Genomic DNA, 120,615 nt, shown 5'->3' with positions numbered 1-120,615 from the left:
ATCTATTGTGCAATTCAAAGGCTGTGCAACAAGGGTATAGTTGAACACTCGTTTATTATATTGCACATATAAGACCTTACACCAGAAAAAACTAAACTGTACCTACAGATACGCCCTACCTGCCTGCGGGGGTTGGCACCCTAATATCCTGCGCATATGGCGCCCCTGCTCCCGTCGACTGTCCCTATTAAACCCTAAAATAGAAAAAATAAAAAGGGGGGGGGGAACAGACCAAAAATTAGTCTATAATGAAAAAATTGCCAAGGCAGGTGAGCCCATAAGGCAGAGACAAAAGTGCAAAAATAGTGCAGAAAAAAGTGCAAAAAACTTCCCTAGCCTCAATGACCAAATGTATTATCTTACAGCATTAGGTATGCTTTTCTCATATAAGCTTATCTATAGCATACAGTATGCTTTACTCAACGCGTTTCCCCTATGTAGGTTCATCAGGGGTCACATGTGGGGGAGCTCCAATGTTTAGGCACACAGAGCCTCTCCAAACGCAACATGGTGTCCGCTAACGATTGGAGCTAAATTTTCATTCAAAAAGTCAAATGGCATTCCTTCCCTTCTGAGCCCTGCCGCGTGCCCAAACAGTGGTTTACCCCCACATGTGAGGTATCATTGTACTCAGGAGAAATTGCCCAATAAATTTTAGGATCCATTTTATCCTGTTGCCCATGTGGAAATGAACAAATTGAGGCTAAAAGAAATTTTTTGTGAAAAAAAAGTACTTTTTCATTTTTTCAGATCAATTTAGAAGCACCTGGGGGTTCAAAGTGTTCACTATGCATCTAGATAAGTTCCTTGGGGGGGTCTAGTTTCGAAAATGGGGTCAGATGTGGGGGAGCTCCAATGTTTAGGCACACAGGGGCTCTCCAAACGCGACATGGTGTCCGCTAACGATTGGAGCTAATTTTTCATTCAAAAGTCAAATGGCGCTCCTTCCCTTCCGAGTCTTGCCGTGTGCACAAACAGTGGTTTGTGACCACATATGAGGTATCGGTGTACTCAGGAGCAATTGTCCAACACATTTTAGGATCCATTTTATCCTGTTGCCCATGTGAAAAAGAAAAAATTAATGCTAAAATAAATTTTTTGTGAAAAAAAAGTACTTTTTTATTTTTACGGATCAATTTTTGAAGCACCTGGGGGTTCAAAGTACTCACTATGCATCTAGATAAGCTCCTTGGGGGTCTAGTTTCCAAAATGGGGTCACTTGTGGGGAAGATCCAATGTTTAGGCACACAGGGGCTCTCCAAACGCGACATGGTGTCCGCTAAAGATTGGAGCCAATTTTTTATTGAAAAAGTCAAATGGCGCTCCTTCCCTTCAGAGCCCTGTCGTGCGCCCAGACAGTGGTTCCCCCCCACATATGAGGTATCGGCGTACTCAGGACAAATTGGACAATAACTTTTGGGGTCCAGTTTCTCCTTTTACCCTTAGGAAAATAAAAAAATAGTTGCTAAAACATCATTTTTGTGACTAAAAAGTTAAATGTTTATTTTTTACTTCCATATTGCTTCTGCTGCTGTGAAGTACGTGAATAATAATAATAAACTTCTTGAATGTGGTTTTGAGTACCTTGAGGGGTGCAGTTTTTAGAATGGTGTCACTTTTGGGTATTTTCATCCATACAGACCCCTCAAACTGACTTCAAATGTGAGGTGGTCCCTAAAAAAATGGTTTTGTAAATTTCGTTGTAAAAATGAGAAATCGCTGGTCAAATTTTAACCCTTATAACTTCCTAGCAAAAAAAAATGTTTTCAAAATTGTGCCGATGTAAAGTAGACATGTGGGAAATGTTATTTATTAACTATTTTGTGACACATAACTCTCTGGTTTAACAGAATAAAAATTCAAAATTTGAAAATTGCAAAATTTTCAAAATTTTAGCCAAATTTCCATTTTTTTCACAAATAAACGCAAAAATTATTTACCTAAATTTACCACTAACATGAAGCCCAATATGTCACAAAAAAACAATCTCAGAACCGCTAGGATTCGTTGAAGCGTTCCCGAGTTATTACCTCATAAAGGGACACTGGTCAGAATTGCAAAAAACGGCCACGTCATTAAGGTCAAAATAGGCTGGGTCATGAAGGGGTTAATATATAGAACTATAGAAAAGCAGACTGAAGAGACGAAGGAGCCAATCTAACGTCACCTACCATAGCACTGACCTCACAGAGAAGAGGTGTAGTGTAAAGCATGGGTTACATGACCCCATTTGGTTATAATCCAATCCCGGTCTCATGCAATCTGCATGATACAGCGAGTGGATTTTATAAAAACTGTAGTTATCAACGAGTGATCACCTTATTAAAGTTAAAAAAAAATTATTCTAATATGGAGGGCACTTGGAACAGGTGTTTAGATAGAGGTGTTTTATTTTCAGCAAACATTAAAGGTACATTTTAATAAAAGGTACATAACATTACATTACAAGAACACTAAACCATTTCATCTTGCCCGGAGAGATGTTCACTCTCAGAAACAAAGTAGGACGCAAATGTATGCCCCATTTGGGCAACTTCAACTGTTGTCCTGAGAGGGTGATGATGGCAATCTCGCAATGGGTTAGAAACAGGTTCATCAAGTTCAGTGTGGGGTCGTTCTTTAGCCATTATGTAGTTGTGCAGAACCACACACACCTTGACAACTTCATCGACTGTCTGAATTTTGAGATTAATGGCTGTCCCTAAAATGCGCCATTTTGAGACAAGCATATCAAAGGCACACAACTCTTTTTCGAGCCCTAGTCAGTCTGTAATTAAAAATCCTTTTTGTGTGTGTCAAGTCCTGACTGGAGTATGGTTTCAGGAGGTTCCACACATCTGAAAGGCCCCAACCACAACAAATGGCATTGACGGGCCTTGAGTGTTGGGAAGAGGTTGTGTCAGGGGGAAATTGAAATGATTTCCATGCAACCGTTGGCCCATGTCCGAGTTTTTAATTGTCTGTGAGTCATTACCACGGCCAAAAGATCCAATGTCCACCGCGACAAACCTACAGTCCGCAGTTGCACTCGCCATGAGCACTATGGAAAAATATTTTTTAAAATTAAAGTACTCTGATCCAGTTCCAGCTTGTTTGGTAATTCTAATATGTTTTCCATCCACTGCTCCCAAACAGTTGGGGAAATTACAAATTTGCCAATATATATCGCCATTTTCCTGCCAGATTTCCGTGGTGGGTAGGGGGATAAATTCCTCACGGAAAACATTCCAAAAAGCCCGGCAGGTGTCTGAAACAATCCCAGTGTGCAAATTCCTATCTGGAACTGGAAATGGAGCAATGATAGGCTCTCTCCGGTAGCCAGGAATCTTCCGAACAGAGAAAGAAAAAAAAAAAAAAAATCAGAACAATAATATTTATTACTGGGGTTTAGTAAAACAGAGAAAAAAAAACAAAAAAAGGACATGGCTTTTATAACAATAACTAGCTGAAGAGCCCGGCGTTGCCTGGGCATAGTAAATATCTGTGGTTAGTTATAGCACCTCACGTCTCTTATTTTCCCATCATGCCTTTCATTTTCCCAATCACATCTTTCATTTTCCCCCTCACATCTCTCATTTTCTCCCTCACTCCTCTCATTCCCCCCTAACACTTGTCATTTCGACCTCACATCTGTCATTTTCTGATCACTCCACTATTTTCCCTCACTCCTCTCATTTTGTACTCACACCTTTTCATTTTCACCTCACACCTCTCATTTTCACCTCAGTATATACATGTTTGTCATCTCCCTTATATATATTATACACCTGTATGTCATCTCCTGTATATAGTATATACCTGCTGTGTGTCATCTCCCCTATATATAGTATATACCTGTGTGTCATCTCTCCTGTATATAGTATATATCTGTGTGTCATCTCCTCCTGTATTAGACCTTGTTCACACGTTATTTGCTCAGTATTTTTACCTCAGTATTTGTAAGCTAAATTGTCAGCCTGATAAATCCCCAGCCAACAGGAAGCCCTCCCCCTGGCAGTATATATTAGCTCACACATACACATAATAGACAGGTCATGTGACTGACAGCTGCCGTATTTCCTATATGGTACATTTGTTGTAGTTTGTCTGCTTATTAATCAGACTTTTATTTTCGAAGGATAATACCAGACTTGGGTGTGTTTTAGGGCGAGTTTCGTTTGTCAAGTTGTGTGTGTTGAGTTGCGTGTGGCGACATGCATGTAGCGACTTTTGTGAGATGAGTTTTGTGTGGCAACATGCGTGTAGCAACTTTTTGTGTGTCGAGTTGCATGTGAGAGGTTAGTGTAGCAAGTTGTGTGCAGCAAGTTGTGCGCATGGCGAGTTTTGCGCGTGGCGAGTTTTATGTGTGGTGCCTTTTGAGTATGTGAAAGTTTTGTGTGAGGCAACTTTTGCATGTGTTGCAACTTTTGTGCATGTGGCAATTTTTCCGCGTGTGCAAGTTTTGCGTGTGGCGAGTTTTCCATGAGGTGAGTTTTGCACTTGTGGTGAGTTTTGCAAGAGCCTAGTTTTTGCATGTGGCGAGTTCTGTGCGTGGCGAGTGTTGAGTGGCGACTTTTGTGTTTCGACTTTTATGTGGCGAGGTTGGTGTATTTGTGGTGAAATGTGTGCTGAGGGTAATATGTGTTCAAGCATGTGGTAGTGTGTGGCGCATTTTGTGTGTGTTTATATCCCCGTGTGTGGTGAGTATCCCATGTCAGGGCCCCACCTTAGCAACTGTACGGTATATACTCTTTGGCGCCATCGCTCTCATTCTTTAAGTTCCCCTTGTTCACATCTGGCAGCTGTCAATTTGCCTCCTACACTTTTCCTTTCATTTTTTCGCATTATGTAGATAGGAGCAAAATTGTTTGGTGAATTGGAAAGCGCGGGGTTAAAATTTCACCTCACAACATGGCCTATGATGCTCTCGGGGTCCAGACGTGTGACTGTGCAAAATTTTGTGGCTGTAGCTGCGACGCCTCCAACACTTTTCCTTTCACTTTTTCCCCATTATGTAGATAGGGGCAAAATTGTTTGGTGAATTGGAACGCGCGGGGTTAAAATTTCGCCTCACAACATAGCCTATGACGCTCTCGGGGTCCAGACGTGTGACTGTGCAAAATTTTGTGGCTGTAGCTGCGACGGTGCAGATGCCAATCCCGGACATACACACATACACACATTCAGCTTTACACATTCAGCTTTATATATTAGATATTAGGACAGTTTTTTGCAAAACATAAAAAGGGAAAAATATTAAGTACATTGCAGAATAAGAATTATGACAGGTGTTAATATTTAAATATTATATACTTAAAGGTACTTTCACACTCAGCGACGCTGCAGCGATACCGACAACGATGTCGATCGCTGCAGCGTCGCTGGAGAGCTGTCACACCGACAGCTCTCCAGCGACCAACGATGCCGGTAACCAGGGTAAACATCGGGTTACTAAGCGCAGGGCCGCGCTTAGTAACCCGATGTTTACCCTGGTTACCATCGTAAAAGTAAAAAAAACAAACACTACATACTTACCTTCCGCTGTCTGTCCCCGGCACTGTGGTTTCCTGCACTGACTGTGAGCACAGTGGCCGGAAAGCAGAGCGGTGACGTCACCGCTGTGCTTTCCGGCTGGCCGACGCTCACAGCCAGTGCAGGAAAGCACAGCGCCGGGGACAGACAGCGGAAGGTAAGTATGTAGTTTTTGTTTTTTTTACTTTTACGATGGTAACCAGGGTAAACATCGGGTTACTAAGCGCGGCTCTGCGCTTAGTAACCCGATGTTTACCCTGGTTACCAGTTTAGACATTGCTGAATCGGCGTCACACACGCCGATTCAGCGATGTCTACAGGAAGTCCAGCGACGAAACAAAGTTCTGGACTTTCTGCAGCGACCAACGATGGCACAGCAGGATCCTGATCGCTGCTGCGTGTCTAACTGAACGATATCGTTAGCCAGGACGCTGCAACGTCACGGATCGCTAGTGATATCGTTCAGTGTGAAGGTACCTTTAGTGTCACCAGCAGACGTTCCGCAGCAGGAATCGCTCTACGGAGTTGGGTGTCCTGCCTGCTTGTACACGGACCAGCAATTTCATGACGCTGTCTTGAGACATCCTCGTGTACTCGAAATATTTCTCTGGGTTTTCACAGAGCTCACTGAATAAGGAGTGGTAGGCTCCACGGCTCTGTCGGAGTTCAAGAATCAGGTGCTGCCAAAAGCTCCGACGCAGTCTTCTCTATTTTTCTCTTTTCCGTTCTTGCTCACAAGCAAATGAAAAGAAACAAGTTGGCATCCAAATCCAGATTCCGATAGAAACTCTCCATGTGAAGATCCATCTTGATGCAGGATACAGGAGCAAAATCTGAGGATTTCATCTGTACAAGGGTTTATATACAGAAATCCCATGAGCCACGCCCATTTGGGATTCTCCTTGAAAATTTATTTCCTATCAAACGAATGCGCATAAAAACCAAGAACGCATGCAAAAACACGTGCAAACGTTGCGTTTTTTCCCCCGTTATGAGTAAGCTGACATGGATAAAAAATGCTGCGTTCTCAGTTTGCGGACGATACGCTGCGGACTCAACCGCAAATGTGAGCCTAGCCTAACAGTTTGTGCAGACACATGCACATTTGTGGCCTGCTGGAGGTCATTTTGCAGTGCTCCTCCTGTTTCTCCTTGCACAAAGGCTGAGTTAGCGCTCCTGCTGCTGGGTTGTTGCCCTTCTAGTCTCCTGGTGTACTGGCCTGTCTCGTGGTAGCGCCTCTAGCCTCTGCACACTACGCTGATAGACACTGCAAACCTGGAATGCTGTAGATAAGCCCCCGATGTATCCTGAAAGATGAGAAAAAGAGGTTCGATTATACTCACCCAGGGGCGGTCCCGATAAGATGGGCGTCACGGTCCGGGGCCTTCCATCTTCTTATGATGACGTCCCCTTCTTGCATTCACGATGCGGCTCCGGCGCAGGCGTACTTTGTCTGCCCTGTTGAAGGCAGAGCAAAGTACTGCAGTGCGCAGGCATCGGGCCTCTCTGACCTTTCCCGGCGCCTGCGCACTGCAGTACTTTGCTCTGCCCTACTTTGCTCTGCCCTCAACAGGGCAGACAAAGTACGCCTGCGCCGTAGCTGCAGCGTGACTAGAAGAAGAGGATGTTATCGTAAGAAGATGGAAGGCCCCGGAACGGACCACGACGCCTATCAGACCGGACCCCAGCAGGACCGCCCCTGGGTGAGTATAATCTAACCTCTTTTTCTAATCTTTCAGGACACATCGGGGGCCTATCTACAGCATTACGGAATGTAGATTTGGGGGGGGGGGGGGGGGGATGGTGACAGGTTCCCTTTAATATCGAGGCGCACTTGAAGGCGGCCACTAGTTTATGCACCACTTGATTCATTAAGAGGTGTGCGTCACTTAATAAATCAGGGGCCTTGCACTCCACTTCTCATCAAGATCAGTGTATGACGCACTGGTATTGAATCTGGGCCAAATAGGAAAAAAATACTATAGCCACCAAAAGTAGAGCAAATTACTCCAGAAAACTGGAGAAATAGCAATGATAAATCTGAGCTGTGATTTCTGAACGCCTCAAAAATCTCTGAACCCTTTTTATCATTTAATTTGCGCCATTTTTTTTAAAGTGAAGACCTCTAAACGAGTGACATGATTTGCAACAAATTCATAAAACGATTTGAGCTTTTTTCAAGTTGTCTTGTGGTTTAGTTTTATGATTCTTATGTTAATGTGGCTTTTTAGATGTTTTAGACCGATTCCTGAAATGCAACTTTTTTAACCCCTTAATCCCATTGGACGTACTATCCCATCGAGGTGACCTGGGACTTAATTCCAAGTGATAGTACTCCAGCGCGATCAGCCACGCTGATGGGGGGGGGGAGCGTGGCCGATCGCCGCCGGGTGTCAGCTGATTGCAGCATTGCGGTGGCACAGGGAAGCATCGTGCAGGGTGGGGGCTACCTGTGTGCTTCCCTGAGACCCTCGGAGCAACGCAATGTGATCGCATTGCTTCGAGGGTCTCCTACCTCCTCCTCCCTGCAGGCCCGGATCCAAAATGGCCGCGAGGGGCCTTCCGGGGCCAGCAGGGAGGTGGCTTTCAAGCGCCTGCTCAGAGAAGGTGTCGGGAAGCCTCCCTGCAGTGCCTGTGTGATCGCTGATCTGACACAGTGCACTGCAAAGTGTCAGATCAGCGATCTTTCACTATAATGTGATGTCCCCCCTGGGGCAATGTAAAAAAATATATATATTTACATGTGTAAAAAAATATTTCTAAATAAAGAAAAAATTGTTCCAATAAATACATTTCTTTATCCAAATAAAAAAAACAAAAACAATAAAAGTACACATATTTACTGCCCCACTAGTTAACCCCTTCAGTGAACACTATTCTGTCACGCGTCCCTCACGTATGGACTGTCCTATGCTCAGCCTCATGAGAACGTTGCCATGTGTGGGAAACTGCATGCAGATATTACTCGAGTCGTACCTGAATTCTTCTAGTACATCCGTATCCACAAGACAAAGAGTCAGAGAGTAGATTACTTGGCAGTTTATTTTGCCTTGAAGCAAATCACGGTCCACTAGGTAAAAAGACAATTCCTTTGCCAGGTCAGAAAGTATGTCTTCCCACGATGTTCCAATAACAGAAAAAACACAGACAGGAAGAGGCACTGGAACTAACCGGAAAGGCAAAGTCTCCACCCAGGTAATTAACATATACACATATACATGCTGAACACCAAGATGACCACTGGGTGGCAACAAATCATAACAAATAAGAATACAATACAAACCGAATGCATTTACAGAACAACTAGGAAAAACCAGACAAAATAATAATGTAAATACATTCGAATCTGCCACTGCGTGGCAGCACACTCCTCGCCTAAAATCCAAGGGATTTTACTCCTTTATTAACTGCATTGGAAAATGCCCAAAGTCCATGGAATAGCTGCAAAGGAAAAGCATGAATAGATGCACTTTTAATAGACACAATATGCAAAAAGAACAGTTGTAGTCTTTGTTCATAAAAAGGGCAAAAAGGCAAAACAGGAACAAGTTGTAATGAAGGTGTGAGGCTGCCTCCTGGCGAAAGCCTCATGGAAAAAGAACAACAAACTGTAATCCAAAGTGTAACTGTAATCCACAGGGTTGCAAATCCAAGAATTCACAGCGACACAGGATAACTCCCGCCGTGAACTGATGAAGTTAACAAAGAACTATTCCTCAGTAGGCAAAAGCAAAATCACTTGGTGGATGGGCCTCAAAAATGATTTTGGTTCACCATCTTTAATGAGTATAACCTTTACTTTTCTAACACTGCCGTCATCACTGGGAATGAGCTTATCAATCCGTCCCATAGGCCAGTAAGGACGAGTAAGGTCCTGGTCTTTTACTAAGACAATGTCCCCTTCCTGCAAATTTGGACTTTTATTTTGCCACTTTCTTCGTTCCTGTAGCAGAACAAGATACTCCCTTTTCCATCTGTTCCAGAAATAGTTAGCTAAATGTTGCACACGCTTCCATTGGCTCTTATATATATTGTCAGATGGGCCAACAGGAGGGCTGGGTATGCCTCCTAACTTTTGTGTTAACAGGATGGCTGGGGTTAATATAGTTGGAGATTCTGGGTCTGTAGAAACTGGTACAAGAGGTCTGGAATTAATGATGGCAGCTACTTCTGTTAAGAGGGTGGTCAGCACCTCGTGAGTCAGCCTCACAGCATTTGAATCCATAAGCATAGAGTCCAAGATCCTGCGGGTTATGCCAATCATCCTTTCCCAAGACCCACCCATATGTGAGGAATGAGGAGGGTTGAAGACCCAGCTGCAGTTGTTTTCCGTCAACCAGTTTCGCACTAATGCAGGATCTAATTGTAACTCCCTGCATGCCCCAACAAAGTTTGTACCACGGTCAGACCTCAATTGTTTCACTGGTCCTCTTATTGCTAGAAACCGTCTTAACGCATTAATGAAGCTGGAAGCGTCCATTGATTCAATTACCTCTATATGTACAGCACGCACACTCATGCAGGTAAACATCACTGCCCATCGCTTGCTGTTTGCTAGGCCTCCTCTAGTTTTACGCGCTGTGACTGACCATGGCCCGAAAACATCCAGACCTACGTAGGTAAATGGCGGCTCTGTACTGCACCTTTCTGCTGGCAGGTCTGCCATTTGTTGTTGCTCCAACTTCCCTCTCGTTTTAAGACACTGAACACACTTGCGAAGTAGGGAAGAAATGAGTCTCTTAGCTCCCACTATCCAGTAACCCGCGGATCTTATTGCTCCTTCAGTGAAATGTCTGCCTTGATGCATAATCATTTTATGGTGGTGCCGGATTAACAGGGTAGTAACATGGTGATTTTTAGGAATAATGAGAGGGTTTCTCTCCGACTCTGTAAGGGTGGACTTGTTCAAGCGCCCGCCAACTCTTAACGTACCCAGACTGTCAATAACAGGGTTTAGCTTGGCAATAGGGCTGGTCTGGGGCACACTCTGACCTTTTAGCAAACATTCCAGTTCTACTTTAAAAGCGTCCCCTTGCACGATGCGTATAACTATTTGTTCACTTCTGGCAATGTCCTGCGCATCTAGTGACTCCTGACACACATGCCACCCCTGACAGACAGTATCAGCATTTTTCTCACAAAAACATTTTGCAATATGGACTAACCTTGCAATAGCTCGTACAAGCCTCGTCCAGCTCGAGAAATATTCAAAGTGCTGGCGGTCCTGTCCCGCTCTGGTTTTATAAGTCTTGACTTCCTGATGGATCTCAGGATCGCTGTTGGGATTCTGGAGACTGAAGAAGTTGTCCTGAGTTGACTCCTCCTCCTTGTCCAGCAAGAATGATGGGCCTGTCAACCAGGCAGATTTCACTAGGGCACTGGCAGATATTGCCCTGGTAGGGAGATCAGCAGGATTTAATTCAGACGAAACATAGTTCCACTGTTCAGGCTTAGAAGATTTCCTGATTCTTGTCACACGGTTATGTACATACACATAGACACGCTTGGTTTGATTGTGAATGTAACCAAGGACGACCTTGCTGTCTGTATAAAACTTAACATTGTTCACATTGACATCTAGCTCCTGCTGCACAAAGTCTGCCATCTCCACGGCCAGCACTGCCCCACAAAGTTCAAGTCTAGGAATTGTATGATCAGGTTTGGGGGCTAGCTTAGCCTTGCCGAACAGGAACCCAACATGGTTTCTGTCTGAAGAATCTGTGATCCTTAGATAAGCAACAGCTGCTATGGCCTCAGTGGATGCGTCAGAAAACACATGTATCTCAGATCTTTTACTTGAGGCAAGAGGTATTGGTACATAGCGTCTTAACACATTAACCCCTTCTAAGGCTTGAAGGGATTGCTTCCAGGTTTCCCATTTTTTAAGCTTATTGTCAGGCAGCGGTTCATCCCAATCTTTCACAGTCTCTGAAAGCTGCCTTAATAGGAATTTACCCCGAATGGTGATGGGGGCAACAAATCCCATAGGATCATAGAGACTATTGACTACTGAAAGGACACCTCTTTTTGTAAACGACTTGTTGGCACAGCTGACCTGAAACCCAAAGGAGTCGGTTGACAAGTCCCATTTCAGGCCTAGGCTCATCTGCACAGGTGGCAAGTCTGACCCTAGGTTTAAGTCTTTAAAACCTGGAGCATGGTCATTAGGTTGAAAAGCCTTCATGACCTCTGCGCTATTGGAGGCAATTTTGTGCAGTCTTAAACAAGCTTTGGACAGCATACTCTGGGTTCTTTTTAACAGATCAATGGCTTCCCCTTCAGTGGGCAGGGACTTCAGTGCATCATCAACATAAAAGTCTCTCTCCACAAAGCGCTGAGCATCTGCCCCTCCTTCAGATGCAGTCCTGCGCAACCCATAGGTAGCTACGGCAGGTGAAGGGCTGTTACCAAACACATGTACTCTCATACGGTACTCGATTACCTCCTTACTGGTGTCATTGTCACGATGCCACAGAAACCTGAGGAAGTTTCTATGGTCCTCTTGCACAATAAAACAATGAAACATTTGTTCAATATCAGCAGTGATGGCTACACGCTCTTTTCTGAACCTCAATAGCACCCCCACTAGGTTATTGGTGAGGTTGGGACCTGTAAGGAGCACGTCATTAAGGGATGTACCGAGGTGCTTTGCGCTGGAGTCAAACACTACTCTTATTTGGTTTGGCTTACGTGGGTGGTATACCCCAAAGAAAGGCAAGTACCAGCACTCCTCGTAGGCTTGTAGTGGAGGGGCTGATTCGGCATGGTTGTTGCCGAATATCCTACCCATAAAGGTGACAAAGTGTTCCTTCATCTGAGGTTTGTTGCTTAAAGTGCGCTGTAAGGAGTTGAGCCTAGATAAGGCTTGTTCCCGGTTGCTTGGGAGTTTGGCCCTGGTGAGTTTAAAGGGTAAGGGTGCGACCCAATGACTGGTCTTGTCCTTGACAAACCCACTGTCCATAATATTGACAAACTCCTCGTCTTCTACTGATGGGGCTATCTTGTTGTCATCGTGAGTTGTGCGGAAGACCTGTCCCCCCAAACTGTCATCATAAGGGGTGGGAATGACATCGGGTATCCGCACTATGTCAGAAGGCCCCTCTTTCACTTGGTAATGACAGGGACAGGGTCTGAAGCAGGTAGGACGGCCATTACTCAGAACATAAGTCTTAAAGGAACTCACACAGTCCGCGTGATGCATCCTATCCAGGCACACGTCTCCTACGATTACCCAGCCTAAATCAAGTCTTTGCGCATATGGGGCATTATCGGGACCATTGCACTGCTGGCGCACCTTGTGCATCCTAAGGACGTCTCTCCCAAGAAGGATTAGTATTTCTGCATTCATGTCCATGGGAGGAATCTCACTGGCCAGGTGCCTTAAGTGGGGATGATGACAAGCGGCCTCAGGCGTGGGTATTTCGTCTCTTTCATCTGGCATATCATTGCACTCAATCAATGCGGGTAAGGGAAAGCTCTTTGTGCCCTTAATTGGAGAGATCATGTACCCGCTGGCCCTTCTGCCCGTGGTGTCTACCAGCCCGGAACAGGTCCTGAGAGTGTAGGGAGTGGCCGGTGTCTTTATACCAAAGATGTCAAAGAACTTGGGTTTTGCTAGAGACCTGTTGCTCTGCTCATCTAACATAACGTACATGCGGACAGCTCCCTCTGGCTTCCCCTCTGGGTAAACACTGGCTAAGCATATTTTGGCACAGCATTTGGGACCGGATCCCTCCCCACAGACTTCAGTGCAAGAAGATGAGACTGTTGCTTTAGCAGCTACTGGCCCCTCACCCTCCCCGCCTTGGACTGGTACAGGACTGGGGGCAGGGGTATGCTGGGCAATTCCAGGAGCTAAGGCAAGGTGCATGGCTGTTACATGTCTATTGCTACTGCACTCAGCACATTTGACTTCTCCCGTACAGTCTTTGGCAATATGGTTGGTAGATGCACAGCACCTGTAACATATTCTATGTTTCTTTAACAACTCTCTGCGCTCCCTTAGAGCCATTGCCTTAAACCCCCTACAGTGATGAAGAGAGTGAGACTTGCCATGGAGTGGGCACTCTCTATTGGGATCCTTTTCCCTCGGGGCAGGGAGAACTGATGTAGCAGGAGGGGGCGTAGCAGAAGGGATGTCAGTTTTCTTGACAGATACAGTCCTTCTAATTTCTCTGTGTTTTGGTGTGGTGTTGTCATACCTCTTAGCGGCAGATGGTGGCATTGACACGTCAGGATCGGTGTAGACGAAACTGGGGTCATTTCTCACCCGCGCTTGGTTCTGGACAAACCTACAAAGGTAAGAGAAGGGGGGAAAGGACACACCATAATCTTCCTTGTACTTGGAGCCTTGTATTGTCCATCTCTCCTGTATGCCATGTGGTAGTTTCGCTACTATGGGGTTCACACCAAGAGCACTGTCGAGATATCTCAGTCCAGTTAGGCGTGGGTCCGCCTTAGCAAACTCGAGTTCTGTCAGTAAATCACTGAGATCCTGAAGCTTGCGAGTTTCCCTCATCTGGATCCTAGGAAAGTTTTTAAGTCTGTCGAGCAAGGCACGCTCAATGACCTCCGAGCTGCCATACGACTCCTCGAGCCTTTTCCAGGCGGCAGCGAGACCCGGAGCTGGGTTTTCCATGTGCACTGACCTTAGCGGTTTGATGCGATTGGTAGACTCTGGACCGAGCCAGCTGATAAGTAGATCAAGTTCTTCCTTAGCGGTGAGGCTTAGATCTGCGATTGCAGCCTTGAAGGTTGATCTCCAGGCCCTGAAGTTCTCTGGACAGTCATCAAACTTGGAGAGGCTAACTTTGATCAGTTCCCTGCGTATCATGTACCTGGCAAAGTCAGACAGATCTGACCTCTCGTTCCTTGTTGCCGCTGAAACTTGTAGTCCCTCTCGGACGGGTAAGTCGTTTGGCGTGTAAGGCTGAGCTGTACCAGGGTGGAACGACGTAGCATAAGGGTTGAGCTGCGGTTTAACCTCTGTGGTAACTGGTGGCTGTAGCTTGAACTGTGGCGGTGCGCTGGTGTTTACCTTGTGGTCTGCTGCAGGTGAGATCTGCTGATGTGTAGGCACATTTAAGGATTGGATTTGAGGTGGAGCCAGTGTCTGTGGTACTGTGACATCTGGTTTAGGCGGTTGCATGAGATCGCTGTTAGGAGGCATGAAGGCTGATTGGTTCAGCACGTACTCAGCAGTGCGATCAGTCGGGCTAACCTCCTCTGTGGGGAGAAAACAGTCTGTATTAGTGCACTGGCCCAACGCTTGTTCCAGGACCTTCACTTTAGCGAAGGCAGCGGCCCTCTCCTTTTCTGTATGGAGGATTTTCAATAGGGCATCTGCTTTTGCCTGTTTGGCTTGGGCCTCTGCTTGTGCTTGTTTGGCTTCAGCTTCTGCTTCGGCTTCTTTCTTTGAGAAGGCACTCCTCACCTCTAAGTCTGCAGCGGCTATTTGCGCTTGGATGAGTTGGTCACTTAAGACTGACCTCCTGGAACTAGTAGTTCTGCATGACCGTAATGATCTGGCTGACCTGGTGGTATGCCTGGATGCAGCAGATCGGTGTGATCTGGTCTCCTGTAAATGGACGATGCGGAGGTCTGCTTTAACCTTGGTGTTTTCAACTGACCCCTGCCTCTGCTGGCTCAGTTCTTCTATTTGGGCAAGGGTTAGTGAGGCATCTGGAACATTACTACTTTTCAGAAAGGTGATATACTTGGTAAGAAGCCTCTCATAGGATTCCTGCTTGGCAGATAAACGGTTAATGAACGCTGTTAATTCTGCTGTATCATCACCGTGAGGGAAAGCTGAGATGCATTGGGAGACTCTTTCCCATAGTTCACATAAGTTGCTTTCATATTCACCTTTTGTGTATATGTAACTTTCCACTGCCTTTGTGGATGGGTGGAGTGCCCTTTTTGGTTTTGTGGCTGCATCTGCACTCTCTGTGACTTCTGTGCACACAGGAATGTCCATCACTGTCACTGCATCAGCAGGCGAGCTTATATCAGACATTTTACTTCACTTTGCAATAAAGATGTCCTGTCACTTTAAATCTTTTTTTGAGGCAGAAAGCAGGCTTTAGATGATGCAAGAAAGGAATACAGTCTATGATTAATCAAGATCTCTTTGAGCGCGTGGCGGATGGCGCGGACTGTAAATGGCAGCAAGCTGGGATTTCAACACGTGCTCTCACAAATGGAGGATGATGAGTCACAGTCACTCATAGATAAGCAGATTGTATGACAAATCGGATAGGATTATCACTTAATAGAGGGCAGATGGGTTCGGATTGTATCTTGAACAGTTGTGAGCACCATGCGGCTGCTAGGTGAGGCACACACACAGGCAGGTGTCACATTACACATTACAGTCTCTGATTTGCGCTGGGCTGCTGAGGCTTCAGGCAGCTTATGGGACACACACAATGCAGTGCTGAGAAATCTTCACACAAAGCTTTCTTCCTGAATATACTGTATTGTCTTTTTACTATTCTGTCACGCGTCCCTCACGTATGGACTGTCCTATGCTCAGCCTCATGAGAACGTTGCCATGTGTGGGAAACTGCATGCAGATATTACTCGAGTCGTACCTGAATTCTTCTAGTACATCCGTATCCACAAGACAAAGAGTCAGAGAGTAGATTACTTGGCAGTTTATTTTGCCTTGAAGCAAATCACGGTCCACTAGGTAAAAAGACAATTCCTTTGCCAGGTCAGAAAGTATGTCTTCCCACGATGTTCCAATAACAGAAAAAACACAGACAGGAAGAGGCACTGGAACTAACCGGAAAGGCAAAGTCTCCACCCAGGTAATTAACATATACACATATACATGCTGAACACCAAGATGACCACTGGGTGGCAACAAATCATAACAAATAAGAATACAATACAAACCGAATGCATTTACAGAACAACTAGGAAAAACCAGACAAAATAATAATGTAAATACATTCGAATCTGCCACTGCGTGGCAGCACAAACACCGTAAAAAAAAAAGAGGCAAAAAACGACCCTTTATCATACCGCCATACAAAGAGTGGAATCACACGCGATCAAAAAGACAGATATAAATAACCATGGTACCGCTGAAAACGTCATCTTGTCCCGCAAAAAACGAGCCACCATACAGCGTCAACGAAAAAATAAAAAAGTTAGTCCTCAGGATAAAGCGATGCAAAATAATTATTTTTTATATAAAATAGTTTTTATCGTATAAAAGCGCCAAAACATAAAAAAATTATATAAATGAGGGATCGCTGTAATCGTTCTGACCCGAAGAATAAAACTGCTTTATCAATTTTACCAAACATGGAATGGTATAAGCGTCCCCCCCCCCCCAAAAGAAATTCATGAACAGCTGGTTTTTGTTCATTCCACCTCACAAAAAAATCGAAATAAAAAGCGATCAAAACATGTCACGTGCCCAAAAATGGTACCAATAAAAAGTCAACTCGTCCCACAAAAAACAAGACCTCACATGACTCTGTGGACCAAAATATGGAAAAATTATAGCTCTCAAAATGTGGAGACGCAAAAACTATTTTTTGCAATAAAAAGCGTCTTTTAGTGTGCGACGGCTGTAAAATCATAAAAATCTGCTAAAAAACCCACTATAAAAATAAATCAAACCCTACCTTCATCACCCCCTTAGTTAGGGAAAAATAATAAAACTTTAAAATTGTATTTATTTCCATTTTCCCATTAGGGTTGGGGCTACAGTTAGGGTTAGGGTTGGGGCTAAAGTTAGGGTTTGGATTACATTAACGGTTGAGATTAGGGGTATGGTTCGGGTTATGGTTGGGATTAGGGGTGTGTTTGGGTTAGGGTTCGTTAGAATTGGGAGGTTTCCAACTGTTTAGGCACATCAGGGGCTCTCCAAACGCGACATGGCATCCGATCTCAATTCCAGCCAATTCTGCGTTGAAAAAGTAAAACAGTGCTCCTTCCCTTCCGAACTCTCCCGTGCGCCCAAACAGGGGTTTACCCCAACATATGGGGTATCAGCGTACTCAGGACAAATTGGACATCTTTTGGGGTCCAGTTTCTTCTGTTACCCTTGGGGAAAAAAAAAATTGGGGCAAAAGATCATTTTTGTGAAAAAATATGATTTTTAAATTTTTATGGCTCTATATTATAAACTTCTGTGAAGCACTTGGTGGGTCAAAGTGCTCACCACACATCTAGATAAGATCCTTAGGGGGTCTACTTCAAAATGGTGTCACTTGTGGGGGTTTCAATGTTTAGGCATTTCAGGGGCTCTCCAAACGCGACATGGCATCCGATCTCAATTCCAGTCAATTTTGCATTGAAAAGTCAAACGGCGCTCCTTCCCTTCCAAGCTCTGCCATGCGCCCAAACAGTGGTTTACCCCCACATATGGGGTATCGGTGTACTCAGGACAAATTGTACAACTTCAGGGGTCCAATTTCTCCTGTTACCCTTGGTAAAATAAAACAAATTGAAGCTGAAATAATTTGTGTGAAAAAAAAAAGTTAAATGTTCATTTTTTTTTTTTTAAACATTCCAAAAATTCCTGTGAAACACCTGAAGGGTTAATAAACATCTTGAATGTGGTTTTGAGCACCTTGAGGGGTGCAGTTTTTAGAATGGTGTCACACTTGGTTATTTTCTATTATATAGACCCATCAAAGTGACTTCAAATGTAATGTGGTCCCTAAAAAAAAATGGTGTTGTAAAAATGAGAAATTGCTGGTCAACTTGTAACACTTATAATTCCCTAACAAAAAAAATTTTGGTTCCAAAATTGTGCTGATGTAAAGTAGACATGTGGGAAATGTTACTTATTAAGTATTTTGTGTGACATATCTCTTATTTCCGTTTTTTTCACAAATAAACGCAAGTAATATCAAATAAATTTTATCACTATTATGAAGTACAATATGTCACGAGAAAACAATGTCAGAATCATCAGGATCCATTGAAGCGTTCCAGAGTTATAACCTCATAAAGCGACAGTGGTCAGAATTGTAAAAATTGGCCCGTCATTAACGTGCAAACCACCCTTGGGGGTTAAGGGGTTAAAAAAAAGTCACAACATTTTGTGCACCTTTATTCCGGGTCCCCCTATAGTGAATTTATATACGCCATGTATGTAGGCGCCTTTTACACTACAAAGTCATAAAATTAATTAAGTCCAGAAATAAAAGTACATTTCCAACTTTTCACAAAATTCATTAATTACATGTACTTGGTGCAAAAAACAAAAACCGGAAGTGAAAACTAGTCAAAAAAATAAAAATAAAATTGACTTAAAGGGAACCTGTCACCCCGTTTTTTCAATGTTAGGTAAAAATAGCGTTAAATAGGGCCTGAGCTGTGCTTTACAATAGTGCTTTCATTGGCCCGTTTCCCCACCTTTGCTGCCAAAATACCATAGTAAAGTCGCCGTTTTCGCCTGTCAATCACGCTGGTCTGGTTAAATGGGCGTGGTTAAATGTTTCTCCCTCCGCTCCTCGGCGTGTCTTGACGTAAACTCGATCTGTGAATCGCACAAATCGCGCTTTTTTTTGCAGTTTCGCAGTGCATTCGGCGCTTCCGCCTGCGCATTATGCTTTGCCCAACTGTGGGCATATAGCACATCACCGCGCAACTGCAAAAAAAAGCGCGATCTGTGCGATTCACAGATCGAGTTTACGTCAGACACACCAAGGAGCGGGGGGAGAAACAGTGATTCAACCACGCCCATTTGACCAGACCAGCGTGATTGACAGGTGAAAACGGCGACTTTACTAAGGTATTTTGGCAGCAAAGGTGGGGAAACGGGCCAATAAAAGCACTATTGTAAAGCACAGCTCAGGCCCTATTTAACGCTATTTTTACCTAACATTGAAAAAACGGGGTGACAGGTTCCCTTTAAAAATCTCCACATACGACGGGACTCTCAGGATGCATCTTACCGAATACTATATAGGGTCTCCCATCCTATCACTTTCCTTTCGCATGAATTAATTTTACATGAAGGTTGAAGAAAAGACACAACCGGTGCCATGTGTGGGGTCTTATAACCACCCTGAGCGCCCCTCCCGCACTATGCCGCTCTCTGTCATCTGAGGTAACGAACACTACAGCTCGTGACCAGCAGCGGTTACCGCCAAAACCTTCTGCTTTTCTCCTAGAAGACAATCACAGGGCGGTGTGTATATCTGCAATGTGATTGGCTGGAATACCAGCTACAGTCACGTGAACAGCTGAGCCTGCTCGCTCCAAATTCTGTGTGAAGCGCAGGGTCTACTCGGTCAGAGTTCAGTGAGCGGCTCAGGTGACGGACTACTGGGAAGATGATGATTCTCGGCTACTGGGACATACGCGGGGTGAGAGGCCACTACAAGCAATGGCTGCTGCCCTGTGCTAGGACGCCGCTCACACTACTGACTTTTATCCACTTTTTCTTGTAGCTCTGCCATGCGATCCGCCTGCTGCTGGAATACACGGAGGCGCCTTATGAGGAGAAGGTCTATGTGACCGGGGATGGTGAGTTGGCTCAGCCGGGGAGGCAGCCTGTCCATTGTCAGCACTGTTCACACAGGATTACTTGTGGCGCACGCGGATTTCCGCCGCAGATCTGTACACGGATTATCTTCATTGTTATCTGAGGCGCAGCGTGGGATACAGACCATGCTGCTTTCTCTGCTATGTATGTGCACACGTTGCGGATTTACTGCAGATCCGCAGTGTTTTTTTCCGTGCAGAAACGCTGCGGATCCGCAAGTGATTTACAGTACAATGTAAATCAATGGGAAAAAAAAATGCTGTGCTAATGGTGCGGAAAATTTCGCACCGAAAAAGCTGTGATTTATTTGTGCGGATCTGCAGCGTTTTTGTACCCATTCCATTATAGAAATCCGCACGGGTAAAAACACATTAAATCTGCATAAAAAAACGCATAAAATCCGCACCTACGTTTTCTGCCAAGAGATGCAGAATCCGCACAAAAAATTCCAGAGGCAAATCCGCAACATGTGCACATAGCCTTAGTGCATAGAGCCTGGATTCATGTGCACAAATGTACTTATAGAAAATGGTACAGGTGGCCTCAGATAACTGATGGTGTAGAAAACACTCAGGCTGTGCAGGTTTCATCCTTTTTGCTTTGTTCTATCGCCAATATAAATGATCGTTCTGCCGAAATCTCAGAACGGCAGAGGATTATCCACACCATTCACTGGGTAATTGTCCAGCGGGAATTCACCTGGTTACAAGACCAGATGCAGTTCTGATGTGGCCAGATATTGCATGAAGTTGAACATATCATATTTTGAGATTTTTTTTTTTCTATAATTATCAATTATGTGCCACAATGCAGTGTTTAAAAAGTGAAACATACCTAATATGTCCCTTGTTAAAGGGGTTGTCCAGTCAAACCTGGTAAGTCTGTAATCACTCTGTGTGACTGCAGACTTATGAATTCCTCAGCGCACGCACTGCAGACTGCATGGATTTGCCGGTTTCAGACCCGGGACTGGAGGACCCCTTTAAGCTTCTACAACCAAGATGTTAAACTGTCAGGCTAAGTGCACACGCTGCGGATTCCATTGCGGAATTTTCCACAGCGGATTTACAAAATCCGCAGTGAAAAACCGCTGCGGATTTACCACGGTTTCCTCTGCGGGTTTTCCCCTGCATATTTCTATTGGAGCAGGGGCAAACCCGCAGCGGATTCTGCAAAAAGAATTGACATGCTGCGGAAAATAAACCGCTGCGTTTCCGCGCATTTTTTTTCCGCAGCATGTGCACTGCGGATTTCATTTTCCATTGCTTTACAAGGTACTGTTAATGCATGGGAAACTGCTGCGGATCCGCAGGAAATTCTGCAGCGTGTGCACATACCCTCAGTGTATTTGAGTTAGCTTATGTTCTGAGCCTGATCCACACAATACTTCCAACTCTTGCTGAGTGTACACAGTAAATATCTGTATTTGTGATTTTCGTTTACTGAGATTCTGCTGTTCCGGGGCGGCCTGTGGAGGGGGTCTTCATGTGGCGCTCTGCTTACATATTCATCTGTATGGGATTATGACAAGTCACTGATCCTTCACTGAACTGCCTCCTATTTTATATACTGCATATACTATTGTAGGGTTACAAAAAAAATCAACTTTGACGCCAGTGGCACATAATAATAATAATCTTTATTTATATAGCGCCAACATATTCCGCAGCGCTTTACAGTTTAACAGTTTCTACACAGATCCTACAGATTCCCCAGATCCCACAGATTCTACAGTTCCTACACAGTAGGATCTATCATGTTCCGATAGATGCTAATGCGCAGGTGCTGGAGAAAAATAAAATTTGCACCTGCGTAGTAGCATCTATCAGCGATGGATGCTACTGTGCAGGTGGCGACATTTTGATGAAGCCAAATTTTTTAATATAATATTTAAAGTTGTCACGGTCGGGTGATGCACTGCCAGTCTGTGCATTGAGATCGTACTGATGATGATGGACTGAAGAAGCCCTAAAGGTACCTTCACACATAACGATATCGTTAACGATATCGTTGCTTTTTGTGACGTAGCAACGATATCGTTAAGGAAATCGTTGTGTGACAGCGACCAACGATCAGGCCCCTGCTGGGAGATCGTTGGTCGCTGAACAAAGTCCAGAACTTTATTTCGTCGCTGGATCTCCCGTGAACATCGCTGGATCGGCGTGTGTGACACCGATCCAGCGATGTCTTCACTGGTAACCAGGGTAAACATCGGGTAACTAAGCGCAGGGCCGCGCTTAGTAACCCGATGTTTACCCTGGTTACCAGCGTAAAAGTAAAAAAAAAAAAAACACTACATACTTACCTACCGCTGTCTGTCCCCGGCACTGTGCTCTGCACTCCTCCTGCACTGGCTGTGAGCGTCGGTCAGCCGGAAAGCAGAGCGGTGACGTCACCGCTCTGCTTTCCGGCCGCTGTGCTCACAGCCAGTACAGGAGGAGTGCAGAGAAGCAGAGCGCCGGGGACAGACAGCGGTAGGTAAGTATGTAGTGTTTGTTTGTTTTTTACTTTTACGCTGGTAACCAGGGTAAACATCGGGTTACTAAGCGCGGCCCTGCGCTTAGTAACCCGATGTTTACCCTGGTTACCCGGGGACTTCGGGATCTCCAGCGACCAAACAGCGACGCTGCAGCGATCCGGATAGTTGTCTGTATCGCTGCAGCGTCACTTAATGTGAAGGGGCCTTAACCCCTTCCCGACCTTTGACGCATACGCTGCGTCATGAAAGTCGGTGCCATTCCGACCCATGACGCAGCATATGCGTCATGGAAAGATCGCGTCCCTGCAGGCCGGGTGAAAGGGTTAACTCCCATTTCACCCGATCTGCAGGGACAGGGGGAGTGGTAGTTTAGCCCAGGGGGGGTGGCTTCACCCCCTCGTGGCTACGATCGCTCTGATTGGCTGTTGAAAGTGAAACTGCCAATCAGAGCGATTTGTAATATTTCACCTAAAAAACTGGTGAAATATTACAATCCAGCCATGGCCGATGCTGCAATATCATCGGCCATGGCTGGAAATACTAATGTGCCCCCACCCCACTCCTCCGATCGCCCCCCCAGCCCCCCGATCTGTGGTCCGCTCCCCTCCGTCCTGTGCTCCGCTCCCCCGTCCTCCTGTCCGCTTCCCCGTGCACCAATCACACCCCCCGCGCTCCAATCAAACCCCCCCGCACAGCGATCCCCCCCCCCCGCACACAGCGACCCCCCCCCCCCCGTGCTCCGATCCACCCCCCCCCCGCACAGCGATCCCTCACCCCGTGCTCCAATCCTCCCTCCCGTGTTCCGATCCACCCCCCCCATGATCCGATCCACCCCCCCGTGCTCCGACGCCCCCCCCCCGTGCCCTGATCTCCCCCCCCTTATACTTACCTGGCCGCCCGAGGTCCGTCCGTCTTCTTTCCTGGGCGCCGCCATCTTCCAAAATGGCGGGCGCATGTGCAGTGCGCCCGCCGAATCTGCCGGCCGGCAGATTCGTTCCAGAGTGAATTTTGATCACTGAGATAGGTTATATCTCAGTGATCAAAATAAAAAAAATAGTAAATGACCCCCCCCCCCTTTGTCACCCCCATAGATAGGGACAATAAAAAAAATAAAGAATTTTTTTTTTTTCACTAAGGTTGGGGTAAGAACTAGGGTTAGGGGTAAGGTTAGGGCTAGGGTTAGGGCTAGGGTTAGGGTTTCGGTATGTGCACACGTATTCTGGTCCTATGCGGATTTTTCCGCAGCGGATTTGAAAAATCCACAGTGCTAAACCGCTGCCGATTTATCGTGGATTTACCGCGGTTTTTCTGCGCATTTCACTGCGGTTTTACAACTGCGATTTTCTATTGGAGCAGTTGTAAAACCGCTGCGGAATCCGCAGAAAGAAGTGACATGCTGCGGAATGTAAACCGCTGCGTTTCCGTGCAGTTTTTCCGCAGCATGTGTACAGCGATTTTTGGTTCCCATAGGTTCACATTGAACTGTAAACTCATGGGAAACTGCTGCGGATCCGCAGCGTTTTCCGCATTTGTGCACATACCTTTAGAATTAGGCTATGTGCACACGGTGCGGATTGGCCGCTGCGGATCCGCAGCAGTGTTTCATCAGGTTTACAGTACCAAGTAAACCTATGGAAAACCAAATCCGCTGTGCCCATGGTGCAGAAAATACCGCGCGGGAACGCTGCGTTGTATTTTCCGCAGCATGCCAATTCTTTGTGCGGATTCCGCAGCGTTTTACACCTGTTCCTCAATAGGAATCCACAGGTGAAATCCGCACAAAAAACACTGGAAATCCACGGTAAATCCACAGGTAAAACGCAGTGCCTTTTACCCGCGGATTTTTCAAAAATGATGCTGAAAAATCTCATACGAATCCGCAATGTTGGCACATAGCCTTAGAGTTGGGTTGGAATTAGGGTTGTGGTTAGGGTTAGGGGTGTGTTGGGGTTAGGGGTGTGTTGGGATTAGGGTTGTGATTAGGGTTACGGCTACAGTTGGGATAAGGGTTAGGGGTGTGTTGGAGGTAGAATTGAGGGGTTTCCACTGTTTAGGCACTTCAGGGGGTCTCCAAACGCAACATGGCGCCACCATTGATTCCAGCCAATCTTGTATTCAAAAATTCAAATGGTGCTCCCTCACTTCCGAGCCCTGACGTGTGCCCAAACAGTGGTTTACCCCCACATATGGGGTACCAGCATACTCAGGACAAACTGCGCAACAATTACTGGGGTCCAATTTCTCCTGTTACCCTTGAGAAAATAAAAAATTGCTTGCTAAAACATCATTTTTGAGGAAAGAAAACGTATTTATTATTTTCACGGCTCTGCGTTATAAACTTCTGTAAAGCACTTGGGGGTTGAAAGTGCTCACCTCACATCTAGATAAGTTCCTTTCGGGGTCTAGTTTCCAAAATGGGGTCACTTGTGGGGGGTTTCTACTGTTTAGCCACATCAGGGGCTCTGCAACCGCAACGTGACGCCCACAGAGCATTCCATCAAAGTCTGCATTTCAAAACGTCACTACTTCACTTCCGAGCCCCAGCATGTGCCTAAACAGTGGTTTACCCCCACATATGGGGTATCAGCGTACTCAGGAGAAACTGGACAACAACTTTTGGGGTCAAATTTCTCCTGTTACCCTTGGGAAAATAAAAAATTGCGGGCTAAAATTCATTTTTGAGAAAATAATTTTTTTTTTTTTATTTTCATGGCTCTGCGTTATAAACTTCTGTGAAGCACTTGAGGGTTCAAAGTGCTCACTACACATCTAGATTAGTTCCTTTGGGGGTCTAGTTTCCAAAATGGGGTAATTTGTGGGGGATCTCCAATGTTTAGGCACACAGGGGCTCTCCAAACGCGACATGGTGTCCGCTAATGATTGGAGATAATTTTCCATTTAAAAAGCCAAATGGCGTGCCTTCCCTTCTGAGCCCTGCCGTGCGCCCAAACAGTGGTTTACCCCCACATATGGGGTATCTGCATACTCAGGACAAACTGGACAACAACATTTGTGGTCCAATTTCTCCTATTACCATTGGCAAAATAGGAAATTCCAGGCTAAAAAATCATTTTTGAGAAAAGAAAAATTATTTTTTATTTTCATGGCTCTGCATTATAAACTTCTGTGAAGCACCTGGGGGTTTAAAGTGCTCAGTATGCATCTAGATAAGTTCCTTGGGGGGTCTAGTTTCCAAAATGGGGTCACTTGTGGGGGAGCTCCATTGCATAGGCACACAGGGGCTCTCCAAATGCGACATGGTGTCCGCTAACAATTGGAGCTAATTTTTCATTCAAAAAGTCAAATGGCGCTCCTTCCCTTCCGAGCCTTACCATGTGCCCAAACAGTGGTTTACCCCCACATGTGAAGTATCGGTGTACTCAGGAGAAATTGCCAAACAAATTTTAGGATCCATTTTATCCTGTTGTCCATGTGAAAATGAAAAAATTGAGGCTAAAAGAATTTTTTTGTGAAAAAAAAATACTTTTTCATTTTTACGGATCAATTTGTGAAGCACCTGGGGGTTTAAAGGGCTCACTATGCATCTAGATAAGTTCCTTGGGGCGTCTAGTTTCTAAAATGGGGTCACTTGTGGGGGAGCTCCAATTTTTAGGCACACGGGGGCTCTCCAAATGTGACATGGTGTCCGCTAAAGAGTGCAGCCAATTTTTCATTCAAAAAGTCAAATGGCGCTCCTTCCCTTCCAAGCCCTGCCGTGCGCCCAAACAGTGGTTTACCCCCACATATGAGGTATCAGCGTACTCAGGACAAATTGGACAACAACGTACGTGGTTCAGTTTCTCCTTTTACCATTGGGAAAATAAAAAAATTGTTGCTGAAAAATCATTTTTGTGACTAAAAAGTTAAATGTTCATTTTTTCCTTCCATGTTGCTTCTGCTGCTGTGAAGCACCTGAAGGGTTAATAAACTTCTTGAATGTGGTTTTGTGCACCTTGAGGGGTGCAGTTTTTAGAATGGTGTCACTTTTGGGTATTTTCAGCCATATAGACCCCTCAAACTGACTTCAAATGTGAGGTGGTCCCTAAAAAAAATGGTTTTGTAAATTTCGTTGTAAAAATGAGAAATCGCTGGTCAAATTTTAACCCTTATAACTTCCTAGCAAAAAAAAATTTTGTTTCCAAAATTGTGCTGATGTAAAGTGGACGTGTGGGAAATGTTATTTATTAACTATTTTGTGTCACATAACTCTCTGGTTTAACAGAATAAAAATTCAAAATGTGAAAATTGTGAAATTTTCAAAATTTTCGCCAAATTTCCGTTTTTATCACAAATAAACACAGAATTTATTGACCTAAATTTACCACTAACATGAAGCCCAATATGTCACGAAAAAACAATCTCAGAACCGCTAGGATCCATTGAAGCGTTCCTGAGTTATTACCTCATGAAGGGACACTGGTCAGAATTGCAAAAAACGGCAAGGTCTTTAAGGTCAAAATAGGCTGGGTCATGAAGGGGTTAAGTCCCACTGTCCACTAGTACATGCCAGCTTTGAGTTACTACTGCATTAGAGGTAAACGGGGTCTTAACCCCTTAGCGACCGCCGATACGCCTGTTAACGGCGGCCGCTAAGGGTACTTAAACCACAGCGCCGTTAATTAACGGCGCTGTGGAAAAAGTGAATAGCGCTCCCCAGAGTCGGATTTTCTCCGGGGTCTCGGCTGCCGGGGGTAGCCGAGACCCCAGAGAACATGATTCGGGGTTTTTTTTTACTGACCCCGCATTTGCGATCGCCGGTAATTAACCGTTTACCGGCGATCGCAAAAAAACCCAAAACGCAATCTTTTTAATTTCTCTGTCCTCCGATGTGATCGCACATCAGAGGACAGAGAAAAGGGGTTCCAGATAGCCCCCCGATACTCGCCTATCTTCCCCGGTGCTCCTCGTGGCTCTCGGTGGGCGCAGCCATCTTCAAAATGGCGGGCGCATGCGCAGTGCGCCCGCCGGCAGCGGGAGAATCTTTGGGGTCTCGGCTGCCGAGGGTAGCCGAGACCCCAAAGAACATGATCGGGGTCGGTTTTACCGACCCCTGTTTTGCGATCGCCGGTAATTAACTGTTTACTGGCGACCGCAAAAAAAAATCAAAATCAAAGTGTAATTCTCTGTCCTCTGATGTGATCGCACATCAGAGGACAGAGAAATAGGGGGATTTGGGGGACCCTATCATACTCACCGGTGTCCCTGGATCCTCCTGCTGCTCCTCCTGGCTGCCGGGGAAAAGAAAATGGCGGGCGCATGCGCAGTGCGCCCGCCATGTATCGCCATCTGCCGGCCGACAGGAGAAGAGCAGTTGGGGCTAAAATTAGGGTTAGGGCTAGGGTTAGGCTGTGTTCACACGTTGCAGTTTTTTCGCGGTTTTTCCCGATTAAAAACGCTATAAAACCGCAAAAAAACCGCATACAATAAGCATCCCATCATTTAGAATGAATTCCGCATGTTTTGTGCACATGATGCGTTTTTTTCTGCGAAAAAAACGCATCGCGGCAAAAAACACAGCATGTTCATTAATTTTCCGGGTTTTTTGCGGATTTCCCACTCCAAAATGCATTGGGAAGTGTCCGGAAAAAAACTGCGGCAAAAACGCATGCGGTTTTCTTGCGGATTTCTTGCAGAAAATGTCCGGAATTTTCTGCAAGAAATCCTGAACGTGTGCACATAGCCTTAGGGTTAGGGCTAGGGTTGGGGCTAAATTTAGGGTTAGGGTTGGGGCTAAATTCAGGGTTAGGGTTCTTTCACACTTACGTCGGTACGGGGCCGTCGCAATGCGTCGGCCCGACATACCGATGCACGTTGTGAAAATTGTGCGCAACGTGGGCAGCGGATGTAGTTTCTCAACGCATCCGCTGCCCAATCTATGTCTTGGGGAGGAGGGGGCGGAGTTACGGCCACGCATGCGCGGTCAGAAATGGCGGACGCGACGTACAAAAAAACGTTACATTGAACATTTTTTGTGCTAACGGTCCGCCAAAACACAACTGATCCAGTGCACGACGGACGCGACGTGTGGCCATCCGTCACGATCCGTCGGCAATAAAAGTCTATGGGCAAAAAAAACGCATCCTGCGGGCACATTTAGAGGATCCGTTTTTTGTCCAAAACGACGGATTGCGACGGATGCCAAACGACGCAAGTGTGAAAGTAGCCATAGGGTTAGGGTTGGGGCTAAAGTTAGGGTTAGATTTGGGGTTAGGGTTTGGATTAGAGTTGGTGTTAGGGTTGGCATTAGGGTTACGCTTGGGATTAGGTTTGGGATTAGGGTTAAGGTTAGGGTTGTGATTAGGGGTGTATTGGGATTAGGGTTAGGTTTGAGGTTAGGGTTGAGATTAGGATTAGGGGTGTGTTGGATTTAGGGTTTTGATTAGGGTTATGGTTAGGGTTGACATTAGGGTTGTTTTGGGGGTAAGGGTTGTGATTATCGTTGTGATTAGTGATTAGGATTATGGATCGGATTTGGGATTAGGGTTAGGAGTGTGTTGGGGTTAGGGTTGGAGTTAGAATTGGGGGGTTTCCACTGTTGAGGTACATCAGGGGGTCTACAAACACGACAGCCAATTTGCGCTCAAAAAGTCAAATTGTGCTCCATCCCTTCTGAGCTCTACCGTGCGCCCAAACAGTGGTTTACCCCCACATATGGGGTACCAGCATACTCAGGACAAATTGGACAACAACTTTTGGGGTCCGATTTCTCTTGTTACCCTTGTGAAAATAAAAACTTGGGGGCTAAAAAATCTTTTTTGTGGGAAAAAAAATATTTTTTTTTTCACGACTCTGAATGCCCAAGTGCTTCACAGAAGTTTAGAATGCAAAGTTCTCACCACACATCTAGATAAGTTCCTTGGGGGGGTCTAGTTTCCAAAATGGGGTCACTTGCGGGGGGTTTCCACTGTTTAGGCACATCAGGGGCTCTCCAAACGCGACATGGCGTCCGATCTCAATTCCTGCCAATTCTACATTGAAAAAGTAAAACGGCGCTCCTTCACTTCCAATTTCTGCGGTGCGCCCAAACAGTGGTTTACCCCCACATATGGGGTATTGGCGTATTCAGGAGAAATTGCATAACAAAATTTATGGTTACATTTCTGTTTTTACACTTGTGAAAATAAAAAAAAAATGGTTCTGAATTAAAATGTTTGCAAAAAAAAGTTAAATGTTCATTTTTTTCCTTCCACATTGTTTCAGTTCCTGTGAAGCACGTAAAGGGTTAATAAACTTCTTGAATGTGGTTTTGAGAACCTTGAGGGGTGTAGTTTTTACAATGGTGTCACACTTCGTTACTTTCTATCATATAGACCCCTCAAAATGACTTCAAATGTGATGTGGTCCCTAAAAAAAAAAAAAAATGGTGTTGTAAAAATGAGAAATTGCTGGTCAACTTTTAACCCTTATAACTCCCTGACAAAAAAAATTTTGGTTCCAAAATTGTGCTGATGTAAAGTAGACATGTGGGAAATGTTATTTATTAACTATTTTTTGTGACATATCTCTGATTTAAGGGCATAAAAATACAAAATATGAAAATTGTAAAAATTTTCGCCATATTTCCGTTTTTTTCATAAATAATCGCAAATAATATCGAAGAAATGTTACCACTATCATGAAGTACAATATGTCACGAAAAAACAGTCTCAGAATCAGTGGGATCCGTTGAAGCGTTCCAGAGTTATAACCTCATAAAGTGACAGTGGTCAGAATTGCAAAAATTGTCTCGGTCATTAAAGGGAACCTGTCACCCCGTTTTTTCAGTAGGAGATAAAAATACCGTTAAATAGGGCCTGAGCTGTGCTTTACAATAGGGTATTTTTTGTCCCCTGATTCCCTACCTATGCTGCCGAAATACCTTACTAAAGTGGCCTTTTTCGCCTGTCAATCAGGCTGGTCACGTCAGATGGGCGTGGTCACAGCGCTGTTTCTCCCCCACATCTTGCTTATGTTCCCGTTGGTGGCGTAGTGCTTCTCGCATGCGCAAGTGCCAAATGCACTGCGCAGCTGAAGAAAAAGAGCGCGCTCGCCGCTATTCAGCGGTTTCTCGGTGGGCGCGGCCATCTTCCTGAGGCCGCGCGTGCGCAGATAAAGTCTCCTGCTTCCAGGGGCTTGAGGAAAATGGCCGCGGGATGCCGCGCGTGCGCAGATGGACATCGCGGCGGCCATTTTCCTGAAGCAGAGTTTGAATCTAGGCTTCAGGAAAATGGCCGCCACGATGTCCATCTGCGCACGCGCGGCATCCCGCGGCCATTTTCCTGAAGCCCGGGAAGCAGGAGACTCCATCTGCGCACGCGCGGCCTCAGGAAGATGCCGGCGCCCACCGAGAAACCGCTGAATAGCGGCGAGCGCGCTCTTTTTCTACAGCTGCGCAGTGCATTCAGCACTTGCGCATGAGAGAAGCACTACGCCACCAACGGGAACATAAGCAAGATGTGGGGGAAGAAACAGCGCTGTGACCACGCCCATCTGACGTGACCAGCCTGATTGACAGGCGAAAAAGGCCACTTTTGTAAGGTATCAGGGGACAAAAAATACCCTATTGTAAAGCACAGCTCAGGCCCTATTTAACGGTATTTTTATCTCCTGAAAAAACGGGGTGACAGGTTCCCTTTAAGTACCAAATTGGCTCTGTCACTAAGGGGTTAACAGATTTGTATATATGGCAAGTCTTTGGCCATATGTCTGGCACTAACCTTTTTAGCCCATCAGCAGCCAGTGATAACTGCTTAAAATACGTTTTTTTTTTGTTTTGTTTTTCTTTGTGTGTTTGATGCATTTCCCCCCCCCCCCCATCGATTTGTGAGAAAACTATGCGAAAACATTGAAACCATTTGCATGCTGCAGATGTGAATCTGCTTTAAATCTGCAAAGAAATAATAAGCAGCATGAGATTTCTATCTGACCTATTCATCTGAAAGCTATGGACTTGCTGCAGAAAAATCACCATTCAAATGTTTGGGATGGAGATTTCAGATGCAAAAATTTCAGCAAATATGATGTTTGTGAACCTGGTGGTAGCTTTTGGTAACAAGGTCATGTCAGGCACACTTGAAAACTATTCCACTCTCCAGCTTCTGAGGGCCTGAATCATGAATGTTGAGTTTCTATTCCACTAAAACTAAAATGTAACTTACATTGACCCCTTAAGGACCAGTGGTATTTCCGTTTTTTGCGTTTCCATTTTTTGCTCCCCTTCTTACCATGGCATAACTTTTTTTTATTTTTCCATCGATTTGGCCATGTGAGGGCTTGTTTTTTGCGGGACGAGTTGTACTTTTGAATGTCACCATTGATTTTACCATATCGTGTACTGGAAAATGGGAAGAAAAATTCCAAATGCGGTGAAATTGCAAAAAAGTGCAATTTCGCAATTGTTAATTTTTTTTTTTTTACCATGTTCACTAAATGCTAAAACTGACCTGCCAATATGATTCTCCAAGTCATTATGAGTTCAGACACAAAACATGTGTAGGTTCTTTTTTTTTTTTTATTTAAAGGGAATCTGTCACCCCAAAATTGGCCTATAAGCTAAGGCCACCGGCATCAGGGGCTTATCTACAGCATTCTGTAATGCTTGTATGAAAAGTGGTATGGATATCGCACTACAGCTATGGCCTAAAAAATTCTAATACCAAAAGAACCGCCTTAAATTAGATATCTAATTAATGCTATTGCCTATTAGTATACTGGATCATCCACTAAAAATGGGTATTAATCCCACTGTATCCACTAGAATGTGTATGGTATATAGTACCGGATATTAGTTCCACCATACACACACTAGAGACTGTAGGTGCTAGGCGCTAATGCGGAGTCGTACCTGATTGTGTGTAGTGAGCGGGTGTTAGTCCCACTGTGCACACTAGAGACTGTAAGTATCAGGCACTAATGTTATGTTATAAGTGAGTGATAATCTCACTATATAGTGCTATAATCGCTCCAGATAAGTTGACATAAAATGTGCACGCTTATTAACACTAGGTTCACATTAACTAGGCTAGGTTCACATTGCGTTAATGGGTTAACGCTAGCGGACTCCGTTACATGGCAAAATTGTCGCAATTAACGCCATGCAACGGATCCGTTAGCGCACCAATTGACGGCAATGTGCTAACGGATCTCTAGCACATCGCTAGCGCATGCCATTTTCGGCACGCGCTAGCGATGTCCCGTTAGTTTCGGACGGACCGCGGACGCTGCTTCACGCCCCCGGAAGAAGCTTAGGGCGAAACGCACGTCGGGGTGCACGAGGAAGGCACGGATATCTCGCACCCTGCACCCCTCTCGGTCTATTTGGAAACAGCTGGCCCAAGGTATTTGATGATGCATATATGTATATTGTACCTTGATTAAGGTTGGCACCCTTCTTTTGGGGACATGAGACATTGAATATAATATGCTGGGGTATATTTAAGACCCATGTAACCCATAATGGTGTTTACATTTTACATACTATGATCCCTAATGGTGCTGTAACGCTATAATACAACATACCATATCACCCTGGGTGGCTAAGTTGTCGTGGCCATATAACCCTCACTAGTACTGAAATTATGAGATATTACAACATTCAAGTGTGAGGGTGTATTGATGCCTTAAACTTACCGTATCGATATATTTGTATCTTGGAGTGCGATTTATGGTGTCCTTCAGTAACACTCTGCTCTTGTGATGTCCTTTCTGTCTTGTGGAATGTTTTAATTTTGTGAAAATAAAGAATGTTAAATTTTATTTATGGTTCTCTTCCTGCGGCCAATATGATTTAAGTCCGCGGTGGTTATGGAATAATTGTTTGAAGTGCCATGGCAGTGGATTAAGGACGAGATATAGAGGTTTTGAGTTATATTGGTGTATGACTTGGCCTGCCCAATTAAAATAATACTCTAATTAAAACCTGAAACAGTGTGGCACATCAATGACAATTAGTGAATGACAAAATAGACATCCCAAAAATAAAAAAGCAAAAAAACTTTTAATAGAATAAAAAAATGTATTTTGGAAATAAAAATGTCTGAATAATTACACACATAACTACTAAAAACTACCTTAGAATTATATTTGGACCAGAGCTTCGTTTAGAACCCGTAAAGTTCCAGTTCATGATTTAAGCCCTTAGGAGCAAACCTGTCTAGAGTAAAAATCCAATGGGATTCCACTTGCGACATCTGTTTAAGAAAATCGCCCCCCTCTTAGGTTCTGTCGGACAACTTGGATAGCACAAAAATGGACATCCCGATTGTTTTTCCCTAAAATGACGTGATAGGGGGTGAACTACCCAGCCCTTTTGAATATTTTTGAAATGTTCTTTAATCCGTTCCATGAGCCGTCGTTTTGTGCTGCCTATATATACAGTACAGACCAAAAGTTTGGACACACCTCATTTAAAGATTTTTCTGTTTTTTCAGGACTATGAAAATTGTACATTCTGAAGGCATCAAAACTATGAATTAACACATGTGGAATTATATACTTAACAAAAAAGAAAATGTTCGGATGCCTGCCTCACTACCTTTCTCCTGATTAATAACCGTATAAAGTGACTTTGTCTAATACAGTACATATAACATAGAGTACATACCATCACTTGTCATTTTGTTCCCCGAAGCCATTGTCACCTGTAAAAAATATTAAAATAATAAACCATATACTCCCTGTCCGCAGAAATCCAATTAAAACGAGTGTCCCACAACGATCTCCCGTGGAGAGCAGGAGCATCAGCTGATGCGACCGCTCTCCAGGAACACAATGATGGAGGGTATCCTTCCACAATATATTCCTCACAAAGTATTCCTACGCCCCTGTGAGAAAATAGTCCCTAGTCTCACTTTTGGCATTGCTGGTTGAGACCTTTTCCAACGCAGCAAATGCCATAAAGTGAGACCAGTGAACTATAGTAACCTCAGTGATGCACTGCAGGAGCCATTGTCTCCTGTCAGTGTGTCACTGAGGGTCCTATAGAGCAGTGACTTCACCCGATGTCACTGTTCTATAGGGGAGATCGTCGTGGGACACTTGTTATTAATTGGACTACGGCGGACAGGTAGTATACGGTTTATTATTTTACGTTTTTTTTGCAGGCGCTGAAGTATGGTAAGTATGGTTAAATGAAGAATATTAAAATACTTTTTTCCTAATGTGTGCGTGTTTTATTAACCCCTTTCTACTATTGGATTAATAATGGATAGGAGTCTTATTGACGCCTCTCCGTTATTAACCCGGCTTAATGTCACCTTACAATAGCAAGGTGACATTAACCCCTTATTACCCCATATCCCACCACTACTCGGGAGTGGGAAGAGAGGGGCTAAGTGCCGGAATTGGCGCATCTTACAGATGCGCCATTTCTGGGATGGCTGCGGACTGGTATTTGTAGCCGGGGGGGGGGGGGGGGGGGCAATATCCATGGCCCCTCTCTAGGCTATGAATATAAGTCCGCAGCTGTCTGCGTAGCCTTTCTGGCTATAAAATATAGGGGGACCCCACGTCCTTTTTTTGGGGGGGTCCCCCTATTTTAATAGCCAGTAATGGCTACGCAGACAGCTGCGGGCTGATATTCATAGCAGGCTACAAATATTGGCCGTTGGCTTTCCCCCTCTGGCGCAGAAAATTGCGCGGGAGCCCACGCCGTTTTTTTCTTTTTTTAAAAAAAAAAAAATTCAACGCTCATTAAGGCCTCTTTCACTCTTGCGTCGGTATGGGTTCGTCGCTATGCGTCGGGCCGACGTACCTACGCACGTTGTGAAATTTGTGTACGAAGTGGGCAGCGGATGCAGTTCAACGCATCCGCTGCCCATTCTGAAGTGCGGGGAGGAGGGGGCGGAGTTTCTGCCGCGCATGCGCGGTAGAAAATAGCGGGCGCAACGGCCAAAAAAACGTTCACTTGAACGTTTTTTCGTGCCGACGGTATTCCAAAACACGACTGATCCATAGCACGACGGACGCGACTTGTGGCCATCTGTCGCTAATACAAGTCTATGGGTAAAACGCATCCTGCGAGCACATTTGCAGGATCCGTTTTTTTCCACCAGGACGTTTTTTTTCCGCCGGATGGTTTTTTTCCACCAGATCTGTTTTTTTCCACCGGATCCGTTTTTTTCGCCAGATCCGTTTTTTCTCAGAGTTGTATTAGCGCCAGATTACACCTGATGGCCACACGTTTCATCCGTTTTTTGCAGGATACGTCAAAAAAGCGGTTTCCGCCGGACGGAAAACACATACAGAGGAACGGTTTTTCGGTACGTCGAAAAAATGCACAGCGACGGATCTAGCAAAAAACGGATGAAACGTGTGGCCAACAGGCGCACTCCGGCGCTAATACAACTCTGAGAAAAAACGGTTACGGCGAAAAAAAAAAGATCCGGCGAAAAAAAACGGATCCTGCAAATGTGCTTGCAGGATGCGTTTTGTACCCATAGACTTGTATTAGCGACGGATCGCGACGGCTGGCCACATGTCGCGTCCGTCGTGCAACGGATCCGTCGTGTTTTGGCGGACGCGACGCACAAAAAAAGTTCAATGTAACTTTTTTTGTGCGACGTGTCTGCCATTTCCGACCGCGCATGCGTGGCTGGAACTCTGCCCCCTCCTCCACGCTCATCACAATGGGCAGCGGATGCGTTGTAAAACTGCATCCGCTGCCCACGTTGTGCTAAATTTAGCATAACATCCGTCGGTACGTCTGGCCGACGGTTTGCGACGGCCCCGTACCGACGCAAGTGTGAAAGTAGCCTTACATTTGAATTTGCTGAGTATAATGCAGCCACCCCAGAGTATAATGTAACCCCCCCAAAGAATATAATGCAGCCCCCCTATAGAGTATGATGTAGCCCCGAATAGAATAGAATGCAGCCTACCTCCCCATAGAATATAATGCAGCCCCATCAAAGAGTATGATGCAATCATCCCTCATAAAATCTAATACAGCCCCCCCATAGAATATAATGCAGCCCACCTCCCCATAATATATAATGTAGCCCCCATAGAATATTATTATTATTATTAATTTATATAGCACCATTAATTCCATGGTGCTGTACATGAGAAAGGGGTTACATACAGGGTTATAGATATCAATTACAGTAAGCAGGTTTAGTGTGACAGACTAGTACAGAGGGGAGAGGACCCTGTCCTTGCGGACTTACATTCTATGGGAAAGTGGGGAAGAGACAGAAGGTAGGGGCGAGGCGGCGGCTCTGGCGATGGCGAGGCGGCAGCTCTGGCGATGGTGAGGCGGCAGAATGGTTATTGTAGGCTTTCTTGAAGAGATGAGTTTTCAGGTTCCGTCTGAAGGATCCGAGGGTGGTGGATAATCAGATGTGTTGAGGCGTGGAATTCCAGAGGATGGGGGATATTCGGGAGAAATCTTGGAGGCGGTTGTGTGAGGAACGAATAAGTGTGGAGGAGAGTAGGAGGTCTTGGGAGGATCGGAGATTACGTGAGGGAAGATATTGGGAGATTAGTTCAGAGATATAGGGAGGGGACAGGTTGTGGATGGCTTTGTAGATCAGCGTTAGTAGTTTGAACTGGATTCGTTGGGGAATTGGGAGCAAGTGGAGTGATTTGCAGAGGGGAGAAGCAGGGGAGTATCGAGGAGAGAGGTGGATTAGCCGGGCAGCAGAGTTGAGGACAGACTGGAGTGGTGCAAGAGAGTTAGCAGGGAGGCCACAGAGGAGGGTGTTGCAGTAGTCGAGGCGGGAGATGGTGAGGGCATGCACAAGAGTTTTGGTAGATTGTGGGCTGAGGAAGGAACGGATTCTGGCAATATTTTTGAGTTGGAGGCGACAGGAGGTGGCAAGAGTTTGGACGTGCGGTTTGAAGGACAGGGCAGAGTCGAGAGTTACCCCGAGGCAGCGAATTTGTGGTGCGGGAGAGAGCGTGATGCAGTTTACCATAATAGATAGGTCAGGTAGGGGGGATACGTGAGATGGGGGAAAGATGAGTTCGGTTTTGTCTACATTGAGTTTTACGGGTCCAGGTTTGATCCCTGTACAACCGGCAGAACAAACCTCATGCGCTGGTACCGCCCGTGTACTGATCTGATCATCCTGAGAGCAGTTATTCCATTAATTATGTATTGGGTACAAATTTTGCAGGGAAGCTCTGGGGTGGAGATTGCTAGCCCATCCAGTTACAGGGGGAGGGACACAAGAAGGATTAAGAGCTGAGGACACTTAGAGAGTGGGACACTCAACTTGAGAAGATGATAACGATGAAATAAAGAACAGGGCATGCCAGCCCGAGGGGAGCAAGCACATGCTTTCTGGGGGCTGCCCGGCACTAGAAGTCTTGTACCTGTGGAATGCAGAGCTTCCCGACCTCCACAAGCGACCTTCAACCTGGTAAATTGACCTCCAGCTTTATACCTCTAAGCTTTGTACTATTGTTATATTTTACTCTGACTAACTCTTGATATATTTTTACTGTATATTTCTTGTAATTACCTAGCGCGCCCTGAAGGCAATTAAATCAAATTAATCTTGGGCTGATCCTGTTATTCTGATTGTGAATCTTAGAATACCCGGCATGGGTAACAGGGCAGTCTCCCTGGCGGCCATTTGCTCTAGGTGCAGTTCCTTTATTGGCCTGAGAGACAAAGGGGTGCCGGAGAGCTGTGCCTGTGTAGTTACGTCACGGATTGGTGACGTGGGAGGAACCAGTTTTCTGCACAGTGCATGTTTACAAATTTAGTTTATCTTGTGTATTACATTGGATGCAATCTCTATAGATATAAACTTTCAGGATATACAGCGGTGATGAAAAGTCCTGCATAGGAGAAATAGGGGTTTTTGTGTACTCCCCGTAAAATCCTTTTCTCCGAGCCACTCATTGGGGGACACAGAACCATGTGTGTTGTCAGCCTCCTAGCGACGGCAGCATTAAGGTGAGACAAAAAAAGTTAGCTCCTCCCCTGCAGTATATACCCTCATGCTGGCTTCCAGAGACCCAGTTCAGTGTAAAAGCAGTAGGAGATCATTAACAACATACAACATGTCAGAGTAAGCCAAAAGAGGAACGAGCCATAAGGCTAACAGGGTGGGTGCTGTGCAGCCCCCCATAGTATATAAGACAGCCTCCCCCATAGAATAGAATATACCCCCGCAATAGTATATAACACAGCCACATCTATAATATAACACTGGGAGCGTCACTCTGTCCGAAGCCTTTATAGACTGCGCCGGCACAGTCTGGACCCCACAGAGTGATGCTCCCAGGAGATCGCGGTATGCGTAAACACTGAACGCACACCGCGATCTCCAACGGAGAGGCAGGGACGCGCCAGGAGGGTAAGTATAAGCTATGTTCACCTGTCCCCCGTTCCAGCGCTGCAAGCGGCTCCGTCTCCCGGGTCCTCTGCCTGTGACTTTCACAGTTCAGAGGGCGCGATGACGCGCTTAATGCGCACCGCCCTCTGACTGAACAGTCACAGCCAGAGGACCCGGAAGAAGCAGCACGCAGTGCTGGAACAGGGGACAGGTGAATATAGCAAGTGTCGGGGGCCTGAGCTAGCGGCGATACCAGCACCTGACCCCCCACAGCACGCCTGTGTCCCCGCCTGCTCAGGCCCCCCCAGCACTCGGCGCCCAGCGACGATAGGTGAGTATGTTATTTTTTATATATATATATATATATATATCGCAGCAGCATACGGGGCATATACTATGGAGCATCTTATGGGGCCATCAACATTTATGGAGCAGTGTACGGGGCATATACTATGGAGCATGTTATGGGGGCCATAAACCATAATGGAGCAGTGTACTGGGCATATGCATGGGAGCAGCAAATTACAGAACGGTGGCGCAGGATGGGAGCAGCACATGACAGAACGGGGGTGCAGGATGGGAGCAGCACATGACAGGATGGGGGCGCAGGATGGGTGCAGCACATGTCAGAATGGAGGCGCAGGATGGGTGCAGCACATGTCAGAATGGGGGCGCAGGATGGAACAGCACATGACAGGATGGGGCGCAGGATGGGAGCAGCACATGACAGAATAGGGGCGCAGGATGGGCGCAGCACATGTTAGAATGGGGGCGCAGGATGGCAGCAGCACATGACAGAACGGGGGTGCAGGATGGGAGCAGCACATGACCGGATGGGGGCGCAGGATGGAGCAGCACATGACAGGATGGAGACCATATACCAATATAAATGCTCGCCACCTGGGCGTAGAAAGGGTTCAATAGCTAGTAGTATATAACACGGCCTCCCCCATAGAATATAATATACCTCCCATAGTATATATCAAAGCCCGCATATAATATAGCACAACTTGCATAGTATATAGCACAGCCCGTGTAGTAGTATATACAGCACAGCCCGCGTAGTAGTATATACAGCACAGCCCGCGTAGTAGTAAGCACAGCCCACAGAGTGGTATATACACAGCACAGCCCACAGAGTGGTATATACACAGCACAGCCCACAGAGTGGTATATACACAGCACAGCCCACAGAGTGGTATATACACAGCACAGCCCACAGAGTGGTATATACACAGCACAGCCCACAGAGTGGTATATACACAGCACAGCCCACAGAGTGGTATATACACAGCACAGCCCACAGAGTGGTATATACACAGCACAGCCCACAGAGTGGTATATACACAGCACAGCCCACAGAGTGGTATATACACAGCACAGCCCACATCTCATCCCCCCGATAATGGCTCCAGAGTCCAGTAAAAAAAAACAAAAAACACTCTCCTCACCTCCTATTCTCAGTCTGTTCAGTAAGTCGGGCCTCACTTTGCTAAATCTATTTCATCTCTGTGTTTGTATTTTCATCTTTACTCAGTCATTATATGTGGGGGGCTGCCTTTTCCTTTGGGGAATTTCTCTGAGGCAAGGTAGGCTTTATTTTTCTATCTTCAGGGCTAGCTAGTTCCTTAGGCTGTGCCGAGTTGCATAGGGAGCGTTAGGCGCAATCCACGGCTATTTCTAGTGTGGTTGATAGGATTAGGGATTGCGGTCAGCAGAGTTCCCACGTCTCAGAGCTTGTTCTGTATTATCAGTAACTATCTGGTCATTCCATGTGCTCTTAACCACCAGGTCCATTATTGTCCTGACCACCAGGTCATAACAGGGAGGCTGATCTCTATATCTCAGGTTCCGGAACTCCCACGGACCCGGGAGTGGCACTGTCAGATGCGCAATTTCTTTAGGGCGAGGGGGATGTTATTTATGAGCCTGTACCTCGGACGATGCGTCCATAATTCATGATTCCATGTTGGAGACGGTTCGACTGGGAGGCCACAATAGACGTGTATCCTGTGGCCACTTGACATGCATGCTTTAATTGAGCCCCAGGCACCTCCTTGTCCCCTGCTGGTGTGGCTTCCTCATTGAGCTTTGAAGTACCTTCTGCCTGCTACACTGAGCTTAATTCCATTACCGTGCTAAAAGGAACTTTATTCATGAGAAAAGGCGGGAGCCAGGAGCGCTCATCTCTGCAGACCTGTGACCAGGAGACAAAATGGAGTCACGCCTTTCTGTTAGTATGCCCGTATCCAAGATGGCGGCTGCTCCCTCATCACCGTGCACATCTACATATCGAGACAGGTTGGCTGTCACTGTTGATGCCCGATATTATTGGTCTACCCGGTGGGCATGATGTGTTCCTTTGCAACTTGGGGATATGATAAAATATAGCTCTGCCAGGATTTTTGTTCATGGCATACTGAAATTCCTTTCTGTTGAGAATACCCAAAGATTTACCTGCTTGAGCTAGAGCATTCAGTTGACTGATAAATCGAATAGTTGGATCATCTGTTAGTTGTTTGTATGTAATTCTATCTTCGAAGAGTCTGATAGACTCCTCATTATACATAGTACGACTGAGGATAACAATGCCCCCAACCTTATCGGCAGGGCTAACCACACTATCATGATTAAGCTGTAAATCCTTAATTGCTTTTCTCTCCTGTGAACATACCAAAGGGCCAGTATACTAGAATCAGGCGTAATTGTTCATCCTTAATTGAATACAATAAAGAATCAAAATTCCTTACTCAACAATTCTTGGAAAAGGGGTACTCCAGATCCCAATTAGAGCAAGCACAATCGAACATCGGCGAGATTCCAAGGGAGGAGTAATTTTTTTTAACAGGAAAAAGAAAAATAATTCTAATTCATATAGCTTACAAGAACAGATTTCTAATTTACCAATAATCAGTTTCATGCAGGCTATAGTAAATTTACCAACATTATTCGCAAGCACTGGCCTGTTTTACAGAAGGATAAGTTAAAGGGAACCTGTCACCCCGCTTTTTCAGTACGAGATAAAAATACTGTTAAATAGGGCCTGAGCTGTGCATTACTATAGTGTATTTTGTGTACCCTGATTCCACCCCTAAGCTACCGAAATAACTTACCAAAGTCGCCGTTTTCGCCTGTCAATCAGGCTGGTCAGGTCAGATGGGCGTGGCGACATCGCTGGTTCTTCCCCCAGATCTTGCATATATTTCCGTTGGTGGCGTAGTGGTTTGCGCATGCCCATCTTCTGAATCCACTGGGCAGGGGAAGTAAAAACGCGCGATCGGCGCTATTTCCCTGGTGATCTGTGGGGGCGGCCATCTTCCTGAGGCCGCGCGTGCGCATATGGAGTCCTCTGCTGCCCGGGGCTTCAGGAAAATGGCTGCGGGATGCCGTGCGTGCGCAGATGGAGATCGCGGCGGCCATTTTCCTGAAGCCGGGTTCGCATCTCAACTTCAGGAAAATGGCCGCCGCGATCTCCATCTGCGCATGCGAGGCATCCCGCGGCCATTTTCCTGAAGCCCCGGGCAGCAGAGGACTCCATATGCGCACGCGCGGCCTCAGGAAGATAGCCGCCCCCACAGATCACCAGGGAAATGGCGCCGATCGCGTGTTTTTACTTCTCCTGCCCAGTGGATTCAGAAGATGGTCATGCGCAAACCACTACGCCACCAACGGAAATGTATGCAAGATCTGGGGGAAGAACCAGCGATGTCGCCACGCCCATCTGACCTTCTTTCAATTGTCTTTTTTATTGAAATTTTTTAGAATAATAGAACAGCTTTAGGTAATTATAAACAAAACAGGTTGCCTAGATTAAAATGCAAGAATTACATAGTAGGCAATAACTGTCCACTTTGAGAACATTATAGAATTATTATTAAAACATACATTTTTGGATTTTCTTATTTAATCTAGATAAGTTAACTTTTATCATTGAATAAAGAAGAGAGAAAAGAATAGAGATAAAAGGAGGAGGAGCTTGAGGAGGAGTTATGAGAGGAGGTAGAGAGGAAAGCGAGCAGGAGGGGGGTAGGAAACGGCAGTTCCTTGTGACAATTGTGTATTCATGGCGATATTGTAGAGTGGAATGTTGATTGAGTTCTAAATTGGGTCCAAGATCTCCAAATATTGTGAAACTTATCGATGGTATGGTTAATTTTTGAGGCCAACTCTTCTGTGTGGTATAGATGTTCAATCTTGGAATATATTTGTTGTGTGGTAGGTATTGTTTTGGAGTTCCAAAATTTCGGTAACAGAGATTTCCCCGCCGTCAGGATAAATTGGGCTAATTTAGAAGCATTCCCATCATCTGGCCAGATTGGAAAATTTAGAAGGACAAATTCTGGCTTCAGGACAATGCATTTACCCACTATTTCGTGTATGATAGACTCCAACACTTTCCAGAAAGTGGATAGAATTGGGCAAGACCACCATATATGTTTGTAACTACCTTCACCTGTTCCGCATCTCCAACAGTTGGTGGACGAGGTACGGCCCCATTTCTGCATTCGTTTGGGTGTCACGTACCATCTGGTGATAATTTTAAAGGAGTTTTCTTGGATGCGTACGCATTTAGAGGGACCATGTGAATGTCTGTATTTATGATTAATTTGTGATTCAGAAAAGGAAGTACCCATGTCTTTTTCCCATCGCATTATATAGGCTCGTTTCAGTGATGTGTCCAATTTTAGTATAGATTGGTATATTATTGAAAGGATTCGAGTTGGCGGTTGCGTTCTGGCACATAGTGCTTCATAGGAGGTCAGGGACCTATTGAAATCGACCAAGTGGTAATTCTGGCGGAGAAGATGTGAGAGTTTGCCGTATTGCAAGAATGTTAGGCCTGAGAGTTTGGGGATTTTGCGTATTTCTTGTAGGGGAAGAAGGGCTCCATCTTCAAATAGTTGCTCTAATGAGATATGTGCCGCTCGGTTAGGAAGTGAGTCTAAAATGTCTATGACTTTAGTTAGTGGGGAGAGGGAGGGGATCAGGGCACAATGAAGTTTACCCCATATCTTTAACTAGTGTATGGAGATTTTTTGATTTAGTTAAAGTCGGGTCATTGTTTTGCCCTAGTAAAATGGAGCGTAGTGGTAAAGGAGACATTGCTTCTTCTATTTTGAGCCATTGTTTGTCTTCTGTGTTTCTGATCCAGTGGATCGTTCTAGATATACGGTATGTGTTGCTTGGTAGTATTTTGCAATTTCTGGTGCAGCCATTTCACCCATGTCTTTTGGTAATGTGAGCGTTTTAGAATTAATACGCGGTTTACTTTTGTGCCAAATATATCTAAAAAATAGGGAGTGTATTTTAGCTAGGAAAGAGTGGGGGACTTGGATAGGGATCATATTAAACACATAAAGAAATTTTGGTAGAATCAAACTTTTTAGAATGTTTTTTTCTCCCTATCCAGGATAAAAAAATTGTCTTTCCAGGACCTGAGGCATGAAGTCGTATCTCCCAATAGACGATTATAATTAAGAGTGAAGAGGTCTTTATCAGTAGCACATAACTGAATGCCTTAGTATGTTAAGCTTTTCTGTTGCCAGGGAAAAGGATATGTAGATTTGATGTAGTCCACCTCTCTGGTTGGTAGGCCTATGTTTAGTAATTCGGATTTTGTTTCGTTCATTTTAAAATTCGATAGTTTGCTGTAGCGCTCTAGGATGTCCATTATGGCTGGCATACTTTTTAAGGGTTTTGAAACTACTAATAAAAGGTCGTCCGCAAACGCTGCTGTTTTGTAGTGGCTGTCACGGATCTGCATGCCCTCTGTCTCTGCATTGTTGTATGGCTTGTATAAGAGGTTCTAGGGACAAACAAAAAGTAACGGGGACAGTGGGCAGCCTTGTCTGGTACGGTACCATTTAGGATTTGGAATGAATCGGTGAGAAATCCATTTATTCTGATTTTAGCTGTGGGGTCTGAATACATGCCCATAATCGCCGATATTGTTGCAGGGGGGAAGCTAAATTTTAGTAAAGTTTCCTGTAGGAAAGTCCAGTCAACCCTGTCAAAAGCTTTTTCAGCATCTATACTCATTAGTGCAATCGGAATCTTTTTTAGTTTGGCATATTGTATCAAGTGTAAAATTTTATATGTGTTATCTTTCCCTTCTCTACCTTTCACAAATCCAGTTTGGTTTAAGGAGATTAACCCCTTTACCCCCAAGGGTGGTTTGCACGTTATGGACCGGGTCAATTTTTACAATTCTGACCACTGTCCCTTTATGAGGTTATAACTCTGGAACGCTTCAACGGATCCCGGTGATTCTGACATTGTTTTCTCGTGACATATTGTACTTCATGATAGTGGTAAAATTTCTTTGATATTACCTGCGTTTATTTGTGAAAAAAACGGAAATTTGGCGAAAATTTTGAAAATTTCGCAATTTTCCAACTTTGAATTTTTATGCAATTAAATCACAGAGATATGTCACACAAAATACTTAATAAGTAACATTTCCCACATGTCTACTTTACATCAGCACAATTTTGGAACCAAAAATTTTTTTTTGTTAGGGAGTTATAAGGGTTAAAAGTTGACCAGCAATTTCTCATTTTTACAACACCATTTTATTTTAGGGACCACATCTCATTTGAAGTCATTTTGAGGGGTCTATATGATAGAAAATACCCAAGTGTGACACCATTCTAAAAACTGCACCCCTCAAGGTTCTCAAAACCACATTCAAGAAGTTTATTAACCCTTCAGGTGCTTCACAGGAATTTTTGGAATGTTTAAATAAAAATTAACATTTAACTTTTTTTCACAAAAAATTTACTTCAGCTCCAATTTGTTTTATTTTGCCAAGGGTAACAGGAGAAAATGGACCCCAAAAGTTGTTGTACAATTTGTCCTGAGTACGCTGATACCCCATATGTGGGGGTTAACCACAGTTTGTGCGCATGGCAGAGCTCGGAAGGGAAGGAGCGCCATTTGACTTTTCAATGCAAAGTTGACTGGAATTGAGATGGGACGCCATGTTGCGTTTGGAGAGCCACTGATGTGCCTAAACATTGAAACCCCCCACAAGTGACACCATTTTGGAAAGTAGACCCCCTAAGGAACTTATCTAGAGGTGTGGTGAGCACTTTGACCCACCAAGTGCTTCACAGAAGTTTATAATGCAGAACCGTAAAAATAAAAAATCTTTTTTTTTTCACAAAAATTATCTTTTCGCCCCCAATTTTTTATTTTCCCAATGGTAAGAGAAGAAATTGGACCACCAAAGTTGTGGCACAATTTGTCCTGAGTACTCTGATACCCCATATGTGGGGGTAAACCATTGTTTGGGCGCATGGGAGAGCTCGGAAGGGAAGGAGCGCCGTTTGACCTTTCAATGCAAAATTGACAGGAATTGAGATTGGACGCCATGTTGCGTTTGGAGAGCCACTGATGTACCTAAACATTGAAACCCCCCACAAGTGACACCATTTTGAAAAGTAGACCCCCTAAGGAACTTATCTAGATGTGTGGTGAGCACTTTGACCCAATAAGAGCTTCACAGAAGTTTATAATGCAGAGCCGTAAAAATAAAACAAAATTTTTTTCCCACAAAAATAATTTTTTAGCCCCCAGTTTTGTATTTTCCTGAGGGTAACAGGAGAAATTGGACCCCAAAAGTTGTTGTGCAATTTGTCCTGAGTGCGCTGATACCCTATATGTGGGGGAGAACCAGCGTTTGGGCGCATGGGAGGGCTCGGAAGGGAAGGAGAGCCATTTGGAATACAGACTTAGATGGAATGGTCTGCAGGCGTCACATTGTGTTTGCAGAGCCCCTAATGTACCTAAACAGTAGAAACCCCCCACAAGTGACCCCATATTGGAAACTAGACCCCCCAAGGAACTTATTTAGATGTGTTGTGAGAACTTTGAGCCCCCAAGTATTTCACTACAGTTTATAACGCAGAGCCGTGAAAATAAAATAAAAAATTTCACCTCAAAATTATTTTTTAGCCCCCAGTTTTGTATTTTCTCGAGGGTAAAAGGAGAAATTGGACCCCAAAAGTTGTTGTCCAATTTGTCCTGAGTGCGTTGATACCCCATATGTGGGGTGAACCAGCGTTTGGGCGCATGGGAGGGCTCGGAAGGGAAGGAGCGCCATTTGGAATGCAGACTTAAATGGAATGGTCTGCAGGCGTCACATTGCGTTTGCAGAGCCCCTAATATACCTAAACAGTAGAAACCCCCACAAGTGACCCCATGTTGGAAACTAGACCCCCCCACGAACTTATCTAGATGTGTTGTGAGAACTTTGAGCCCCCAAGTGTTTCACTACAGTTTATAACGCAGAGCCGTGAAAATAAAAAATCTTTTTTTCCCACAAAAATTATTTTTTAGCCCCCAGTTTTGTATTTTCCCAAGGGTACCAGGAGAAATTGGACCCCAAAAGTTGTTGTCCAATTTGTCCTGAGTACGCTGATACCCCATATGTTGGGGTAAACTCCTGTTTGGGCACACGGGAGAGCTCGGAAGGGAAGGAGCACTGTTTTACTTTTTCAATGCAGAATTGGATGGAATTGAGATCGGTCGCCATGTCGCGTTTGGAGATCCCCCTGATGTGCCTAAATAGTGGAAACCCCCCAATTATAACTGAAACCCTAATCCAAACACACCCCTAACCCTAATCCCAACGGTAACCCTAACCACACCTCTAACCCAGACACACCCGTAATCCTAATCCCAATCGCAAATGTAATCCAAACCCTAACCCTAACTTTAGCCCCAACCCTAACTGTAGCCTTAACCCTAACCCTAGCCCTTACCCTAGCCCTAACCCTAGCCCCAACCCTAACCCTAACCCTAGCCCTAGCCCTAGCCCTAACCCTAGCCCTAACCCTAGCCCTTACCCTAGCCCTAACCCTAGCCCTAGCCCTAACCCTAGCCCTAGCCCTAGCCCTAGCCCTAACCCTAGCCCTAACCCTAGCCCTAACCCTAGCCCTAACCCTAGCCCTAGCCCTAACCCTAACCCTAGCCCTAACCCTAATGGGAAAATGGAAATAAATACATTTTTTTCATTTACTTTTATAGCGGGTTTTTTAGCGGATTTTTATGATTGGCAGCCGTCACACATTGAAAGACGCTTTTTATTGCAAAAATATTTTTTGCGTTACCACATTTTGAGAGCTATAATTTTTCCATATTTGAGTCCACAGAGTCATGTGAGGTCTTGTTTTTTGCGGGACGAGTTGACGTTTTTATTGGTAACATTTTCGGGCACGTGACATTTTTTGATCGCTTTTTATTCCGATTTTTGTGAGGCAGAATGACCAAAAACCAGCTATTCATGAATTTCTTTTGGGGGAGGCGTTTATACCGTTCCGCGTTTGGTAAAATTGATGAAGCAGTTTTATTCTTCGGGTCAGTACGATTACAGCGACACCTCATTTATATCATTTTTTTATGTTTTGGCGCTTTTATACGATAAAAACTATTTTATAGAAAAAAATAATTATTTTTGCATCGCTTTATTCTGAGGACTATAACTTTTTTATTTTTTTGCTGTTGTCGCTGTATGGTGGCTCGTTTTTTGCGGGACAAGATGACGCTTTCAGCGGTACCATGGTTATTTATATCCGTCTTTTTGATCGCGTGTTATTCCACTTTATGTTTGGCGGTATGATAATAAAGCGTTGTTTTTTGCCTCGTTTTTTTTTTTTTTTTCTTACGGTGTTTACTGAAGGGGTTAACTAGTGGGCCAGTTTTATAGGTCGGGTCGTTACGGACGCGGAGATACTAAATATGTGTACTTTTATTGTTTTGTTTTTTTTATTTAGATAAAGAAATGTATTTATGGGAATAATATATATATATATTTTTTTCATTATTTAGGATTTTTTTTTTTTTTTACACACTTGGAAATTTTTTTTTTTACTTCTTTACTTTGCCCCAGGGGGGGACAATACAGATCGGTGATCTGCCAGTTTGCACAGCACTCTGACAGATCACCGATCTGTCTGAGAGCAGTGCAGCGTTACCAAGTGCCTGCTCTGAGCAGGCACTTGGTAAGCCACCTCCCTCCCTGCAGGACCCGGATCCGCGGCCATATTGGATCCGGGACTTACTGCAGGGAGGGAGGTAGGAGACCCCCGGAGCAACGCGATCACATCGCGTTGCTGCGGGGGTCTCAGGGAAGCCCGCAGGGAGCCCCCTCCCTGCGCGATGCTTCCCTGCACCGCCGGCACATCGCGATCATCTTTGATCGCGGTGTGCCGGGGGTTAATGTGCCGGGGGCGGTCCGTGACCGCTCCTGGCACATAGTGCCGGATGTCAGCTGCGATAAGCAGCTGACACCCGGCCGCGATCGGCGGCGCTCCCCCCGTGAGCGCGGCCGATCGCGCTGGACGTAATATTCCGTCCTTGGGAATTAAGGCCCACCCCACATGGACGGAATATTACGTCCAATGGCAGAAAGGGGTTAATTGAGGCAGTACCCCCGCCACTCTATCCGCCAACATTCTCGCATAGAGCTTTAGATCCAAATTCAACAGTGATATAGGTCTATAACTCCCTGTAGAGAATTACACATTTTGAGAAGGTAAGGGAGTAAGATTCCCGCATTGGATTTGTAACAATGAGCCGTGAAGTCATCAGGGCCCGGAGCTTTCCCTTTAGGTACCTTCACACATAACGATATTGTTAACGATATCGTTGCTATTTGTGACGTAGCAACGATATCGTTAATGAAATCGTTATGTGTGACAGCGACCAACGATCAGGCCCCTGCTGGGAGATCGTTGGTCGCTGAATAAAGTCCAGAACTTTATTTCGTCGCTGGACTCCCTGCTGACATCGCTGGATCGGCGTGTGTGACACCGATCCAGCGATGTCTTCACTGGTAACCAGGGTAAACATCGGGTAACTAAGCGCAGGGCCGCGCTTAGTAACCCGATGTTTACCCTGGTTACCATGCTAAAAGTAAAAAAAAACAAACAGTACATACTTACCTACCGCTGTCTGTCCTCCAGCGCTGTGCTCTGCACTCCTCCTGTACTGGCTGTGAGCCGGAAAGCAGAGCGGTGACGTCACCGCTCTGCTTTCCGGCTCACAGACAGTACAGGAGGAGAGCAGAGAAGCAGAGCGCAGCGCTGGAGGACAGACAGCGGTAGGTAAGTATCTAGTGTTTGTTTTTTTTTACTTTTAGGATGGTAACCAGGGTAAACATCGGGTTACTAAGCGCGGCCCTGCGCTTAGTTACCCGATGTTTACCCTGGTTACCGGCATTGTTGGTCGCTGGAGAGCGGTCTGTGTGACAGCTCTCCAGCGACCAAACAGCGACGCTGCAGCGATCCGGATCGTTGTCGGTATCGCTGCAGCGTCGCTTAATGTGAAGGGGCCTTTTGGGGCACTTCGACAGGGCTGACTGGAGCTCCACAAGAGTAAATGGTTTAACCAGTAGATCTTGTTGGGTAGCTGAGAGGGTTGGGAGATTTAAGCTTTTTACGAATATTTGGATATCATGTTTCCTCTGGTTTTTTTTCTTTTCCCTCTTCGTTAAGGCGTAATTGGTAAAGAGATTTATAATAGTTTAAAAATTATTTTTCTATTTGGGAGTAATTTTGGGTTTTAGAACCAGTTCTAGTTAAAATAGAATGAATAAATGTGCGTGCTTGCCTTTTCTTGATTAATGACATGGATAATTTTGAGGCTTTATCTCCATGCACTAGTATGTGATTTTTCCAAGAAGTGAAAAATTTAGCTGATTGTTGTCTAAGAATATCCTTTAATCTTTGCCTTTTTTCTGTGAGTTCTGTTAGGGTTTGTTTTAGTAATGTTTTCTTGTGTTGGGATTCTAGCCGTATTATCTCTCTATGTACAGAATCAAGTTCTTTATTTTTTATTTTATTCAGGTAAGACGCCAGTGATATTATCAGTTCACCTCTTATCACCGACTTGTGCGCTTCCCAAAGTATTAATGGTGATGTTTCGGCTGTATTATTTAGTTCAAAATATGTTTTAATGGCTTTAATGATACGAGGTTTAATGGGGGGGTTGTCTAAGAGGGAATCGTTTAGTTGCCAAGATCTATTTGGGGAGAATTCTTTGGACAGGAACAGCGAGGTTATCACAACCGAATGGTCTGAAAACAGCGAGGGAATAATGTCTGCTTTTTGGATATTGGGTAACAATGATCTAGGTGCAAATAAGTAATCTATCCGGTGATAAGAGCCATGTGGGCGTGAGAAAGTGTAGTCTCGTTCAGTCGGATGCAAGTATCGCCAAATATCTATGAGGTTTAAGGAAAGGAGAGCTTGCTTTAATCTTGCCAGGTCTTTTAGTGAGACCGCACTCTTTTTCTTTGTAGTATCTATGGAAGGTTCTAAGGGTAGGTTGAAATCACCCCCTAGTATGAGAGTACTTTCTCTAAAGTCTCTTATTTTCTTAAACATAGACAGGAGCCATTTTAATTGTTTCTTGTTGGGGGCATAAATATTACAGATCGTAACAGCCATTCCTGCCAAAGTTCCTTTTATCATTAAATAGCGGCCATTTGTATCTGCCATTTGGTCCCGGAGTTAAAATGGGATTCCTTTAGCTATGGCTATGGATACTCCTTTGGATTTTGCTTGGGGGGGGGGGGGGGGAAGTGGCATGGAACCACCTGTCATAGTATGCTTTTTCAAATGTAGGAACTTTGTTGCTAGTGAAGTGTGTTTCTTGTAGGAGTAATATGTCAATACCTTTTTCTTAAAATGTGAGAGGGTTTGGCCTCTGGGTATCGGAGAATTGAATCCATTGGTATTGGAAGTGAGCAGCTTAAAAGCCTTCTGGTTGTCAGCCATGTGGGTGTATTTCCCAGCGATAGTGAGCGTCCCAAGGTGCCTGGAGGAAGAGAAGGATAAGGGAAGATGGGGGGAAAGAAAGAAAGGGAGGGCGTAGAGAAATTATGAGAACAAAAGGTTAGAAAATGAAGAAACATAACATAATGCCTATTCAGGCATAACATTTTGAAATATGATATCAGAAATATTGAAGTATTGCCAGCTGGTAGGAGGCAAATTAACTTGTAACCGTAGTTACATTTTAAACTTATGATATTACTTTGAACTATAAAGAGTATTTATAAAAATGGTCAAAAACCAAGGTATGGGGGCGTGGCTTCGGTGCTAATGGAGAAGCACCTGTGAAGAGAGAGCTCCTGGGGTTTTGTCCCAAATAATCTACTTCCACCGCACCAAGGAGACCCCCACGCCACAAAGACCCCTTACAACACCAGCTGACACACCAGAGAATCCCTCCAACCAAGTTCCGGAACATTTTCCCCGCATTTAGGGCTCCAAAGCCCCAAAGCTGCACCAGCGCGTCTAGGCCTCAGGCCTGCCGCCCAGCGGATCCATCTGCGCCGCCCTTAAGAGGAATTTTTGCCTCCTGTTTACAGGAATAACCTGCCACAACGGACTCATCTCCTCCTTCCAGGGTCCCCAAAACCGACCACCGGACATAAGAGAAAACAGACGGATCATCTGAGACCCCTGCACCAGCCAGAGTCTGCAGCCAAAATAGTCCCAAGCCTGCAGCGCCGCCGGGGGACCCTACCATAGCAGCTGATACCCGCAGGCAGAGAGAGCAGAGCTGCAGCGGCGCCTACAACCTGGACACAGATAGCCGGCCGACTGCTCCAGCAGAAGACACAGAGAGCATCCCCAGAAGACCGGCTCCGGAGCACAGGCGACAGAAGAGGAAGGAAGTCTCCTGCCACGCCAGTTACAACGCTGCCAGGTCTCCACCACCAGCGCCTGTCAGGCGCCGACAAACAACACAGAGCCACAGCAGCGGCGAAGTCCATACCTGCAGCCGCCGTCAGAGGATCCCCCAGCCGTCACTCCCGGAGTAAAAGTCCCGGACCGCATCCACCAACGCGGCAAGTACCGGAGCTCCGGTCTCGTACGGAGACCCGAAGCTCCGCCCCCTCATCCTGAGCCCGTGTCTCCGCCGGCGCCACCGAAGATATCTCCGGTGACGGAGATCTGAGCAGGAGGAGACGGAGCTGCAGCGGGGCTAAAGAAGGTAACAGCCCCAGCTCCTGACCCTCACAGCGGGCCCTGTCTCTCGCCCTCCCCAGTAATCCCGGTCCTGTCGGGCAATCCTTGGGGCACATTCTTATAACGCAGTACTGGGAGGGCACTGGATCGATCCCCCTCCACCTCTCCTGCCTACATTCCAAGCCCCCATATAAGCACATAAACTAAGGGCATCAATAACCCCCCCCCCCCCCCCCCCCTAATCTCGGTCTCATAATAAATAAACAAACAAATAAACAACCAGTAAACCAAAAGACTTAAGATCTCAAATTAGCTGCCTAAGGGAAGAAGTCCCGGCAAAAACATTTAGGAATCCATACACAGGGGCCACTCTGTTGTTCGCTCACCAGAACTGATAACAGAGAACAACAGCTCTAAACTCTAAGTTCTGCACCAAAACTACAAAAATCAACCTGCTTAGTGAATCTTACAGTATTTTTTCATCTGACTTCTTATAACAAGGTGCACTATTTCCTACATTAACAGATAACCAAGGGGAAAAGGCTAAAACTCAGTGCCATTGCATTCAACTCAATTACACCAGAATAAATTCAGCTAAGGTACCAACGGCTTCTAGGCCTTCTATCTGCCAATATGAGCGGCACTAAACCCAAAGGAAAAACCGTCCCAACCGCGCCACTAAGATCCCAATATAGCCAGAAACAAGAAAAAACCCTGAGTCGCAGAGACCAGGAAAAAACTAGACACAACTCCTTCTCCTCTCCCAGGCCCAGATCCAGGTCTCCCAGGAGAGACCCTCCTAACCTTCTAGAATACGAATCCTTTAGCAAATCTCCAACCAGTAAACCTTCCCCAATAAAAATGGACTCATCATATAGCCTAAAAAGATCAAACCCAGGCGCAATAAGTGAGAAATACACATCCACGGGAAATTATTCTGGAGTAGAAGACGAGATTGACTCTAGTGACACCTCTCCAAATCCAACTCCCATGAAGAGCAAAATTAAACATGATATCCCAGGCCCCTTCGTAAGCTCCAATCCACCAGATTACGAAGATTTACTTAATAAACTAGCATCTAAAATGGACGAAAGATTAAATATCGCCGTCAAAACAATAAAGACGGAAATGGATATTAACTTCCAAAAATACTGTGACAAATTAGACGATAAAATAGATAACATAGACAGACAACTATCCAAACATGAGGAAAGGATCAACAGGCTCGAGCACAGGTCATCAATTTCATTTGACGAACTTGACCGAGTTAACATTGAGTTGAAGAACTTACGCTCCAAGATGGCCGACTTGGAGGACAGAAGTAGAAGAAACAACTTAAAAATCAGAGGTATCCCTGAAGATGTGCCTCAAGATCAGCTATCTCAACATATAAAAGACATATTTAAATCAGCCTTGCCCGATCTATCAGACCTAGACCTAACAATTGACAGGGCCCACCGACTGCCAAAACCTCCTAAGGTCCCCGCTGATCTACCAAGAGATACTATTCTCAAAGTTCATTTCTTCAAGACTAAGGAGGCCATTCTCTCTTACTTGAGGGATAAAAAATCCTTCCCAGACCCCTACAAAAATCTGAAGGTTTTTCCCGATTTTTCCAAAGACACCCTGGAAGGCCGCAGAGAGTTCAGGCCAGTCACGTCAGCCCTCCGCGACAGAGGCATTAAATATAGATGGGGTTTCCCGCTCAAACTTCTAATCTCCTTCAGGGAAAAAATCATCCCGATCTATTCGGTCGATGAAGGAATGGACTTCGTCAGATCATTGGGCCGTTGATCAAATACGTTCTTTATAAATGGTTAACTTCCATTTTAAGGGGTCTCCTTTTCCTCTTCTCATCTTATTTTGGGACAGGCCCCTTATTCTCGTCCACGTGTACTAACCCCCTTTATCTTCTTTCTAGGTAGCTCTGCAACCTACCAGTTTTGTTCTGAATTTTCTTCTCCCTAGGTACCCACTAAGTTTTGGTTGATCTGTGGATAGACTAGGGAAAAGCTATATTTAGGTCCTTCTATTCCTGCTGTGACTTTATGCTTGTCTCCTCCTAGGTTACATCAGCCCTTCTTGGTTCTATTTTGTAAATATGTCATTCAAGATACTCTCCTATAATGTTAGAGGGCTGAATAGCCCACAAAAAAGCCATGCTTTGTGGAGAGAGTTGATCAGTCTTCAGACAGATATTGCATGTATACAAGAGACAAAATTCCTGGCAGGGAATCACCCCTACTTTAATCACCGTAGCTTTCCTCATATTTTTGAGGCCTGTAACTCCAGCAAAAAAGCGGGGGTGACCACCCTGATCAGGAATAGTGTTCCTTTTGAGTTCATTGAGGAATATGCTGATCCAAAAGGCAGATATCACATCCTGATATGCAATATTAACGGCCAAGATTGTACTCTAATCAACACATATGCTCCAAACAAAAATCAGATTAGCTTTCTGTCTAAGCTCCTGAAGAAAATCAACAAGGTTAAGAAGGGTAACCTCATCTTCCTAGGCGACTTTAATGTCACCCCTGACAAAACACTTGACTCTTCTTCTGGCCTGAGACCAGCCTCAGAGGACCTGAATTGGTGGCTGGACAAAAATGAGCTCTACGACACCTTCAGATGTCTTAACTCCACATCTAGAGAGTATACTCATTTTTCTTCGGTCCATCATTCGGCATCCAGGATTGATCTAATATTGTCAGACATTTTCTCTCTGAAAAAATTCAAGAAATTGGACATCGGGGATAGGACTCTGTCTGACCATGCCCCTGTCACTGGAGAAGTTATCCTTGGCCCCTCCCTAAAAAACTATAAAACATGGAAATGCAGCTCATTTATCATTCACGATTCCATTCATGCGAACACGATCCAAAATAATATTTCCCATTTTTTTTCAACGAAAACCCTCCAGAAATCACCAACCCCGCAATCAATTGGTGCGCTCATAAAGCTGTCATTAGAGGTACCCTAATAAACATATCTTCTAAAATAAAAAAGGAAAAAAGGGCAAAAATTAAAAAACTTCAAAAAGACATTCGTGACCTGGAAAAGTCCTTAATTAGCCTCCCTTCTTCCCCATCTAAACTCCAAACAGACTTAAACTCCCTTAGGCAAGACTTAAGATCCCTCCTCTTCTTACCTTACGAAGCTGCCCTCAATTCTTCCAATTTTAAGGTATATTCCTCCCTGAACAAGCCAACCAAGTACATGGCAAATAGAATAAAAAAACTTAGAATCCATAACAAAATTAATAGAATTTCTTCCCTTTCTGACAACACCACTTTATCCCACCCCCAAGATATAGTTAACGAATTTTCCAAATATTATTCTAAATTATATAACCTTAACCTAGACCCAACATCCCCCCCCACCAAAAGAATCGGACATTAAATCCTATCTTGCCAATATCAACCTTCCTTCCCTTACAAAGGAAGAAATTGAATCCCTATCAGCCCCTTTCTCCTCCTTAGAAGTTGAAGAGGCCATCAATCACCTCAAATCGCAAAAATCCCCAGGGCCAGATGGCTTTTGTAATTCATATTACAAAGCTTTTGGAAAAAACTTAACACCCCACCTGGTTAAACTATTCAATTATGTTTCTGATTCAGGCTCCTTTCCTCCAGAAATGTTGGAGGCCTCAATCGTCCTTATCCCAAAGCAAACAGCTAACCCTATGGAAACTAGTAGCTATAGGCCCATATCCCTCCTGAACTCAGACATCAAGTTATACTCAAAAATTTTGGCCAATAGACTTAGCGTCATCCTCCCTAGATTGATAGTCAATGATCAAATGGGGTTTATCAAAAATAGGCAACCTGCTGACTCCACCAGAAGGATATTGAATCAAATCAAACTCACTAATAAATCCAAAACCCCCACAGTTTTTGTCTCTTTAGATGCCGAGAAGGCCTTTGATCGTATAGATTGGAGCTTCCTCAAACAGACCCTTCAAAAATTTGGTTTTAATGACAAACTTATCTCTTCATTTATGACACTATATCAAGGTCCTACAGCTAAAGTCACTTGCAATAATCATATCTCAGACCCCTTCCTTATTAACAATGGCACTAGACAAGGTTGCCCCTTATCACCTCTACTTTTCAATTTGGCACTTGAACCCCTGGCGGAACGTATCAGACAGAATTCTCTCATTACAGGCATATCCACCAACAAACGTCATCACAAACTTAGCTTATTTTCAGACGACATTATCCTAACCCTTACCAACCCAACTGTCTCCACTCTAGAAACTATCAAAGAACTTGAAAACTTTGCATCTCTTTCCAAATTCAAAATCAACGGCTCAAAATCTAACATCCTACCCATCCATCTCTGCAAAAAAGAAATCAATTCCTTGAAAAAGGTAATATCATTCAAGTGGTGTAATGAAGAATTCCCATACTTAGGAATCACAATTAACAAAAACCTTGATAAAACTATCTCCTCAAACTTGGAGAAGATAGATGAAATACTTAAAAAAGATTGCAACACTTTTAATGACAAAAGTCTATCCTGGTGGGGGAGAAACCTAACAGTTAAGATGTTTACCCTACCAAAAATCTTATATATCCTTAGATGTATTCCCCTTCCCATCCCCGCATCTTTTCTGCATAAGATCCAATCAAGGCTAAATAAATACATTTGGAATGATAAAAAGCCTAGAACAAATACCAGATCCCTTTACAAAACAAAAATCCACGGAGGAATGGATCTCCCAAATATTACGGCCCACTATAATACACTTCTACTAAAACAAAGCTCACCCTGGTGGTCAGACCAGAATGAACCTGCATGGCTCGACTTAGAGGTAGAGATTAACGGAAGAAAACCCCTTAAATCCATCATTCTCAAAGCTATATCTAATTCCCCCAACAAAACCCACAGCCACCCAATTTTTCAGGCGATTTCTCTCGCATGGTCTTCATTTCTAAAAAAGGGAGATGGGGTTAAAAACAATCCTGTTCAACTCAAACTATCCCTGCTATTTATCTACTCAATTCTGAATCTTGTCCTACCCCCTATATGGGCTGACTTAAAAATTCAAACCCTGGGCGACATTTACACTGGGTCTAAATTCATTGACTTCAGTTCACTAAAAAACAAATTCAAAGCCCCCTCGTCTCTTTTCCTTCACTACATGATTCTGAGGGAAAACCTAAGTCTATTTCTTAACCTCAAATTGAAATTCTCGGAGCCTTCCTCAAAAATATTATCCAATCCAAATCACCCAATCTTCTGGAGTCACAAGTTCATCTACAATAGCTTCAATAAAGACTCATCACTGGTTAAAAACGCAGCTCTCATAACATGGGAGAAATCCCTAGGTCTCCAGGCCTCTACAGACGATTGGGAGGAGGCCTTTTCGGCATCATACCAATCGTCAATTTCAATGTCCCTTCTGGAGACACACTTTAAGGTGTGCTCCAGGTGGTATTACACTCCAGCAAGACTGTCTCACATCAGCACATCCAACTCCCCCCTTTTGGAGGAACTGTGGCCATAAAGGCGACTTATTGCATATCTTTTGGAGCTGCCCCACCGTGGCCCTCTTTTGGCTGGAAATTTCCTCAATCATCTCTAAATTGTCAGGGTCCCCTTCTACCCTCTCCCCACAATTAGCCCTTCTCTCCTTGGACACTAATTCTATCGACAGATCCTTATTGCGCATAATCCTACATCTCTGTTTAGTAGCTAAGAAATCCATTGCCTTCCACTGGAAAAAACCCACACTGCCCAATGCAGCCTTTGTTGTCAAACTCATGATGCAACATAGAGAATTTGAACTCAAATTTGCCCTGCTTAGTAACGAATTTGGCAAATTTTACCAAAAGTGGCATATATGGGAGCAGCATTATCCTCCTTGAACAACCAACATAATCAACTTGGTTTACGTCTCAATATAAGTTGAAAATGTTCACAAAACTTTCTCTCTTTCCCCTCTCATGTTAAATGTCGGTTTGTAGCCGTAATTGCTTGATATTAACAAGTTTTTTCACAAGGACCGCCTCCTTGCATTGTTTAGATAAATGGTTGATGACTCGATTCCTGCCTATTTGCCTTTAAGGGTTGCGTCCCTTGCTTCACTCTATGTTGAATTATTTCTACGTATAGTATGTTGTATTTACCCTCCCCTTCTTCCCTTCACTCCTATCCTTCCCTCTCCTTTCCTCCCCTCCCTCCATTCCCCTCCCCCTCCTCCAGGTTAAAATACAAAATCCCAATAAAGTTTTTTGGAAAAAAAAAAACCAAGGTATGGTTTACGGATTTCTCCCAAAGGGTCTCAGTATAGCTAAAACCGACTAATCTCCAAGTCAAACTCTCAGGTGTCTTGATCCTTGATAGGAGTCGATCTGGACCCTTTACGCTTTGATTTCTGGGACTTAGGTGTTGAGACCTGGTGCCAAGGGGTGGGAGCAGGTAGAGGTTGTAATAGAGCAGCTGCATGGAATGTCTCGATGTCTGAGTACGCCCATCTGACCTGACCAGCCTGATTGACAGGCGAAAACGGCGACTTTGGTAAGTTATTTCGGCAGCTTAGGGGTGGAATCAGGGTACACAAACTACACTATAGTAACGCACAGCTCAGGCCCTATTTAACAGTATTTTTATCTCGTACTGAAAAACCGGGGTGACAGGTTCCCTTTAATAGGGGACTTTCTCCCAACCCACCCTCGATTTGTTTATAGAAGGGGCCAAACTTTAAGCAGTATAAGCACTAGCGCCTGACACCTACAGTCTCTGGTGTGTGTATGGTGGAACGAATACCCGGTACTATATACCATACACACTCTCTAGTGGTTACAGTGGGATTAATACCCACTTAGTGTATATCGTCAGGGCCAAGAGTCACACTTTTTAGTGGATGATCCAGTATACAAATAGGCAATGGCATTAATTAGATATCTAATTTTAAGGCTGTTCTTTTGGTATTAGAATTTATTTGGACTCCCATGACAGCACTACGAGAGAGGGGATCGCCCATTAGGAACAGGAAACCTACAGATACAAAAGGGCGGCACCTCTCCCACGTATCACTTGGTTTCCTGTTCCTAAAGGGATGGGATCCTACAGAATTTTGTCAAGGATCCTAGGCCGGCCGGCAGATTCATGGGGGGGGTCTCCTACCTTGGCTGGTGCGGAGATCCTGGAAGACGTCACGGTGGTCCTGGCAGGACTGCACGGCGGTGGCGTTACAGCAGGGAGCAGTCACTGGTGGTGTTCTGTCTCCAGGAGCCAGTGCGGGTAAGTATTTACCTGGGGTCTCTCCTTTTAGGCAAGCTTGTGTGCGGGCTGGGGTCCGTGCGGCGGCATTGTGGTGGCGCCACCGAGGGTATCGTGGGTCCACTAGGCATCCCACGCTGCTCTCTGCGCTGACAGGAAGCGCTGTGGAGCCGGGTGACGTCTGGGGGCGGAGCCTACTTCCGGGTCGCGGGGTTCTGCGAAGATCGCTGTGCCCACCGGGAATGTGCACGCTGCTTAATTACAGCCCACCACTGATATCCTGCACCTGGAGGGAAGGACAACGAATCAGGGGAGAGCGCTTGGCATGGCTGCTGACCGGAAGAGGGGTTGTAAGGAGGATTCCGGAGCTAGGTCTCTTGCTTCTGGCCTTAATCCGTGAGGTATGGAGAACGACCGTGAACAGCAGCCTCAGCGGCTGGACAAGGTTTGTCAGAAGCCTAAAGGTGACAGGAGTGATTACTCTGGCCGCAAAAGGTCCTCCAGACAGGGGTCTGGAGCATCAGCCAGGGAGAATACCCCTCATATTCCGGTATTTCCTTTTTTGGGGGGGGGCAGGCACTGGTAAGTGTTCTTCGAGAATCTTCACCCAGTGATGTTGTTCCCCTCATATTCTTTATTGTAGGGGAAGAAATGCATCGGTAAGGCGAAACATAGAGAATGTGCCATCTGCGGGGTTCCCTTACCCGATTCGTGCCTTAAAAAGCTATGTGCCCCCTGTGTCCAGCAGATGGTGAGGTCTCAGGAAGGGGGAGGGGGTGAGGGCATTAGATCTGCGGAGACTAGATTTCCTTACTTGCCCCCTCAGGTAGCGGAAGAATCCCTTAGTGTGGCAGCAAGCCTGAAAGAGATGGTCAGGACGGAAGTCAAACATTCCATTAAGTCCTTATCTAAAGCAGGAAGCTCTAAATACAAAGCTTCTCTGATCTGACTCTTCCCTGGAGGAGAATATAGATGAGATTTCCTGTTTCAGCTGCATCGTCCTCGGAGGAAGATACTGCCCGCTTTTGTCTACCCCTTGAAAGGATAGATAAGTTAGTTAAGGCGGTCAGGGGGACAATGGGCATAGCAGAGCCCAAGCCTCAATTATCCAGAGAGGAAATGTTTTGTGGACTGGAGCAAAAAAGCGTAGTGTTTCCGCTAAACGAGAAAATTCAGGAACTCCTTAACAGGGAGTGGAGGAAAAAAAGGTTCCTTGCCTCCAGCACAAAAGCGCAGATATCTTTTTGATGACCCGGCAGTTAGCAATTGGGAGAAGGCTGCTAAATTAGAAGCGGCAGTAGCCAAAGTGGCAAAGCGAGCTGCTCTTCCTTTTGAGGATTTGGGAACCCAAAAAGACCCCCTTGTTCGAAAGGCAGACACCTTTCTGAGGGGTACCTGGGAAATGGCGGCCAATTCCTTAAGACCTGCGGTGGCATCAACATGTACTGCCAGGTCTATGATGGTTTGGCTGGACCAATTAGAGACCCAGTTGAAGGAGGGGGCCTCTAGAGTCTATTCTAACTGCTTTACCAGTAATTCAGGAGGCGGCTGCCTTCTTGTCAGATGCTTCCATTTACTCTGTTAAAATGGCTGCTAGAGCGGGACTCTCTAATGCAGCCAGAAGAGCCTTGTGGTTGAAATGCTGGCCAGGGGATATACAGACAAGTTCAAAGCTCTGTGCCCTTCCTTGTAAAGGAGAATATTTGTTTGGTCCCACCTTGGACGAACTCCTAGAAAAAGCGGGAGATGACAAAAAGAAGTTTCCTAATTTGTTTGGATCCTACCATCGTCCCTTTAACAAGAAGAGATTTCGCCGGGGAAGGAGGCGTGCCTTTTCACCTGTTATAGATTGGTCTAGATGGGATGATGGGCGTAGAAGAGGTACAGGATTTATGTTCCGTTGTTCCTCAAAGGAGAGGAAGAAGGAAGACAAATGACTAGCAATCCCGGTGGGGAAGTAGACTGTTAGATTTCTGTTCAGAATGGTCCGAGATCACAAATAGTGTTTGGGTACAAAACACTATATCCCAGGGTCTCACACTTCAGTTTATTCGTACGCCACGGGATAGTTTTAAATTGACTCCTTTACGCTCTTCTCCCCTTGAGCAGTCCGCTTTAGAAGAAGGTGTTGTCTTTGTTCTAAAAATGTCCTTATAGAAGTTCCAAAATCTGATAGAGGAAAGGGATTTTATTCTCCCTTGTTTCTTTATTCAGAAGCCTGATAAGACTTATAGGACCATCATATATTTTAGACACCTTAATAGTTACCTGGTCAAACATACCTTCAAGATGGAATCTAGCAATACAACAATTAAAAATGCTGTTTAAAGATTGTTTCAAGGTAGTAGTGGATTTAAAAGATGCCCATTCATGCAGATTTCCAACAATTCCTAAGGGTAGCCGTATTAATGGGGGGAGTAGTTCACCATTTCCAGTACAGGGCGCTTCCCTTCGGTATAACTTCTGCCCCTAGAGTATTTACAAAAATTATTGCGGAGGTCATGGCACATTTACGGGATTCTAATACTCTTATTGTCCCCTACCTTGATGATTTCCTCATTGCAGGGAATTCGATGGATCACTGTTTGTCTCAATTAGAAACAGCTAGAGTTAGATTGGAACACCTGGGTTGGATAATTAATTATGAGAAATCTCAGTTGCAGCCCCTAAAAATTCAAAAGTTTTTAGGATTGTTATTAGAATCAGCTACACAAGTGTCTTCTCCCTATTGAGAAATTAGATCAAATTCAGCGCCAGGTATTAAGGGCAATTAATAAACCCTCCATGACCCTTCGACAAGCTATGTCCCTGCTAGGGTCCCTCACATCATGCATCCCGGCGGTCAGATGAGCTCAATTTCATACTAGAACCCTACAGAAAGATGTTTTGATTAATGATAAAATCTTGAGGGAAGCCTTACGGGAAAAAATAACCTTGAAGGCCGGTAACACTTGAATCCCTAAAATGGTGGCTAGATAGAGAATTTATCGACGAGGGTTCCCTGGATGACAGACATAACCCGGGTGATAAATACCGATGCCAGCCTCTCAGGGTGGGGGGCCCACATGGGTGACATTGAGGTTCAGGGACAATGGGAACCATATACATCTTCATCCAACCAGAGGGAATTAATGGCGATTGAATTAGCAGTTAAAAAACTCATATCTGCAGGGACACCACATCAGGATCTTCTCGGACAACCATGTGGCAGTGGCCTATATAAATCATCAAGGTGGAACTTGTTCCGAGGCTCTGATGCAGGTCACAGATCGCCTATTCCAAATGGCAGAGACAAATTTTCAATCTTTGACTGCTCTTCACATCAAGGGGAAAGAAAACATAAAAGCAGACTTTCTCAGCCGCAATATACTAAGACAAGGGGAATGGTCTCTAAATGGAGACGTCTTCAGTGAGATTGTCCGCCGATAGGGTCAGTCAGTGGTGGACCTATTTGCCACAAGAGACAACAAAAAAGTGAAAAGGATTTGTTCTGTAAATCCCAGGGAGAATCCTCTGGCGGTGGATGCATTCCCACCATTGAACCTGTTACCTCTACAGTATTGAGGAAAATCAGGGAAGGTTGTGCAAAGGTCCTTCTGAATGCTCCTTTCTGGCCCAGGAGAACCTGGTTTGCATGGCTCAGGACAATGTCGGTAGGCGATCCCTGGGTACTACCAGATATCCTGAATTTGCTTTTCCAGGGGCCGATATGCGATCCACAAGTGAAGGGACTCCATTTAATGGCTTCGAGTTTAGAATTTCTGCAAAAGGGGTTAGAATTAAATCTTACTGCGAGTACACTGAGTGTACAGGTATCAGCCCTTGGTGCCCTGTTCTCTTGTAATATTGCCAATAATTATTGGGTGTCGAGATTCATTAAGGCAGTTGGTAGAGCTAGACCTTTGTATAAAAACAAGGCGGTACCGTGGGACCTAAATCTAGTCCTTTCATCTCTAATGAAAGACCCATTTGAGCCCTTACATATGAAGCCTCTATCAAAATGTTGTCCCTTAAAACAGCTCTTCTGGTGGCTATAACATCGACTCGCAGAATAGGAGACATCCAGGCACTTTCCAGACTTCCCCCGTATACAGAGTTTTTACAGGATGGGGTGATTCTCAGGGTATGTGCACACGTCAAGATTTCTGCCAGAAATCCGCATGCGTTTTTACCGCGATTTTGGTGCGTTTTTTCCCAAATGCATAGAATTGCAGGAAAAACGCAGAAAATCCGCAAAAATAATGAACATGCTCATTTTTTTACCGCGATGCGTTTTTTTCGCGGAAAAAAACGCATCCATGTGCACAAAACATGCAGAATGCATTCTAAATGATAGAATGCATAATGTATGTGTTTTTAATGAGTTTTTATAGCGTTTTTAGCGCGAAAAAAACTACGTGTGCACATAGCCTCAGGCCGGACCCAGCTTACTAACCAAAAGTAGCATCCCAATTTCACAGATCAAAGGAGATAGTTCTACCATCCTTTATCTGTAATCCTTCTAACCCTAAAGAAAAAGAACTCATAGTAACATAGTAACATAGTTAGTAAGGCCGAAACAAGACATTTGTCCATCCAGTTCAGCCTATATTCCATCATAATAAATCCCCAGATCTACGTCCTTCTACAGAACCTAATAATTGTTTGATACAATATTGTTCTGCTCCAGGAAGACATCCAGGCCTCTCTTGAACCCCTCGACTGAGTTCGCCATCACCACCTCCTCAGGCAAGCAATTCCAGATTCTCACTGCCCTAACAGTAAAGAATCCTCTTCTATGTTGGTGGAAAAACCTTCTCTCCTCCAGACGCAAAGAATTCCCCCTTGTGCCCGTCACCTTCCTTGGTATAAACAGATCCTCAGCGAGATATTTGTATTGTCCCCTTATATACTTATACATGGTTATTAGATCGCCCCTCAGTCGTCTTTTTTCTAGACTAAATAATCCTAATTTCGCTAATCTATCTGGGTATTGTAGTTCTCCCATCCCCTTTATTAGTTTTGTTGCCCTCCTTTGTACTCTCTCTAGTTCCATTATATCCTTCCTGAGCACCGGTGCCCAAAACTGGACACAGTACTCCATGTGCGGTCTAACTAGGGATTTGTACAGAGGCAGTATAATGCTCTCATCATGTATATCCAGACCTCTTTTAATGCACCCCATGATCCTGTTTGCCTTGGCAGCTGCTGCCTGGCACTGGCTGCTCCAGGTAAGTTTATCATTAACTAGGATCCCCAAGTCCTTCTCCCATCATTTAGATGTTAGAAGATGCCTTCTACAATATGTTACTAATGATTGGAAGAAAGATAATGCACTAGTCTTATCCTTCCAAGGTCCTAGGAAAGGGGTTAGAGCATACATACTAGCTAAATGGATTAGGGAGGCTATCTCTGGCTTATACAGCACGTGGGGGTCCAGCTCTGCAGAATCTGAGGGCGCATTCCACCCAAGCCATGGCATCATACTGGGCGGAAAGGTCTGGAGTGTCAATCGACCAGATATTTAAGGCGGCCACATGGTCTTCCACCTTTTTCAAACACTATCGGTTGGACTTGGGTTCTCCTCAGATCTCCCCTTCGGGTTAAGGGTGCTGCAGGCTATAGTCCCTCCCTAAGGTGGCTTACATCTCTGTAAATCTCTTGTGGTGCTGTCATGGGAGTCCGAATAAAGCATTAAGCTACTTACCGGTAGCGGTGTTTTTCGGAGGCCCATGACAGCACCCTTAGTTCTCTCCTGTAACGGGGTCTACCAATCTGGGGTACCTCTTTCAGTACCACCCCGTGTTTCAGGAGGTCCACTCTGATTTGGCTGGAGTCTGAATGAAGGACGCTGGCTGGAATTGCTTGGTTACATGGGCGCATATAAAAGATCACTGCTTCTCCACGCATTTCCAGTCTGACAACACTTTACTCACAGGACACAGAATATATCACACAGATACAGAGGGCAGGCCAATAGAAAAGCGGCAGGCCAGACATACATTACAAGAGCCGCAGGTGGCCGGAGCCTGCCAATATTTACTGTAGGAATTACAAAGGTGGGGGGGGGGGCGGACAAAAGGGGAATATAGTGTCCCCTCTGCCCAGGGGCGCAGCCTGTGGGCTGATGCATTAGGGACATGCATTTCACATGGAACCTATTATACATACATATAACTGCACAACATATTCTGGGTACTGAGTGGTTCCGTAACACCTCCCTATTTACGTGGGGGTTGCACTTCCTTAAAATAAAAAAAACAAAAGATTTTCTCACGTGCGATATCTGGATTGTTACTTTATTAAAGAAATTGTATTTGATTGTATAATATTGGTGTATGCTTGTCATTAACCGCGGTAGTCCTCTCAGGCTCTGTAATACAACGGATACGTAGGAGAGGTGCCGCTTTTTTCTATCTGTAGGTTTCCTGTTCCTAATGGGCGGATCCCCTCTCTCGTGGTGCTGTCATGGGCCTCTGAAAGATGCCGCTACCGGTAAGTAGCTTAATGCTTTTTTTAGGCCATAGCTGTAGCGCGATATCCATACCACTTTTCATACACGTGTTTCTCCATCCTGACAAAGCTGGCACAGTGCTTGTCGTGGTATCAGCAGCTTCAGAATTCTTTTTAGCGCCAGTGTGTCTCTTGTTGTTTTGTTGCATTCTGTAATGCTGTAGATAAGCCCCCGATGGTAACCTGCAATATAAGAAAAAGAAGTTAGATTATGCTCACCCAGGGGCTGTCCCGCTGCGGTTCGGTCTGATGGGCGTCGCGGTCCAGGTCCAGCGCCTCCCATCTTCATATGATGACGTCATCTTTGCTTCCTGCCCTGGCGCCGGGCCTCTCTGACCTTTCCTGGTCCCTGCGCACTGCAGCACTTTGCTCTGTCCTCAACAGGGCAGATAAAGTACACCTGCGCAGGAGCCGCGGCAGGCATCAAAGAAGAAGACGTCATTGTATGAAGATGGGAGGCGCTGGACCCGGACCGCAATGCCCATCGGACGGGACCGCCCCTGGGTGAGTATAATCTAACTTTTTCTGATCTTGTAGGTTACATCGGGGGCTTATCTACAGCATTACAGAATGCTGTAGATAAGCCCCTGATGCCGGTGGCCTTAGCTTATAGGCCAATTTTGGGGTGACAGATTGCCTTTAAGTGCTGAGAAAAAAATCCAAAGTTTGTAGTAAAAAAAAAAAAAAAAAAAAAAAAAAAAGAAAAAGCCATGTTTTGGGATCTGGGGCCTGGTAAAGGCTTATTTTTTTTGTGGACCAATCTGATGTTTTTATTGATATCGTTTTGTGTGTATACAATTTTTTTTATGATCGCCCGTTTACTGCATTTTATTGCAATGTTGCAGCAACCAAAAAAACGAAATTCTGGCGTCCCGACTTTTTTTTTTTTTTTTCCTTCCGCTCTAATCCATTTACCGATTCAGTTAATTATTTTTATATATTGATTGATTCTGAAATGTGGTGAAACCAAATATGTTTATATTTGTTTTTTTTTTTCTTATTTTGAATGAGGTGAAATGGGGTGACTTGAATAAAAAAAGATGTGTATGTATGTATATATGTGTGTGTGTGTGTATATGTATATATATATATATATATATATATATATATATATATATATATATATATATATATATATATATATATATATATATATATATATATATATATATATAATTTTACCATACACATACTAGATGGTGGCCCGATTCTAGTGCGTCGGGTATTCTAGAATATGCATGTCCACGTAGTATATTGCACAGCGACGTAGTATATTGCCTGGCCTTGTAGTATACAGCACAGAGCCACGTAGTATATTGCCCAGTGACGTAGTATATTACCGAGCCACATATGTCACAGGTTAAAAAAATAAAAAATAAACATACTCGCCTAACGATCCGAGGGCCCCTTGTAGTTTAACATACCATTCTGGTCGCTGCTCCTCAGCGTCCCGTCTCTCCGCTTCCTGGGATCCAACGGCGCTGTGCAGATGGGCGCGCGGCTGCCGCCATCTTGTGTTCCCCGGAAGCTTTGCGAAATTACCCTTATGACTTAGCGCTCTCGCTGGTAATTTCACATAGCATCGCTGGGAAAGGAAGATGGCGGCAGGCGCGAGCGGCTGAGCGGCGAAGGAAGGGGGAGTATAGCGGGTTTTTCTCTTTCCCCCCATGATGGCACCACGGAGAGAGGGGTCCGCCCCCAGGGGCAGGAAACCTACAGGTGAAAAAGGGCGGACCTCTCTCCCACATCAGTTGGTTTCCTGTCCCTGACGGGGAACCTACAGCACGTACCTGAAGATACTTCGTGGGATACCAGGGGCTGATCCAGTCGGTTCCTGACGGGGCGCCCTGTCACGGCTGGGTCGAGCGGGTATTATCTCCCCCCTTTTTCCCTTCCTTGAAGCACCACTGCTGGGGTCGGCGGGCCTTATGGGTGAGTGTGAAGGGGGGGGCAGTGAAGAGGATCAAGCCTGCCTTCCCCACAATAAAAAAAAAAAAGCGGGGAGGCAGGTGGCGGCGGTCACCGACATAGTCTCCGTACCGCTGCACGGCGGTACATGCGGTAGCGGCGGCTGCCATTCCATGAGGTCCCAGGCGCAGAAGCCGGTATCTGGAGCGACACATGGGACCGCTGAAACGCTGGCACCATTGCCGCCTGAGCCAGGGGGGGGGGGCTCCAAACAGGTGTGCGGGCAGGCGCCGGTAGGCAGAACGCTGGGGTGCGCGCGTGGGTGTCCCCGCTTATATCTTCCCCTATGTGGCTCCCGTGGTCCGGAGGGCGACCGGAAGTCGAGCGGGCGCATGCGCAGATCGCCACTTCTGCCGGCTGCGCAAGATATTAAAGGGGCGCTTCCAGGCGGGAAAACGTGGATAATTCAAACCTCCTTTGCACTAAACACAGTGCGGAGGCCACTATGAGCGACCAGGAGCAGCAGGATGCACAGGAGATTGTACAGTTGTCTCCTGAGCAAGCGCAGGTACAGCGGCGCCAGCGCACACAGCATCAGCGCAAGGGAAACACTTCCTCTCAACAGCGCAGCAGCAGTGGATGCTCAGGGTCACAATGCAGCCGAGTTTCTGCGAAAACCACGCGACCGGTGACGAATCCAGTGGTGGATATAGTCCCCAGGCCCAAGACGGGAAGAAAATGTGCAGGCAAATCAAAGCACAGAGTATGTGCTATATGTTCAGAAGAGCTTCCTTCCTCATGGGAGAAAAAGCTATGCAGCACTTGCATAGAGAAAACGATTCAGGAGGAATCCCCCGCGTTTGCCTCAGACCTAAAGTCATTAATAAAGAGCCAGGTGGAGAGTGCCCTCAAAGGCATTAAAACCTCAAAGAAAAAGCGCAAATCAAGTCATAGGTCCCCTGAATCTAGTGTGGATGAGTCAGAAAGCGAAATATCTGATTCTAGTGATTCATCAGCCTCCGAGACCTCTTTGCTATCCTCAGAAGGGGGACGCAGTTGCTTCCCTATCGAAGAGACGCTCTCGTAAAAGCCGTCAGGACAACAATGGGTCTGGTAGATGACGCCCTAAAAAAAGGGCACAGGATATAATTTTCAGTGGTTTGGAACAAAAGAAAAGAGCATTCCCAATAAATGAAAAAATTCACTCTCTAATTAAGAGAGAATGGAAGAAACCAGACAAAAAAGTTCTCTTAACTCCCAAGAGAAAATACCCTTTCGATGACCCAGCCTGCTCATCTTGGAGTAAGGCACCAAAATTGGATGTTGCCATAGCAAAGGCCTCTAAAAAATTCGCCCTGCCCTTCGAGGACATGGGTGCCTTAAAAGACCCTATGGACAAAAAAGCTGAGACTTTCTTGAAAAGCTCCTGGGAAGCGGCAGGGGGTGGACTAAAACCAGCCATCGCAACCACTTGAACGGCCCGCGCCTTAATGGTATGGCTCGAGCACTTAGATTCCCAATTAAAGGAAAAAGTCTCAAGAGAGACAATTCAAACGTCAGTGTCTGTGATGAAAGGTGCGGCAGCCTTTTTGGCTGACGCATCGGTAGATTCGGCTAGATTAGCGGCTAGGTCAGCCTCCTTCTCAAATGCCCCGAGACGTGCCCTGTGGCTAAAGTGCTGGCCAGGGGACTTGCAAACAAAAACCAAACTATGCTCAATACCTTGTGAAGGCGAATTTTTATATGGGGCAACATTAGACGACATCCTTGACAAAGCTGGAGATAAGAAGAAATCTTTTCCCGGGTTCCCCAATCAGTCTTACAGGCGTCCCTTTCGGAACAGAAAGTTCATGCGGAGGAGACCCCCAAAAGGGAACAAAGATGGATGGGAAGACAAAAGGAATAAGAACAGAGGCTTTTTGTTCAACAAATCCTTCCCCCCCCCCCCTTCCCCGACAATAAGAAATCACAATGATGGTATTCCCGGGTCGGAGGGAGACTAGCCGGTTTTCTTCCAGCCTGGGAAAAAATTTCAAACAGTACCTGGATATTAGGCATAATACGAGAAGTTCTCAAACTGAAATTCCGCACTCCTCCCGGCAATTCCTTCATGGTAACACCTCAGAGACAATCACATGAACAGTCAGCTCTCCAGGAAGAAATTTTGAACTTAATTCAGAAGGGAGTGTTGCAAGAAGTCCCATACCAGGAAAAAGGCATGGGCTTCTACTCTCCCCTCTTCCTTCGCAGGAAACCGGACGGATCGTACAGGGCGATCATAAATCTCAAAAGATTAAACAGTTTCCTCGAGATTCAACATTTCAAAATGGAGACAATAAAATCTTGCGTGAAAATACTCTCTCCCTTGTGTTTCACGACGGTTCTAGACTTACGAGACGCATATTACCATGTGCCTATCCACAGGGATCATCAAAAATATCTCAGACTGGCAGTGAATATCCAGGGGGAAGTAAAACACTACCAATTCCGGGCTCTCCCCTTCGGGTTAGCCATCGCACCTCGGGTGTTCACGAAAATGTCAGAAGTGATGGCCCACATACGGGAACAGAATGTCCTTATAGTTCCCTATCTGGATAACCTCGTGGTAGGGACCTCATTCCAACCTTGCAAACAACAGTTGGATTTGGTCATGGCTTCACTGTCGAGTCTAGGTTGGCTGCTGAACATACCCAAATCCAGAATAGTGCCAACCCAGGTACAGGAGTACTTAGGGATAGTCCTAGACTCGATCACGCAGAAGTGCTATCTTCCTCAGGGGAAGATCCAAAAAATGACACAGGCAATGTTACAGTTGACAATATCTCCAGTCACTACTCTAAGAAAAGCGATGTCCTTGCTGGGATCCATGACTGCCTGTATCCTGGCTGTGCAGTGGGCACAATGTCATACCCGACACCTACAATGGGGAAACTTTAAATTCAAGCATATCTCTGCGCGGAAATTTAGATGGGCAATTAAGTATCTCGTCAAGCACGATACACTCCCTAGTATGGTGGGCAGACCCAGTGAATTTAACCAAGGGGGTTCCTTGGGCACTACCGACGCATCAGTCGTTAGGATTTTTTCCAAGCCCCTGGGGGTGGGGTGCACACATAGACGATCAAGTGGCACAGGGGAATTGGAGCAAAAATCAAGAGCTAGTCTCTTCAAACATGAAAGAACTGTTAGCGGTAAAATTGGCCCTAACGCACTTTCTAAAACTCATTCACTCCCATCACGTAAAAATCTTTTCAGACAACCAGGTAGTGGTAGCATATCTAAACCACCAAGGGGGCACCAGGTCTCGAGCATTAATGGAGGTAACCCAATCCATCTTCCACATAGCAGAACACAATCTGAAGTCCTTGACAGCTCTCCACATAAAAGGCTCAGAAAACCAAACTGCAGACTTCTTGAGCAGGACATGCTTAAAACAGGGGGAGTGGGAGCTAAAACAATCGGTATTCAACCAGATCGTAAAACTTTGGGGACAGCCAGAAATAGACCTATTCGCGAACAGTCAAAACCAGAAAGTAAAAACATTCTGCTCAATCGATCCCTGGGGGGGGCCCAGTAGCTCTAGACGCCTTTACAATTCCCTGGAACTATCACCTCGCCTACGCGTTCCCTCTTTCCCTCTGATATCCCTCATTCCCTTAGTGCTGAGGAAAATTCGGGAGGAAGGAGCAACAGTGATAGTTATAGCTCCATTCTGGCCCCGCAGAATATGGTTTTCTTGGCTAAGAAAAATGTCCATATCAAGCCCTTGGGTTCTACTAGACACTCCGAAACTTTTATCCCAGAGTCCGGTGTTTCACCCCAGTGTAAAGAACCTACACATGACAGCTTGGCTTTTGAAAGGAAGTTACTAAGCGATAAAGGCTTCTCCCCCAATCTAGTATCCACTCTATTACAGAGTAGAAAACTCGTAACCACCAAAATATATGGGAAAGTGTGGAAAAAATGTCGGTATCCGGCGCAGACCCTCCTGGGGAAATCCCAATAGAGAAAATTCTTGAGTTCCTGCAGAAGGGATTGGAAAAAGGTCTAGCTACAAGTACTCTAAAGATTCAGGTAGCAGCCTTGGGAGCTTTATACAACCATGATCTAGCCAGAAATCGCTGGATCATGAGATTCATTAGAGCCTCAAGTAGGTCCAGGCCTATTCCTCTCCATAATACTCCTCCATGGGATCTAAACCTTGTTCTAAATGCTCTAACCAAACCTCCCTTTGAGCCCCTGGGAGACGCTCCTTTAAAGATCTTATCTCTAAAAACCACACTCCTAGTGGCCCTAACCTCGGCCCGCCGCGTTAGCGATATACAAGCGTTATCTGGATGCCCACCCTTTACTCAGATACTCGAAGACCGAACATTCTTAAAACTAACCCGGCTTACCTCCCTAAAATCGCGTCACAATTTCATAGAACTCGAGATCTTTTTGCCCTCCTTTTGTCCCAGCCCCAAAAATGAGGGGGAAAAAACATTGCATACCCTAGACGTAAAATGGTGTCTGGTCCAATATCTATCAGCCACTAGGGAGTGCAGGAAGGATAGGGCTCTGTTTGTCTGCTTCCAGGGTCCACAGAAGGGACAGAAAGCATCGAAAGCCACGTTAGCGAGATGGATAAGAGACGCCATTGCCCTATCCTACTCATCCTGTGGGACAGCCATCTCGGAGAAAATAAAAGCTCATTCAACCAGAGCAGTGGCATCATCCTGGGCGGAGAGAGCTGGCGCTTCAAAACAACACATATGTAGAGCTGCCACTTGGTCTTCCCAGTCTACATTTTTCAAACATTACCGTTTAGACTTGACCTCCTCTGATCTCACCTTTGGGCGAAGGGTTCTAGAGGCAGTGGTCCCTCCCTAAGAGTTACAATCTATGCAAATCTCTCCGTGGTGCCATCATGGAGGGAAAGAGAAAATCGTAGTTACTTACCGATAACGGTATTTCTCTGATCCCATGATGGCACCCGTATATTCCCTCCCTTTTCGCACACAGGTGTGCACATTATAATGTACTAGTAATTAGCCTAAAGGTACCGTCACACATAACGATATCGTTAACGATATCGTTGCTTTTTGTGATGTAGCAACGATATCGTTAAGGAAATCGTTGTGTGACAGCGACCAACGATCAGGCCCCTGCTGGGAGATCGTTGGTCGCTGAGGAAAGTCCAGAACTTTATTTCGTCGCTGGACTTCCCGCTGACATCGCTGGATCGGCGTGTGTGACACCGATCCAGCGATGTCTTCACTGGTAACCAGGGTAAACATCGGGTTACTAAGCGCAGGGCCGCGCTTAGTAACCCGATGTTTACCCTGGTTACCAGCGTAAACGTTAAAAAAACAAACACTACATACTTACCTTCAGCTGTCTGTCCCCGGCGCTGTGCTTCTCTGCACTCCTCCTGCATCCTGTGTCAGCGCCGGCCAGCCGTAAAGCACAGCGGTGACGTCACCGCTGTGCTTTCCGGCTGACCGGCGCTGACAGTGCAGAGGAAAGCACAGCGCCGGAGGACAGACAGCTGAAGGTAAGTATGTAGTGTTTGTTTTTTTAACGTTTACGCTGGTAACCAGGGTAAACATCGGGTTACTAAGCATGGCCCTGCGCTTAGTAACCCGATGTTTACCCTGGTTACCAGGGACCTCTGGATCGTTGGTCGCTGGAGAGCTGTCTGTGTGACAGCTCTCCAGCGACCAAACAGCGACGCTGCAGCGATCGACATCGTTGTCGGTATCGCTGCAGCGTCGCTTAGTGTGACGGTACCTTTAGTCACAGTGCCTCTGTTAAGTTAATTTGGTTGTTTAATTTGTGCAAATATTGAGTTGCAGCTGAAGTTCTGTATAAGGCTCTGTAAACCAACTGATGTGGGAGAGAGGTATGCCCTTTTTCACCTGTAGGTTTCCTGTCCCTGGGGGCGGACCCCGGTCTCCGTGGTGCCATCATGGGATCAGAGAAGTACCGTTATCGGTAAGTAACTACGATTTTTTTTTTTTTTACTATTTTTAACATTACTTTCTTTTACTATTGATGCCGCATAGGCAGCATCAATAGTAAAAGGTTGGGGACACAGAGGGTTAATAGCGGCGGTAACGGAATGCGTTACCCGCAGCATAACGCGGTCCATTACCGCCGGCATTAACCCTGTGTTAGCGGTGACCGGAGGGGAGTATGGAGCGGGCGCCGGGGACACTGACTGCGGGGAGGAAGGAGCGGCCATTTTCTTCCGGACTGTGCCCGTCGCTGATTGGTAGTGGCTGTTTTGCGGTGACCAATCAGCGACTTGGATTTCCATGATAGACAGAGCCCACGACCAATGAATATCCGCGACCAGACAGACGGAAGTACTAAAATATATATAATATATCTACTATATAAAGCTGTATGTGTATGTCCGGGATTGGCATCTGCACCGTCGCAGCTACAGCCACAAAATTTTGCACAGTCACACGTCTGGACCCCGAGAACGTCATAGGCTACGTTGTGAGGTGAAATTTTAACCCCGCGCGTTCCAATTCACCAAACAATTTTGCCCCTATCTACATAATGGGGAAAAAGTGAAAGGAAAAGTGTTGGAAGCGTCGCAGCTACAGCAACAAAATTTTGCACTGTCACACGTCTGGACCCCGAGAACGTCATAGGCTACGTTGTGAGGTGAAATTTTAACCCCGCGCTTTCCAATTCACCAAACAATTTTGCCCCTATCTACATAATGGGGAAAAATGAAAGGAAAAGTGTAAGAGGCAAATTGACAGCTGCCAGATGTGAACAAGGGGGACTTAAAGAATGAGAGCGATGGCGCCAAAGAGTATATACCGTACAGTTGCTAAGGTGGGGCCTCGACATGGGATACTCACCACACACGGGGATATGAACACACACAAAATGCGCCACACACTACCACGTGCTTGAACACATATTACCCTCAGCACACATTTCACCACAAATACACCAACCTCGCCACATAAAAGTCAAAACACAAAAGTCGCCACTCAAAACTCGCCACGCGCAGAACTCGCCACATGCAAAAACTAGGCTCTTGCAAAACTCGCCACAAGTGCAAAATTCTCATGAAAAACTCGCCACACGCAAAACTTGCACACGCGGAAAAATTGCCACATGCACAAAAGTTGCAACACATGCAAAAGTTGCCTCACACAAAACTTGCACATACTCAAAAGGCACCACACATAATACTCGCAACGCGCAAAATTCGCCATGCGCAAAACTTGCTGCACACAACTTGCTACACTAACCTGTCACATGCAACTCGACACACAAAAAGTCGCTACATGCATGTCGCCACACGCAACTCAACACACACAACTTGACAAACGAAACTCGCCCTAAAACACGCACAAGTCTGGTATTATCCTTCAAAAATAAAAATCTGATTAATAAGCAGACAAACTACAACAATTGCACCATATAGGAAATACGGCAGCTGTCAGTCACATGACCTGTCTATTATGTGTATGTGTGAGCTAATATATACTGCCAGGGGGAGGGCTTCCTGTTGGCTGGGGATTTATCAGGCTGCCAATTTTGCTTACAAATACTGAGGTAAAAATACTGAGCAAATAACGTGTGAACGAGGTCTAATACAGGAGGAGATGACACACAGGTATATACTATATACAGGGGACATGACACACAGATATATACTATATACAGGAGAGATGACACACAGGTATATACTATATAGAGGAGGAGATGACATATAGGTACATATATATACAGGAGGAGATGACATACAGGTATATACTATATACAGGAGGAGATGACATACAGGTATATGCTATATATAGAAGATGACATGCAGGTATATACTATATGCAGGAGGAGATAACACTCAGATATATACTATATACAGGGGAGATGACACACAGGTATATACTATATACAGGAGGAGATGACATACAGGTATATGCTATATATAGGAGATGACATTCAGGTATATACTATATATAGGGGAGATGACACACAGCAGGTATATGCTATATACAGGGGAGATGACATACAGGTATATACTATATACAGGAGATGACATACAGATGTATACTATATATAAGGGAGATGACAAGCATGTATATACTGAGGTGATGAGGTGAAAATGAGAGGTGTGAGGTGAAAATGAAAAGGTGTGAGTGCAAAATGAGAGGAGTGAGGAAAAATAGTGGAGTGATCAGAAAATGACAGATGTGAGGTTGAAATGACAAGTGTTAGGGGGGAATGAGAGGTGTGAGGGAGAAAATGAGGTGTGAGGGAGAAAATGAGGTGTGAGGGAGAAAATGAGGTGTGAGGGAGAAAATGAGGTGTGAGGGAGAAAATGAGGTGTGAGGGAGAAAATGAGGTGTGAGGGAGAAAATGAGGTGTGAGGGAGAAAATGAGGTGTGAGGGAGAAAATGAGAGATGTGAGGGGGAAAATGAGAGGCGTGATGGGAAAATAAGAGAAGTGAGGTGCTATAACTAACCACAGATATTTACTATGCCCAGGCAACGCCGGGCTCGTCAGCTAGTGTGTGTGTGTATATATATATTTCTTTACTTGCTTTAATAGTCTCCATGGGAGACTAGAAGCTGCAATCATCCGATCGCTTGTGCTACATAGAGAGCAGGGCTGTAGCAGAAATGCTCACTTGCTACGACAGCCACAGGGGTCTCGTCCTGAACCCAGGCTGTCATGTCAACCCATCGGCGACTTGCAGTCATGTGACATGGGAGGAGTTAATGATGTGCTTCCTGCCCGTGCATGTTAAATCCACAGCGTTTAACTTGTTGACAGCGGCATTTAATTTAACATTCGTGGCTAGATCACTATTCCTACTTGGGTCTTTGTCTTGAATCTAATACTGTTTTCCCCATACAGCCCCGAACTATGACAGGAGTCAATGGCTTGATGAGAAGGAGACGCTGGGCTTGGACTTTCCAAATGTATGTAAACCTGTAAAAGTGATATCATTACCTTCAACTATAACTTGGTAATTGCTGGCTAATTAAATTTTTTTTTTCATGGGAACAGTAGATAGTTATGTCCAGAAATGTTTGTACAGTGACACTAGTTGTGGCATTTTAGCAGTTTACCATAACATAAGCTACAGCTATACAATCAATATGGGGTTAGAATAGACTCTCAGCTTTTATTTAAGAGCATTCACATCTAATTGGGGTAAGCTCTTTAATATGTTACTGCCTCTTTTTAAAGGGTCCAAAAGCAATGGCTGAGTCAATCACCAGATATCAACCCCATCGAGCATGCATTGCACATGTTTAAAGGGAACCTGTCGAGCAGCATGTATCGGCCACTGACTGTAGGATCACAGCCATATATTATTTATTATAGCACCATTTATTCCATGCCGCTTTACATGTGAGGGGTATACATAATAAAAACAAGTACAATAATCTTAATACAAGTCACGACTGGTACAGTAGGATAAAGGACCCTGCCCACGAGGGCTCACAATCTACAAGGGATGGGTGAGGATACAGTAGGTTAGGGTAGAGCTGGTCATGCAGCGGTTTGGTCGATTGGTGATTACTGCAGGTTATAAGCTTGTTGGAAGAGGTAGGTCTTCAGGTTTTTTGAAGGTGTCGATGGTAGGCAAGAGTCTGATATGTTGTGGTAGAGGGTTCCAGAGTAGGGGTGATGCGCGAGAGAAATCTTGTGTACGATTCATGGAAGAGGAGATAGAGGGGAGTAGAGAAGGAGATCTTGTGAGGATCGGAGGTTGCGTGCAGGTAAGTTTCGGGAGACGAGGTCACAGATGTATGGAGGAGACAGGTTGTGGATGGCTTTTGTATGTCATGGTTAGGGTTTTGTACTGGAGTCTGTGGGCAATGGGGAGCTAGTGAAGGGTTTTACAGAGGGGAGAGGCCGGGGAATAGCGGGGGGACAGGTTGATTAGTCGGGCAGCAGAGTTTAGAATAGATTGGAGGGGTGCAAGAGTGTTAGGCTATGTTCACACTTTGCGGATTCCACTACGGATTTTTCTGCAGCAGAATTCCAAAATCCGCAGTGAAAACCCGTCGCGGTTTTTACTGCGGATTTATACACGGTTTTTACTGCGGTTTCTTCTGCGGATTTTCATCTGCAGTTTCCTATTGGAGCAGGTGAAAATCCGCAGAAAAGAAGTGACATGCTGCGGAATGTAATCCGCAGCGTTTCCGCGCGGTTTTTTCCGCAGCATGTGCACAGCATTTTTTGTTTCCCATAGGTTTACATTGTACTGTAAACTCATGGGAAACTGCTGCGGATCCGCAGCGGTCAAATCCGCTGCGGATCCGCAGCAAAATCCGCAAAGTGTGAACATAGCCTTAGGGTATGTGCACACATTGCGGATTTGCCTCTGGAATTTTTTGTGTGGATTCTACATTTCTTGGCAGAAAACGCAGGTGCATTTTTTTGCGCATTCTTGATGCGTTTTTGAAAGCTAAATAAAGATGTATTATTAAGCAAAAAAATTGTGATGTCATTTCTTGTCCAACCTCCTCTTTTACATTTGTCCAACCCACACTTCATTACACACACACAGACAGATATAAATATAGATAGTTTTATAGATATATGTATGGATAGATAGTTTCTAATTAGGCTACTTTCACACATCAGTTTTTTTCCGTCAAGCAGGATTCGGCGAAGTTTTAAAACGTATCCATTGCAAATAGTGCAAAACTGATGCAACTGATCCTTTTTTTTTTTTTTTTTTAGAGCGAATGGAAAAATGCATGAAAAACCGGATTCGGAGGCCGGATTCATCATTTTACATCTTGGTTTCATACGTTTTTCGCCGGTCAGAAAAAACGTTCCTCTGTACGTTTTCTCCCTCCGCCGGAGCTTTTTTGACACGGCAAAAAATGGATGAAACATGGCCATCAGGTGCAATCTGGCGCTAATACAACTCTATGAGGAAATAAACGATCCGGCGGAAAAAAAATAAATCCGTTTTTTTCAAAACTTGCCGAATTGTGCCTGATGGCAAAAACCTGATGTGTGAAAGTAGCCAGATAGAAAGATATATCTATAGATAGATAGATATATGAAGAGATATATCTACGTATCTATAAATATATCTATAGCTAAATCCATAGTTATATCTATAGATATCCATCTATAGATATATAGAATTATCCATAGATATATAATACCAAGGCCGATGTTGATTAATGAACATGTTTAATTAGAAAAAAAAATTGGCCTGGGCTCCTGCGCAATTTTCTGCGCCAGAGGGGGAAAGCTGGGGGCCAATATTTGTAGCCTGGGAAGGGGGTAATACCCATGGCCCCTTCCCAGGCTATGAATATCAGCCCGCAGCTGTCTGCGTAGCCTTTACTGGCTATTAAAATAGGGTGAACCCCCACACACACACACACACACACACACACACACACACACACACACACACACACACACACACACACACACACACACACAAAAAATTACGTGGGGTCCCCCTATATTTTATAGCCAGAAGGGCTACGCATACAGCTGTGGGCTGATATTCATAGCCTAGAGCAGGGGTCCCCAACCTGTAGCTCGGGAGCCACATGTGGCTCGCGGACCCATGAATTGTGGCTCGCGGCTGTCTGTCAGCTTGGTGCATTAGCTCCAGTTCTAGCAAATACGTATGAAGAGCACATCTGAATTTTGTGAGTAGCCCTGCACAGAAGAGCAGAGCTGGATGCACATATACTGGTCTTAGGGGTTTTGAGATGATTTAAGTATGGTATGCTGGAGACAAGATGATACCACCTGTCAGAGGAGATGTTTGAAGCTGGATGTGACAGTGTCTTGGGAGTGCTTTATACGAGAATACTGAATGGGGGGTATTGTGGGAACCGCTGGATCTTAGTATACTGCTTTGGCGTGATTTCTGTGAAAAAGCTTTGGTTAACCATTATGCCTGTAATGGGGGCTTTGGTTGCCACTATTGTGAGGGGGACGGGAGCTGAATGTGGCTCGCGACCCTCTCTCAAGGCTGGATGTGGCTCCTGACCGTCTCTCAGAGCTGAATGTGGCTCTCAAGGTCTGAAACGTTGGGGACCTCTGGCCTAGAGAGAGGCCATGGATATTGCCCCCCCAGGCTACAAATACCAGCAGCCTCAGAAATGGCGCATCTGTAAGTGCCAATTCCGGCACTTAGCCCCTCTCTTCCCACTCCCTTGTAGCAGTGGGATATGGGGTAATAAGGGGGTTAATATCACCTTGCTAATGTAAGGTAACATTAAGCCCGGTTAATAATGGAGAGGCGTAATAAGACACCTATCCATTACTAATCCTATAGTAGTGAGAGTTAAAATGCTGTCTTTTTTTTTATTTTATTTTTTATATTCTTAATTTCACCATACTTGCCATACTCTATCGCCTGCAAAAAATTTTTTAAAATAAACCAACCGTATACTACCTTTCCGCCGTAGTCCAATTAATAACAAGTGTCCCACGACAATCTCCCCTATAGAACAGTGACATCGGGTGATGTCACTGCTCTATAGGCCTCCAGTGACACACTGACAGGATACAGTGGCTCCTGCAGTGCATCACTGAAGAGGTTACCTGAGTTTATTGGTCTCACTTTATGACAAAGCTGCGTGGGAATTTTCCCACACAGCAGTGCCGCAAGTGAGAGTAGGAACTATTGCTCAGTGGCGCAGGGGTACAGTGCAGAAGGATACCTTCTGTCATTGTATCGTTGGAGCCCCTGGAGAGCGGTCGCATCAGCTGATGTGGCTGCTCTCCACAGGAGATCGTTGTGGGACACTCGTATTAATTGGATATCTGCGGATCAGGGAGTATATTCATTATTTTAATTTTATTTTCAGGTGAGCAAGTGCTTCGTGGAAAGAGAAAAAAAAAAATTCTTTAAATTTTCAGCTTAGCGAGTGTGAACGGCAGTAAGTGTGACTTGTGATTCAGTGACTTTGGATTCAGGTAGTTTACAAGGGAGGAATTACTGAATTGCTATCTGTATCTTATTAATACTTTGCATTTGTTTTTTTTTGTTTTTTTATTTAACGTTTGTGTGGTGCAATCCCCATTAGGAAATGTGCTCCACTATTGCTAATGCCATCCAGTGCACATCTTGCCACATGTATGCAATCCTTGAGCAGTCTGTCGAGGGTGCATACTGCTGTGCGAGATGTGAGCACGTTGTGCATTTGGAAGCCCAGATTCTGGATCTAAATGTGCAGCTGGCAACACTGAGATCCATTGACAATATGGAAAATAGACTTCTGCTCACTGAGCAGACGCTCAATGGGATAGATGAGGCGGGGGATGGTAGGATGGAGCTGCGGGACAGTGAAGCAGCAAGCTGGGTGACAGTCTTAGAAGGCGGGGTAGAGGGAAGAGTGCCAGGGAGGCTAGTCCTGATCTGGCACACCCCAATAAGTTTGCTAAGTTGGCAGATGAGGAGGGTGCCAGTACAGGGGTAGCACTGCTGCAGCCAGGCATGTTCTCTGAAAGCCGGAGGAGTGACTGCTCCAGTAAGGAGGGAAATAGGAGAGCAGTGCAGGCCAGACAGGTGCTGGTAGTGGGGGACTCAATTATTAGGGGAACAGATAGGGCAATCTGTCACAAAGACAGGGATCGTCGAACGGTGTGCTGCCTACCTGGCGCTTGAGTCCGACACATCGCTGATCGGGTGGACAGATTACTGGGAGGGGCTGGTGAGGACCCAGCGGTCATGGTGCACATTGCCACAAATGACAAAGTTAGAGGTAGGTGGAAGGTCCTTAAAGATGATTTCAGGGAATTAGGCTGTAAGCTGAAAGCAAGGACCTCCAACGTGGTATTTTCCAAAATACTGCCTGTGCCACGCAAGAGAGGCAAAGGGAGATTAGGGAGGTTAATAAGTGGCTCAAGAATTGGTGTAGGAAGGAGGGTTTTGGGTTCCTGCAGAACTGGGCCGACTTCTCAGTTGGCTACAGGCTGTACGCTAGGGACGGGCTGCACCTCAATGGGGAAGGTGCAGCTGTGTTGGAGGAGAAAATGGCTAGAAGGTTGGAGGAGTGTTTAAACTAGGGATTGGGGGGGAGGGTGTTCATTTTATAGGAGGGGAAGATAGTGCAGATAGAGACCTGGGCACAAATAAGGAAGGTGGCGGTGGCATGGGGGGTTGGGTTACATCAATAATAATATAAAAAAGAATAGGGGTGCAGAGAGAGGCATAAAATGTATGTATACTAATGCCAGAAGCCTCGCCAACAAAATGGACGAATTAGAACTAATGTTGTTGGAGCATAATTATGACATGGTGAGGATATCTGAAACGTGGCTGGATGAGAGCCATGACTGGGCTGTTAACTTGCAGGGTTGTAGTCTGAGAAATGACCGAATGGATAGGTGAGGGGGAGGGGTGTGTCTATATGTAAAATCGTCCTTAAAGGGAACCTGTCACCCCGAAAATCGCGGGTGAGGTAATCCCACCGGCATCAGGGGCTTATCTGCAGCATTCTGTAATGCTGTAGATAAGCCCCCGATGTTACCTGAAAAAGAAAAAGATGTCATATTATAGTCACCCAGGGGCGGTCCCGCTGCTGGTCAGGTCGGATGGGTGTCTCCGGTCCGCTGCGGCGCCTCCTATCTTCTTTCCATGACGTCCTCTTCTGATCTTCAGCCACGGCTCCGGCGCAGGCGTACTTTGCTCTGCCCTGTTGAGGGCAGACAAAGTACTGCAGTGCGCAGGCGCCGGGCCTCCGACCTTTCCGGCGCCTGCGCACTGCAGTACTATCCTCTGCCCTCAAGAGGGCAGAGCAAAGTACGCCTGCGCCGGAACCGTGGCTGAAGATCAGAAGAGGACGTCATGGAAAGAAGATAGGAGGCGCCGCAGCGGACCGGAGACGCCCATCCGACCTGACCAGCAGCGGGACCGCCCCTGGGTGAGTATAATATAACGTCTCTTTCTCCTTTTTCAGGTAACATCAGGGGCTTATAATGTTACGGGGTATATATACTAGATTCCTTCATAGGGTGTTGATCCAGGGAGCTAGTCTGATTGCCGCATGTGGAGTCGGGAAGGAATTTTTTTTCCCCAAAGTGGAACTTACTATTTGCCACATGGTTTTTTTTGCCTTCCTCTGGATCAACATTTTAGGGCATGTTAGGTTAGGGTATGGGTTGAACTAGATGGACTTGGTCTCCCTTCAACCTTAATAACTGTTACTATGATGGTGAGTACACTCTATGTTGTATGCCTTTATGTATGTGTTTTTGTTTTTTTTTGTTTTGTTTGTTTTTTACATTCAACACATTAGCTGGATGATGGGACTACTAGTGTCCCATCATTGGCTGTGTCAATCACTGTCACAGGCATAGCCCGATGGGACTTGTAGTCCCATCGGTTGATGCCTACACACACGCACACGTGCCCCGCACAGACCACCGACAGCCCTGCAGACGCATCGGCAGACCCACTGACAGCCTGCCGACCCCCGTCCGCGCACACATACACGCACACAGTCTCTGCCCACACACTCCCTCCCGATCTGCAGCGTTTCATCCGCAGATCTTTTTTACATCTGCGGTTTTGCTGCGGATGTGCCCGACTCAATGCAAGTCAATGGGTGCAGAAACGCTGTAGATCCGCATAAAGAATTGATATGCTGCAGAAAAAATGCTGTGTTTCCGCGCTTTTTTTCCACAGCATGTGCACAGTGGATTGGGTTTTCCATAGGTTTGCATGGTACTGTAAACCGCATGGGAAACTGCTGCAGATCCGCAGCGTCAAAAACGCTGTGGATCCGCGGTGAAATCCGCAACGTGTGAACATGGCCTTAGAGGGGAGGCCACACTGCAGGAGGTTGCAGTAGTCAAGGCGGGAGATGATGAGGGCATGGATTAGGGTTTTTGCAGATTCTTGGTTTAGGAATATACGGACAATGTACGTGAAATATATATTTGAGTTGAAGTCAGCAGGAAGTGGAAAGGGCTTGGATATGTGGTTTGAAGGAGAGATCATTGTCAAGGATTACCCCGACGCAGCGAACTTGTGGGACTGGGGAGAGTGGGCAGCCGTTTACTGTAATGGATAGGTCCGTTGGGGGGTCGAGGGGGGTCGCGTGAGATGGGCGAAAGATTATGAATTCTGTTTTGTCCATGTTAAGTTTAAGAAATCTATTGGAGGAGAAGGATGAAATAGCTGACAGACATTGAGGGATTCTGGTTAGTGGGGTAGCGATATCTGGTCCAGAGGTGTTGATCTGTGTGTCGTCGGCATAGAGGTGATACTGAAAGCCGTGAGATTCTATGAGCTGTACCAGGCCAAAGGTGTAAATAGAGAAGAGTATGGGCCCTAGGACTGAACCTTGCGGGACTCCAACAGATAGGGGGTGAGGTGAGGGGGAGACGCTGAATGTCCGGTCTGGTAGGTATGACAAGATCCAGGATAGGGCCAAGTCTGTGATGCCAAGGGATGAGAGGGTCTGTAATAATAGGGAATGGTCGACTGTGTCAAAGGCAGAGGACAGGCCTAGGAGGAAGAGGACAGAGTAGTGTCGCTTGCTCTTGACAGTTAGTAGGTCATTGGTGACCTTAGGGCAGTTTCAGTGGAGTGGTGTGACCGGAAGCCAGATTGTAAATGGTCAAAGAGGGAGCAGGAAGAGCGATGGGAGGACAGTTCAAGATGGACATGGTGTTCCAGTAGTTTTGAGACATAGGGGAGAAGTGATATAGGGCGATGGCTAGATAGAGGATGGGTCGAGAGGGCTTTTTGAGGATAGGTGTGATTGAGGCATGTTTAAAGCTTGAGGGGAAAACACCAGTTGTTAGGGATAGGTTGAAGAGATGGGTTAGACTGAGGATTAAGACTGGCGAGGTTTGGGATTAAGTGAGATGGGATCGGGTCAAGTGCACAGGTGGTGAGATGCGATCTTGAGAGTAGTCGAGAGTCGATCTTCTGTAATGGTGGAGAAGTTGGTTTTGGAGGTGGAGGGCTGGGTAGTTGGGAGGAAGGGCTCTGGGGGTTGTCGACCAAAACTGTCTATCGATCTTTGTCTTGAAAAATGAGGCAAAGTCTTCAGCTGAGTGGGGAGGGAGGAGGTGTTGGGGGACAGAGGAGAGAATTGAAGGTCTTTAATAACTATTTAGGGTTGTGAGACAGGGAGGATATGAGATGAGAAGTTGGTTTGTTTAGCTGTGGCGAGTGTGGCCTTGAAAGTAATGAGGGACTGTTTGAATACGATGAAGTGCTCATGGAGTGGGATCTTTTCCATCTCCGCTCAAGAGCCCTGGAAGCTCGCCTCAGTTCTTTGGTCAGGCTGGTGTGCCAGGGCTGTCTATTGATTTTGCGAGCTCTGGTATGTGTGAGGGGCAACAGATTCCAAAGCTACAGCTGTTGTGGTGTTATATAGAGTGGCAGCGGAATCTGCATTGTGTAGGGAACTTATGTCTGTAAGAGGGAGGAGGGATTCAGAGAGTGAGTGTTTAAGATTTCTTCGAGGGTGTACAAGTTTGTAGGTTGGGGATTGCAGACGAGTGGAGAGGGAAGAGAATATGAGTAGGTTGTGGTCAGAAAGAGCAAGAGTTGAGTTGGAGAGGTTAGATGGGGAGCAGAAGCGGGTGAAGATGAGGTCCAGTGTGTGGCCATCTTTGTGGGTGGCTGCAGAAGACCATTGAGTGAGTGAGGCCAAAGGAGGAAGTGAGAGATGCTTAGTGGCAGCTGAGAGGGAAGTGTCAATGGGGATGTTGAAGTCACACAAGATGAAAGTGGGGACGTCAGCGGAGAGGAAGTGAAGTGGTCAAAGAAGGTGGTGGCTGGCCCTGGGGGGTGGTAAATGACAGCCAGTTGGAGGGGAAGTAGATGCGCACAGAGTGTACCTCAAAGGAAGGGAGGATAACAGAGGGTGGTAATTGGATTGGGGTGAAGGAGCAGTTATCTGACAGGAGAAAACCAACTCCTCCACCATGCTTGCTGCTGGGGCGGGGTGTGTGGGAAAGGTGGAATCTACCATACGAAAGTGCAGCAGGAGAGGCTGTGTCAGAAGGGGTGAGTCAGATTTCAGTGATGGCTAGGAAGAAAGGGTTGTGAGTAATGAAAAGATCATGCATGTAGGAAAGCTTCTTGCAGACAGAGTGAGCTTTCCACAGAGCACCTGTTAGTGGGACTGGGGAAGCGGGGGGGCTGGGCGAATGGGTATAAGATTAGAGAGGTTACGGAAATTTGTGATAGCATGGATGGGAGGTAGAAATGACTCTGGGGATGTGGTGAGGAGGACGAGGATTTGGAGAGATAACACCAGCAGTGAGAAGGAGCAGAGAAAGTGTTAGCAGGTGGGAGCAGGAGAGGGCATGTGGTGGCTGTCTGTGTTTGGAGGCAGAGGATTGTATGTGGAGGAGGTGAGATGAATGGGGAGGATTGAAGAAGAGTTTAACAGTTCCTTAGTAGGTGTAGGGATTAGGGGGGTTATTAGAAAGTGAAGGATTATAGGGGTGAGAATGAATACAAACAAACATTGTTTACAGTGACTGTATCCATTTCCCTTCTGGTTGAATTCTGGAATTAATTCTGATCTTCACACTTATAGGCTATGTGCACACGTTCAGGATTTTTCGCTGTTCAGCGTTTTTCCGCTGCCAAAACGCTTAACCCCTCTGTGACCTTAGACGTACTATCCCGTCGAGGTGCCCTGGGCTTATCTGACCCTGGACGGGATAGTACGTCATAGCCGATCGGCTTATCGCAGCTGACATCCGGCACTATGTGCCAGGAGCGGTCACGGACCGCCCCCGGCACATTAACCCCTGGCACACCGCGATCAAAGATGATCGCGATGTGCCGGCGGTGCAGGGAAGCACCGCGCAGGGAGGGGGCTCCCTGCGGGCTTCCCTGAGCCCCCCGCAGCAACGCGATGTGATCGCGTTGCTGCGAGAGTCTCCTCACCTCCCTCCCTGCTCGAGCCCCGGATCCAAGATTGCCGCGGATCCGGGTCCTGCAGGGAAGGAGGTGGCTTCACAGAGCCTGCTCAGAGCAGGCACTGTGAAGGCTGCAGCGCTGCATGTCAGATCAGTGATCTGACAGAGTGCTGTGCAAACTGTCAGATCACTGATCTGTGATGTCCCCCCCTGGGACAAAGTAAAAAAGTAAAAAAAAAAATTTCCAAATGTGTAAAAAAAAAAAAAAAAAAATATTCCAAAATAATGAAAAAAAAAAAAAATATTATTCCCATAAATACATTTCTTCATCTAAATAAAAAAAAAAAAACCAATAAAAGTACACATATTTAGTATCGCCGCGTCCGTAACGACCCGACCTATAAAACTGTCCCACTAGTTAACCCCTTCAGTAAACACCGTAAGAAAAAAAAAAAAAAAAAACGAGGCAAAAAACAACGCTTTATTATCATACCGCCGAACAAAAAGTGGAATAACACGCGATCAAAAGGACAGATATAAATAACCATGGTACCGCTGAAAGCGTCATATTGTCCCGCAAAAAAAGAGCCGCCATACAGCATCATCAGCAAAAAAATAAAAAAGTTATAGTCCTGAGAATAAAGCGATGCAAAAATAATTATTTTTTCTGTAAAATAGTTTTTATCGTATAAAAGCGCCAAAACATAAAAAAATGATATAAATGAGGTATCGCTGTAATCGTACTGACCCGAAGAATAAAACTGATTTATCAATTTTACCAAACGCAAAACGGTATAAACGCCTCCCCCAATAGAAATTCATGAATAGCTGGCTTTTGGTCATTCTTCCTCACAAAAATCGGAATAAAAAGCGATAAAAAAATGTAACGTGCCCAAAAATGTTTTCAATAAAAACGTCAACTCGTCCCGCAAAAAACAAGACCTCACATGACTCTGTGGACCAAAATATGGAAAAATTATAGCTCTCAAAATGTGGTATTGCAAAAAATATTTTTTGCAATAAAAAGGGTCTTTCAGTGTGTGACGGCTGCCAATCATAAAAATCCGCTAAAAAACCCGCTATAAAAGTAAATCAAACCCCCCTTCATCACCCCCTTAGTTAGGGAAAAATAAAAAAAAATGTATTTATTTCCATTTTCCCATTAGGGCTAGGGTTAGGGCTAGGGTTAGGGCTAGGGTTAGGGCTAGGGTTAGGGCTAGGGTTAGGGCTAGGGTTAGGGCTAGGGTTAGGGCTAGGGTTAGGGCTAGGGTTAGGGTTAGGTCTAGGGTTAGGGCTAGGGTTAGGGCTAGGGCTAGGGTTAGGGCTAGGGTTAGGGTTAGGGTTGGGGCTACAGTTAGGGTTGGGGCTACAGTTAGGGTTGGGGTTAAAGTTAGGGTTAGGGTTTAGATTACATTTACAGTTGGGAATAGGGTTGGGATTAGGGTTAGGGGTGTGTCATGGTTAGAGGTGTGGTTAGGGTTACCGTTGGAATTAGGGTTAGGGGTGTGTTTAGATTAGGGTTTCAGTTATAATTGGGGGGTTTCCACTGTTTCGGCACATCAGGGGCTCTCCAAACACGACATGGCGTCCGATCTCAATTCCAGCCAATTCTGCGTTGAAAAAGTAAAACAGTGCTCCTTCCCTTCCGAGCTCTCCTGTGTGCCCAAACAGGGGTTTACCCCAACATATGGGGTATCAGCGTACTCAGGACAAATTGGACAACAACTTTTGTGGACCAATTTCTCCTGTTACCCTTGGGAAAATACAAAACTGGGGGCTAAAAAATAATTTTTGTGGGAAAACAAAAAGATTTTTTATTTTCACGGCTCTGCGTTATAAACTGTAGTGAAACACTTGGGGGTTCAAAGTTCTCACAACACATCTAGATAAGTTCATTGAGGGGTCTAGTTTCCAATATGGGGTCACTTGTGGGGGGTTTCTACTGTTTAGGTACATTAGGGGCTCTGCAAACGCAATGTGACGCCTGCAGACCAATCCATCTAAGTCTGCATTCCAAATGATGCTCCTTCCCTTCCGAGCCCTCCCATGCGCCCAAACGGTGGTTCCCCCCCACATATCGGGTATCAGCGTACTCAGGACAAATTGGACAACAACATTTAGGGTCCAATTTCTCCTGCTAACCTTGGAAAAATACAAAACTGGGTGCTAAAATATAATTTTTGTGGAAAAAAAAATATTTTTTATTTGCACGGCTCTGCGTTATAAACTGTAGTGAAATACTTGGGGGTTCAAAGCTCTCACAACACATCAAGATGAGTTCCTTAGGGGGTCTACTTTCCAAAATGGTGTCACTTGTGGGGGGGTTCTACTGTTTAGGTACATTAGGGGCTCTGCAAACGCAATGTGACGCCTGCAAACCATTCCATCTAAGTCTGCATTCCAAATGGCGCTCCTTCCCTTCCGAACCCTCCCATGCGCCCAAACGGTGGTTCCCCCCCCCACATATGGGGTATCAGCGTACTCAGGACAAATTGGACAACAACTTTTGGGGTCCAATTTCTCCTGTTACCCTAGGGAAAATACAAAACTGGGGGCTAAAAAATAATTTTTGTGGGAAAAAAAATTTGTTTTATTTTTATGGCTCTGCATTATAAACTTCTGTGAAGCCCTTGGTGGGTCAAAGTGCTCACCACACCTCTAGATAAGTTCCTTAGGGGGTCTACTTTCCAAAATGGTGTCACTTGTGGGGGGTTTCAATGTTTAGGCACATCAGTGGCTCTCCAAACGCAACATGGCGTCCCATCTCAATTTCTGTCAATTTTGCATTGAAAAGTCAAACGGCGCTCCTTCCCTTCCGAGCTCTCCCATGCGCCCAAACAGTGGTTTACTGCCACATATGGGGTATCAGCGTACTCGGGACAAATTGGACAACAACTTTTGAGGTCCAATTTCTTCTCTTACCCTTGGAAAAATAAAAAATTGGGGGCAAAAATATAATTTTTGTGAAAAAATATGATTTTTTATTTTTACGGTTCTGCATTATAAACTTCTGTGAAGCACTTGGTGGGTCAAAGTGCTCACCACACATCCAGATAAGTTCCTTAGGGGGTCTACTTTCCAAAATGGTGTCACTTGTGGGGGGTTTCAATGTTTAGGCACATCAGTGGCTCTCCAAACGCAACATGGCGTCCCATCTCAATTCCTGTAAATTTTGCATTGAAAAGTCAAATAGCGCTCCTTCCCTTCCGAGCTCTCCCATGCGCCCAAACAGTGGTTTACTGCCACATATGGGGTATCAGCGTACTCAGGACAAATTGGACAACAACTTTTTGGGTCCAATTTCTCCTGTTACCCTTGGTAAAATAAAACAAATTGGAGCTGAAGTAAATTTTTTGTGTAAAAAAGTTAAATGTTCATTTTTATTTAAACATTCCAAAAATTCCTATTAAACACCTGAAGGGTTAATAAACTTCTTGAATGTGGTTTTGAGCACCTTGAGGGGTGCAGTTTTTAGAATGGTGTCACACTTGGGCATTTTCTATCATATAGACCCCTCAAAATGACTTCAAATGAGACGTGGTCCCTAAAAAAAAATGGTGTTGTAAAAATGAGAAATTGCTGGTCAACTTTTAACCCTTATAACTCCCTAACAAAAAAAAAAATTGGTTCCAAAATTATGCTGATGTAAAGGAGACATGTGGGAAATGTTACTTATTAAGTATTTTGTGTGACATATCTCTGTGATTTAATTGCATAAAAATTCAAAGTTTGAAAATTGCGAAATTTTCAAAATTTTCGCCAAATTTCCGTTTTTTTCACAAATAAACGCAGGTACTATCAAAGAAATTTTACCACTATCATGAAGTACAATATGTCACGAGAAAACAATGTCAGAATCACCAGGATCCGTTGAAGCGTTTCGGAGTTATAACCTCATAAAGGGACAGTGGTCAGAATTGTAAAAATTGGCCTGGTCATTAACGTGCAAACCACCCTTGGGGGTAAAGGGGTTAAACACTTAAATTAAGCATACCATCATTTTTGATGCATTCTGCAATTTTTGTGACCATGCTGCGTTTTTTTTTTTTTTTTTTTTTTTTTTTAGCAAAAAAAAAAAAAAAACGCACCGTGGAAAAAAATGCAGCATGTTCATTAATTTTGCGAATTTTTCTCTGTCCCCCATGACGGCACCACGGAGAGAGGAGATCCGCCCACGAAGGACAGAAAACCTACAGATAAAAAGGCGGTACCTCTCTCCCGCATCAGTTTGATTTCCTGTCCTTGATGGGAGACCTACAGAAGACATACCTCGTCGCCGGAATTCCGGGCCCAATCAGTCCGACTCAGACAGCAGGGGCCCCCCTGTCTCAGCTGGTGTGGTGTCCCGAGGCGCCACCGCTGGGGTCAGGGGCCTCTAGGGTGTGCGGGGAGAGGCAGTAAGGAGGAGCGCGGCCGCCTCTCTAGGTAAGAAAGAAATGCAGCAGCAGCATCCCAGGGGGCTCCCTCTGTGGAGCAGGAGGCAACGCTAGTGCGGCCTCCCAGCGTTAGCCTGCATGGCTGGGGCATCCGGGGGTTCCAGGAACCAGCGCTCACGCGTGGCACCATCTTGTGGGCGGTCCTGCCAGAAATCTATTCTCGGCGGCACTGCGCATGCATGGGAGTTTGGGCGCGATCTGGTGCAATGCACGTCTGGGAAAACCAGACACCGCGCATGCGCCGGCGTTTTAAACAGCGCAGATGCCGGGAACAAAGCTGCCACTATATAGAGGAAGCAGCCCAAGTCAAAATGCTTCCTATGGAGCTCAACCATCTTTCCCCTGCCACCATGAGTGACCTGGAGGGATCACCCCTATCCAGATCCACACTGCAGCCACCGTCGCAACAGCAGCAGCAAAAACGGAGGCCTCAAAAGGAAACCAAGATACAACCGGTAAGCGACGATCGGGATCAATGCACAGCAAGGAGTCCAGCGCAGCGTCCGGTATAAAGGCTAAATCTACGCCAGGTCCCCAGCCGGTACTTATGGGTCCTTCAGGTGGTGAGTGATCTTCGTGAATGTTAGGAATAGGGGCCTATATTTTCTTTTTTGCAGCCCTCCCATTCGGGCTAGCCATAGCGCCTCGCGTTTTTTCCAAGCTGATGGCGGAAGTGATGGCTCACCTAAGAGAGCAAGACACCATAATAGTGCCATATCTCGACAATCTCCTGGTAATCGGCAGCTCTCACCAACATTGCGAGAGATGGCTAGAAGAGACTATGCAGTCTCTAGAGAACCTGGGCTGGCTGGTGAACTTGGCAAAGTCCAAGTTAATACCATGCCAAGTCCAGGAATATCTGGGCGTCACATTGGATTCAGTCAGGCAGGATTCCCGCCTTCCTTGCGAGAAAGTGCAAAAAATTATCAGCTTAGTCTCCAGAATGAGGGATCTCCCCTCCATATCCCTGCGTCAAGCAATGTCCCTCCTGGGGTCTGACGGCTTGCATTCCTGCAGTTCAATGGGCTCAACTCCATTCGAGGGATCTTCAAGTGGCAAATTTTGTCAGAAGAAGTTTCTCGATGAGGAAATTTAGAAAATTGGTTCAGTTTGTCACCAAACAGAATACTCTCCCTAGATTGGTGGACGTTATGGACAATCTGTCATGTGGAACCCCCTGGGTAACCCCGGTCTCAAAAATAGTGACCACAGATGCAAGTCCCAGCGGGTGGGGGGCCCACCTAGACGATCTCATAGCTCAGGGGTCTGGTCAGACAGCTTAAAGGGTGTATCTTCCAACCTGAAGGAACTTCTTGCAGTCAAGTTCGCCCTCTTAGAATTCATAAATCCCCTTCACTCCCAGCATGTCAGTCATGTCAGACAACAGAGTGGTGGTAGCATATCTGAATCATCAGGGGGGTACCCGTTCCCGTCCCCTAATGGAAGTGACGAAATCAGTCTTCCAGGTAGCAGAAAAAAACCTTCAGTCCCTGACAGGCCTTCACATAAAAGGGGTAGACAATCAGAGCGGACTTCCTGAGTCGGTCCCGCCTCAAACAAGGGGAATGGGAACTAAATCAGGCTATATTCAACCAGATCTTGGAAAGATGGGGAATACTTCATATAGACCTCTTTGCAAACTATCTGAACAAAAAGGTAGACACATTTTGCTCCATAACTCCTCTGGGGAACCCAGTAGCATTGGACGCATTCCTGATCCCCTGGGACCACCAACTAGCTTATGCTTTTCCCCCACTAGTTCTAATTCCAGCAGTCCTGAGGAAAATTCAGGAAGACAGAGCTTGTGTAATATTGATAGCTCCATTTTGGCCAAAAAGACCATGGTTTGCTTGGATGAGGAGGATGTCCGTCTCCATCCCCTGGGTACTTCCGGATATTTCGGATCTCCTCATCCAGGGACCAGTACAACACCCACACGCTGCAAATTTACACTTGACAGCCTGGAATTTGAAAGAGGGCTATTAGAACATTCCTTTCATCATCAGGCGCCACAATAAGTGAAGAAATTCACCTGAATGCCATTCTGGAGTTCCTACAAAAGGGGTTAGAAAGGGGTCTGGCCACGAGCACCCTAAAAGTACATATAGCAGATTTGGGGCGCTGTTTAACTACGACTTGGCAGGGAACCGTTGGGTTTCTAGGTTTGTCAGAGCAGCAGGGAGGTCAAGACCTCTGACCTCGTGCAGTACCCCTCAGTGGGATCTAAATCTAGTCCTTACGGCCCTGACTAAACCTCCCTTTGAACCCTTAGCAGATATCCCATTAAAAACCTTCTCTTAAGCCTTCACTATTGGTCGCCCTCACCTCAGCACGTAGGGTTAGTGACATGCAAGCTTTATCGGTCAACCCTTTTTTTTCACTCAAATCCTGGACGACAGGATAGTCTTCAAAACTGATCCAGCCTACCTCCCAAAAGTAGCTTCCCAATTCCAAAGAGCTCAGGCGATATCCCTTTCCTCCTTTTGTCCTAACCCCAAAAACGAGCAGGAAGAATCCTTACACACATTGGACGTTAGGAGATGCTTGATACACTACATGGAAGCCACTAGGGAGTGTAGGGAGGATGGATCTCTTTTTATCTGTTTCCAGGGTCCCCGAAAGGGGAAGAAAGCATCAAAAACCACCATAGCAAGATGGATCAGAGATGCCATCAGCCTATCGTACTCATCAAGTGGGGTACCAATTCCGGGAGAAATCAGAGCACACTCAACGAGGGCCGTGGCGACCTCCTGGGCGGAGAGGGCCGGTGCTTCAATTGATCAGATATGTAGAGCTGCTACCTGGTCTTCACCCTCAACATTCTATAAGCACTATAGATTGGACTTTCTCTCTCCCTCAGATATCACCTTCGGGAAAATGGTTCTGGAAGCTGTGGTCCCTCCCTAAATGTACAGTCTCTGCAATTCTCTCCGTGGTGCCGTCATGGGGGACAGAGAAAATTGTAATTACTTACCGTTAACTGTATTTCTCTGAGCCCATGACGGCACCCGTACATTCCCTCCCTTCATATAAGAGTGCGCACTGTGATAAAATGTACCTATGTAAACACCTAAGTAAATAGTCACGCGGTATCTCGGCTAAAGTGTTCAAGTGACGTTGATCTAGATTCTGTTTTAACTTAAGCTCCCATCATGCTCTGTAAACAACTGATGCGGGAGAGAGGTACAGCCTTTTTATCTGTAGGTTTCCTGTCCTTGGTGGGCGGATCCCCTCTCTCCGTGGTGCCGTCATGGGCTCAGAGACATACCGTTATCGGTAAGTAACTACAATTTTCGTGGCTTTGCAGCTATATTATTGCATTGGGAAGCTCCGGGGAAAAAACAAAAAAAATGCGAGCGAATTTCCTGCACAGGGAGTCTGGTTTTGCTCAGGAAAATTCTGCAGACATTCCTGAACGTGTGCACATAGCCATAGGATACACACTGCAGACTATATGTGCTACAAAGTGCATTCAGGTGTGAAGCACCTGTTCATCTTGGTCAGAGAATTGAATGTACCAGATGCATATAATCAAGCCAAAGTAAACAAGGTCATAAACAACACTGGGGTAATGCAGGGGTTATTTGAAAGACCTACTATGTGAATACTAGGAACAGAGGTAAGAGTCTGTGTGGAAAGTTGGGTGATGTACCATTTAAAGGGGAATGTTGCAGGATAAGCAGCAGCAGATGACAGCAAGCAGATATTGTACCATTATGTTTGTCTCTAAAACGCTGTAGCGTTTCAGAGAAAAACATACTTTTAATAGCTGCCAGGGACCGAGCAATTGACTAGTGATACAGGCAGGTACCCGGCGACTTCTCCCTTCCCACTGACAGTAACTGACAAGCCTCTGCCTATACCCTCATTTAGTCAAAGCAGCAGATGGGGAGAAGCCGCCAGGGACCTGCCTGTACTGCTAGTCAATAGCTCAGTTCGGTCACTGGCCACTATTTTAGTGTTGCTTCTTTAACGTCCGTTCCCCTGAAATGGGGCACTGTTTTAGAGACAGACATGGCTGGGATACTACAGCAGGCGGCTGACACATTCTACCGATGGTTTGGGCAGCATATGTCAGCTGACAGGTTCCAATTAAGACAAAACTTAAAGAAGGTGTCCACTACTTGGACAACTTCTTATTGCCCTCGCTTGACCCCGATAAAATAATAAAGCTTATACTGTCCTCCCGTGCTGGTGCCATTTCTGCAATGTCTGTCTGTGGTTCTTGTGCTGTTGTTGTCACAGGCGATTCCGGAGCCCAATCAGTGCTGGCTTGCCAGTCCTAGCTTCCTGTCGAATTGTGCAGGAATAGTCAAGAGATCAGCTGCAGCCTGGCCTTCCTTTTCATGTCCGATGTGTTCGAAGGCGGGGACAGCGGTGCCAGTGCAGATTGGGCGACAGCGTCACGTGTCACCACAGCCACACGAAAGCCCAAGGACCGCGAGTGCCAACAGCATGAGAAAGTCGTCATCACGGGAGGTGAGTATAGACTTTATTTTATCGGCGCATAGCATTTTGATCAAGAAGGGGTTGTTCTAGTAGTGGACAAATGCCCTTTATGGCAGAAAGACCTACAAACAAGCAACAAATGAAATCGGCTGCAGTAAAGGTCTGGCAAAGCATCACAAAGAAGGAAATCCAGCGCTTGGTGACATCTAGGGCTTCCAGTCTTTAGGCAGCCATTGCCTGCAAAGGATTTTCTACAAAGTATTAAAAAATTAACATTTTATTTATGGTAAAGTTAACTTGTCAAAATACTTTTGAGTCCTTGATATAAGGAGACTTTGTGGAAAAATGGCTACAATTTCTAAAAATTTCACAAGATATTTTTGTTCAACCCCTTTAATGAAACCTGAAATTGTACACTTCAGTTGCATTTCAGTTGGTTAACCCATTTCTGACATCTGACGTACTATCCCGTCCATGTGTCCTGGGCCCGTCTGACCATGGACAGGATAGTACATCATAGCGATCGGCCACGCACACGGGTTGTGTGCGGCCAGGTGTCACCTGATTCTCACAACTGACCCCCAGTACTAAGAGCGATGAGCAGTCACAGACCGCTCCCGGCATTTTAACCCCCGAAATGCTGAAATCGAACAAGATTGCAGCATCCCGGAGCCGGCACAGGGGCTGACAGCCCCTCTGCCTTTGGATCGGAGACCCCGCAGCGTGCCACGGGGTCTCGATCACTGCCATGTAGACCCGATGTCGTCATGACGACATCTGGGTCTCCAGAGCTGAGAGACTTCCTGTCATAAGCAGGTGCACGTCAGGAAGTCTCTCAGGTTAGTGTACAGAAACTGTAGCGCTGACAACTTCTATAGCATGCAGTTCTGCATGCCATACACTGTGCAGAAATATTAGGCAAGTTGTATTTTGATCACATGATACTTTTTATACATGTTGTCCTACTCCAAGCTGTTCAGGCTTGAGAGCCAACAACCAATTACCGTAAGTAAATCAGGTGAGGCGCATCTCTGTAATGAGGAGGGGTGTTGTCTAATGACATCAAAACCCTATATAAGGTGTGCTTAATTATTAGGCCACTTCCTTTCCTTTGGCAAAATGGGTCAGAAGAGAGATTTGACGGGCTCTCAAAACTCCAAAATTGTGAGATGTCTTGCAGAGGGATGCAACAGATTTTAAATTGCCAAACTTTTGAAGCGTTATCAAAGACCAATCAGGCGTTTCATGGCAAATAGCCAACATTGTCGCAAGAAGCGTCTTGGGTAAAAAAGGCGCAAAATAACTGCCCATGAATTGAGGAAAATCAAGCATGAAGCTGCCAAGATGCTTTTTGCCACCAGTTTTGCCATATTTCAGAGCTGCAACGTTACTGGAGTAACAAAAGGCACAAGGTGTGCGATACTCGGGGACATGGCCAAGGTAAGGAAGGCTGAAAAACGACCACCTTTGAACAAGAAACATAAGTTAAAACGTCAAGACTGGGCCAAGAAATATCTTAGGACTGACTTTTCAAAGGTTTTGTGGACTAATGAAGTGAGTGACTCTTGATGGGCCAGATGGATGGGCCAGAGGCTGGATCAGTAAAGGGCAGAGAGCTCCACTCCGACACAGACGCCAGCAAAGTGGAGGTGGAGTACTGGTATGGGCTGGTATCATCAAAGATGAACTTGTGGGACCTTTTCGGGTTAAGGATGGAGTGAAGCTCAACTCCCTGACCTACTGCAAGTTTCTGAAAGACCACTTATTCAAGTATTCAACTTATTCAAGTCGGTATCGTTCAAGAAAAACCTGATTTTCATGCAGGACAATACTCCATCACACGCCTCCAACTACTCCAAAGCGTGGCTGGCCAGTAAAGGTCTCAAAGAAGAAAATATAATGACATGGCCCCCTTGTTCACCTGATCTAAGCTCCATAGAGAACCTGTGGTCCCTAAGGAAATGAGAGATCTACAGGGAGGGAAACTGTACACCTCTCGGAACAGTGTCTGGGTGGCTGCTGCACGCAATGTTGATCGTACACAGATCAAGCAACTGACAGAATCTATTGATGGAAGGCTGTTGAGTGTCATAAAGAAAGGTGGCTATATTGGTCACTATTTTGGGAGGGGGGGTTTGCATGTCAAATCTTTTTATTTCTACATTTTGTGCAGTGATATTGGTTTACCTGGTGAAAATAAACAAGTGACATGGGAATATATTTGTTTTTTATTAAGTTGCCTAATAATTCTGCACAGTAATAGTTACCTGCACAAACGGATATCCTCCCAAGATAGCCAAATCTAAAAATAAACAAAAAACACTCCAACTTCCAAAAATATTAAGCTTTGGTATTTGAGTAGTTTGGGTTGATTGAGAACATAGTTGTTGATCAATAATAAAAATAATCCTCTAAAATACAACTTGCCTAATAATTCTGCACACAATGTAGAAGCGATCAGCATGCAAAAAATGATTGTCCCATAGTGAGACACAGTGTAAAAGTAAAAATTAATTAAAACTTTTTTAAATTGTAAAAATATTTGAAAAAATAATAAAAAAATCAATATTGTATCAATAAATATTTGAATGAAAAAAACTGAACAAAAGTACACATATTTGGTATAGCTGCGTACGTAATGACCTGATCTATGAAACTGTCCCACTAGTTAACCCCTTTAGTGAACATCATATAAAAAAAAGGCAAAAAACAATTCTTTATCATACCGGCGAACAAAAAGTGGAATAACACGCTATCGAAATGACAGATAAAAATTAAACTTGGTACAACTGAAAACGTCCTCTTGTCCCGCAAAAAACAAGCCCCCATACAACTCCCATCACTGGAAAAATAACGTTTTTGCTCTGAATAAAGCCATGCAAAAATAATTATTTTTTTATATAAAATAGTTTTTGTCTAAAAGCGCCAAAACCTAAAAAAGAGATAAATTAGGTATTGCTGCAATCGTACTAACCCGAAGAATAAAACTGCTTTATCAATTTCACCACAGCGGAACGGTATAAACGCCGCCTACAAAAGAAATTCATGAGTTGCTGGTTTTTGTTCATTCAGCCTTCCTCCCTCCCAAACCTCCACCCCACCCCCCCCCCCCAAAAAAAAAAAAAAAAAGTCAAAAGATGTCTTGTGCCCAAAAGTGGTACCAATGATAATGTCAACTCGTCCCGCAAAAAGCAAGACCTCACATGACTCTGTAGACCAAAATATGGAAAAATTATAGCTCTCAAAATATAGTGATGCTTTTTATTGCAAAAAATAGTTTTGCATCTTTTGGTGTGTGACCGCAGACAAACATAAAAACCCATTATAACGCCTTTTCCACATGTCCTGATATTTCCGGTACCGTGTGTGTAATACCTGCAGCACACGTGTGGCATGCGTGTGCCGCATCTGTATCACAAGGACTGGTGCTAGGGAAGAAGCGTTACAGTAAGCGCTGTTCCCCGGTGCCTGGGGCTGAACACGAATCATTCTCACCTGCTTATGCCGATTGCCCGCAGAGCAGGGGAGAATGATGAGAGCAGTGTTCAGCGCTGGGGAGCAGCGCTTACTGTAACGATTCTTCCTCGGCGCGGATGCGTGTCACATGGATGACATTCATGTGTGTTACGCGTATGCACGTGTGCTGGATGTTTTATGCCCAGTGCTGACATTAAAAAACGGACATGTCGGCATGTTTTTCTCACGGGCACACAGTCCGTGGAAACACACTGACATGTGCACAAGACCCTTTCACTTGAATAGGCAAATAGTGCTCCGTTCCTCCAGAGTCTCTCTGCATGGCTGCCCAATGGTATAAAATTCTGTGACGCACCAATGGTGTCAATAAGATCACTGCACCCCTAGATGAATTTGAGGTGTAATTTGTAAAATGAGGTCACTAATGGGGGGGGTCCTGCTGTTTTGGCACCTCATGGGCTCTCCCAGTGGGTCATGGCATCTGCAAACCATAACAGTAAAATGTGATGATCCTTCCCTTCTGAGCTCTGCCATGCGCCCAAACAGTGGTTTAACCCCACATATGGGGTATCGGCGTACCCAGGACAAATTGTACAACAACATTTGGGGTCCAATTTCTCCTGTTGCCCTTGAATGTGGTTTTGCGGACCTTGAAGGGTGCAGTTTTTAGAATGGTGTCACTTTTGGGTATCTTCTATCATTTTGACCCCTTCAAAGTGACTTCAAATGTGATGTGGTCCCCAAAAAAAAAAAAAAATGGTGTAAAAATGAGAAATTGCTGGTCAACTTTTAACTCTTAACTCCCTAGCAAAAAAAACCTTTGGTTCTAAAATTGTGCTGATGTAAAGTAGACATGTGGGAAATGTTACTTATTTTGTGTGACATATATGTGTGATTTAAGGGCATGAAAATTCAAAGTTGGAAAATTGCGAAATTTTCACCAAATTTTGTTTTTTATTCCACAAATAAACGCAAGTGATATCAAAGAAATTTTACCACTATCATGAAGTACAATATGTCACGAACAGTGTCAGAATCACCGGGATCCATGGAAGCATTCGAGTTATTACCTCATAAAGGGACAGTGGTCAGAATTGTAAAAATTGGCCCGGTCATTAACATGCAAACCACCCTTGGGGGGTAAAGGGGTTAATTTTAAATGATAAATAGTGGCATGCAGATCTGAAATTGCGGAAACTCAGTCACTGTCAAAATATTTCTGGACCTAACTATGTATATTACATCTTTGCTTGAGCTAATACCAGTTTTGTATCACACAGTTGCCCTACCTTCTTGATGGAGAAGTTAAGCTGACCCAGAGTAACGCTATTTTGCGCTACATTGCCTGCAAGCATGGATTGTGTGAGTATGGACTTCTAGTCTTATTAAATGTAGAATTGCAACTTTTTTTTATTTTTCATTTTAAGGCACTTTAGTCTGGGACAGTCATGTGTTTGCAAATATAGATTTTTTTTTTTCTCCTGTTTTTGAAGTGGTGATCTTTATTTATTTATTTATTTATTTTTTTACTTTCTCTATTCATTTGTACTAAGCAAGGCCACGCATGTGTATTGGAAATGTGGCTGTAAGAATGCCTTTTGCATACTTGTAGTCACATGACCTCTTGCTGTTTGTAGCCGGTATTGGAAAGTAATCACATTGTGTGCTACGATCAATATGAGGATTCGCAAGTCTCCAGTTACATAGTTACTGGAGACTTGTGTGAAAGGTTTGGCCAACCCCTTTGAAAACATGAGCTGAGCATTTTGTACTCAGGTTCGTGCTATCAGCTGTCACCTAAGCACGGTAAGAGCCCTCTGTGATTAGTGTGTTTTGCAGGTGCTAATACAGAGAGTGAAAAGAACATTGAGTCAATGCTGGAAAATGAAGCCATGGATTTTCGGATGCGGCTTGTTTATATTTCATACGACCCCAAGTTTGTAAGTAAAACCTAAAGCGGAACATTAATACCGCACTTATAATTTGTGCTCATGAATACAATCAATGTCGCATAACCAAAAATAAACAACAAATGCTATATTGTTCACAATATATGCACAAGTCTGGTTTTATGGAAAACTGCTCAATTGTGCAAATTACTTCTACCTACCATAAGTGGTCATGCCTGGGGTCCTGGTTCACATCCAGTTTTTAGAGAAGTGTCCTGTGTTGAATGGAACTGTGCTCATAGTGTCCCATGCAAAGTGCACAATCAAGGTTCAAGTAGTACTAGATGGAGGAAACCGAGCACTTCTAAAATGCGTAGGACCAGGAGTGGACTTCGATGACTACAGACCGACTGCTCGCATTCAGGTTGTGATGTCACATGCCAGGAGCTCTCCTCTCGATCATGTGATGTGACCACCACACTATTGGCCAGAGCACATCTGTTGACTAGTAAACCTTCATCCAGCAGTGGAGCCCTGATGCTACTCAAATAGTGGACATTCAGTTGACCTGCATTTTGCATGGACATTAACCCCTTAACGGGAACCTGTCACCCCCAAAATCGATGGTGAGGTAAGCTCGCCGTCATCAGGGGCTTATCTACAGCATTCTGTAATGCTGTAGATAAGCCACCCATGTTATCTGAAAGAGGAGAAAAAGAGGTTAGATTATACTCACCCAGGGGCGGTCCCGTCAAATAGGCATCTCAGGTCCGCTCCGGCGCCTCCCATCTTCATTCCATGACGTCCTCTTCTGGTCTTCACGCCGCGGCTCCGGTGCAGGCGTACTTTGTCTGCCCTGTTGAGGGCATATCTGTTTAACCCCTTAGATGCTGCTGTCAATAGTGACATCGTTATAAATGGTTAACAGAGTGTGGGGGCTCCCACCTTATCCCAGTTTGTGCCCTCAGATCATGATTGTGTGGTCCTGATGTTTGCCATGGAAATTCACGACCAAATAGCGGCCTTAGAGTCTGACGGCTGTTGTAACCTGTTAAGAAGTTAGAGGCATTTAGGTGGTAAAAATACATTTGCATTCCTGTCGTACCACTTTGCATTAATTCCTGTAAAGCACCTGAAGGTTTAATAAACTACCTGACAGCAGTTTTCAATATGTCAGGGGGTGTGGTTTTTTAAATGGTATCACATTTGGGGGTTTCCCAATATGAGACCCCTAAAGTCACTTCAAACCTGGATAGGTCCATAAAAAAAAACAAATGTTATATAAATTTCCTTGAAAAAAATGAAAAACTGCTGCTACATTTTTAAACCTCCTAAAATGCTAACAAAATAAAATAACGTTTTAGAAACGGTGCTGATGTAAAGCAGACATGTGGGAAATTTTATTTATTAATGGTTTGCTGTGGTATGACTATCTGAATTAAAGGGATAATTATTCAAATTTTGAAAAGTGTTAATTTTTTAACATTGTTCTCAAATTTTTGATATTTTTTATAAGTAAACACAAAACATACTGACCTAAATTTACCATTATCATAAAGTATAATGTGTCACGAAAAAAACATTCTCAAAATCACTGGGATTTGTTGAAGCGTTGCAGAGTTATTACCACATAAAGTGACACTGGTCAGATTTTAAAAATTTGGCTCCGTCACTAAAGGTACCTTCACACTAAACAACTTCACAACGATAACGATAGCGATCTGTGACGTTGCAGCGTCCTGGCTAGCGATATCGTTCAGTTTGACACGCAGCAGCGATCAGGATCCTGCTGTGATGTCGTTGATCGGAGCTAGAAGGCCAGAACTTTATTTCGTCGCTGGACTCCCTGCAGACGCTGAATCGGCGTGTGTGACACCGATTCAGCGATGTCTTCACTGGTAACCAAGGTAAACATCGGGTTACTAAGCGCAGGGCCCTCCTGCATCCTGTGTCAGCGCCGGTCAGCCGGAAAGCAGAGCGGTGACGTCACCGCTCTGCTTTCCGGCCGCTATGCTCAGTCAGTGCAGGAAACAGAGCGCCGGGTACAGACAGCTGAAGGTAAGTATGTAGTGTTTGTTTTTTTTTACTTTTACGATGGTAACCAGGGTAAACATCGGGTTACTAAGCGTGGCCCTGCGCTTAGTAACCCGATGTTTACCCTGGTTACCGGCATCGTTGGTCGCTGGAGAGCTGTCTGTGTGACTGCTCTCCAGCGACCAAACAGCGACGCTGCAGCGATTGACATCGTTGTCGGTATCGCTGCAGCGTCGCTTAGTGTGAAGGTACCTTAAGGGGTTAAGAGTGCTTTCTTTATCGCCTCTCATTGGGGGACACAGGAACCATGGGTGTATGCTGCTGCCACTAGGAGGCTGACACTATGCAAATAACAAAATTAGCTCCTCCTCTGCAGTGTACACCCCACCGACTGGCATTAAACTCTTCAGTTTAGCTTAGTGTCAGTAGGAGGTGGACACGGGTCTTTCATTAGACCCTTATCTACCTCAATGTGCGTCGTTTCTTTTCAGGTTTTTCCCGGAGGGATACAGGGTGAGCAGTCACACCTGTATTCCCACAATGCGGACTATGAGTACGGCGTGTACTGCCACCCCGTATCCTCATAGATCCCTGTCCAGGACCAAGATCCTAGCACAGAAGCGTGCTCAGAAGTCCGGTCCTGGCTCCGTCCCCCACCCACTCGCCTACCAGAGCCTGTCGGTTGGAGGAGACGAGGACGTCCATCACAGCTCCGTGGACGTCTCATTCCCCTCAGGTTAGTAACGGCGTGGGATGTTTAGGTGAGTATTTCCCCTCCATTCCCCCGGGATCTTTTCTCCAGATGTCCCCCTGTCCTCCCTCATGGCGTTTATTTTAGAGGGATCCCAGGGACAGCCATAAGCTCTTCTTCCTTAGCGGCCGCAGTTCTCTCCCTGCAGCCGCACAGCCCCTTACAGAGTCACAGCCTAGCAGGCTGCCGCGCCGCTTCCCCCTGCGGTCTCTCTGCTCGGGGGCTCCAATGCGTCCTGTGTCTGCACGGCGTCCTTGGCAGGATGCCGTGCCACTTACTTTCTGCGGCGCTCCGACGCCGCGATTCTCCGGCGGCGCTCCGGCCCCGCGATTCTCCGGCGGCGCTCCGGCGCCGCGATTTTCCGGCGGCGCTCCAGTGCCGCGATTCTCCGCGAATTTCCGGCAGCGCCGGCCTCTAATTTAGGTCCCGGCTTCTGCCGGGGCCTACTTCTGGCGCCGCGACCCCGCCAGTTCCGTTTTCCCGGACAGCCTTGGCAGGCTGCCGCTCTTCTCAGTCCCTGCGGCGCACTGCTCCGGCGCCGCGGTTCCCTTCTCCGGCGGCGCCGGTCTCTAATTTAGGTCCCGGCTTAGGCCGGGGCCTACTTCCGGTTTCTCGGCTCCTCACTTCCGGTTCTGCGGGCGGGCTTTTTTTCCCGCCCGACATACTGCGCCCTGCCCACCGGCGCCTCTGCGTCTGGCTCCACCCCCTTCCTCGTGGGTCCCTTGGCCGGTGTGCACCGCTTCCCACAGCAGCAGCCGCCCTCGCAGTGCCTCACGCAGCGCGCCACGCTCCTTCACTCGCATCTTCTGTGGCTCAGCATCGCAGAATCAGCACCTCAGGGAAGTTCTCCACCGAGGACAAGTGGGACATCTTCCAGGACCGGGTCCGTGAGTAGCTGCACTGCAGACTGACACCCCCCTCTGCCCACTGTCCCCTAACCCACTGGCATCTTCAGGGTCCCTAAAAATGTCTACCTCTAAAGGGGGCCGCTCTCGTCCCCCTACCTCTTCATCTTCTGCCTTAGTCACGTACTTTGCATGTTCGTCCTGTAACAGCAAACTTCCCTCAGGTCAGTCCTCCCCGCTGTGTCAGTCCTGCAGCAACCCGATTGTTCCCACCGCCCAGGATCCCCCGGCTGTTCTGCCCGAGAGTGATCCCCCCATCCCAGGCTGGGCCGCCTCTCTGTCACAATCGGTGGCCGATTTAACACGGGTATCTCAAACCCTAGTGTCCGCGCTGGATCGGTTACCCCTGCAGTGGCCAGCAGGTCGCAGGAACCGCCGCCCGAGCCCTCCTTGATTAGCCACAAAAGGTCCAGACAGGAACGTCGGTCTGAGTCCTCTTCGCGCTCTATCTCGCCGCTCGGCCCTCCCCCGCGGTTGGTGTCCCACCGATCCTCCTCCCCTGAGTCAGGCGAGGCATTATCTGATGCGCCTTCGGAGGATACTTCGGAGCTGGATCCTAACCAAATCGCCACCATGAGTGAGACAGTCCAGAACCTCATTGGGGCAATAAACCAAACATGTGGCATCAAGGATCCCTCTACGGAACCCGCAGATCAGGCGGTTTCGTTCAGACGGGCCAAACCACCTTCAAAATTTTTTGCTCCTCATCCTGAATTCGAGGAAATCGTGTCCAGAGAGAGAGAGAACCCCACTAGGCGTTTTCAGAAGGGAAAACGCCTGGGTGTGTTATATCCTTTTTCTCCAGAACTTACCGCCAATTGGACGGCATCTCCCTCGGTGGACCCCCCTGTTTCCAGGCTGTCCACCAACACGGTGCTTCCTCTGTCCGGCGGAGCATCTCTGAAGGATTCTAACGATAGAGTTATAGAATCCTTCGCGAAATCTGCTTTTGAAGCGGCTTCAGCGGCTCTGTCCAGCTTTTGCGTCCACTTGGGCTTCAAAATCCATCTCAAAATGGGCCAAGGATCTTCGGCGGGGTATCCTGGATGGGGCGCCTCCCGCGCAATTAGCGGAACTTGCCAACCAGATTTCGCATGCTGGTGAATACCTGGTTTCCGCCTCCCTGGATGCCGCGTCTTGTGCGGCTCAAGCTTCCAGCAATGCCGTTGCCATCCGCCGGACCGTTTGGCTCAAGGCTTGGCAGGCGGACTTGTCCTCCAAAAAGTCCCTCACTAGTCTGCCCTTCCAGGGCTCTCGCCTCTTTGGTTCCCAGCTGGACCAAATAATTAAGGACGCCACCGGGGGTACAAGTTCTCTTCTCCCCCAGGCTAAGCCTCGTCGCCCTCCTCCTAGACGACAGTTTCGTTCTTTTCGGCCTTTTCGTCGCTTCGCTGCGTCAAACTCCTTTTCCCAGCAGCAACAGAGGCCACAGGCACGTCAAGAGAAGAAGGCGGTGTCCTTTAGGCCCACTCCGTCCTGGCGTCCTCGTTTCTCCCAGGGTAGATCCTCCAGGCCCAGGACTGGAAGATCCACCTCGGCATGACTCTCGGCAAGACTCCAGCCCAACTCCCAGATTGGGCGGCCGTCTTCTCCTTTTCAGGGACGTCTGGATTTCCGCAGTAGAGGACGCATGGGTCAGGGAAGTTGTATCCTCGGGATACAAAATAGAGTTCGCTTCCCGACCTCGGGATCGTTTCTTCCAATCCCGTCCTCCAAGAGACCCCGCTGTAGTTCCGGGCTTCTTCTCAGCCATCGCTTCTCTGCTCAAATCCGGGGTAATCGTTCCTGTCCCAGAAAAGGAACGCTTCACGGGTTTCTACTCGAATCTTTTTGTGGTACCGAAAAAAGACGGCAAAGTTCGCCCCATTCTGGACCTCAAATTGCTGAACAGGAGAGTTCGCCTGAGACACTTCAGGATGGAATCCCTTCGTTCAGTAATTGCTTCCATGGAGGCTCAGGAGTTTCTATGCTCAATAGATATCCAGGACGCCTACCTCCATGTCCCGATATTTCCCGGACATCACCGTTTCCTGCGCTTTGCAGTGCAACGAGATCATTTTCAGTTCTTCGCCCTGCCGTTCGGTCTCGCAACCGCGCCAAGAGTATTCACGAAAATCATGGCGGCGCTGATGGCCATCTTGAGAGTCAGAGGCCTGGTCCTATTTCCATATCTCGACGACATCCTCATCAAGGCTCCGTCCTTCGCTCAGGCCCACGAAAGCCTGTCCATTGTTCTCGACACCTTAGCCCGTTTCGGGTGGCTGGTAAACCGGAAGAAGTCCTGCCTTATTCCTTCTCAGCGCATCATCTTTCTGGGCATGCTTTTCGATACTCGTCAGAGCAGAGTCTTCCTTCCCACAGACAAGAGATCCACTCTGTCGGGACATACGCTTGCTCCAGGGTCCTCGACCTCCCTCCCTCCGTTCGGCCATGAAGGTTCTGGGGAGGATGGTAGCTACATTGGAAGCGATTCCCTTCGCCCAATTCCATTCGCGACCCCTTCAGCAAGCCATTCTGTCTCAGTGGGACAGGTCGGTCTTCTCCCTGGATCGACCGATCAAACTCTCCTTTCGGGTCAGGCGGTCTCTCAACTGGTGGCTGACGTCACCTCTCATCTCCCAGGGCAGGTCCTTCCTTCCAGTTCACTGGCAGGTGGTGACAACGGACGCCAGCCTGCTCTGCTGGGGTGCGGTTTTTCGCCACCTGACGGTCCAGGGCCGCTGGTCACTGCAGGAGTCATCTCTGCCGATCAACGTCCTCGAAATTCGGGCCATCTTCCTGTCCCTCCGCCACTGGGAAAGGATTCTCAGGGGCCTTCCAGTCCGGATCCAGACGGACAACGCCACGGCTGTGGCATATGTCAACCATCAGGGGGGGACTCTGAGCTCCTTGGCCCTTGCCGAGGTATCCAAGATCCTCCTTTGGGCAGAGGCAACGGTTCCGGTGATATCCGCGGTGCATATCCCCGGCGTGGAAAACTGGGCCGCCGACTTCCTCAGCCGCGAGGGCCTCGCGGCAGGGGAATGGTCCTTACATCCGGAGGTCTTCCATCAGATTTGTCTTCGATGGGGAACTCCGGATGTGGATCTCACGGCGTCCCGAGTCAACAGGAAGGTTCCGCAGTTCGTCTCCAGGTCCCGCGATCCTCTCGCAGTGGGCGTCGATGCTCTGGCCATTCCTTGGTCACAGTTCGAGCTGCCCTACCTGTTCCCACCCCTTCCATTACTTCCCAAACTGTTGAAGAAGATCAAAGCGGAAGGGGTGCCGGTCATCCTGATCGCCCCGGATTGGCCCAGGAGAGCTTGGTTCGCGGAGCTCGTCAACCTTCTCGCGGACGCTTCCTGGCGCCTTCCAGACAGGCCCGATCTGCTGTCCCAGGGTCCGATCTGCCACCCGAATTCTCGGTCGCTCAGTTTAACGGCGTGGCTGTTGAGACCGCGGTTCTGAGAGCGTCTGGCCTTTCGGACCGGGTGATTCACACCATGATTCAGGCTCGGAAGCCTTCGTCTTCCAGGATCTACTACCGCACCTGGAAGGCCTACTTCCGGTGGTGCGAGTCCAACCGCCTTCCGCCTATGGTTTTTTCCCTGCCTTCTCTTTTGGCCTTCCTTCAGTCAGGACTAGATTCGGGCCTGGCTCTTAGTTCTCTGAAGGGTCAGGTCTCTGCGCTTTCCATCCTCTTTCAGAAGACCTTGGCCTCTCGGCCACAGGTTAAGACCTTCTTTCAGGGGGTAGCCCACGCCGTCCCGCCGTACAGGGCCCCTGTGGAGGCATGGGACCTAAACCTGGTACTGGACGTTCTGAAGGTTTCTCCCTTTGAACCTCTTAGGGAGATTCCTCTATCAGTTTTATCATGGAAGGTAGCCTTTCTTGTGGCCATCACGTCCATTCGCCGCGTTTCCGAGCTGGCGGCCCTGTCTTGCCGTCCTCCGTTTTTGGTCATTCACCAGAACAAGGTGGTCTTCCGGCCCCCACCTTCTTTTCTTCCTAAGGTGGTTTCCACCTTCCACCTCAACGAGGACATCGTTCTACCTTCCTTTTGTCCAGCTCCGACTCATCCTCTGGAGCGATCATTGAACAAGCTGGATCTTGTCAGGGCTGTGAGGATCTATCTGGACAGAACGTCCACTTTCCGGAAGACGGATTCCTTTTTCGTCATTCCTGATGGCACGCGCAGAGGCCAGCCGGCTTCTAAAGCGACTATTGCTCGATGGATCAGAATGGCAATCTTGGAGGCTTACCGGGTCAAGAACAGAGTGCCCCCTCCTGGGATTAAGGCTCACTCTACCCGGGCAGTCGGCGCCTCCTGGGCGGTGCACCACAGGGCTTCCGCCCTACAGCTGTGCAAAGCGGCAACTTGGTCTTCCATCCACACGTTCGCCAAATTTTACAAGGTCCATACCTACGCATCGGCGGACGCCAGCCTAGGCAGAAGGATCCTGCAGGCGGCAGTGGTGAGTCCTCTGACCTGATGGAAGTCTGTTTTTCCCGCCCTTGGGACTGCTTTGGGACGTCCCATGGTTCCTGTGTCCCCCAATGAGAGGCGATAAAGAAAACAGGATTTTTGGTTGCTTACCGTAAAATCTGTTTCTTGAAGCCTCCATTGGGGGACACAGCACCCTCCCAATGTTTTTGTTATGTGTTCTGACTGTTCTCACGTTTACAGTTCTCAAGTTTGTGGTTATGGTTTTTCAACCTTGTTCTTTCTCCTACTGCTTTCTCACTAACTGAAGAGTTTAATGCCAGTCGGTGGGGTGTACACTGCAGAGGAGGAGCTAATTTTGTTATTTGCATAGTGTCAGCCTCCTAGTGGCAGCAGCATACACCCATGGTTCCTGTGTCCCCCAATGGAGGCTTCAAGAAACAGATTTTACGGTAAGCAACCAAAAATCCTGTTTTTACATTCAATGCAGGACACTTACCGTATATACTCAAGTATAAGCCGAGATTTTCAGCCCATTTTTTTTGGGCTGAAAGTCCCCCTCTCGGCTTATACTCGAGTCATATACCCGGGTGTCAGCAGGGGAGGGGGAGCGGGGGCTGTGTAATTATACTTACCTGCTCCCAGCGCGGTCCCTGCAGTCCCTGGCTTCTCCGGCGCTGCTTATTCTTCCTGCACTGAGCGGTCACATGGCACCGCTCATTACAGAAATGAATAGGCAGCTCCACCCCCATAGGGGAGGAGCCGCATATTCATTGCTGTAAATGATCGGTGACATGTGACCGCTCAATTACAGGAAGAAGCTGCAGCGCCGGAGAAGCCAGGGACTGCAGGGACCGCGCCGCAGCAGGTAAGGGGAGCGCAGCGCTATAATTACCTGCTCCTCGCTCCGGTGCGGCTCCGTCTCCAGCGTCCTCTAGCAGTGACGCTCAGGTTAGAGGGCGCTGTAACGTAGTCAGTGCGCGCCCTCTGCTGAGCGTCAGTGCTGGAGACGGAGCCGCAGAGGAGCAGGTAATTATTGAAAGCGCCGGCGTCCTGAGAAGAGAGGTGAGCATTCTAAGGAGCACCTCTGGGGCCATAAAGGTGCAGAGCATATAAGGGGCACAGCATTATAAGGAGCACCTATGGGGCCATAAAGGTGCAGAGCATATAAGGGGCACAGCATTATAAGGAGCACCTATGGGGCCATAAAGGTGCAGAGCATATATGGGGCACAGCATTATAAGGAGCACCTATGGGGCCATAAAGGTGCAGAGCATATATGGGGCACAGCATTATAAGGAGCACCTATGGGGCCATAAAGGTGCAGAGCATATATGGGGCACAGCATTATAAGGAGCACCTATGGGGCCATAAAGGTGCAGAGCATATATGGGGCACAGCATTATAAGGAGCACCTATGGGGCCATAAAGGTGCAGAGCATATATGGGGCACAGCATTATAAGGAGCACCTATGGGGCCATAAAGGTGCAGAGCATATATGGGGCACAGCATTATAAGGAGCACCTATGGGGCCATAAAGGTGCAGAGCATAAATGGGGCACAGCATTATAAGGAGCATCTATGGGGCCATAATCAAAGGTGCAGAGCATATATGGCACAGCATTATAAGGAGCATCTATGGGGCCATAATCAAAGGTGCAGAGCATTATATATAGCACAGTTGTATATGGAGCATCTATGGGGCAATAATGAACGGTATGGAGCATCTATTTTTATTTTTGAAATTCACCGGTAAATGCTGCATTTTCTACCCTAGGCTTATACTCGAGTCAATAAGTTTTCCCAGTTTTTTGTGGCAAAATTAGGGGGGTCGGCTTATACTCGGGTCGGCTTATACTCGAGTATATACGGTATCTAAAAGCTGGATGTGAAACTTGACTCCAGGCAAGACAATCTAAAGTAGATGGAGGTAATTGACACAATTGCAGCTGCAATTATCTACAATCTGTTTTCCATAAAACACTTGCATTTTTTATGGTAAACATTTTTTCTTATTTTTGAATTGTATTCATGTGCATAGCATAGAAGTATTAATGGTTCTATATAACTTATAGACTTTTTTACCGAATCTTGTTTTTAATCCAGTGCTGCAGTATATCTTACTGGTGTAAATGCCCATTGTAATTTGTTTTTGAATCTTGCATTGGGTTTTTATAGACCATGTAAATGCATTGAGCCCTGGCCGGTTCTTTCTGAAACTGTTAGGATGTCTAGAGGATGACGAGGCATCCCAGCAGCTCCAGGCTCTTGTACATCGTTTATTTTGCTCAAAATATCTTTTAGGAGTTCTCCTCATGACTTTACACATGGGGAAGAAATTGTGGCATTGCAGAGGCCACGTTTTCTTTTATGTAAAGAAATACGACGATTATTTTACATAAACTGATTTGTATTCAATTTTGCTATCACACAGAACCTATGATACAATGGTAATCAGTGTGTGTATATAAGGAGTTGCTGTGCATGCAGTTGCATTATGTAAAAGAAAATAATTGCCATTTTGTTTACATTTTGATTTTTTTGGGGAGGGTTTTGAAATAGTTTTAATCAATGTCACCCAGCCTTATGATATATGATTAAGTAGCACTCTTTTTGCCACACATCAATTTGCCCAGACTATGGGTTTGGCTGCAGAAATAATCCTTTGACTTTCAATATTTCAGGAAGACCTGAAGGGACCATACCTTGAAAAGCTCCCGACTGCATTGACAAGATATTCTAAGTTTTTGGGGAAAAGACACTGGTTTCTTGGGGACAAGGTAAGTCCATTATATTAGGGTATTTCTTAAACAGCATAGATGCTTTCTTGACCATATAGTGTATACTTCTGTCTTGCTGGTAAATATATACATCACGATTTACATTTGCTGCATTTGCATCTACCCCAAAGATTACTTTTGTTGACTTTCTGATGTATGATGTCCTGGATCAACACCATATATTGGATCCTACCTGCCTGCAAAAATTCAAGAACCTGCAGGACTTCCATGCAAGATTTGAGGTACATTTTATATTTATGCCTCTAAATTACAGAAGTGGTGGGAAGCCAAACATTGATCCTTCCTCTTTTATGCCAGGATAATTCTCACACTTTTGGAAAGCACAATTTCATGACATACTTATTTGCTTCATGGAGTTGATAAATTGGTCTTAGATTTGCAACTGCTAAATATTTTTACTCCTTGAGAAGGAAAAAATAAAAACAAAAAAGCCTTCCTGTTCAGTATGTGACCTTCTGAAAGCCTATGATGATTCCAATGTTTACAAATTCGCAGTGAATATTTCAAAATTTTATTTTTTATTCAATCCTCCGTTCCGACCACCTGTAAAAGTACAGCAGAAACATTTTGAATGTAAACACCCATTATTTGGCATAAGATTGCTCCTTTTTTTTTCTCTCCTGTGACTAGTCTTGATGTCAATCTGTGGTTTTAGCCCCCTTATAAAGGACCGATGCTGGAATAGGTGTCCGCCAGGAGTGTGTAACATAGGTGAACATATAACCTGCAGGTCACTAAAAATCTTGTTTTGTATTATTTTGAAATCTTTATAAAACCAATTTCACACATCTGCAACTCATTGTTGTAGGAGGTGGTGGTGGGAGTGTTACCTGACCAGAAATGAACCTCTCAAAAGCCTACAAAGCTGTAGGTTAAGGTCAGGAAACCGTGGACAGGCTTGGCATCTTGGGCTATTTACAGATCTTGAAATACGGTTGCCTGAACTTGGCCTAAATATTTCAAAACCATGGCTCTACTGGGTAATGTTGGTAGGAAATGAAAAGGTAAAAAAAAATTTGGATTCCATCCTCTTTAAGGACAGTGGGTGGGGACATGTAGTGTTGTGCTTTTAGCTTTAAAATGGTTGCTTTATTTTATTTACTTTTTTTTTTCATTTCTTTCAGGCTCTGCCGGCGATTGCTGCATACATGAAAACACCCCGTTTCATAAGAAACCGTATTAACAACAGAATGGCTTCATGGGCCAACAAATAGTCTTGCACAACATATTCTGCCACTTATTTTACTGCCTGTTGGCTTCGTTCTGCATATTGAAAGTTTAAAATGTTTTGTTCCAGTTCTTTTAGCTGTAGTGTAAACCTCATGAGCAATAAATAAATCATTGGCAGTAGTGTGAATTATTCTGATGAGGCTTTGGGAAACGCAGAATCGGCATATTGAAAGATTTTTGTCAAATTATTTTGTTTTAAGGGAGAACGATCATAATGATGTAGTTTGAAAAGCCTTGTATCTGTTTTGTGAAAATGTTAACACCTTGATCTAAACTGCTTTACTAGAAATCTCTGTATTAGGTCGGTTTCACACGTCCAGATAATTCCAGTACCGTATAAAATCAGTACTGGAGTTATCCGTGTCCGTGTGCTCACGTGGCACATCAGTGTAGCACACGTGTGCCCACTGGGTACCACACGCACTGTGCAGGAGACAGCGCTGAAGTTTAGCGCTGTCCCCTGCATCGTGCTGAATCCGCGATTCATATCTTCACTGCAGCAGCGTTTGCTGCGTAGAAGATATGAATAATAGTGTTTAAAATAAAGATCTATGTTGAACCGTAGAAATAAATGGAAAAGGACGGCACTAGGGCGATACAATATCCAATGATTAGGACTGATAACGGAATCCCAACTGTCAGGTGTCATGAATGCTGGGGGTTGCGGTGCTCTGCATACAAAATGTGAACTAAGAGTCCATATCAACAATAGAAAGAAAATATGCGGCACTCACCCCAATATAGCAGTGGAAACGTGAGCTTTAATGGAGAAAATGAATTAATACATACATCCGTCAGGACATCAGGTAAGCAGGAGGGTGCGGTATTGGAGCTTGGACGACGGCCGTTTCGCACACTAGGTGCTTCGACGGGTCCAGATGGTAGATTACAACACGTCATTTCCTTATAAAGGATCTCTGACATGTAAGCGTTCTTAGAAACGTGAAACTAACAACTTTAAACTATGCAAAAAATGCGTGATAACGTGACATATTGTGAAATAATCTACATACAGAACATACACTTCCAAAGGATTCTACATTTGTAGTCAATATAAGTATAAAGCAGTAAATATCATTATACTTGCAATATTATCTGACAAGAATTTCAATTATAGCAGCGCTATGACCTCCAATATTCTATAAAAATACAGACATATCGAGCCTATCATTTAATCCGATAGGTCCCCGTGCGTTTGCATTTAGGATCCATTTGGCTTCTTTTTGTAATAAGAGTTTATTCTGATCACCTCCCTGCGGAGGAAATGTAACTATTTCTACACCTGCAAAATTAAGAAGGTCGGGATTAGGCTTGGTTCCCATTGCGTTAATGGGAACACGCTAACGGACAGCGTTGCACGGCGAAATTAACGCCGTGCAACGTGTCTGTTAGCGCGCCCATTCACGGCAATGGGAACGCGCAGCACTAGCGCGTGCCATGTTCGGCACGCGCTAGCGACGCGCCGGTGTTTCCTGGCGCGCCGCGGACGCTGCTTGCAGCGTCCGAGGTGCGCCCGCGGTCCGTTCCCCGCTCTCGCAGATCGGGGATCTGCGAGAGCGGGGATGTTACCGCGACCCTGGGACGCGGCCACATTAAAAACATTGCGTTAGTGCAACCCGTTTAGCGCTAGCGCAATGTGACCCTAGCCTTAGCTTCGTGTTTTTCTCTCATATGCTGAATGAGTCTTAGGCAGCCTTTACCTGTTGTAATCGAATTGTAATGCTCCTTGAATCTCATAATTAATGGTTTTATTGTTTTTCCGATATAAAAATATCGGCAAGGACAGAACAAAACATACACAACAAATTTACTTTTACAGAAAATAAAATCCTTTACCATATGAGTGATGGAGCCTATTTGTAAAGGATTTTTTGTTATGTGGAGATGACAAAACCTACAATTGCCGAATTTGTGGTTACCAGAAGGTGTATTACCAATTAGCCAAGTACTTTTTGATGATATCATTCTATTATGCACCAGCAGGTCAGATAAATTATGGGCACGTTTATATGCAAATTTTGGAGCATTTTTATAGATAGATATGAGTTCTTTATCAGTTTGTAGTACACGCCAGTTTTTTCTGATAGAGGCATGAATAACTTTATCCAAATTACTGTGCTTGAAGCAGAAAGAAAAATTATCTTTTTCAGATCGAGATTCATTAATATTTTTATTCTTTCTTTTTAGAAAATCATGTTGCGTATATTTATTAATACGAGTTTCAGCTTCTTTTAATAGCTGAGGGGGATAACCTCTCTTTAAAAAGTGGGATTTTAATTCATTTATTTGCTCATTAAATATTATGTTACTGCTATTGATCTTACGCAGTCTAACCATTTGGCTATAAGGCAGCCCTCTTTTTGTATGTAATGGGTGAGCACTCTCAAAATGCAGTATATTATTTGTTGCAGTTTGCTTCCTAAAATCTTTTGTTGAAATATTTCCTTCAATAATTTGTATTTTCACATCTAAGTACTCAAGATTATTGTTCCCATAACAAGTGGTGAATTTCATATTGTCATTATTAGAAGTGTTCAGATAGTTCACAAATTCATTGAATTCCATCTCACTGCCATCCCATATTATCATAATGTCATCCACAAATCTGGTATATAGATGAATATGCTTCAAAAAAGGGTTATTAATATTAACATATGTATCCTCAAAAACTGCTAAGAAAAGGTTTGCATATGTACAAGAGATGGGCGTACTCATTGCAGTCCCGATTAATTGTGTGTACCATCTGTCCATAAATTTAAATGAATTGTTAGATAATATGAAATCCAGACTTTCTAAAATAAATGATATGATTTCTGGATCTAACCCCCTTTTTTGCAAGATTGTCTGTATAGCCCACACACCTTTATCCCTTGGGATTCGGGTGAATAAATTTACTACATCAATAGATGTTAGGCCGGGATCACACATGCGAGAAACACGTCCGTGTCTCGCATGTGAATTCCAAGCTCTGGCGCCGGCACTCCAGAGCGGAGCGTGCGGCCGCATAGCAACACATGGAGCTGCACGCTCCGCTCCCAAGTGCCAGCGCCAGAGCTTGGATTTCACATGCGAGACACGGACGTGTTTCTCGCATGTGTGATCCCGGCCTTAGAGCAAAAGTAGGTTGCCAATCTACCTCTTTAAGGATTAACACTAAATCTCCTGAATCCTTGATATATGAATCCTTGATATATTTTCCTATCGCCACGACAGCACCCACAACGAGAGAAGGGATCCGCCCACCATCCGGACAGGAACCTACAGGTTAAAAAGGGGCGGTCCCCCTCGCCCTCCAGTTTGGGTTCCTGTCCGGACGGCGGGAGCCTACAGGTTTCGTTCTCTTACCCGGGTCCGCCAAGCCTCTGTGCGGTGTCCGGGGGGAACGGCAGAGTGGGGGGCCCAGAAGCAGCGTCGGGGGAAGTCCTGTGTCCAGCTTCCCACCTCGTCTGGCAAGGAGCAGTGGCGTTCCCGGGGGAAGGCACGCCGCCCTGGGTCGTCCACACGCGCACGACGCTGCAGGAGCAGGTCGGCGCTTATGACCCGGAAGTGAACCAACGACTTCCGGAGGAGGCCGGGAGGAGGAGTGCGGGACCTTTGAAAAGAAGGCAGCGCTTGGTGAGTGGTGTGCGGCAACATGTCTTCCACAGGAGACGCCGAACACCGACAGGAGAACAGAGGAGCAGCAGCAGATCTCGTAGTGGTGGTGTGGTACGCGGGCAGCAGGACCCTGGCAACCCGACGTCACGTCGCACCTCACCCCCTCAGAAACCGGTACTCTAATTTCATCAGCAGTGGTGAGTGTTATATTTGAGCCATTGGCTGATACAACTGTCTTCTATACCAGGGGTCCCCAACTCCAGTCCTCAAGGCCCACCAACAGGTCATGTTTTCAGGATTTCCTTTGCACTGCACAGGTGATGCAATTATTACCTGGGCAAGACTAAGGAAATCCTGAAAACATGACATGTTGGTGGGCCTTGAGGACTGGAGTTGGGGACCCCTGTTCTATACTATGCTTTGTTGTAGGGGAAAAAGGTCTCAAAATCTAAGCATAAGCAGTGTGCTTTATGCACGGAGCCAGTACCTGACACCTATTTAACCCTTGTCAGGCTGCATAATTTTACAACCTTAACAGGCTGCATAGGTACAATTGTACCTTCACATATACCTCCACTGTGGGAAGACTTTACTTGGTTTCAGAAACTAAAGTTCATTCAGCTACAAATGTTATGCTGATATCTATTGTTCAGTGTTGTTACTGGTCACTTATGTTGCTGTCAATTAAGTTAATTCAAACTGGGAGTGGCTTCTACTTGTCTTCCTGCCTCCCTCCTCTCATTAGCCATTTTGCTGTTCATCTCATTGCTGTGAACACACATTTCTAGGCTTGTGAAGTCTTCAATTTCTTGGAAACGAAGGTAGGAAAGTCTCACAGCATCTAACAGCCAGTTATACCTTTATTCTCATTATGTGGGGACAGAACAGTCAAATTGTCTTTCAGCCTGGACTTGGCTTACATATATTTTGTATGAAACTTATCACTATAGGTATAATTTTTATACGAAAAATGGATAATAATTAGTATCTACATATTGTTTTACGATGTTTTATTTATATTCAGCACAAAATACGAAGCCAAAATTCATCTAGCAAGTCATCATGAGTGATAGTAATGCTGGATCTAGTTTCCGCCATAATCCAAGAAAACGTGTTTGCAGGTTAGTATAATTTTGTGAAAAGCCAATAATGTAGTATTTCGGAAAATTATTTATTTTACATTTTTTCATATTTACAGATTTACGTCTGACGAAATAATGCGAATGCTAGAAGAATCTGATTCTGAGCATGAGGATGAACCATATGTTCCATCTGATGATGAAAACTATGTACCACAAGTGGATGTTACTGAAGAAGATTCAGACATTGAACAAGAAATGGTCATAGAGCATGAAAATGAATACGAATCAGACGAAAGTGTTGAGGATGATTCTGTGCCTCAAAGTGCAGGCGACATTTGGACTGCTAAGGATGAAACTCAATGGTGCAGTAATCCACTGCCAAATGCACAAACAAAATCTCGTAATGTCCTACGACAAAGAGGTGGCCCTGCAGCAATCAGCAACCTATATACAGCAAAAGAGCTATTCAAGTCCATCATGACTCCCGAGATGTGTGACATCATATTACGGGAAACGAATCGAAAGGCCAAGAGAGTTTGTGATGCTTACAACAACGAACTGGTACAACGTTTTCCTGATTCTTCCAAACGGCCACCACAAAAAACATTCAAGCAATTTACTGAAACTGAACTTCATGCATTTTTGGGCATACTGATTGCTGCTGGTGTGCACAGAGCCAACAAAGAGAATCTGGAGGAAATGTGGAATGTTGCTGCTCTGCCTCTTATACGTGCAGCCATGTCTCGTGACCGCTTCAAGATGATACTCAGATTTATCAGGTTTGACAACGAAAATACACGTGCAGAACGTGTGCAAACAGATAAAGCTGCACCAATACGGGACATCTGGACAATGCTGAACAGTAATCTGGAGAGAGCCTACAAGCCATATCATTGTATCACCGTCGACGAGCAATTATTTCCATTTAGAGGTCATACTAAATTTACCCAGTATATACCTTCAAAACCAGCTAAATATGGCATAAAGATTTTCTGGGCTTGTGACTCATCAAATGCCTACCCTTTACAAGGTCAGCTCTACACTGGGAAACCAACTGATGGTCCTCGACAAGTAAACATTGGAGAACGAACAGTATTGGACCTAGTGAGCTCGTATAAAGGCTCTGGAAGAAATGTCACCACCGATAACTTCTTTACAACCATGGAACTAGCTAAGGTATTGAACTCCTGGAACATGACACTAGTTGGTACAGTGAGAAAAAACAAAAGGTTCCTACCTAACAACATGCAGCCTGCCAAAGAAAGGCCTGTATACTCGACAAATTTTGCCTACAATCATGATGCAACAGTCTGTTCATATGTACCAAAGAAGAACAAATCAGTCGTGCTTCTATCATCTATGCACATGACGGGAGAAGTTGAAGAGACACTAGCAGCCAAGCCAGAGATAATAAAATACTACAACATAACAAAAGGTGGCGTTGATGTTATGGATAAAATGTTGGGAGAGTACACTGTGAAACGACGAACATCACGTTGGACTTTGGCATTTTTCTACAATATGATTGATGTCAGTGGGTTAGCATCCTACATCATCTACAGAGAACACAATCCAAGCTTCAGGGCAAAGGATCAACGAAGAAAGTTCCTGAAAGATCTCGCAAATCAGCTGTGTATGATTGCAATTGAAGATCGTAGTACAAACAAAATGATAATGAGAAACCATTTTCTTCGAGGTGCAGTAGAAATGGTGCTTGGACGATGCATTGTGGTAGCATCGCAGCCAGCAGCTGGCCCCAAAATACCTCATGGTAGTCGTGGACCCTCCCCTGTTGTTGGTAGTTGCTATGTCTGCAGAGACCTGAGGCGAAAACAACGCAAGACTAGAAAGTCTTGTGTGGTTTGTGTGAAACCCATTTGCGATGAACACTCTGTAGCAAAGCCAACATGCATTACTTGCAAAGAAAATCAATAAAAAAAAGTTTCTTACATTTTCTTTTATAATGTAAATGAACAGTTTTTTACTTGTTTATAATAGTTAAATAGCATTATCATTAAAAAAAAATTTATGCTTTTTCCCTTGCATTATCTTCATTCAAAATATATGAGGTACATTTGTACCTATGCAGCTTGTTATGGATGCAAAAAGATCTCGACCCCTTATCTCGGAAGCGGGTGGAGATATTTTATTGAAATTTGGCCAATATATTCTGGACCAAAAATGTAGAGATGTCACGAAATTTCAGCCCTCTACGTCTTTTCAAAAAAAAGTTATTGCAATTTTAAAACGGAATAGTTACAATTGTACCTATTCAGCCGGATAAGGGTTAAAGAAATTATGTCAA

The 120,615-nt window shown here is 45.6% G+C and overlaps 2 protein-coding genes across 2 annotated transcripts; both read left to right on the top strand.

Annotated features, from left to right (window-relative positions):
* Window positions 1-19,694: 19,694 nt before the first annotated feature.
* On the top strand, window positions 19,695-113,748 carry LOC138669668 (glutathione S-transferase Mu 4-like). The gene is made up of 8 exons (XM_069756332.1): window positions 19,695-19,847; window positions 19,932-20,007; window positions 77,258-77,322; window positions 100,878-100,959; window positions 101,437-101,537; window positions 112,285-112,380; window positions 112,512-112,622; window positions 113,526-113,748. Exons 1-8 carry the CDS (start codon window positions 19,815-19,817, stop codon window positions 113,613-113,615), a joined length of 654 nt encoding a protein of 217 aa, XP_069612433.1. The 5' UTR covers window positions 19,695-19,814; the 3' UTR covers window positions 113,616-113,748.
* Window positions 113,749-118,248: 4,500 nt separating this feature from the next.
* Window positions 118,249-120,345, top strand: LOC138672027 (piggyBac transposable element-derived protein 4-like). Its single transcript, XM_069760112.1, has 2 exons — window positions 118,249-118,349; window positions 118,427-120,345. Exons 1-2 carry the CDS (start codon window positions 118,291-118,293, stop codon window positions 120,243-120,245), a joined length of 1,878 nt encoding a protein of 625 aa, XP_069616213.1. The 5' UTR covers window positions 118,249-118,290; the 3' UTR covers window positions 120,246-120,345.
* Window positions 120,346-120,615: the final 270 nt, after the last annotated feature.

The sequence above is a fragment of the Ranitomeya imitator genome, chromosome 3 (genome assembly GCF_032444005.1).
Source record: "Ranitomeya imitator isolate aRanImi1 chromosome 3, aRanImi1.pri, whole genome shotgun sequence".
Lineage (NCBI taxonomy): Eukaryota > Metazoa > Chordata > Amphibia > Anura > Dendrobatidae > Ranitomeya > Ranitomeya imitator.
The sequence above is the reverse complement of the archived record's forward strand: the minus strand, read 5'-3'. Positions and strand labels throughout refer to the sequence as shown.

Coding starts and splice junctions, on each gene's coding strand:
- LOC138669668 (XM_069756332.1), top strand. CDS start 19,815: ATGATGATTCTCGGCTACTGGGACATACGCGGG. Junction 77,323..100,877: donor TGGGCTTGGACTTTCCAAAT/GTATGTAAACCT, acceptor TGTATCACACAG/TTGCCCTACCTTCTTGATGG. Junction 100,960..101,436: donor TGCCTGCAAGCATGGATTGT/GTGAGTATGGAC, acceptor TGTGTTTTGCAG/GTGCTAATACAGAGAGTGAA.
- LOC138672027 (XM_069760112.1), top strand. CDS start 118,291: ATGAGTGATAGTAATGCTGGATCTAGTTTCCGCCATAATCCAAGAAAA. Junction 118,350..118,426: donor CCAAGAAAACGTGTTTGCAG/GTTAGTATAATT, acceptor TCATATTTACAG/ATTTACGTCTGACGAAATAA.